The 144179-nt window shown below is 41.1% G+C and overlaps 1 protein-coding gene and 1 pseudogene across 6 annotated transcripts; one reads left to right on the top strand and one right to left on the bottom strand.

The window, feature by feature from the left end:
• Positions 1–48767: 48767 nt before the first annotated feature.
• Positions 48768–119202, top strand: RASSF2 (Ras association domain family member 2). Of its 6 annotated transcripts, none has more exons than XM_072635297.1 (12): positions 48768–48973; positions 76609–76645; positions 82928–83018; positions 94729–94804; positions 100542–100693; positions 102452–102540; positions 106644–106804; positions 107878–107979; positions 110654–110705; positions 111742–111863; positions 114987–115084; positions 118104–119202. In XM_072635297.1, exons 3-12 carry the CDS (start codon positions 82960–82962, stop codon positions 118171–118173), a joined length of 981 nt encoding a protein of 326 aa, XP_072491398.1. In that variant the 5' UTR covers positions 48768–48973; positions 76609–76645; positions 82928–82959; the 3' UTR covers positions 118174–119202. The 6 variants fall into 6 exon arrangements, with proteins under 6 accessions (XP_072491398.1, XP_072491399.1, XP_072491395.1 ...); XM_072635294.1 differs by having other exon boundaries at positions 48838–48973; positions 94729–94822; XM_072635298.1 differs by lacking the exon at positions 76609–76645 and having other exon boundaries at positions 48770–48973.
• Positions 90809–94692, bottom strand: LOC140529867 (RNA-binding protein with multiple splicing 2 pseudogene; annotated as a pseudogene).
• Positions 119203–144179: the final 24977 nt, after the last annotated feature.

The following is a 144179-nucleotide window of genomic DNA, read 5'->3' as shown; positions in this document are numbered from 1 at the left end:
TTCGTGCAAACTAGTCCCCCATCCCCACCAAATGTTCCTGGGGCCTCTGAGAAACTTCAACCTTCCCTGTCCCCACCCCTTGCTTTCTCAGCTCCTTTCTGTGTGTTGTCTTTCCCCATTAGATTATAAGCTACGTGAGGGCAGAGACTTTCTTTTTTAGTATTTGTATTCTCTGTGTTTAGGATGGTATCTATCACATAGTAGGTGCTTAATTCACGTTTATTAAATATTGATTATTGTTGCCATGTGATGTTAGGTGAGTGGAGCTATACAAAAAGTGCATGTTAATTGAATAGGAACCACAATTATTAAAGAGAATAAAAAAAAAAAAAGAAATTTTACCCAACTTATAGTCCAAACAACTTCTCTGGCTTTCTGTAATTAACCTTTTTAAAAAAAATTTAATAGGTTATTCCTGTTCTAAATAGGTCTTTTTCTTCTGTCCACCACTGTTTTTCTACCTCTTTTGCTGCATTACCTTCAAGCACATGGTGAAGATGTTAGTTGCTACTTTCCCACAAGAGGTTCTTGCTCTGGGATCAAGTGTACCAAAATTCATTCCAGTGGAACCTGATACTTAAGAGACAGGATCAGGTTTTTCAAACTGTACTCTTTCCTCTTCCCAAAGTAGAGGTTTGGATCATGTCTGTTTATCCTCCAAAGGGCTTAACAAGGTCCCTTCTAGGGAAAAAACCTCAATGTACAAAGAAGTAAATATCAGGTACTGGACAGCTATTTATTTTCTCCACCACAAAAGAAAAAAGAAAAGTAGAAAACACAAAACATTCATAAGCACACATTGACAAATACCTAAAACATGAAACAATAATCCATTACTCCTAATCTCTCAGGGTATATAAAAGACTGGGACATGAGGATGCAAAAGACTCATAGGAGCTTATAAACACACATTAAAACACACACCTTTATACCAGCACCTTTGATGTGATGGCTGCTGAGCCCTTTTCCAGGTTCTTTCCACTTTTGGTATCCACCTGTTCCACCCAACTCTCACCTGTGGCTCCAAGAAGTTGCAGCATGCGCAGCAACCACACCCTGGTAAATCATTTCAGCAGAAGGGCCAAACCAGGTTGAGGGTAACCAAGGGGTCTCAAACCCATTGGTGACTTAGGGGAATGTCTGTCTACCCCATGTGAAGACTTCCTCTGGTGGAATGGACAGATGAGAATAATTTGTTTCAATGGCCATGAAGGCAGCTGAAGCAGGCTATGTGAACCCTTAGAGCTTGGTTAGACACCGAAGATGCCAAGGTCATCCACTGCATCCTGAGCCATTGCTAGGCATCTTGACTCTGTCCTGCCACTGGACTATGATGACTCTGGAGGAGAGAGTAAGGCTGACAACTTCATGCAACTCTGCCTCACTTAAATCCAACTTACACACGAATCAAAAGACATCACTCATCACTGATACCATTGTACTATTATGCCTCAAAGTCCTGTGGAGACAGGCAAGTGATGAAGCAGCAGGTGTGGATACATTGGGAGCTGCAGTCACAACCCTGTACACAAGTGGTCCAGGACATAGGGTCATTTCTCACTGGAAGCAGCGGTGGGACTCAGCAGCCCCCTGGGCATCTGAGCAGCCTTTTTATTTTTAAAAAATTTATTTATTTATTTTGTTTTCAACATTCATTTCCACAAAATTTTGAGTTCCAAATTTTCTCCCCATCTCTCAGCTCCTCCCACCCCAAAACACCAAGCATTCTAATTACCCCTACCACCAATCTGCCCTCCCTTCTAACATCCCTCCCTTCCCTTACCCCCTTCTTCTCTTTTGTCCTGTAGGGCAAGATAAATTTCTATACCCCATTACTTATATTTCTGGTTTCCCAGTTGTATGCAAGAATGATACTCAACAGCTGTTCCTAAAACTTTGAGTTCCTACTTCTCCTCCTTCCTCCCTCCCCACTCATTCCCTTTGGGAAGGCAAGCAATTCAATATGGGCTATATATGTGGAGTTTTGCAAATGACTTCCATAATAGTCATGTTGTGTAAGACCAACTAAATTTCCCTCCATCTTATCCTGCCCTCCATTTCTTCTATTCTCTATTTTGACCTTATTCCTGCCCAAGAGTGTTGACTTCTAATTGCTCCCTCCTCCCATTGCCCCCTCTTCCATCATCCCCCCTACCCTGCTTATCCCCTTCTCCCCTACTTTCCTGTATTGTAAGATAGGTTTTCATACCAAATTGAGTGTGCATTTTATTCCCTCTTTGAGTCAAATGTGAAGAGAGTAAGCTTCACATTTTCCCTCTCACCTGCCCCCTTTTCCCTCCATTGAAAAGTCTTTTTCTTGCCTCTTTTATGAGAGATAATTTGCCCCATTCCATTTCTCCCTTTCTCCTCCCAATATATTCCTCTGTTATCTCTTAATTTTATTTTTTTAGATATGATCCCTTCCTATTCAACTCACCCTGTGTTCTGTCTGTCTGTCTGTCTCTCTTTCTGTGTGTGTGTGTGTATGTGTGTGTGTGTGTGTGTGTGTGTGTGTATACTCCTTCCAACTACCCAAATGCTGAGAAAAGTTTCAAGAGTTACAAATATTGTCTTTCCATGTAGGAATGTAAACAGTTCAACTTTAGTAAATTCCTTATGATTTCTCTTTCCTGTTTACCTTTTCATACTTCGCTTGATTCTTCTGTTTGAAAGTCAAATTTTCTTTTCAGCTCTGGTCTTTTCATCAAGAATACTTGAAAGTCCTCTATTTCATTGAAAGACCATTTTTCCCCTGAAGTATTATACTCAGTTTTGCTGGGTAGGTGATTCTTGCTTTTAAACCTAGTTCTTTTGACTTCTGGAATATCATATTCCATGCCCTTCAGTCTCTTAATTTAGAAAATGCTAGATCTTGTGTTATCCTGATTGTATTTTCACAATACTCAATTTGTTTCTTTCTAACTGCCTGAAATATTTTCTCCTTGACCTGGTAACTCGGGAATTCACCAAGAAAGTAACCTTCTATAGTCTTATTTTTTTTCCCTTTTTGGGGCATTTTGTCAACCAGGTATTGACTTTTGGGTTCTTTGTCAAGAGTGGGGCCCTGTAAGATCTCAGTTCCTCCAACGTGACACAATCAAGGCTGCACACTGGTCTGGGAGCAAGAAGAAAACTTTTGTGCCTAGAATCTTTGAGTAGTAGAATTTCCTCTCCACAACTACCTCACCTCCAGTTCTGCCACACCAGCACTCTGGGCTGAAGTTCAGATCAGCTGCTCATTTCCCCCAGGGGTTTTACAAGGAGACCTCCTACAATGGATGCCCCCTGCTGCCTGCCATGGGAGCTGCTGCTGCCTGAGCCCACAGCTATGGGAGGACCCTGCTCCCTTCTTGGCCAGCTGAAAAAGCCCTCTCACTGACCTTTGGCGGCTGTGGGTTGAGTGCTGTGGGGCACTGCTGCTGGGGATTGTGCCCCCAAGGCCTGCTCCCATCCTGCTCCTTCTGGCCCATGGCCAAGCCTGGACTGTGCTCTGCTCTGAGTCCCACGTGACAGACCTTTCCCATTGGCCTTCCAGATCACCCTGGGCTGGAAATCTCCTCCACTCCATCACTCTATGGTTTCTGCTGCTCTAGAATTTGTTGAGAGTCATTCTTTATAGGTATTTTATGAGCTGTGGGGAAAGAGCTAGAATATGTGTGTCTTTCTACTCTACCATCTTGGCTCTGTCCCCCCTGAGCAGCCTTTTAAGGGTCACACTGCTCACCTCCTGGTGTGAGGAAGAGGGCTAGAAAAGATGCCCTAAAAATTGTCTGCTTACCCAACCCTGGCCTGATTACCAGGGCAAGTGGAGAATCCCACTCTGTGGTCAAAACACAAAAAAATGTACAAAATGTACAAAAACATCTGCAAAGATGATTCCACTCACCATTGGCACATGGAATGTGTGCACACTAACAGACAACAAAAAATCCAGTAGACCTGAAAGACAAACTGCTCTTATTGCAAGAGAATTCAACAGGTATTGCATCCAAATAGGAACCCTGAGTGAAACAAGGTTGGTAAATGAAGGCCAGCTTACTGAAGTTGGAGCTGGATACACATTTTTCTGGAGTGGGCACAGTGAATGGAGTGCTGCGAAGCTGGCATAGGTTTTGCAATCAAAACTAATCTAGTTAGCAAGATGATATGCTTGCCAAAGGGAGTGAATGACAGGCTCATGACAATGCAACTGCCACTCGCAGGAAAATGTCATGCCACCATCATCAGTACCTATGCTCCCACCATGATGAACCCAGATGAGTTCAAAGAAAAATTTTATGGAGACCTAGAGACCCTTATCATCAATGTGCCAAAAGAGGACAAGTTTATAATTCTGCGTGACTTTAATGCTAGAGTAGGCTCAGACTACCAGACTTGGCAGGGAATCCTAGGGAGGAATGGAGTTGGAAATAGCAGCAACAATGGTCATTTATTGTTGAAGACTTGTGCATCGAATGACCTTCTCATAACCAACACTGTCTTTCATTTACCTAAATGCAATAAAACTTCATGGATGCACTCTCACAGCAAACACTGGCATCTAATAGATTATGTGATTGTAAGAAGAAGAGACAGACAAGATGTGAGAGTGACAAAGGCAATGTGTGGTACAGAGTGCTGGACTTATCATAGACTTATCCTTTCCAAGCTAAATATTCACATTCATCAAAAGTGCCACCTCCAAGGCAAAATGAGTACCAGAAGAATTAATGTCAACAAATTAGAACTCTTCTTTGAGTGTGAACAGTTTGTTGCTAACTTGGAGGGAAAGTTGAGCCAATACACAATTGGCAACAGTGGAGCAGAAAAGGAGTGGGAAGCTTTGAGAGATTTGGTGTACAGCACTGCATTTGCTCATTTGGGTCAGAGCACTCACAAACACCAAGACTGGTTTGATGAAAATAATGGGGAAATTCAGAAGCTGTAAATGAAAAACGAGAACTCCACAGGATTTACCAGCAGAATAGTGCATCCAGCTCTAAGAAGGCAACATTTAATTCCATCAAAAGTAAAGTACAAACAAAGCTTAAAGAGTTGCAGGATTCCTGGCTCAGTAAGAAGGTAGATGAAATTCAGTTTTATGCTAATAGTAACAATCTAAAGCACTTTTATGATTCCCTAAAAGCTATTTATGGACTAAAAATCTATGGTGCATCACAACTACTCAGTGCTGATGGAGTCACATTGATTAATGATAAGGAATGATCCTAGAGAGATGGACTGAACACTTCCATAGTGCTCTCAACAGATCATCCTCAATCAGTGCTGAGGCCATTGATCATTTACCTCAGGTTGAAGTCATTCCCTCCTTAACTGAACTTCCAACTGAAAAGGAGGTTTGGAGAGCCATTAGACTCCTTTCATGTGGCAAAGCACCTGGTGCTGATTCTATTTCAAATGAGATTTGTAAGGTAGAGGGACCATTGCTCATACAAAAGCTGACTGAAATTCCAGGTTTTATGGCAAGAGGAGGTTATCCCCCAGGAGTTCAAGGATGCCTCCATTGTCCATCTCTATAAGGGAAAAGGGAATAGATTGTCCTGCGACAATCACAGGGGAGTCTCTCTCTTACTCATTGCTAGCAAGATTCTTGCTAGAGTCCTCCTTAATGGGCTGATCCTTCAACTGGAAGATGGTCATATACGTGAGATCCAGTGTGGCTTCAGAAAGGGCTGAGGAACAGTCGATATGGTGTTTGCTGCCCAACAACGCCAGGAGAAATGCCAGGAGCAGAACAGAGGTCTGTACACAATGTTTGCAGATCTGACCAAGGCCTTTGACTCTGTTAGTCATGAGGGCTTATGGAAAATTATGTCAAAATTTGGTTGCCCAGAGAAGTTCATCAGCATTGTACGCCAGTTTCATGATGGCATGTTTTCCCAGGTTCTTTTGAACCTTACCAGTCACCAATGGAATGAAACAGGGCTGTATGCTTGCTCCCATGCTTTTTAGCATGATGTTTTCAGCCATGTTATCAAATGCTTTCAATGAAGATGAACATGGCATCAAGGTCAACTACCATACTGATGAAAAGACTACAAGTCAAGACCAAATTGGAGGGAGTGCTGGTGCATGATTTTCTGTTTGCAGATGATTGTGCACTCAATACAACCTCTGAAACTGAGATGCAACAAAGTATGGATCAATTCTCTGCTGCCTGTGTTAGTTTTGCCCTAATAATCAACACCAAGAAAACAAAGGTGCTCCATCAGCCACTACCACACCATCCATACATGGAACCATTGGTTACAACAAATGGAGAAGTTTTGAATGCTGTGGATAAGTTCACTTATGTTGGTAGTACACTTTCCAGGGATGTACACATTGACAATGAGGTTGACCACATGCATTGCCAGAGCTGGTTCAGTGTTTGGGAGGCTCTGAAGAAAAGTTTGGGAGAGAAGAGATATTAGACTGACTACCAAACTGAAGGTCTACAGAACCATTGTGCTGACCTCATTGTTGTATGCCTGTGAAACATGGACAGTCTACCAGCACCATGCCAGGAAACTGAATCGCTTCCATTTGAAATGTCTTAGGAAGATTCTGAGGATCACCTGGCAGGATAAGATGCCAGATGCTGAAGTCCTTGCTTGAGCTGAACTGCCAAGCATTCAGACTATGCTTCAGAGAGTGCAACTCCAATGGGCTCGCCACATTGTTCAAATGCAAAATGTATGTTTGCTAAAAAGACTATTTTATGGAGAACTCACGTGGGACAGGCAATCACATGGTGGTCAGAAGAAGCGATACAAGGACACTCTCAAGGTCTCTCTCAAGAACTTTGGATTTGATTGTGGGACATGGGAGACAGTCACACAGGACCTCTCAGCATGGCGTGCCCACATCAGAAAGGGTGCTATGCTCTATGAGCAAAGCAGAATTGAAACAGCACAAAGGAAACTTAGGATGTGCAAATTTAGAGTAACCACCCCAAATGTTCACACAGACTATCTCTATGCAATCCATGGCATAGCATTCCAAGCTCCTATTGGTCTGATCAGCCATAGTTGTACACATTGAAACTTCACTTTATCATGGTGACATCATTTTGGTCCTCTTCAAGAACAATGGACAACAACCAATATATCTCACGTATCGACTGCTGATGTCTATTGTATTGTCCCTGGAGGTAAAGACTCTCAGGAAGATTTGTGGGGCTTCTGAATAGGTTTCAGTTTCATTCATTGTACACTGTCCAAGCAGTAGCCAAGGTCCGAGACTTCTTGTCAGTCAAATCATTGCTTGGGTTTTCAGGTCCATGATGATACCATTGGTGGTCATTTCCTCCTCCAACAAGCACTGCCATTGCCAAGAAGAACCTGGATTCTGGAATTCCTTCAGTTTTCAAACATATGAGGTAGCCACCAAGGCTACAAACATTCATCTCAGGGTCAATTTGCCTGTGCTCTACGAAAGGAACACAACACACAGCAAATAGCCAGGGGCAGGAGGTTCAATCTCAGGCTTGTCTAGGCAAGCACAGGTACTTATTACTCTACATGTTGTCACCATGGATGCTGCCAGGGAGAGAGAAGGAAGAGAAATCCCTCTCTCCATTCAGGTCGTGATGTCCAAGGGAGAGCTGTTAGAGTACCAAGGGGCACATTCCAAAGATGAAGAGAAAATAGAAGTCTAAAAATGACTGGATGGCTCTTTTTGTTCAGTCATCAATCACTTTCAGTACAGTCTTTGGTGACAAGGTGACAAGGACTCTGGGGACCATGTAGCAGTCTCTGATCACACATGCTAAAGGGCCTGCCGAAACCTGAGGGTCAAGTCTGGGTGTAGAGGGGGGCTTCTCAAAAGACCATCAACCTCTTTTTCCTCCTGCTCTGGCCTGAGGCTCATCGCACCCAAGTCTCACTAGAGCCCCTCTGGTGACTGAGATGCTGTTGTGTCTTTGTCTCTTCCATGACTGAGACCTGTATCCTGTCCCTCTGGCAACTTTGGCCTGATCCTATCTTTCTCTCCATGGACTGACAATTGGAGATAGCCTTTGCCCTGAAACCTTTTCCCTTTTCTCAATATCCTTATGCCTCAAGTTTTCCTTTGTATAAGTTAAAATGTACCAATTATAAAGAGGTATTACTTCCAGAATCACTGGCTCAGGGGTTGTGCTGGAGCTAGGGCTAGCAGGTTCGAGAGCCAATTTAAAAATTTCAGTGTGAGCATTTATATCCCACAAACACAAATCAGCTCTTGATTTACTGTTTTGTTGAGTATCTAGGCTTTAAAAAGGGATGGAAAAATGTTGATAATGTAAGATCAAACTTAAAAGTATGACCTGCATTCTGGAGACCTGCTTGTTAAATATTTGCCAGCATACCCTTAAGTCTCCAAAGCAGCTGTAATGGATTGGGATACTAACTTCTCCAAAGTGTCTTTCTGGATTTCCCTTCAAAAATGGTTTTTCTTCCTCCAACTTTGCATAGGACATAATGTCTAGCTCTTTATACGTGTCTTAGGCCATTCTATTACATTTGATTCTGCACTATAGTTATTGCTGAGCCATTGTAAGCAACTGTATATATGCTTATGTGTATATAGGCATTATATAGGCATTACCTCATTAGATTTTAATCTCCATGAGGGCAGAGTTCATGTCTTTTATCCCTTCCATTGTGTTTCATACACTTTGGGTAATTAATAAATGATGGTTAATTTGGGTTAAACATTGCCTTAGCTTCCTCTTAAAATCTTAATATTTCTAGGAGGAAGAAGATATTGTCACTAACATCCATGAGGGTTAGTAGCAGTATAATGTAGCAGGAAGAGCCTTTCATTTGGAGTCAGAGGACCTTGAGTTTAAATCCTGGATGTGTGACCATCTGTAAACTGGCAGGGAGGATTAGATCCAATCCAAGTTCTATTGCAGCTAAACTCTATGAGACTATAAACACGTGTACATTTCAGATGGTGCTTTCATAGGTGTTATGCTATTTTGTCTATTAATCAATCAAAAAGCACTTATTTAATACTTACTGTGTGCCGTGCTGGGGCTATAAAGATGATAAATGAAACAAACTCTATTTTCAAGGAAACTACATTCTAAAGAGGTAAGACAAGTACATGTGTAAATACATGTATGTATGTATATATATATATATATATATATATATACACACATATAATAAATAAATAAAGAGGAAATATAAATACAGACAAAGTAGTTAAATACAAGGAGGTCAGTAGAAGGTGAAGCTTGAGATGCATCTTGAAGGAAATGAAATATTCTGTGAAGTGGAGATGAGGAGGGAGTACATTCTTGTATTCGAGGAATGCAGATGATGTCAATTTAGCTGGATGGCAGAGTGAAGAAGGAAGAGTTGAGACCAGGTTATGTAGCTGGTTAGTCATTTCAGTCATATCTGACTCTTTGTGACCCCATTTGGGGTTTTCTTGGAAGAGATACTAGAGTAACTTGCCATTTCCTGCTCCAGTTCATTTTGCAGATGAGGAACCTGAGGCAAACAGGTGACTTGCCCAGGGTTACACAGCTAGTAAGTGGCTGAGGCTGGATTTGAACTCAGGAAGTTCCTGGCTCCAGGCCTGGCACTCTGTCCATTGTGCTACCTATCTTCTTTGAGGCTAGGTTGTATAGGGCTTTAAAAGTCAAAGAATAAAGCCAGAGAAACTGATCTTTTATCCTGGAAGCAATAGTGAGCCACTGCATTTTACTGAATAGGAGAGTCACATGGTCAGATTTTCTTTTAAGGAAAATTACTTTGGTAGTGGTATGTAGGATGGACTAGAGTGGGTAGAGATTTGAGGCAAGGAGATCAATCAGGGGACTGTTGGAATAATGATAAGCTTCTGAAATAATATGGTTTAGTAGAAAGCCTCAGATGGGAGAGATTTTGTGAAGGTAGAAATAGCCAGATTTAGTAAATGATTGACTATGTGGTTTGAGGGAAAGTGAGAATGTGAGGGATAATGCCAAGACTACCAACACAGGATGGTTGGTTGTTGTCTTTTATTCTCAAGAAGGACCAGAATGACATCACTACATTGGGGATCAAAGTACAAGGTGTCTATTCTGGCAGGTCTGGTCAATACAAGCTCAGAAGGCTCTACCACAGGTTGGGCACAAAATATGATCATTTGGAGTCTCTAAATTTGCTCATCTTGCATTTCTTTTGAGCTACTGCAGAAGCTCTGCTCATAGAGCACAGTGCCTTCTTTGATGTGGGCACTCCATGCTGGGTGGTCCTGTGCCAGTGTCTCCCATGTCTCACAATCAATTTACTGGAAGGATGGTGATGCTTTGGATAGAAAAAGGAAAATTTGGAAGAGGGGAGGACTTTAGGGGAAAAAAATGAGTTCAGTTTCGAACTTGTTGAGTTAGAATAACCATGAGAAGCGAGCAGAATAAGTGGTGATGCTCCTATTTTAAAATTAAGATCATTGAGGCCTAGAGAGGTCAAGTAACTCTCCCAAGATTACAGAGATGGTAAGTTGTAGAGATGGTACTAGAACTTAAGTCTTTGAACTCCAAATAAAGTCTGTCCTCTTTCCATTTCATAAAGATGTTTTGGTATAAATTAGATTGATTTCTTCCCTGACAGCCCAAGGACGTGGGTGCCTGAAGTAGGTGTGGGGTGGGATAAGATAGAAGAAACAAAGAAGTGGAGGCTGAGGAAATCTAGGGCGGGGGGGGGGGGGGTGCTGCGGATTCCATTGGGCACAAATTTGCTCAATTTCAAAATCTGCCTGGGGCCCGCTCTGTCCCTAGATAAACAATATGAAAGATTTCAACAGCTCTTCCTTCCCATTCTGTCTCTCTGCACTCCTTCACCCCCAAACTAAAGCCCAGAGCTATACTGAGGAGTTTGCGTTGGACACAAACATTTGACTTTTGAAACAGTGAAGGCTGTTGCCATCTGGCCCACACACAACACATGACCACAAACATATGGTCCCAAGACCCAAGAATCCAAGATTTCCATAGCGTTTGGCATCTAATGACAGTAAGATTTGGGTTCTTAAAGTTGCAGTGACCTGCTGAGGTTGGAGGATGGCCAAGAACACATTTCTTTCCCTGGATTATTACTCCAGATTGTGCAGATCCTCAGTCTGCAACCTTTTGTATCAAACACATGCTTTCCTTCCTTCCTTCCTTCCTTCCTTCCTTCCTTCCTTCCTTCCTTCCTTCCTTCCTTCCTTCCTTCCTTCCTTCCTTCCTTCCTTCCTTCCTTCCTTCCTTCTATGAACTAGCACATGGCTGGGCACACAATTGGTGAGTAGTAAACATTTGATGATTCTTCTTCCTGCCTTGTGTTTTTTCTGAATCAGTGTGATAGAATGAAAAGAGCATTGGACTCTAGAATAAAAAGGCATCAATTTGGGTCTTAACTCTGATCCATGTTATTTGCATAACCTTTTACAAATCAGTTAAATTCTCTGAACCCCATATAAAAAATTACACTAAGTAACCATTATATTACATTATGTAATGCATAATATTATGTATGAGAAAAATTCTTTGTGATCTATCATTATCCTCCCACCTCCATTCCAGGACCTTGGTAACCTTTTGTCAGCCTCCAACCTAGCTCTGGGACCCTGGGCTTCTGATTGATAAGCTATAACCATAAGTAGCCTAATCCAGAGCCATTACAGTGATACAGCCATCTTCATGATATGACTCCATGCATATACCACCTGCTACTCCCTTGCCACTGGTCTGTTTCCTCCTCTGAGAAGAGTAATCAAACAAATATTATAATTTCTGGAAAGAACATGTCAATTAATTGCCCTATAACTGCATTCACTCTTTCTGTGACTTCCCTAACCAAAACACCATAAGAAATGATGAATATAAAACATTCAGAGAAGCATGGAAAGAAATTTATGAACTGATGCAGTGAAGTAAGAATAAAAACAAAAAAATTAACAATAACTACAATAATGGAAATAAAAAGAACAAAAGAGGATGCTACATAACTATAATAACTAAGAAGCTTGGTTTTGAAAATTAACTGAGGAAATTCACCTCCCTCATCTCTTTGCAGAGTTGAGACAATGGGTATGTAGCCTTGTTATATACCATCACATTGAGCTGATGTGTTGTTGACTGATATTGCTAAACTCCATTTTCTCTCTTTTTAAAAATTCTTATAAGGGATACTTATAGGGTAAGTGATGGGGGAAGTATATATTAAAAAATAAAAGTGATGTAAAAGCAAAGATCAATAATTTCAGAAAAAAAGATAGGCCTTTGTTTCTAGAAGAAATTTAAGATCATTAATGAAATTTTGCAGTTTTCCAAAGGTAATCTAGCCTCTTCTGTTCCTCCTATTTGTAGTGCTTATTCAAAGTATGTCTAGATGTATGCATATTATAAATAAATATTGTACATATTAATATGTACATACATGTGTACATAGTACATATATTTGTACGTGTATACATGTATGTACATATATTTGAATATAGATATATACAGATAGATAGATATGACAATATGTTCTTCTAACTTTAGGTCAAAGTCAGGACAATACATTCTTCATGTAGCTTTTCCTGTGTGGGTGGTTAGGCTAAACTCTTTTGCATGGTTATGTATCTCTGCAAGGACTCTGTAATGTTATTGCTAGTGCTTGATGCAATCTGCAAAATTTCATCCGCAAATGGAAGAATCTGGAGAACATTAATATTTATAGGGAATCCCTCTTCATCATGAACTCTGAACTGGACCACATCCATAACAGTGCAACCATGCACCTCCCTCTGGCATGCCTTGCCTGATCAGAGGGTTGTCAGACAAGATTATCTTTATTATTATATTTTTCAATAATTCTTACATAATCTTGATATATACATGGAAGACATCTTGTTGGAAGAGAGGCTTTAAGGTAATGTTTTGCTCTACTTGATCAAGAGGTTTTTTGTAGTCAACAAATACTAAGCCCAGAGGGATCTTGTGTTCTCTATGTCTTTTGGTCACTTGGGTAATGGTAAAGATATGGTCTCCTATAGAATACAGTATTTCAAAGCCTGCTGTTCCCCACTAATACTTTGATTAAGAAAGGCATATGGATTGGAAAGTAGTTATTGAAGTTCCATTGGTTGCCTTATTTTGGTATTAATAGCATCCAAGTTAAAAATACTTTTAGTAATTTTTCATATTTAGTATTTTTAGTATCAACAGTATTTTTGTATTTAATAGTATATTTTTAGCATCTTCTCAGCCTTCATTCACCTTGCGAACTAATCCCTCAATATTCTCACAGCTGTGTAGCCTCCAATACAGATCTGTGTTGTTTTTTCCTTCTTTGTTCTCCATGGTCCCCTTTCTGCATTTTCTATAAGCATATCTGGAATTACAATGTTGGAATCCAAATGCAGTAGTTCCACATTCTTGATAATGAAAAGTTTGTTGTAAAGAAGCTTTGTAGATCTTTTCCTTTTTTTTTGTTGTCATCCCCATCTGACTTTCACCCTTAAATATCATTGGAATAAGTTTGTATAGTTTGGTCTTTTGCGAAACATTTTTTTTATTCTCCAATTCTATCTCTAAGACAATGTTTCTTTTAATCTTCTGCCATCCTACTTCACAAGATTTCACAAATGAATTTTTCCAAACTGGTGTTGTCCTTGACTGTCACATCTTTTTTCTTTAGCAAGTTAAGGTAAGTATTTGTTAACCAAAGGACTTTTGGGGCTCTTTTGATGTACTCATTGTGGCTTCCAATCTGCCAACTCCTAAACTTCTGTGGGCAGCTAGGCAGTACACATTAGAGTCCAGGCCTGCCATTGGTAAAATGGTTTACTCCAGTTTCCTCATTTTAAAATGAGCTAGAGAAGGAAATGGCAAACCACTTCACTATCTTTGCCAAGAAAACCCTAAATGAGGTCATGAAGAGTTGGACACAACTAAAATGACTGAACAACAACAAAGTGAAGTTATGAAGCTAACTTCTGCATGAAATGATTGTAATTAGTGTCTTTGTCTTTCCATCCATATCTCATGTTTTGCTATTAATAACTTATCTCAATAGGTAATGTTGGAATTGTTTTAATTGCATGTCATACTTTTTCCTCATTTTTATTCTTTCTTCAAGTTTGGTATTAATTTTGATCTTTGCTGTAACAGGGCACTGGGCTAATTATAAATAGACAACTGATTGAGTAATGACTCCCACATCAATAATGAGGTATTTCTGATCTGTTAAAATATACTCCATTCCCTTTTCGTGTTGGCGATATTATTTAGAGCTTACCATAAGTAGCGCCTTCTAATGCTTTTTTTTTTTTTTGAAGAAAGCATTCATGAAACATAGGCATGAAGCATTTTGTAAATTACAAGTTTTTTACCTTCTGCATTCTTCATTCAGATTTTCCAGCATATTTTTATTGCATACAGTTATTCCCATCCTCACATTGAAATCATAAAATGTAAAAATTTAGTGTGGCTTTTTCGCTCTGGACTTTTAACATCATTGGTATAAGGAACGCTGGAGGCAGTTAGGGGGCTCTGGATCCCTGGAGGCCAGATTGGCTTGGACACTTACTAGCTCTGTGATTCTCCGCAGGTCTCTTGACCTCTCTGTGCGTTTATCCACTGAAGAAGGAAGTAGCAAACCACTCTAGTATCTTTGCTAAGAAAACCCTATGGATAGTATTGATGTGCTATGGTACCCAGGGTCACAGAGCTGGACATGACTGAACGACAACAGGAAACTCTACCACTAAGTTTCCTTCTAGCTTTAAAGGGCAGAATTGGAAATCTGATTTTGTGTTATTCTTTAGTCAGTATGTTTGCGGCAGCACTGGAACCCAGGTCTGCCAGAGGCCAGCTGTGACATTCTGACTTGCATATGTTATGTATATGTTATATAGATATCAAATGTCATGTATGTGTTAATTTTAGTTGGAAGATCTTATAGAGTTCTTCAAAAATTCTTTATCTCTTCACCCTTTGTAAGAGATGATGCAAAAACCACATTTTCCTGGCTGTTTTCATAACTCTTACAATAAACACTGCAATACAAGATGACTCTATATTCCAAAAATTGTATTCCTTGTTGCCTTTGGAGATACGATACAACCAACTCTACCAACTCTTTTGTTTGCCTCCCCAAGAAGAATTTATGAACCATTCTTCCATGGAGGGGCACTTTCCTTTTCTATTTTCTTTTTGTTTGTAGATAGAGTATCAAGATTGTTACAACTCAGTTCTTCTAGTTGCATAACCACTTGTCACTGGACAAGAATCGCTTATTCAGAGTATCAATGGCTAACACACATTTTTTAAGTGGTCTAACAAGTGCACACTTCTTAGCACCTTTGCCTCCTTTTCTTTCTCTCTGAAGAAGTCAAAGGGATCCAGGCAAGAAGGAGGCCATTTTAGATTTTTCTTTGATTCAAGAGTTGATCTTACTGAAGAATTCACAAAGTACCCCTGCTACTGAAGATGAGGTTCTCAGTAAAAGCCAGTTTGGTCCATGAAAAACAGACAATGCATGTTGCCAGGACTGCAGTCAAAGCCTTTCCAACTTGGTAGAACTTCCCAGAGTTTGCAGTCTCCTGACATAGCTTCAAAGACTCAGAGCCATCTCCATGCCATGACAACTTATAGGAAAAGGACTTTATGGAGGCCCTATCCTTTATAAGTTATTATGTATTTGTCCTTATTATCTCTTATAAAATCATAGACTTTCAGAGAGGTAAGAGACCTCAAAGGCCATCTAGTCTAACTTATACTTAAACAACTATCTCTTCTACTAAAAAGTAATCAGTCAATAAGCATTTATTAAGCACCTACCATGTTTCAGGCATGCTGCCAAATGCTGGGGATACAAAGAAAGGCAAAAAGAGAGTCTGCTCTCAAGAAACTCACAGTCTAATGAAATAATACGCCAACAGCTATGTACAAGAAAAATATATGTAGGATAAATTGTGGGAAGAGGCAGAGAGAAAGCACTAACATTAAGGGGGATTGGGAAAGACTTCTTGTGGAAAGTAGGATTTTAGCTAGAACTTGAAGGAAGTCAAGGAAGCCAGAAGGTGGAGATGAGGAGAGAGAACATTCCAGGCACAAGGCACCACTAGGGCAATACCTAGGCTCATGGCTAATGTAGGAGTCTGTTTTGCTTGACTATATATATTTGTAACAGGGCTTTATTTTTCTTGTTTCCTTGGGAGGTGGGGAGATAGAAGAGAGAGAGAACATAGATCTTCATGAACATAAAATAAAATTGAATTATAAAAAAAGAAAGTGTATGGAACCAGAAGATTGATTGTCATGTATGTGGAACAGCAAGGAGGTCAATGGAGTCAGATCAAAAAGTATGTTGGGCTGAATAAAGTGTAAGAAGACTACCTAGGAGGGGATGTGTGTGTGTGTGTGTGTGTATGTGTGTGTGTGTGTGTGTGTGTGTGTGTGTGTGTGTGGTTTATGAGTTTATGAAGGACTTTTAAAGAATTTTATATATGATTCTGGTAATAAGGAGCCGCTGGAATTTGTTGAATGGGGGAAGACATTGTTATGGTCATATCTACACTTTTGGAAGATCAGCTTGAACAGCTGAGTGGAGGATGCGTAGGAGTAGAAGGAACCTTGTAGGAGCAGGCTAACCAGGCCCCGTTGCAATAATTCAGGCCTGAGATGATGAGGGCCTGAATTGGCTGCTTGCAGTGCCAGAGGAGAAAAGGGGGCTTATAAGAGACATATTACAAATTTAACCTTTGTTGAGCCTCTTTATTAATTTTTTTAGTCATTGTTATTCCTGGGTCTGCTTTCTTGGAACAGGCAGAATAAATCCAATCTATTTTCTATGTGACAGAATTGAAAATAGTTGCAAATAGCTACCATGTTTCTCTAAATCATCTCTTCTCCAGGATAAATACTCGCATTGCTTTTAGTTTATCCACATGTGGGATGTTCTTGAGGGTCCTCCCCATCCTGCTGGCCCTTCTTGGGATACTTTCCTGCTTATTGATGTGCTTCCTAAAAGAGGAGCCTGCCAAGCCGAGCACAGTACTCAGAGCAGAGGGCGGCAGGACAGTCAGAAGGAGTACCATCTTGTATGCTCCTCAAGTGCAGGGATGTGTTAGAGCATATTTGTATCCCCAGAATCCAGCACAGGGGCTTGCCTTTAGTAAGTATTTAATCATTCTTTGTTGAATTGTGCTTCAGAAACTAGATCTCAAGACCTGAGAGAAGTACATTCCCATTCATTTCTAGATCATTGTTCTTTAATCATGGAACCGTTGACAGTGTAGTACAGTTTTAGAATTCCAGAAGATGAGGGTTTGATTTAATTTATTATTTTTGTTATATTTTAAGTTCCCAAATGTCTCTCTCCTTCCCTCCATACCCTGCACTAGAGAAGACCACCATTTAACATGAATGCACATGTATGTGTTTGTAGCTGTATATATGTCTGTGTGTATGCACACATTTACATACATGTGTATACACACACCTACGTATATTTGTGTGTATATGTATGTACATATGTATATACACGTGTGTATTTTGTGTGTGTATGTGCATGTTTGTGTACACATGTATATGTGTATGTGTGTGTGTGTGTGTGTAAAACCACATGATCATACTTCTATTTGTCTGTTCCTTCTCTGGAGGTGGATTGCATCTTTCTTCAAAGGTCCTTTGCAGTTGATTTGAGTATTTATATACTCAGAGTACTTAGTCATTCACAGTTGCTAGAGCAATATTGTTGTTACTGTAGCCAACATTCTCTTGGCTTTGTTCATTTCACTTTTCATAATGGCATGCAAGTCTTTCCACTTCTTTCTAAAATCAACCAGTTAATCATTTTGAGCAGCACAGTAGTATTCCCTCACAATCATACACCATAACTTGTTTAGCCATTCCCCAATTGAAGGGTATTCTCTCAGTTTCCAAAGGCCAGGGTTTAAATCCAAGCTCTGATACCTACTAGCTGTGTGACCTTGGGTAAATTACTCCCTCTCTTGATAGTCAGTTGCTTCATTTGTAAAACAGGGCAAATAATGTTTGCAGTCCTTACCTTAGAAGGTTGTTATGAGGAGTATTTCTACAAATATCAAAATTGTAAAGTATTATGAGATGGTGTTTTTTTAAAAATGATTTGCAGTGTTCACATCTTAGGGGTTTTTCTGATATCTTCTAAAATTGAATCCTAGGACAGAAGTGATAACATCACAACCTTCTGAGGAGTCTCCCTTGGCTGAGGAGCCAAATGTTCTTAAATGTATCTTTCTTCAAGCTGCTCCCTTGATTCAACATTTTCAGTGTCTCTCTATTGCCTATATTTGACAAAAGACAGGGACCACTTCTGAAACTTCTTTTATCCCCACTTTCAGGCACAGTGCCCAGCCCATGGTAGTTCCCAGGGGAACGAATATTTGTTTATCATTTGGACTTGTCCAATATTGAACTAATGGAGCCAGGTTTTTTTCCCTCTGAGTCACCACTTTGGAAGCAGTTAATTCTTCTAGGCCATCTGAGGATTATGTAGTGCCTGGAAGTTATAATTCACTAAATGGTCCCCTGCTATTCTTGATGAGTTTCAGTGAAGCTTTTAAAGAATCTACCCAGGGAGTCAGGTAGACTCACAGAGAGTCTGGTGTCCTGTCTAGTTCATTACCCTTAGAAGGCACTTCTGTTCTCCTTTAGCAAAACTGTACAAATGAGTGGAGCTAGGATAAATCCTAGTCTAAGATAAAAGTCGTTGGTTTTTATTTATGTTTCTTGTAAAGAAAATTTCCTACCATTAGGTCTCAAAGTGAATTGGGACACCTCCAATTCTCCACTGTAGGCCTTCAATCAGATGGATGACCACTTCTTAGGAATGTGGATATGTGTTGGAGTATATGATCAGTGAAAGTCTTTCCAATTCATATATCTTGTGGTTCTTTGATGCTTTTCCCATACCTCTTCACCTAGTTAAATCCTTCAAAGTCCAGTCCACATTCCATCTTTTTCAGGTTACCTTCTTCAGCCACTCCAATTCACATTGTCCTTTATCTCCTCTGATCATTTCCCCCATTTATTCTCCCTTCTTTTTAAAAAATTAATTAATTTTTAGTTTTCACCATTCACTTCTACAAGATTTTGAGTTCCAAATTTTCTCCCCATCTCTCTCCTCTGCCCACCCAAGACAGCATGCATTCTGATTACCACTTTCCCTAATCTGCCCTCTCTTCTATCACATCTCTCCCTTCTCTCATCCCCTTCCCCACTATTTTCTTATATAGCAAGAGAGATTTCTCTACCCCATTGCCCATATGTCTTATTTCCCAGTTGCATGTAAAAACAGATTTTAGCATTTGATTTTAAAACTTTGAGTTCCAACTACTCTCCCTTCCTCTCTCCCTACCCATCTCTGCTAAGAAGGCAAGCAATTCAGTATAAGTTATATATTTGTAGTTATGCAAAACACTTCCATAATAGTCATATTGTGAAAGACTAACCATATTTCCCTCCATCCTATTCCGCCCCCCCATTTATTCTATCTCTTTTCACCCTATCCCTCTTCAAAAGTGTTTACTTCTAATTACCCTCTCCTCCTATTTGCCCTCTTTTTTATCATCCCCTCCACCCCCCACTTAACCCTTTCCCCCTTACTTCCCTGTAGTGTAAGATAGATTTTCATACCAAATTGAGTGTGCATGTTATTCCCTCCTTAGGCCAAATGTGGTAAGAGTAAGTTTCATTTTTTCCCTCTCACCTACCCCCTCTTCCCTTCCACTGAAAAAGCTTTTTCTTGCCCCATTCTATTTCTCCCTTTCTCCTACCAATATATTCCTCTCTCATCCCTTAATTTTATTTTTTTTAGATATCATTCCTACCTATTCAACTCACCCTATACCTTCTGTCTATATGTATATAATCCCTCCAACTATCCTAATACTGAGAAAAGTCTCAAGAATTAGAAATATGATCTTTCCATGTAGGAATGTAAACAGTTCAACGTTAGTAAGTCTCTTATAATTTGTCTGTCCTGTTTACCTTTTTATGCTTCTCTTGATTCTTGTGTTTGAAAGTCAAATTTTCTCTTCAACCCTGGTCATTTCAACAAGAGTGCTTGAAAGTCCACTATTTCATTGAAATACCATTTTTCCCCTGAAGTATTATACTCAGTTTTACTGGGGAGGTGATTCTTGGTTTTAATCCTAGTTCCTTCAACCTCTGGAATATCATATTCCAAGCCCTGAAATCCCTTAATGTAGAAGCTGCTAGGTCTTGTGTTATCCTGATTGTATTTCCACAATACTTGAATTGTTTCTTTCTGTCTACTTGCAATATTTTCTCCTTGACCTGGGAGCTCTGGAATTTGGCTACAATGTTCCTAGGAGTTTTCCTTTTGGTATCTCTTTCTGGAGGTGGATTTAGGTGGATTCTTTCAATAGCTATTTTACCCTCTGGTTCTACAATATCAGGGCAGTTTTCCTTGATAATTTCTTGAAAGATGATATCTACACTCTTTTTTTGATCATGGCTTTCAGGTAGTCTGGTAATTTTTAAATTCTCTGTCCTGGATCTACTTTCCAGGTCAGTTGTTTTTCCAATGAGATATTTCACATTGTCCGCCATTTTTTCATTCTTTTGGCTTTGTTATACAATTTCTTGATTTTTTCAACATCATTAGCTTCCATTGGCTCCATTCTAATCTTTAGGAATTATTTTCTTCAGTGAGCTTTTGGACCTCCATTTCCATCTGGCCAATTCTGCTTTTTAGGGCATTCTTCTCCTCATTGGCTTTTTGGATCTCTTTTGCCATTTGGGTTAGTCTATTTTTTTTTAAGTATTATTTTCTTCAGCATTTTTTTGGGTCTCCTTTAGCAAGCAGTTGACTCATTTTTCACGATTTTCTTGCATCACTCTCATTTCTCTTCCATTTTTGCTCTACTTCTCTTACTTGATTTTCAAAATCCTTTTTCAGCTCTTCCATGGCCTGAGACCAATTCATATTTTCCTTGGAGGCTTTGGATGGAGAAGCTTTGATTTTGTTGTTTTCTGTTTGTATACTTTGGTTTTTCTTGTCACCAAAGTAAGATTCTATAGTCTGATGCTTTTTTCCAGTTTTTGTTTATTTTCCCAGTTATTTACTTGGCTTTTTAGTTTTTTGTCAATGTAGTGCTGCATCCTGCACAGCAGAGTTTTGAACAGGGGACATCTAGAAGGGTATAAGAGCATATGTGAGAAAGAAGAGAACACTCACTAAGTTGTTCAAAACATAGCCTGGACAGACTCTGGAGCAAGTGACTGCCCAGAGCAATTTCAGGAGTCAACTTTTATTTAGGAATAGATGTCATGGCTACATTCCAAGTAAGGAGAGGCAAACATACATTTCCTGAAAGAGCATGTATAGATGGTACAGATATACAATATTTAACTTTTAACACCCTTACATTATTTAACTTTATGACCCTTCGTCTTGTCTTCATGATATAGTATTCTATACAATTTACTTAGGGGACTTTCTGCCCAGCTGGATTCCCAAGGAGGCATGCTTGACCTCACAGACACATCCCTGCTGTTGCAGGGGACATGTACCTCACATACAACTTTTGGTGCTCATGAGGCTTATGAAATCAAGCTGCAGTAGGTTGGTATCCTGCAATGTAGTTCTCTGCTTCCAGTGTGGGTTGGGGGTGTACTGTAAGTTGCTCGATCCTCCCACAATCTGTGGGCCTAGAGATCCAGAAACAGTTGCTGCCTCTGCCAGCTACCATTGACCCTGCCCCTGCTGCTGCAGGCTCCTCCATCCCCTCTACCACTCTGGGGCTGGGGCTCAACCACTCTACTCTGTCACACAGGTCCCAGAGGTTTTTTCCACTGACTTTCCAATTTGTCCTTGATGTTTTGGGGTTATGAAGTCTAGAAACTGCCACAGGCTCCAGAGATTCAGTCTCCTCAAGGCCTGCTCAGGTCCTGTCTGTGCTAGCATGGCCCACACTGGACCATGCTCTGTTCCCAGTGTGGCAAGATAGACACTTCCAGGTGACCTTCCAGACTGTCTTCAGCTGGAGATTTGCTTCACTCCATCATTCTGCTTCTGCAGCTTCAGAATTTGTTCAGAGTTATTTTTTATAGTATTTGGCTGGGTTTGGGGTGAAAACAGCAAGTCCGCACTGTTACTCCACCATCTTGGCTCCATCCCCTATTTTCCCTTCTTGTTGGTGCAAGAAGTCCCCAAACCCTGACCCCCTTGAAAGACAACTCTCAAAGTTTTGCTACATTACTCAAAAACCTTCACTACCTCCCATGGCCTAAAGAATAAAGTTCAAATTCTTTATCTTGTCATCCAAAAACTTTCACCCCCAAATCTGGTTCCAATCTACTATTGCAGTTTTGTCTCCCACTGATCATCATAAGATAATAACATTAAAAGCCATCTTACAGATGAGGAAATTGAGGCCAAAAGAAATTAAATTACTTGCCCAGGTTGCACAGTTAATAAGCCCCAGATTCAGGAGTTCAATCTAGCTCTTCTTCATTCTAAGTTCAGTACTCTGTCTACTATACCACACTACCTCTAATTCTTTGTTCAAGTCTTATTGGTTTCCCAAATAGCAGGTGGTGGTCAGTCGTGCTAGCCCCAGGTTAGGTCACATGATTGGCACAATGGTTGGTCAAGGTCAGAGTAGATGACTGGCATAGAATTGAGTTAAAATGGGATATACATCAAGGTTAATATCAGGGATAGCTGAAGTTGGTAGAGCAAGGTCACAAGATAATAGAATTGAAAACAAGGGATCTTAGGTCTCATGTACTCTGACTTGCTTATTTGAAGAAGAGGAAATTGAGGCTCAGATAATCAAATTCATGTCCTTGAACCCCAAATCGTATTCTTTTCTATTAAAATGTTCCTCCTCTCTGATGAGAGAGAATGAGTAGATCAGACACAGAAATAGAAGACCCCTGGGTCACAGAGTACATAATTTGGGCAAAGGCAGACTAGGACCCTGGATAGCTCCCTGGATGAGTTCTCAGAGGGTACCTAGAGCTTTTTTAAATCTGCAAAGCACCTGATTCTACTCTTTCTTTGGAACTCTTTGGACATGAAAGCAGGAACCTCAGTCTTACAAAAAAATGTTTAATTACTTTACACATCACCCATGGAAGGAAGAAGTTCAGAAATTTGAACTGGAAAGAAATGTAGAGACCATTTATCTAAACCCTTCCTTTTATAGATGAAAAAGTTGAGACTAAGAGAAGACAAGTGTCTTGCCTAAGTTGGAACACCAAGATCCAAGCACACATTTTCTTACTTATTCCAATTACAACACTCTTTATCATTCTGGCAATGTACTACAGTGGGGTGATCACTAGCTCTGTAGTCAAAGGTCATGGGTTCAGATTCTGATTCTTACACTTCCCAGGATGACTTTGTTCCAGTCACTTAAACCTCTCTCCCATCTAATTTTCCTCCTTTATAAAATGAGGGGCTTGGACAAGCTAATGTCGAAGTTTCCTTCTAGATCTATGATTCTTTGTTCCCTTTCAGCATGTAATTGAATAGATCTTAGAAAACATTTGTTTCAAATCCAAATTCAAATTCAAAATTTTACAGATGAGTCAGTCCTGAGACCAAGAGATTAAATGATTTGCCTCCAATCCTAAAACCACTAACTTACAGGCTGGAGCTAATATCCTGGTATCCTGATCCTGGTCCAATGCTCTTTCTTCTTTAATATTTTATGGCAGGCTCAATTCCTAACACATCCAGGGAACCCTCCTCCAACCCCTCAGAAGAGAGTTTTTGGTTTCTGCATCCTATGTCTAGTGGTTTGATTGGGATTTCTACAGACATACCCATAAGCATAGACTTTATTAGAGAGAAGAATAACCTGGTTGGGGGAAGGGACTTCAACATTATCATTGTCTCATCTTCTTCAACTTCTCATCTTTTTCCTCATCTTCTCATCTCTTTCCTAGACCAAGAGCAGCATCCTGACCTGGAACTGGGACCTAACAATATTCCTCTCTTTGGCCTTTAACTAATATAACAATTTCTATGATTATGTGAATAGTGCACGTATCAATAATATTGAAAGCTTCTTGGGAACATGCCTTTGTCCCTTTCATCATGCCTAATTCATAGCTAAAAACACAAGAGGTCCTAAAAGATACTTACTGAATTGAATTGAGTGTGAAACCTAGTAACCTGTCCAGTAGGCCATGTGGTCTTCAGTTCAATCGGAGAAATGTTAATTAAGCATCAGACACTGTGCTTGGATTTGAAGATGCAACAAAAAGTCCCTGCCTGTAAGCAGTTTAGGTTCTATGTCTGCATACAATATACACACAAATTCATATAATCCAAGACAGTTTATAAGAGCAGTCCAGGAGAGATCAAAGTGCCCTAGGGAAAAACAGAACAGGGAGAGATCATTTTCAGCTGGGAAGATCACAGAAAACTTCATGGAGGAAGTGATATATGCACTGAGCCCTGAAGGAAAACAAAGATGAAATGAAGAAGGAATGTATTATTGGCACAGAGGAAAATTTGTTCAGATGAAGACCTGACATTGGAAAGACCAACAGACAAACTTTATTGGTTTCTGTTATGTGCTTTGCAGTGGCTAAGTTTAGCCTCTCTTTATGGCAGATAATTTTAAGTTGAGCCTAGTTCTCAGTAATAGAGATCTTCAGGAATGAGAAAGGCTGATAAACATCTGCAGAACTTAACCACTCTGTGATGACACAGCATGTGTTGGGTTCCTTGGCCCTTTTTCTTCCTTTCTCTCCCCTAGCTGGGGCTGGGGGTAAGAGAGACAGTTTCAGAGAGAATTTGCAACTGAGCTAGGTGGAATGACCCAAGTAGGGTAACCAAGCATTTATTAAGCACTTATGTGGTATAGTAGATAGGGTGCTGAGCCTGAAGTCAGGAAGACACATCTTCCTGAGCTCAAATATGGCTTCAGATACTTAGGAGCTGTAGACTCTGGGCAAGTCACTTAACCCTATTTGCCTCAGTTTCCTCATCTGTAAAATGAACTGGAGAAGGAAATGGCAAATCATTCCAATATCTTTGCCAAGAAAACCCCAAATGGGATCATGAAGAGTTGGAAATGACTGAAATGACTCAACAACAACAACAAATGTTCCAGGTATTAGGATAAGCCCTGGCCAACTCAATGGACTTTAGGGGAAGTAATTCTTTCCTCTGGCACTCTCTCTTCTCTTCTGCTGGGGAGTTCAGGACTCTTGGAGCCTCTTCCTGCAGAGGTAAGAGAGGGACTGGTGGCTGTCCACCCCAGTTCACACTTGGCAGCCAGCACATATGCCAGCCTAGATAAGCTTAAGACAATTTCAAAACCCTAGGTGCCTCTTTCGCTTTGTGTTTATTTCCTTAGAACAGGTGACTGAGTGATGATCCTGAAATGGATGTTTCCAGACCTGGAGATAACACTGGGAGTCTGAGACATTCTACTTGAGTAATCATTCAGTGACTGCAGTAATTGAGGAGGAACTCCTGGTAACTGTGACAGCACTTCTTGGAGAAAGGGACCACTGGAAGGGGGATGAGCACAACCTCTAACCTGGCTTGACAGAAGACATGGAACCAGAATAAACTGTATGGATAGTGCATCATGAGGTGAAGGTTAATGTTTATTCAGCAATCCACAAACTTAATAATCTAATGTTTTAAATCTCAGTCTACCAGGAGAGTGCAATAGTAGTTGTAGGTTTCTGCTGCTGCTTGCTTAAGTCTTTTGTCAGCGTGCTCTTGTGAGTCTTTTGTGTCAAGCTTTGCTGTATGTGCGTGTGTGTGCGCGTGTGTGTGAAATAAATAGCTGTCCTATACTAAATCTGCATTGTTCAATGAGAATTTTTCTACTTCCTCCCCACCCCTCGCAACAGACATGAACCAAACCTAAGCTTTAAGTGATTCTTTGTAGGGTTCCAAGGTCGGGACATAAGGAGACATAGAGTTCAAAAGGGCTGACTCCTGTATGCATGTGTCCAGCTGAGAGGGGCCCCTTGGCAAGATAGAGAAAGGGCAAATGCTCACCCATCCTGAATCCAACAGTGACTTTTTTTGTGTTGTTTCATAATATAAAACTTGTCTTCTAGAGGATTGATTAAGTGATACAAGATTAATTGATAAATGTAAACGCAAAAATAACTCCCTTCGGTGACTCTTTGCTTATCTATATAAAATGAGACACAGAAGGTACGCAACAATCATAGAAGATGTTCTTGGTGGGGTCCAGCAAAAAATTTAATTCAATAAGTTTTATTAATCACCTAGAGATACAAAGGAGAAAACAAAACAAAGCAAAAAACCAGAAAAAGCTGCCTTCAAAGTGTTTATATTCTTCTGAAGATTACAACCTTTTAAGATAAAAGTAAGCACAAAAAAAAAATTTGAGCAGAGCCAGAGTACTAACACCAAGGGGGATCAGAAAAGGCTTCTATAGAAGGTGGCAACCTTGAGGTAAAGCTAAAGATTCCAAGAAGTGATAGTGAGTTGTGAGTAAGACAGCTGCTAGAAAGGCATAGGACCAGGAGATTGAATGAGAAGTTCAGAGAACAGCAAATAGGTGAGTTTGATTAGCACATAGAAAGAGTGAACAAAAGGGAAAGAAATCTGTAAAGGTAACCAAGAAGGGGCAGGTAGATGGAGCATCAGCCCTAGAGTCAGGAGGATCTGAGTTCAAATCTAGTCTCTGACACTTAGTTGTGTGATCATGGGCAAGTCACTCAACCCTGGTTGCCTGAAAAAAAAGGTAGATTGGACTGAGGCTATAAACGACTTTAGATGCCAGGCTGAGGAGTTTTTATTTTATCTTAGAGATCATAGGTAGTTACTGAAGATTCCTGATCAAGGGAACAATATGGTCAGAGCAATGCTTTGGGAAGCTATTTTAGCAGCTAGGTGGAGTTGTAGATGGAAGAGAGATTAAAAAAATATATACATATATATATATAAATTCTGAAGTTAAAACATCAAAAAGGAAAGTATGAACATAGCAGCCCACAAAACAGGACTCTTTTTGAAACTGGATCTCTATTACATACTTTTTAAAAAAAAGTATGCAATAATATTCTGCATGCATCACTTTCAGAACCATCCTGCTTCTTCGCGATTCATCCTCAACTTATATTTGTTCTCTTTTGGGAGTTTAAAAAAATGTTTCAATGGCCCTGCTGTATTTGGCATCTTTGTTGCTAACCTCCCCTATCCTAAACTCCAATTAAAAGCTGAGATATTGGAAGAAAATTACATAAAGACCCTTGTAACAAATTTACATAGCTAAGCAAACCAAATCCACACAATGGCCATGTGTACCTTCTGTCCAGCACCTCTTTTGTCAGGAGATAGATAACACACTTCATCCCAGGTCCTCTGGTGACATGGCTGATCCTTGCATCTTTGAAAATTGTTTGTCCTGGGGGAGGAGCCAAGATGGTGGAGTAGAAAGATACACATATGCTGGTTCCAAACCCACAGCCCATAAATTACCTGTAGAGAGGAACTCCCAACAAATTCTGGAGCGGCAGAAGCTGTGGACCAATGGAGCGAAGGAGATTTCTGTTCCAGAGAGACCTGAGAGACTGACATGAAAGGTCCAAGGTCTGTCACACCAGACAGAGCAGAGCCCAGCCCTGCTTTGGCCGCTTGGCACTGAGAGGAGCAGATCCAAGCAGGCTTCAGGGACATAATCTCCAGTGGCCACGCAGGTCCCTCCACCCACAGGAGCCAGGGTCAGTGAGAGGGTCTTTTGGGCCAACCAAGAGGGAAGCAGGGTGTCCCCGTGGCTCGGGCCCCCTCGGGAGGCAGCAGTGGAGGCAGCAGAGGACAGGGGCTCCCAAAGCAGTCAGGAGCCCTGATTCATTGTTGAAGGTCTCTGCATAAACCCCCTGAGGGAACTGAGCCTTGTCTGGTGGCCTTGCCCCCACCTGAGCACCTGAACTTAATCTCACACTGAATAGCAGCCCTGCCCCCACCAAAAGCCCTGAGGCTGGGAAGCAGCATTTGAATCTCAGACCCCAAGCCCTGGCTGGGCAGATCTGGAGGTGTGGTGGGTGTGAAGAGGAAGCTCAGAAGTCAAGTCACTGGCTGGGAAAATGCCCAGAAAAGGGAAAAAAAATAAGACCATAGAAGGTTACTTTCTTGGTGAACAGATATCTTCTCCTTTCCTTTCAGATGAGGAAGAACAAGGCTTACCATCTGGGAAAGACATAAACGTCAAGACTTCTGTATCCCAAACATCCAAAATAAATATTCTATGGGCTCAGGCCTAGGATTTTGAAAATCAAGTTAGAGAGGTGGAGGAAAAACTGGGAAGAGAAATGAGAGAGATGCAAGAAAAGCATGAAAAGCAGGTCAACACCTTGCTAAAGGAGACCCAAAAAAATGCTGAAGAAAATAACACCTTGAAAATTAGGCTAACTCAATTGACAAAAGAGGTTCAAAAAGCCAATGAGGAGAAGAATGCTTTCAAAAGCAGAATAAGCCAAATGGAAAAGGAGGTTCAAAAGTACACTGAAGAAAATAGTTCTTTCAAAATTAGAATGGAACAGATGGAGGCTAATGACTTTATGAGAAACCAAGAAATCACGAAACAAAACCAAAAGAATGTAAAAATGGAAGATAATGTGAAATATCTCATTGGAAAAACAACTGACCTGGAAAATAGATCCAGGAGAGACAATTTAAAAATTATGGGACTACCTGAAAGCCATGATCAAAAGAAGAGCCTAGACATCATCTTTCATGAAATTATCAAGGAAAACTGCCCTGAGATTCTAGAACCAGAGGGCAAAATAAGTATTCAAGGAATCCACTAATCACTGCCTGAAAGAGATCCAAAAAGAGAAACTCCTAGGAACATTGTGGCCAAACTCCAGAGTTCCCTGGTCAAGGAGAAAATATTGCAAGCAGCTAGAAAGAAACAATTCAAGTATTGTGGAAATACAATCAGGATAGCACAAGATCTAGCAGCTTCTACATTAAGGGATAGAAGGGCATGGAATATGATATTCCAGAAGTCAAAGGAACTAGGACTAAAACCAAGAATCACCTACCCAGCAAAACTGAGTATAATACTTCAGGGGAAAAATTGGTCTTTCAATGAAATAGAGGACTTTCAAGCATTCTTGATGAAAAGACCAGAGCTGAAAAGAAAATTTGACTTTCAAACACAAGAATGAAGAGAAGCATGAAAAGGTAAACAGTAAAGAGAAGTCATAAGGGACTTACTAAAGTTGAACTGTTTATATTCCTACATGGAAAGACAATATTTGTAACTCTTGAAACTTTTCAGTATCTGGGTAGTGGGTGGGATTACACACACACACACACACACACACACACACAGAACACAGAGTGAAATGAATAGGATGGGATCATATCTTTAAAAAATGAAATTAAGGGGTGAGAGAGAAATATATTGGGAGGAGAAAGGGAGAAATGGAATGGGGCAAATTATCTCTCATTAAAGAGGGAAGCATAAGACTTTTTAGTGGAGGGAAAAAGAGGGGAGGTGAGAGAAAAACATGAAGTTTATTCTCATCACATTCAACTAAAGGAAGGAATAAAATGCACACTCATTTTGGTAAGAAAACCTATCTTACAATACAGGAAAGTGGGGGAGAAGGGGATAAGCAGGGTGGGGGGAATGATGGAAGGGAGGGCAATGGGAGGAGGGAGCAATTTGAAGTCAACACTCTTGGGGAGGGACAGGATCAAAAGACAGAATAGAAGCAATGGGGGGCAGGATAGGATGGAGGGAAATATAGTTAGTCTTACACAACACGGCTATCATGGAAGTCATTTGCAAAATTACACAGATATGGCCTATATTGAATTGCTTGCCTTCCAAAGGGAATGGGTGGGAAGGGAGGGATGAAGAGAAGTTGGAACTCAAAGTTTTAGGAACAATTGTTGAGTATTGTTCTTGCTACTAGGAAATAAGAAATACAGGTAATGGGGTATAGAAAGTTATCTTGCCCTGCAGGACAAAAGAGAAGATGAGGACAAGGGAAGGGAGGGATGATAGAAGAGAGGGCAGATTGATGATAGGGGCAATTAGAATGCTCGGTGTTTTGGGGTTGGGGGGAGGGCACAAATGGGGAGAAAATTTGGAACCCAAAATTTTGTGAAAATGAATGTTAAAAGTTAAATAAATTAATTAATTTTAAAAAAAGAAAATTGTTTGTCTTTTACTGTGTTGCTCTCTTTGTCTAAATTGTCTCCTGCTTCTTCTCACTTTGCTCTGCATCCGTTCCCACTACTCAGGATTCTCTGAGATCTTATCTTTAGTCATGTCTTATGTCATAATAATATTCTAGAGCATTCTTATGCCATAATTTGTTCAGCTATTCTCCGATTGTATAATAGGCAATCAAAGGCATCCCATTTCATTCTAGTTCTTTTCCTTTTAATTTTTACTTCTCCCTTCAGGATCAAGAAGTTTATTTTGCTTGTAAATGTTCTCTCCCAATATTCTCCTGCTACCTTCCCATTCCTTTTCTTGTTTGATGTATTTTACATAAAACTCTGTGTGTATGTGTGTGTGTGTGTGTGTGTGTGTGTGTGTGTGTGTGAATGTTCAGCCTTCCTTGGTCCATTTCAGATAAGAAGAAAATTTACCAGATGTCCACTTTCCCTTTCCCTTTCTCCATGTTTCCATAGTCTTCTTCTCATGTGCTCCAATACTGAAAAATAGCAAGATCTAATTCTACTGGAAGAGAGATTCTTTAAAGATGATGGGGGTATTCCAGATGCTTCGTTTGTGGATGATCTTGTGTTGATTGTATAAAGCTCCAGAATATTACAGGGCTTTTTCAAAGAGATCCTTATGTACTCATATATTACCATTGAATTTGCACATGTATCTGGTACTATATTTTTAAGAGCAGATAGGTGTTGTAGTGGATAGAGAACTGTACTTGGAGTCAGGAAGACTCATCTTCCTGAGTTCAAATTTGGCCTTAGACACTTACTAGCTGTGTGACCCTCAGCAAGTCATTTAATCCCTGTTTGCCCCAGTTTCCTTCTTTGTTAAGTGAGCTGGAGAAGGAAATGGCAAACCACTTTAGTACCTTTGCCAAGAAAACTCCAAATGGGACCATGAAGAGTTGGATATGTCTAAACAACAATTATATCTTATACCTCAAATTTCTCCCAGGAAGGCTGTGGGCTGCTCATAGTTATGTCACTTAATAAATGTTTGTGAATTTGAATTGTCTCAGATCTTTCCTTTGCTCTGTGTGCCCTGTAAACTTCTCTACATGATTTGTACTAAATTAATGAGCCACTGGGTTTTTATATTGCTTCGAAAGGGCTCTTATTCAGAGAATCATAGAATATAACAGCTGAAAGAAACCTCAGAGATCATTTAGCCAAGGTGTTCTTAAGTTGTGGTCCATGGAGACCCTAGAAGTCCATGGATAGACTTCAAGGTGTGTGTGTGTGTGTGTGTGTGTGTGTGTGTGTGTGTGTGTATGTGTGTGTGTGTAAACTTGGGTGGGAAAAAATTATAGCTTTATTTTCACCAATCTCTAACTGAAATTTAGCATTTCCTTTTAATTACTTAAAGACATTATTCTTAGAACAAGCCCATAGAGTTCACCAGACTGCCAAAGGGGTCTGTCACACACACACACACACACACACACACACACAGACACAGACACAGACACAGACACAGACACAGACACACACACACACACATTAAGAACCCCTTCCTCTGTACAACTTCCTCATTTTACGAAGGAAACAAGCTACAATGACTGGCTGAAGACTGAGCAGTTCCTAAGTGGCAGATTCGGTGCTTTTCGCCATCACACTAGATTTCGTACACTTGAATGTGGTAGTGACAACACATAAGTCTAATGGAGATACTAACCTGTTAGACCTCAAGACTCCTCTTTGTTTTAAGCAGGAAGTGGTTAAGGGAACTGGAAGACACAGGCTGCTGAGGGCTGTTCTTAATCAAGGACCCAGCAGGAAGGCGTGGGGGCTGTTTGGCTGGCCTGTAGGAGGGGCTACTTGGCAGAACATCTAGGTAGGTTGTGGAAATGAAGATACTGAAATTTTGTTTCAGCTAACTCAGGGGAGTTGGGAGGGGTGGGGTCAAGGGGGAAAGTGGTAAAGTCTTTAAAGTGGCAAGACTTCTGGTGGGCATGGGGCAGCCTTGGGCATAGATTTACAATCCATAAGTGAGTGGTCAGAGAGTTGTAGAATCCCTGACCTAACACAATTTCCTCATTTTACAAAGAAGGTAACTGAGTTTTAAAGAAGTGATTTGCTCAAGATTGAGCTGTTAGTAAGTAGCAGATTCAGCACTTTTCGCATCACACCACATCGTGTATGGAGGTCATCCCAACTGAATGTGGTAGATTGTAGTGTCCCTGACTTAAGTCCCTTTGGCTGGGCTGCCTCTGATTCTCTCGCCTTTTCCTGAAAAACCTACTTGGCCTTTAGAGAATATTGTCTTCTAGAAGGCAGTTCTGAATGGGATTCTTTCCCCCTAGCACCTAGTCCCTTACTGGGCTTCTGTTTTACTGTAAAGAAGTTGCTTTCTCTGCCTTCAGAAAGGAGAGATTAGCTTGTTCTCTAAATCCTACTGTTTGGACAAAGGCCATACATGGGGAGAAGGAATGCTATGATCCCAGAGCACTTAGGGGTGGGGGAAAATAAAGCATAGCTTAGAGAGTATCTGAGCTCCTGGTCCTGAAACAAAAACAGGGGTAGCATCCAGGAGCATGAGTACATTCTGGGTCTGTCTCTGTGCCAGCATCTTCAGGGTGATTTTCTCTAACTTGTTGAAAAACCAAAGGCAGTCTCCCTCTCCTAGCTTGGAGACAGAGAAAGACTAATTCCAAAATCTTGGATGAACCATCAAGAGACAGGCCCCCCCAAACCAAGGTCTTGGCTGATTAAAGCTTGTGCCAAGCTTAGCCAAGTTGCCATATGAGGCTTCCATCTGAATGATCCAGATGTCATAGACCTGGTGCCCAATCTCCCTTCTCCAGTTTTGCTCAGCAAAGTCTACAACTTTGATCTACATCAATCAAGAGAAGCGGATATGAGGGGAATCTTATGCCACAATGCATTTTTTAAAAAAACTATGTCAATGTGCTATTCAAACTCTAGTGTTTCATTAATGCCTCTAAGATTAAATAAAAACTTCTCTGTTTGGTGTTTCAGGCCCTTTGAAACTTGATTCCAAATTACTTTTCTAGACTTAATACTTATTAATCAATCCCCTTCGTGAGCTTTACTGGCCTTCCTGTGGTTCTTCTTCATTTCCCACCTCCATGCTTTTGCTCAGGCTGTTCCTCTCCTTCCACCTCTTTAACCATACGTGGAGTGTACTCCTTTCTCATCTTATAATATATAGTTTTCTTACAGGTTCAACTCAGTTTCCACCTTCTGGACGAAGCCTTTCCTCATTTACCGCAGTAGCTAGCACTCCCCGCCCCAATCTTGTACTTGTGTATTTATTCTGTACGTGCTTAGATATGCACGTGACGTCTCCCCTGGTAGAACATAAACTCCTAGTGGGAGAGTCTGGTTCTTGTTTACTTTTGTATCTCCTGTGTCTGGCACATATTAAGTGCTTAAGAGATGATTGATAGTGAAAATAGCTCTGGATTTTGAGACAGAGGTCCTGAGGGTTGTTCTCCATCTCTGCTATTTACTAGCTGTATGACTTCTAGCAAGCCATTTCTCTATTCCTCAGCTTTTTCTGAAAATGAAAATGGATTTTTTAACTAATGTCCTTTATAGCTCTAAGAGCTGTAAGTGGGTGATACAGGCTCTTGAATGATCCAATAAGTGTGGGATGTGGTAGTAGCCTTGGGTGCAATTGGGGGGGCATTGAATAAAAACAAGGGGGTGGTCAAAACATAAGGAAAAAAGAAAGGATAATAAATTTTTGAAAAACTGTTCATACATGTTTCATCTATTGTATAACAGTTAAAGTTGTAGGATTACATCATTTTCCAAATAAACACACAAAATGCAAATTATAGCCCATCACTGGTCAAGTCTCCTGACAGATCTTAACAAGCAAGTGTTGGAAAGCAAGTGTGTCTTGCATTGCTGGGAAGTCCAGCATGCATTGGCAAGAATATATGCATGTAATGACTTATTTATAGTATGACACTATATGACTAACATGATGCAATATTGCATCATCAAAATTTCAGTGCAGGAAAAGCCCCACAAATTTACAAGAAATTATTAAATTTAGGATGCATTATTTAAAAAATATTTTTTGAAATGATGCAAATTTCAAAAAAAGAACACTGAAGTGTTAAAGATAGTAGATTTCCTGGGGGGGGGGGGCCTGAGTAATTTTTTTAAAGGGTTGTATACCAAATAAGTTTGGGAACCTCTGCTCTAAATCCTAAAATCCTGTGATCAGGTAGTGATGCAGAAGGAATTCTTGTAAAAGTTGGACTAGTCTTTTGTCCCTTTTTAGTTCTAGGAGGGTCCAGGGGGAGTCTAACCTCTTTGAAATTTGCCCTCATCAATATCACATCTGTAATCTGTGAATAGTTCTGGGCACCACATTTTAGGAATAGCATCCGTTAATAACCTGAAGGGTGACCATAATGTATGAGAAGACTTGAGATGATTCCACATGAGGAATGGTTAAATGAAGTGAGGACAGTGGATAGAGCACAGGGCCTGGAGTCAGGAAGATAAGTCTTCCTGAGTTCATATCTGGTTTCAGACACTTCCTAGCTATGACCCTGGGCAAGTCACTTCACCCTGTCTGCCTCAGTTTTCTCATCTGTAAAATGAGCTGGAGAAGGAAATGGCAAACCACTCCAGTATCTTTGCCAAGAAAACTCCCAATGGGGTCATGAAGTATTGGACGTGACTGAAAACAACTAAAGAAAGTGAAGATGTTAGTCTGGAGAAAAGAAGATTGGTGGACAAGTGAGATTACCTTCCATCAACTCTATATATCCTATCTACACCTAGTTATTTACATATTGTCCTCCCCCATTAGAACACAAGCCGCTCAGAGGCAGGTGCTGTTTTACCTTTCTTTGTATCCCCAGCGTTTAGCACATTTAGGCACTTACTAAATGTTTGCTGGTGGATGTCATACATTGCTTTAAGTATCATAAGGGATGTCATGTAGAAGAAAAATTAGATTTAAGATTATGGAATTATGCTACAGGATTTTTAAAAATCTAGTCCCACTCAAACCCAGAGCAAGCCAAGTTTCAAGTTTAAGACCTTGAATGCCAAATCCACGGCTTTTTCTATTGAATTGTAGTGATATGGTTTGTTGTATGGTTTTGTTTGCAAAAGCCTGCCTGTGCCTTGTATTTTCATCAAGAGTCACCCTGAAAAGTATGTAATTTATTCCTATGGGCCTGGAACATAATAAGCACTAAGTCCTTCCTTCCTTCCTCCCTCCCTCCCTCCTTCCCTTCCTCCTTCCTTCCTTCCTTCCTTCCTCCCTCCGTCCCTCCCTCCTTCCCTCCTTCCTTCCTTCTTTCCTTCCTTCCTTCCTTCCTTCCTTTCTTTCTCTCTTTCCCTTTCTCTCTTCCTTCCTTCCTTCCTTCCTTCCTTCCTTCCTTCCTTCCTTCCTTCCTTCCTTCCTCCCTCCCTCCCTCCTTCCCTCCTTTCCTTCCTCCCTCCCTCCTTCCCTCCTTCCCTTCCTCCCTCCTTCCTCCCTCCTTCCTTCCTTCCTTCCTTCCTTCCTTCCTTCCTTCCTTCCTTCCTTCCTTCCTTCCTTCCTTCCTTCCTTCCTTCCTTCCTTCTTTCCTTCCTTTATTTCTTCTTGAGTCAAAGGTTATCAATGCCATTTAGAGTGCTTTTATTTCAGTAATAAAACTGTTAATGATTTTTTCCCTAATCATTCAGTATCTTCTCTTCCAGTTATCTTGAGGTTTCATCTCCCAACACCCTTGAAATTCTGCCACACCCAGCATAGATTTCCTTTGAGTATTTTCAGTCAAAATCAGCTGCTCTTTTCTTCTTCCTCTTTATTAGTACCATTTCCACTTCCTCATACATATACCACATTAGGGACAAAGATGCTGGAATTCAAATATGGTTCGACTGTTATTGGAGAAAAGAGTTTGTTACAGAGATGCTGGTAGATGTTATACTTTTTGCCCAATGTCTACCTCACAGTTTCATCTTAAGAGATTATTTGACTTAGTTGTAGTTCATACCAAACATTCGGCAAACTCATTCTTTACTCTCTCTCTTCTTACCTCTTCAGGAGGCAAGACAACTCATAATCTTCCATTGTCCTGTCCCATAAGATTTTACAAATAAGTTTATATTTTAAACTAGTGTTGCTTGTAACTTCTATATCTCTCACTTGGCAGAGAGAGTAAGTATTTTTTTCACTAAGGTGTTCAGTTGTTTTAGTCATGTCTGATTCTTTATGACCTCATTTTTGGGTTTTTTTGGCAGATATACTGGAGTGGTTTGCCATTCCTTCTCCAGCTCATTTTACAGATGGGGAAACTGAGGCAAACAGGATTAAGTGACTTGTCAAGGGTTGTATAGCTGTTGAGTGTCTGAGGACATATTTGAACTCAAAAAGATGAGCCTTTCTGACTTCAGGCTCGGCACCCTATCCATTGAACCACCTAGCTGCCCTTTTGGCTGAGGGAACTTCTGGAATATTCTGGCCTCCTAATTATGGTAATTAACTTCATATCAGTTAAATATCTGTAGGAAATGATAATAATTCATATTGATATCTTTTCCTTTATTCATTTCCCACTTTTCTTCACCTGTTCAAATGAAGAAATGTTCCATCAACCATCCTGGTTCTTGTAGCTCAGAGAGGTAAAATTGCCTTTTTTTCACCTTCCTTCACGTTTTCACCATCCTTGCCCCATATTATCTATTCAGGGAAAGCCTGTAGGACTATAGGTTTAGTGTTGTAAGGGACCTTATTATTATATTGTTTAGTTGATTTCAGTCGTGTCCAGCTTTTGTAGCCTCTTTTTGGGGGTTTTCTTAGCAAAGATACTAGAACAGTTTTCCACTTCCTTCTCTAAGTCATTTTTGCAGATGAGGAAACAGGCACACAGGGTTAAGTGACTTGCCCATGGTCATGAAGATAGTAAGTGTCTGAGTCCGGATTTGGACTCTGCTCCTCCTGACTTCAGGCCCAGCACTCTTATCCACTGTACAGCCTATCTGCCCTAGAAGGGACCTGAGGAGTCCTCAGATACAATCTCATTTTATAGATGAAGGTTTTGAGTTGATGGAGGTGAAATTGTGCAGGAAAAGATTTTTTAAAATTAAGAGTCCCAGGAAGGAGTCAAGCCCAAGTCATCCTGAGTTCAAAGTCCAGTGCCCTGTCCATTACAACACCCTGACTCTTTTGAAATTGATGGGATTTGGTATGTAAAATGGCCATTTATCAGCTGATGGGTTTGGACAATTCATCAAGTGCTTGCAAACATTCAAGCATTGGTCAGTGGGAATTTGGTAGGAGCTTCTGATCTCTAAAACTGAGGCATAGCTTACTGTATCTCTTAATCACATCAAGACATAAAGAATGATCGTGGTGAAAAACTGCAAAATGAGAGAAAAACTCATGGATGTTTAAAAATAAACACTAGTAAAATTGATGTCAGCAGATTTCTTTTTAGAAGTTCAGCCTTCTTGAATAACCTATTATAGTCCCAGGTTTTTAAATTGGTCTGTGCAGCAGAGGACGCATAGAGTTCATGTAAGTTCTATGGAGCTCATAGACTGAAGAACAAGTCCCCACTCACCTAGCACAGAGTGAATGCAATTACTAAATAGTAATTGCTTCTCTTTTACCCAGGAACCCTGAGGGTCTTCCCCTCCCAGTTTGATTTTTTTTTTTTTATTAAAGGGGCCATCCCTTGAATAACTTAAAGAAGCCTATTCATTGAATGAGTGTATCTCACCCAAAGTGACAATGTGATAAGACCTTATTCTGAAAGGGCCATCTCCAGCCATCCTGATGAATATCAGGCCACTGGATGCAGATGGCTCAGGAGAAGAAAGTGAGATTGGTGACTCACACAGCCCTCTCTCACTCATATCAAAGTCAACTGCAAGTCATGTCATCATCTTGATGTCTTGGTCCTCTTGGAGAAGGAAGGACAAATGCAACAATTTAATATCAGTTAAATATCCGTAGGAAATGATGATAGTCCATATTGATACCTTTTCCTTTATCCATTTCCCACTTTTCCACATCAAAATCTGATGCTCCACCACAAAAACAGGTCAGCTTTGACCTGTTGCAATTGCATGCCAATACATTCTTATCTTTATCTTTTCTACAAGTTTGGTGTTGGTTTGTATCCTTCCTCCAACAAGTCAATAGTGTGACTTACACATAGATTTGAAAATTATTCACATATCAACAACTGGCAATTTCCAATCTTTTAAGAAACTGTCCATTTTATTTTTGTGTTGTTCATTGTCTAGCATGTCCACCTTTCTCTCTGTCTTCATGAAGAAATTTTTCAATATATTCTGAAGTTTCAGCATAGATTACACAGAGCAATGACTAGCATAGGGTGAATGAGAATTTGTACCGTGGACTGGACTGGAGAGCAAAGTGCTTCTTCCATAGTGCAAGCTTCCATGCTGCTTCCCTGAAATGAACTTACAACTTGGACTCTGTGTACAATGAGCCAATCCTCTCAGAAGGACTTCTTCTAGCTTTCAGTTTGTCCTTTGTTGTCAAAGAGGACCAGTGGCATCATGAAGGTGATGTCTTCACTTTTGAGTGAATTGGATTTAAGTGAAGCAGAGTTGCACAAAGTTGTCAGCCTCACTCTCCCCTCCAGAATCATCAAAGTTCAGTGGCAAGACAAACGTCAAAAAGACAGGCAATGGCCTGGGATGCAGTGGATGACCTTGGCCTTTCTGAATTAAAATCTCTCCCAGGCCTTAGTTTGTCTGAGGCAACACCCATTCTATGACTATGTAAGAATTGAGACAAAAGATGGTCTAATTTACCATCACAAAAATATCAGTCTGGAAAGGGAAGACCATCAAAGTTTCTGGCCAGAACAGAAAACAATTGCTATTTACACTCATTCTAAGGCATCAAAATCTAGACAATGAGGCAAAAAGTCTTGAGCTGGGGTATTGTTGGCCATTTCATGAAAGTTGGAGTGATTTTGGTTTAAAGGCTCAAGTAGCTCCTTTTGAAATACAATGGGATGGTCCAGAGAATCATTGGACATCTTTAAAACCTTTTTTTTAAAAAAAAACAACCTGTTTTTTTTTTCAGAGTTATATTTCAAAAAAATCATAAATAAAAACTGCACAGGACAAAAAGTAAATTGTCCCAGCTTTTACAAAAAAAATATAGCCCCCAAACCCCAAAATAGCTTACAAAATATAAGAAACCAAAAATTATATTTCCATGGACAGAGTACCAACATACAGGGGCAGCTAGGTGGTGCAGTGGATAGAGCACCAGTGCAGGAGTCAGGAGGACCTGAGTTCAAATCTCACCTTAGATACTTGACACTCACTAGCTGTGTGACCTTGGTCAAGTCACTTAACCCCAACTGCCTCATCCTGGGCCATGTCCAGTCATCCTGATGAATATCTGGTCACTGAATTCAGATGGCTCTGGAGGAGAAGTGAGGCTGGTGACCTGCACAGCCCTCCCTCACTCAAAACAAAGTCAAGTGCAAGTCATGTCATTATTTCTCTGATGGCATGGTCTTCTTTGGCAACGAAGGACAAACACAAACACATAGCAGCATACAAGGATATAGAGCCCCAAGTAAAGACAAAAGACCACATGTGGCAAGGGGCTGTAGCTGTGTGTGGCTACAAGGAAGCAGAACAGACATCTCCTGCCTTATCTTCTCTCACCCTTCTCTAAGAAAGACTTTCATTCCTGCCAGGGGCTTTTATTTTTCAGAGCTAGTCTGGGGGTCTGCAAGTTCTTGGTTTTTCTAAGGTGGCATAATGCAAGGAGAGATGTGGTTACCACTCTTCTGGCCTGTTGTTGGATCTGTGATCAACCACAAGCAGTCTTTTCTGCCCTGAAACTATGACCACGATTCCTGTACCCTTCCTATACGATGAAGGTAATAGTAGCAATAGCCTCCCAGGGTCATTTGAACTAGCTGTGGATGTCGGAACTCTGCTTGAAGACATCCGAGGCAGGGGAACCCACCACCACTCCATGACAGTGACAAATCAACTCAAATCAATAAGCATTTATTTATTAAGCACATACTAGTAGGTCCTAGTGAACTCTCTGGATACAAAGAAAATCGAAAACAGTCTCCTATCTCAAGGAGCACACAATCTAAGAGGGGAGACAACATGAAAACAATTATATACAAACAGTACATAAAAAAGTCTTAGTGCCCTTTTGATCTTTAAAGCTTGGTTAAGGCTTAAAAATGCATTAGGACTTTCGGGACACCCTGTACAGAGTCAGTCAATGAGTACCTACTACGTGCAGGAATTGAGTGCTGGCAATGCAAAGCAAGGCAAAAGACAGTTCCTAGTCTCAAAGAGCTGATAGTCTATACCTGTTGTGGGTCTTGTTCTGTCCCCCACTCCCACCACACTTTCCCCAGGACCACCCTTCCCTCTCACTTGAAGTTGCCACAGGCACAGTTTTGGTTACTTAACTGCTCAGAGTCTATAAAGCTCTGTCATCTCCTGGATTATATTTTAAAAAACATACATATATATACACACATTTATATCTATATGCACATGTACGTATGTGTGTATATGCATGCACATTTATGAAAGTGTTTACAAATATTTGAGTATATTTAGCATATTTAGTATTAATATATATAATTATTATACTTTATATAATATATAATATATAATATTAGCATATTTATATACATTGCTTATTAGCATTTTCCCTATATCTCTCTTTGCAAAGAAGTCACCAAGGATCATAGAGTATATGGACTTGCTTTGGAAGGGGAGAACACTTCTCAGCCTTCTCATTCTCTGCGATAGATGTTGATGTTTGGGTTGTAGATATTAGGGTGGTCTTTTTGCCCCCGTACACTCTGAGCGCTGGCAAGTCAAGGTAACCAATGGCCCCATGACATGATGTCTTGTTGCCTTTAGGCAAATGATGGAACCAGTTCTTCCAGTTTCTTTATCTGCCTCTCCAAGGAGAACCTGTGAGTCATGCTTCCATTCAATTGCAACTTCTCAAATATCTTTGGTGTCAGTAAAAGTGAGAATATTAATATGATTCAGATTCTCTAGAGTACAGCAGCTTGGTTTTAGGATGAGAATCACAGCTAACTTAATATTTATAGACTTAAAGAAAAAACCCACAACTAGGTGATTCTTACCATTTCTGTTGCCTTTTCCACCATTCTACACTAACACAAGAAGAGGGCCATTCAGGACTGAGGGTCACTCAAAATGATTTCTTTTTTTCATGAATTGTCTTGGTCAATAAATTCATCACTCATGTGTCACTTACTAATTCGATAATCTTGGGCAAGTCACTTAACTTTACTAGTACTGTTTCCTTATCTTTAAAATGGGAGGGATTGGAGTAGATGACCTCTGAGCTCTAGAGCTTGTAGCTTGGTGATCGGCTTACTGGTAATGAGCTTTTCTGAACTTTCCAAGTTGATGCTTGTATAATAGACCCAGTCTGTTGATGGCACCACATGGAAGACATTTCTAGCATGGTAGAAACTACTAGTTTGTCCTGTGCTGACATGGCTTCCTGTTCACGAATGTAGCTCTATGCATTACTAAAATTAACTTGGCATTTAGAAGGAAGGAAATGAGCATTTATTAAGTATCTATTATATGCCAGGCATTATACTAAGCATAACTCTTATCTCCATTTGGTCCTCTCACGAGCCCTCTGAAGCAGATGCTATTATTATGCCCATATTACTATTGAGGAAACTAACATAGACAGAGGTTAAGTGACCTGTCCAGGGTCACACAACTAGTAAGTGTCTGAGACTGGTTTCAAACGTGAGTCTTCTTGACCCCAGGATTCAGGTTCTATCCATTGTAAGGGAAGATGTGATCACATTTAGTTGGTTATATGTTGCAGGTAGATCAGATAAGGCATCATTACAGGAGTTAAACCTGGGAGCAGGGATATACTTGAACCAGCTTCAATTGACTTAGAAGAAACAATTGTTAAGTTTTCAGTATGAGTACAGCTCAGAAATGTGCAGATACTACAAATCAGGGCTTCATTTATCGTATTGTTGATTGTTGAGACTTGAGAAAGTGATGGGAAAAATGTTAATAATGCAGATTAAACTTAAGAGTGTACAGGTACTCCATCCACACACAAAAAAAGCTGGTGTTAAACATTTACAAAGCACACCCTTACCTGGGAAGGACCTTAGGGATCATCTAGATCAGGAATCCATTAAATTATTTTTAAAAGAAATATTTTAATAACTTTATTTCAATATAATTGATTTATTTTATAATCCTATGTATTTTATTTTGTTTTCTGATCACCAGAATACCAAAATGGTTCGTCTCATAAAAAGGTTAAAAACCCCTGATCTAGTCCAACCCCTTCATTTTTTTTCTTTTTTAAATGTTCTATTATATTTTTATCTTTTCCCTCCATAGTACTTTAATTTTTGTCCCCAATGACATGTAAAGACAGTTTTCAATATTCATTTTTATAAAATTTTGAGTCCCAAATTTTTCTCCCTCCTTCCCTTCCCAGGACAACAAGCAATCTGATAGAGGTTATAGATGCACAATCATGTTAAACATATTTCCACATCAGTCATGTTGAGAAAAAAGAATCAGAACAAAAAGGAAAAATTTTGAGAAAGAAAAAAACCCAAAAAAGTGAAAATAGTCTTCTTCAATCTACATTCACACTCCATAGTTCCTTCTCTGGATGTCGATGGCACTTTCCATCATGAGTCTTTTGGAATTGTCTTAGATCTTGCCTTGCTAAGAAGAGCTAAGTCTGTCACAACTGATTATCATCTTATGTAGCTGCTACTGTGTACAATGTTCTCCTGGTTCTGCTCACTTCACTCAGCATCAGTTCATGTAAGTCTTTCAAGGTTTTTCTGAAATCTGCCTGCTCATCATTTCTTTATAGCACAATAGTATTCCATTACAAACTTGTTCAGCCATTCCCCAATTGATGGGCATCCCCTCGATTTCCAGTTCTTGGCCACCACAAAAAAAGTTGCTATAAATATTTTTGTACATGTAGGTCCTTTTCCCATTTTTATGATTTCTTTGGGATATAGATTTTGTACTGGATCTGAATCAAAGGGTATGTACATTTTTATAGCCCTTTGGGCATAGTTCCAAATTACTTTTCAAAAAGCCAACCTCTTCATTTTGCAGATGAGAAATCTGTGACCCAAAAAGGCTTAATAAGCATGAGAATGACAATAATAGCTAGCATTTTAAGGGATTTTTTTAAAGATTTGCAAAGCACTATATGATCTCATTTGATTCTTACAACATTTTATTCTCTTTTGATTCTCACCTAACACCTTACAGCACTTGTGAGACAGGTGCTATTATCCCCATTGTTGCAGATTTGGAAACTCTTGCCCAGGGTCACATAGGTAGAGAGGGCCTGTGATGTGAACCTTGGTCCTCTCCTTGGCTCTTCCTACTATACCAGGGTGGAGGCTAATTTTTATTAATTTCTTAGCAGTTGGGAATTGAGGCCATACACCAATAGGATAACTGAGGGAGGCATTAGATCAAAGGCCAGTGGTGGCTCTGCTGGCATTCATTAGGAAAATGGCCTGTCATCACTCACCTTCTTTTTCAGGCTTTTGAGGAGCCTATCCAAGATACCTCTAACAGAGCCATCATTTTATTGTTTAGTTTTTCATGTGTTTCATGTCTCACCTCCCTAATCAAATTGTAAATTCCTTGAGGACAGTGATGGTGTCTTAAGCTTTTATGTTAGGTGTGCATTGAGAGATCCCTTGCCAAAAAAATAGCTCTTCTATTTGCTAATGCATGAAATTCCTTTAACATGGATTAAAGACTTATTTTCTACAATTACAAAGTAGGCTTAATATGAGATTGCCAGATGGGTGACCAGGGCCACTAAAAGGTAACCTCCACCTACAGCTACCATGTTAATCTTCTTAAAACACAATATATATCCTGTTCTCCTAATCTAAAAGGTTCTCTGCTGCCTACAGCATTATACAAAATTGTTCTGTCTCCATGTTTCAGAGTAGATTCCACTGTTACTCTGGAAGTTAGGATAGTGAAAATGGGAGATCTCTAAGTGAATGCAATCAGGAGAATCTATAGATTTAGAGGCTAAAAATGTACATGTAACCATAAATCAATGAATGCCTAGAGTCTTGCAGTGGCCAGCAGGAACCAGTCCTATGCCCAGATATAGGTACATACCAAGTACCCCAGCATGACGTTTCTATTAGAATCCTCAATCTTATGTCCCGTCATGCCCAGAAAACATGGTTTGTATTTAATGCAATAACTAATAAGGATTGTGGTGACATTTTAGGTGTTTACTCTATCCATATGCTGACTAAATTTATCACCCAATCCAGATCCTGGTAACCATGTTTTTGTTGACCTCCCAGAATATCTGTCTTCCTTCCTCAATGAGTTCAGACCCTGGCTCACATCTTTCTCTCCATCCCAAAACTTGCATTAACATTAGGGGACTTAAACATATGTAATGATGCTCCTTCAAATGCCCTATATTCCCAATTCCTCAAATTTACTCTTATACTATGACCTACTTCTCTGGTCTATCGTAGCCCACAGAGATGGTCATGCTTTTAAATTTGCCGTCCCTCACGAGAATTACAATTCCATCTCGATTTCAGAAATTCCTTTATCTGTTTGTATTCTTTTATCATTCTGTTATTTCATGTGCCTTACAAACCCAAAGTCTGTTCTTTTCCCTTACTATTACTTTCATTCCCTAAATCCCTCAGGTTTTTCCTCGAGCCATTGACCCTTACAAGTTACATGTTCCTATCTTCCCTATGTCAACCTCATGAAGAGCTAGATTACTCCAACAGCATACTAGAGGCTCCTTGCCTCCAGGTTATGTGTCTCTAATTCATCCTGCTGGCCACTGCAGGACTCCTCTTCCTCATATGCTGCTTATTTCTCAGTTGTCAGATCAAGAACTGACAAAGCCTAACCACCTCAGCATAGATTCCACAGTTCTTACCAAAGTTGGAGAGAATAGCAAAGTAAAAATTCTCTAGCTACATAGAATTCAGGATAAGATGAAATGTGATACAAACTCACCCATCAAAAGCCAGGGTAAAATGAATGTGCCCATAGACTGACAAGTTGGAATTTGTCTAGCACATCACCTGGTAGCCAACCTTTAATTCTTGAAATTTCAACTCTATCTTCTATCAATCTTCCTTGGTTTTGATTATACTTCTGGTTTTGATCCACCCTCCTTTTTTGGACTCTGCTATGGATCTGGCCTCATTCCACAATGTGACCTAGACTTCTTCAGACATCACTATGGCCTCTGTTCTAAGAGCTGTATGAGTAACCTCTGACTATTCCTTGCTCATTAAAAGATTCTGACCCCCATCCTTGTCCTATGGACTGCCCTGAAATGTCCTAGCTGAAACTTATTCCCTACCTTGAAAAGGCCTGGTCAAGACCACAGATGCTATGTAGCTGTGGTCTCTTGCCAGAAATCCCTAGGGGGAAACAGTACATGGTCTGGATTTCAGGTATTGAAAATAACATTGGATTAAGTGTCAGAGGCTATCAGCTATGTGACCCTGGACAAGTCCTTCAAATCTTACTTCATATGTCAGCCCTCCCTCACTCAAAACAAAGTCAAGTGCAAGTCATGACATCATTTCTCTGATGGCATGGTCTTCTTTGGCAAGGAAGGACGAACACACATATTCATATGTAAAATGGAGATTATAACTGCACCCACCTCACAGGATCATTATAAAATTTAAATGAGAAAATGCAGGTAAAGTGCTACAAAAGTAGTTATTATTATTATTATCATGAAAATCCTAGTCATGATGTAGGTGTTGAGTGCTAGGTCTGCCTCTTAGTGAATCTGAGATCCTGAGGAAGTCAGTTAACCTCTATGGTCCACAGTTTCCTCAACTATAAAATGAGGGTTAGACTAGGTAGATTTTAAGTTCCCTCCCAGCCCTGTCTATAATGATTTGAGCTCCTCTGTTCTCTGTTCTCCTCTGTAGACTAGCTCTACAAACTCTGGTGTCACGTACAAGAGATCTCCCAGGGGGCTCGTAGTTATACCTTAAAAGCAAACTCTCCCCCCTTTCCCTCAATTCCTGGTTGGTTCACAGTGATTTGTTACCACTTGCATCCTCTTTCCCCTGGTGCCTGGGCGATCCTGATAACAGCAACACATCCTATCTGTTAAATCCCATGGATTGGGGGGGGGGGGGGGGAGAGGGAAGAATGAGAGGATGTAGTCTTTTTCTCTTTTTCTTTCTCTGGTGACTTTTCTTTCTCTGATGAACAGCTGAGCAAAATTATTCAAGTTCCCTGGGGCTACTTCCTTTAACATCTAGAAAAGGGAGGAGGGAAGAACCTCAGCACCAGCTGCATGCTGGGAAGAAAAAGATCTGTCATCCTTATACAGAAATTATTCCCTACCTGTTTGATATAAGCTTCCCTGTTTTGCTTCCCTAACTAATTTTTTTCACTTTCATGAGAGTAGAGAATGTTTTATGATTGGCAGAATGATGCCACAGAAAACTCACGGAGTAAGAATGAGAAGATTGTGCTTTTTAGCCCTAGTACTGCCATTGACCTACTTCTATGTGACTTTGGCTAAGATTTGGGAGCAGAGTGGTGCCATTTGTAAATTCCAGGAATTGGTTTAGGTGGCATCTGGGATCTTTTCTAACTCCAGATCTATGTTCCTACAATAGGTGAGAGAGGACTAGGAAACAATCTATGTGAAAAGTACCTGGAGAGAGAGGCAAAGAAGTGATATAGTGAGTAGACAGTCTTAGAGTAAGGAAAACTTCAGTAACCTTAGACAAGTCATTTAACTTCTCTGGACCTCCTTCTCTTATCTTTAACATGGGGATAATAGCAATAATACCTATTTCCCACCATGGTTGTGAGGATAGAATGAGATAATTGCAATTTACTTTGCAAACCTTAATTGTTTAATCATATCTGACTGTACATGACCCCACATGGAATTTTCTTTGCAAAGATTGCTGCTGTGGTTTGCCATTTCCTTCCCCAGCTCATTTTACAGATGAGAAAACTGAGGCAAACAGGGTGAAGTGACTTGCCTAGGGTGTCACACAGCTAGTAAGGATCTGAGGCCAGAGTTGAACTCAGGTCTAGCCTTAAAGCTCTAAACAAACGCTAATATTGAAGGCATTGTGATATGGTGGGGAAAGCTCTATATTTGGAGTCAGGAAGACCTGAGTTTGAAGCCATCAGCTAGCTCTGTGACCACAGGCACTTACCCTCCGTTTTCTCATCGCTAGAATGAGGGGGTTGGGCATGATGATGGTTTAAATCCTTGATCCTATGACCCTCTCCTCTAAGATATTTCATCTGTATGTATCTGATATGTATATATTTATCTACATCTCATCTCTCCTTCATTTAAATGTAAGTTCCTTGAGAACAAGGGCCAATTTTGCTTTTTGAAAAAATCTCCAATGCTTAGCACAGAGCTTGATAGCTATCAACCATTAAATTAATGCCTGGTGATTGATGATTAGGGCAAAGGAGAGGTTCAAAGGCCTGAACTAAGGCCATGGTGGTAGGAAAGGGGAGAAGGGGGAAGGATTCTAATAGATATTATGCAGTTAAAAAAATTTTGCAACTGACAGAATGTTGGGTGACAGAGAGAATGACTTTGGTGAGGGTTAGACTTGGTGACCTGTAATGTCCCTTACTTGCAGCTCTAAATCCTATGACTCTGGTTATGGTGGGGGAGGTGGGAGGGGAGGGGGAAGAAGGTGTAACTTTAGGAGCCTGTGAATTTAACACAGCAGACAGAGCATTCATGGACTCAGGACTCAGAAGACCTGGGCTCCTGCCTCGTCTCTGACGTAAGCTTTGTGACTTTTGGGCAAGCAAGTCACTTCCCTGGGCCCCAGCTTCCTCATCTTGAGGTGGCAGAACTAGATGGCTTCTGAGGTCTCTTCCAGCTCAAAATCTGTGATCCTATGATCTTGTATACATACATAAATACACACATACATATATGTGAATGTGTATGTGTGTATTTATAAGTGGTGCGATAGGGGGTCCCCCCACCCCATGAATCGTGCTCCTGGAGGGAAGGGACTATTCATTTTGTCCTTGTATCCCCAGTACCTGACACCCAGCAGGGGCTAAATAAATGCTTTTTGCTTAATTAAGATTAAGGCTCCTTTCAACGTAAACATTCTGGGAAGTCTCTCTCCCTCTCCAGATCCTCAGTTCTCCCGCCACCCTCCCCCTCAGTTCAGCCCCTGACAAGAAGAGGCTTCTAGGGTAGCCCGGCACTAGACAGCTGCACTCCAAGAGGGACGTTGAGCCCCAGCTCAGCTCAGCTCATCTTCCCAAACCACTAGCCTTCTCCCGCGCCCCAGGAAAAAAGGAAAGCAAAGAAAAGATGCCTCGGATGACAATCCAAGGGGTGGGTGCTGGAGAGCGCCCGCCCGCCAGAGCCGGGGCTCGGGCAGCTCAGCATTGTCTGTGAGGGAGGGGAGAAGCCCCGCCCCCGTTCCTCCCTGGGGAGGGGGAGAGTGGAAAGAAAAGGGGGCGGGGAGGCGAAGGGCCGCCTAGCCAATGGGGCTGCAGAAGCCCGCGGCCAGCCGGGGCTGGATTGGAGCTGGGGGCTCCATCAATCAGGGGGGTGGAGGCGGGGGGAGGGCGGCGGCCTGTTGGCTGGTGCGGTCCTCCCTCCTCTGTCGCCCGAAGCTGCCCCGCGAGCCCTCCCGGGGACTGATGGGCTGGACCTGCCGGGGAGGCTACGGCTGCGGCGTGGACCGGACTGAAGTCCGCGGGCGCTGTCCCTCAGGGGTAGCTCCGCGCCCCCAAGGTTTCCCCTGCTAGCTCGGGGGCGCACGGTAAAGCGGTCTTTGATCCCTCTGCCCTGGCAGCCCGGCTCGCTCTTCCCCTTCCTCTAGTCGTGGTGCTGTGTGTGTCTGTGTCGGGCTGTCTCAGTGTGTGTCTGTCCGTGTTCCCGTGCGCGCGTGGATCTGGGCTCGCGTCCTTCCCGGAGGATGCCCTGCTCTCAGCCCCAGGGGGTCCTCCCACGCAGCCCGCACGGAGCTCTTTCTCTGGCTTTCAAAGTTTAGCATCCCAGCTCCATCTTTGTAGGCACATCTTCTCCATCTCTCCTATTCTTTCTGTCCCCCATCCCCAAATGCAAGGGAGGGGAGGATTGTGTTCTTAACTCGTAGCGCCGCTACTAGGGTGACCCTAGGCACTTCACTTGGCTTTTGGGGCCTCAGTTTCCTCATATGTACTAGGATGGAGTATTTGACTTCTCTTTTAATCTCATGAAGATCGGGTCTGAGTTGCCCCCTTTGGAGCTCCTCCTCTGCAGTCCCTAAAACCACTCTTCCTGGTGACAGTCTGGGTTCTTTCCCCTCACAATCTTCCCATCGGGTGGGAGTGGCAGGTGCTGTGAGCTAGGCTTCGGGGGACAGGGCGCTTAGTTTTGAAGTCAGAGGCCCTGGTTTTGAATTCTGTTTCTGTACTCTTCATATTAAGTGTATGGCCTTATTAATCACTTCCCCTTTCTGAATGTGTAAAATGACGGAGGTGATTTCTAAACCGATATTTTCCCCTGATCTTAATTTTTTATGATTCCAGGCACAAAGTGGAATAAAAGATCTTGGGGGCAGCAAACTGAGCCTTTGTAGTTTTTCCTTAGAATTAGAATAGATTACGCTGCTTTAATCTTTTCTTTTCAACTGCCCTCGGAGGGAGGGAGTAACCCTAGCTCCCATCCTAAGTTTGTTGTGAAGTCTTTTTGGCCAAGCAGCTAGCATATCTGGATGGGGGAGTTAAACATCCCAGGCTGGTGAGAAGGAACAGTTAAGTGGCTTCTTTCCCAAGGAAGGACAGGGAAGAGTTGCCTTGTTTCTTTCTTCTCTTGGCAGCCTTTGTGCCAGTGTGCCTGACTTAAGCAAAATCTAATTAAATGAAGATTCTTTGTTTTATTTGGTTGTCTTTTGCTGAGGTGAAGGAAAAGTCATTTTGTTCTCTGAAGCTTTTCACTCCTTTTGGTTTCCATAGCAGGCCCTCGAGGCTTTAATAGGCTCTAGCCAGCTACTCTCTGAGGGGTAGAGGGAGCATAGGAAGCACTGTGGAATGAAATAAGAATTCTATTGGAACCTGGGTTCAAATTTTGACTATCACTGACAAGTTGCTTGCATCTCTCTAGACCTCAGGTTTCTCACCTGCAAAGTAAAGGGGTTGGATTGAATGACCTTGGAAGGTCTTTTTTCAGCTCCAAGTATGTGATCACAAAGTTCATATGTACAGATATTTGTTAGATACTGGTGGATAAGAGCTTTGGCTTGTTAAGTCATTAGGGCTCCCTTAGTGGAGAAAATGAGTAGAGTGATTGAAAGTCGGAAGATGAAGGTTCTAGTATCTAGTTTTCCCAATGCCTACTAGAGTTGTTCAGTCATATCCAACTCTTCTTGACCTTCTAGACCATGCTATGCTGTCCATGGGGTTTTCTTGGCAAAGATTCAAGAGTGGTTTACCTTTTCCTTTTCTAGTGGATTACGACAAACAGAAGTTAAGTGACTTGCCCAAGGTCACACAACTAGAAAGTATCTGAGGCTAGATTTGAACTCAGGTCTTCCTGACTTCAGGCTCAGTGCCCTAATCACTGCATCACCTAGCTACTACCACAAATATGCTTAATGAATATTGGCCAAACTGAATTGATTGTGACTCTGGCCAAGGTAGAAGGCAATGCAGTATAGTAAGGAGAACACTATGTTTGGATCTGAGTGCTGGCTCTGCCAGTAACTAGTTGTGTACCTTGGGTAAAGTCTGTCACTTCACTGAAACCATTTCTTCATCTATAAAATAGGGGGTTGGATAAGATGACCTTTCAGAATTTTTTTATGAGGTGACTGGTGCATTGACTTTACAAGGCACTTGGATGACATATTTATTTTGAGAGGAGACAGGGTGGTTATGAAAATGAGTGACTTAGGAATTTGTGAACAGATAGGATTAAAAAACACTCTTGTTTTAAATTCAATCAATAGGATAACACCATGGACTTTTTTTGAGGAGAGAGAACTGTTTTGGGGGAACAACAGAACTTTAGAGATAGAAAGGATCTTGAAGATCATTTAATCCAATTTCTTCATTTTACAGATGGGGAAACTGAGGCCCAGAGAGGCTCTCATATGCTCACCTCACATTGTGGCAGAGCCAGGGCTGGAATCCAGACCTCATAATTCCCATTCTGATGCTTTTTTCCACCATGTGATGCTTTTCCTCCAAAGCGTCATGACATGACTGGTATACATCTGAATCTCCAGACAGAGCAATGGATCTAGTCTAGAGGCCAGGGTTTGAATTCAGTCATGCTACTGTTACTGTGATTTTTGGCTTAGTGATACTTTGTCTCTGTCTCCAAATCCTCTTTTCTTGTGTTCTTAATAGTCTACTATGGATGAAGAGAAAAACTGTTAAAGTCCAGAAGAAGTCTTTCCTCCTTTTTAATTATAGTATTAGAAAATATGAATGTCCTATGGCATTTTGAGAATACTTTTGAAAAAGATATATATATATAAGTATATTAAGTGTATCCCAACCTACCTTATAAGCTATACCTGAGTATGTAGGTGTACATATTTATACACACACATATACATACATATACACATGTATGTATAAGCTCACTACATATATAGTGAGTATTAAGGGCAATGAGACATTCAGGATTTTTCTCTTCTACATCAAGTTCTATTGCTTTGAGACCAGGAAGACCAATTCTGGAGTGACATTTTCTCCACTAGAAAGCTCCAAGCCAGAAGGGTATTTGGAGTAACTATCTTCACCCCTGTGTGTGATAGGGATAAAACAACTTTTTATTTTTTTATTTGCTCTGGAGGTGGGAGGGGCAATGTTTATATTATCATTTAGGCAGCTTATTACTGAATGATTATTATTTACATGCCTCCTCTAAAGTCCTTCTGATGCCTTGTCCTGAGGGTGGAGATGACCCTGGATTCTCAAAAGCTGTGCCAGTTGAACTCAAGCCTTGAGTAGTCCTACCAACATGGAAAGACTTTGTGAGACTTTGAAGTTGCAGTAGAAGGACTCGCCTATCTCTCTCTCCTCTGCTTCCCTTTCCTCTTCCTAGGTTCAGATCCCTCCGAGGAAGTCCATGAACTCTCTCTGGTGCCAGGCTAACCTTGACTTTGCCAAAGTTCTCCTAGTCATTTGGCCTTCTAAGCAAACCATAAACTACAGCATTAGCCAAAAGTAATTAACAACTTTGCTAGGCAACATGTACTACAAAACAGGGCAGTCAGAGCAACAAAGGGGGAAAGGGAAGAGCACTTAATACCATCTTATGGCACCAAAAGACAAAGATTTGGAGCTCAGTAGGGCTAAATTGAGGGAATGCTTTTGGGTTAGAAATAGAATGGGATTCAATCAATCAATAAACATTTCTTAAGCACCTTTTGGATGCTGGAAGTACAAAAACAAAAATGGAACTCCTTGCCATTCTTTATATATGTTGGTATACATACTAAAAATGACCATATATCTATATATGGAAGAGTTTTACATATATATGTGTGTGTGTATAGATAGGGAGAGAGACACATAGAGAGACAGAGACAGAGAGACTGAGAGAATTGGGAGGGGAAGAGTAGGAACCAGAGAAATCAGAAAAAGCTTTGGGCAGAGGTGCAACCTGAGCGGATCTTTGAAGGAAACTAGTGATTCTGAGAGGTGGCGATGAGGCAGGAGGGCATTTCTTGAAGGGAGAGGAAGTCTTATGATTGATTGCATTCACGAGAGGAAATCCACTATGCAAAAGTCTTCATTTACAAACTACAGTGTTTAAACTCTTAGTATCACTTACTGCTACTGTCAGTGGGCTTAAAGAGAAACCTCCATAAAACTATTTAGTAAACCACAAAGATCTGATGACTATTCGTTATTTGTTGAAACTGTTGATATGGACTACTTTATTCTAGTAGTATCCAGTAGTAGTAAAGTATTTATCAAAGATCTGCTACCAGGCAGCTAGATGGTCCAGGGCATAGAGTGCCTGGCTTGGAGCTAGGAAGACTCCTCTTCCTGAATTCAAATCTGGCCTCAGACACTTACTAGCTATGTGCCTCTGGGCAAGTCACTTCACCCTGTTGGCTATGGTTTTTGCATCTATAAACTGAGCTGGAGAAGGAAATGGCAAACCAGTATCTCTGCCAAGAAAACTCCAGATGGGCTGATAAGAAGAGTTGGATATGACTGAACTGAACTAGCACTAGGTTAACTAGGGTACTAGTAACTAGTTTACAAAGAAAAGCAAAAGCAGTCTCTACCATCAAGAAGCACAGAACCTGGTGGGGGAAACATGAAAACAATCATGTACGAACAAGAAATCTACAAGGTATCCCAAAAGTCCTAGGGCAGATTTAATCTTTAAAGCTTTACTCAAGTTTCAAATTGCATTATGACTTTTGTCATAGTGTCAATTAGTGCCTACTATGTGCCACGGATTGTGCTTAGAGCTGGGGAATACAAAGCAAACAAAAGATAGTTCCTGCTCTCATGGAACTGATCAAGGAGCTCATAGTCTAATAGAGGGAGGCAGACAAGAGACCATCTATACAACTGTGTGAAAACAAGATATGATGTTGTGCGGTAGTATTATGTTTGATTCTTCATGACCCCATTTGGGGTTTTCTTGGCAAAGATGCTGGGGTCGTTTGCCATGTCCTCCAACTCATTTTACAGATGAGGAAACTGAGGCAAACAGGGTGAAGTGACTTGTCCAGGGTCATATAGCTAGAAAGTGTCTGAGGCCAGCACCAACGTTTTTATTTTTTTTATTTGCTCTGAAAGTGGGAGGGGCAATGTTTATATTATCATTTAGGCAGCTTATTACTGAATGATTATTATTTACATGAAGATGGGTGCTCCTAACTCCAAGTTTAGTGCTGTGCCAGGAAACAAGACATAGACAAGATCAATGGGAGATGATCTCAGAGGGAAGGCCTTCACTTACATGCTCTCATCACACTTCCGATCATTTGTCACCCAAGGGTGACACCATGTCAGGATTAGGAGGCGCCTTTGGTATGGTTCAACCCATATCCAAATAACAGTCTTCTCTACAACACTCCCAACAAGAGGTCATGTAGTCTGTGCTTGAAGATCATCCCTTTTCTCCACACTTCCTGAGAAGGAACCCAAAACTTCTTTGCTTTTGTGGACAGTTCTGATGGCTGGGAAAATTTTCTTCCCATGAAATTGAAATCCTGTAGCTCCTATGCATTCATGGCTTCTAGTTCTGTTCTCTGGGGCTAAACAGAACAAGTCTAATTCCTTTTTGTGACAGCCTCTCAAATACTTATCTCTTCCCACCCTCCTCCCAAGTATTCTTTTCTGCAGGCTCAACTTCTCCAGGTCCTTTAATTTTATATTAGGTGGCCTGAGTGCAAGGTCCTTCACCATGCTGATTTCCCTCCTCTGACACTCTCTTATCAGACCAGGACTTATCAGGGTTCTCCTGAAATAAGGCCAGAATAGAACATAATGGCCCATGTAGCCTGACCAAGGTAGGGTACAAAGCTTCTGTCAATTCTATAACCTTTTGCGGTCCTTATTTATTCTGGAATATGTTTGAATTTGATAAAAAACTTGCATTTGGCAGCAGGAACCCAGATTCAGTCAATATTCTTACATAATCATACTTGTATTATTGGAGGATATCACAACTGGCAGAGTTCTTACTGATTATCATATCATAGGACAAAATAAAGTCCTCTTTTATCTTAATACGGCAGCTAGGCATTGCCATGGATAGAGTGGAGGATTTGGAGTCAGGAAGGTGTAAGTTCAAATCCTGCCTCAGACCCTCAGACTTAACTTCCCTCAGCCTCAATTTCCTTATCTGTAGAATGGGGAAATAAGAGCACCTGTATTCCAAAACTGTTGTGAAGTTCAAATGAGGCACATGTAAAGTGCTTTCTGAAAACACTGCATAAACGTTAGTCGTTATTATATTATGAAGAGAATAACCTTCATTAAAGAGGTAAAGTTTGGACTCTAACCAATGGATTTGCTAATTGTTCTTTCCTTTCATGGCCTCCAGTCATGAACTAAATATTTAAACAAACACTTTTCAGAGCAGGAGAGCAAAGGTGGTGGAGGTGTAGTTCTTCAGGGCTTGGCTATGGGATTTCTTTTGGTCACTCTCACTGGAGCTTTAGGCCTGGCCCAGTGTAATAGTCAGGACCCCGACATACACAGGAGGGCCTGCTGTACAGGTTCTTAGATCTGCTTTTCTAAACAGAAAGTAACTTTTGAGAGGTCAGCAATCTACTTTAATCAAGCACATATATCATCCACTTGAACTTCAGAGAAAATACAGAGAAATAAAAACCAACAGACAGCGCTTCCAACTGTCTGACCATAAGCAATACATACACCACAGAGGCAACTGTCTGACTGTTACATATATACATAGTTACCAGAGAGAGAAGCACCACTTTCTGGGTTTTAAAAGCTGGGGGGCTCCTTGGCTGCTACCCAGAGTCTTGTCTGGCCAAACAAACACTTTCAAAGAGTAAGCCCCAAAGTAAAACTTTTCAGAACCTCAGTGCCTCAATAGAAGTTAGCAAAAGATATTGAGGCCTATAAATGAGCAGGGACGATCTTTAACTCTTCTCCCTATACACCATTAACCTGACATTAACATTACCCCAAGGCCTCACTAAAGGACCTCAGCTAGCATAACTTGTGGAGAATTCTTTTGCACATTTAGGCCTTCAGTCAGATTTTGGGTTTCAGTGGGCTTTGCTGCCTTCCTCTTAGGGAACTCTACCAGAGGCCTCCAAAAGAAAGCTCTCAAATGGACAGAGAACTATGAAGTGCTTATCTCAAGTTTGTGTCTTTACAGCCTCCAGTTTAAGGCTATGATCAGAGCTTTGATGCTCTGATGGGTAGAGTTTCTGGCTATAAGAGGCTCTCTGGGATGGTATCTGGAGAGTAAGCACAGCCTCTCCCAGTATAGAGACAAGGCCATATGTGCTTCCTAGGTAAGATGGTAGTCATTCCCTCCTTCCTTCCCTCCTTCCTTCATTTGTTGTTTTTCAGTCACATTTGACTCTGTGTCCCCATTTGGGGTTTTCTTGGCCAAGATACTGGAGGGGTTTGATTTCCTTCTACAGCTCATTTTACAGATGAGGAAACTGAGTCAAACAGGGTTACGTCTCTTCCCCAGGGTCACACAACTAGTATGTGTCTGCAGCCAGATTTGGATTTAGAAGATGAGTCTTCCAGACTCCAGGTCTGGCTCTCCATCCACTGTGCCACCTGGCTGCCCTTCATTTATTTACTCATACATCAAAGCTCTGATCAGAGACTCAAACTAGAGGCTGTAAAGACACAAACTTTGGATAAGATATCGTTCCCGTTCTCATGGATCTTATAATCTGTTATCCTTTTTCACCTTTCCTGGTGCCCAGACTGATGAGAGGGTGATGACAATACCTACAGTAATGTAAGAGAAGCTAATATTTATACAGCACTTTTTTTTACTGTGCTAAGTGCTTTAACGATGATCTCATTTGGTTCTTACAACATCTGTGCGAAGTAGATGCTTTTATTATCCCCATTATACAGATGAGGAAATGGAGGCAGACAGAGGTCAAGTGACTTGCCAGGGTCATATGGCTAACAAATATTTGAAACCAGATTTGAACTCAGGTCTTCCTGACTCCAGAGGCCCAGTGCTCTACCCGCTGAATAAGGACATGATAGAGAATGTTTACATTTTATCTTTCAGTTCCTCTTTTATGGATCTTAGAAGAAAGTGTCTGAATAGAGAGTGGTTTCTTGTCCCATGCTTTGAGAGGAAAACGATTGGAAGCAATGCCATCTCCCTATAGACATGACGACTGGGGCTTGGTACACATCAGACTTCTGGCTCCTGGGGCTTTTGGATCTGATCTAAGTTCTGGAGATCATGGGAGGGAGAAGGCGACACAGGTCTGGTTCTAAAGACTGCAAGGCTCTTGGGGGTGCCCCAGGGTGTCTCCTCTTATCCAGCTGAATTCAGATTAAGTTGAACATTGAAGGCAGCCTGGATGAGGAGGCCATATTCACAGGGCAGGCAGCATGATGAAGTGGGAAGAACCCTGGGTTACAATCCCAGCTTTGTTCCTTACCAGCTGTGTGACCTTGGGCAAATATTTCTGTGATCTTGGAACTTTCTGTGCCTTAGAAAAGGGGGAAGTTGGCCAGGGGGGCCCTTCCCGCTCTTCATTTGTCCTGTTTGTTGTCTACCTTCCCAAATGCTTGGGTGAAGGCACTAAGGAGTGCTGGTACTGATTTTGGGCCCTCCCAGTTGGGAGAGTCTGGGCCTTTCATAGTTTCTCTGCAGAGAGCCAGGCAAGGAGAGGTTATGAGTGTGGGAATTAGTATGTGGGGACTTTGTTAGCCCAAGAGCACAGCAGCCCTGTTTTGTTTGCTGTTCTAATTCCTTGCATGGACAACATTTTCCCAAAGCTCTCTGGGACATTTCCAAAAGGGGCTTCATCATGGTTGGTTCTGGGTGGGAGAACCATAGGTATACTGGAGTCAGAAAGGCATCTTCATGGCACAGTCAGAGGAACCCTGAGTGATTATGGGGTCTGAGGACTTTGTCTTGAATTCTACCTCCGATACTCCCTGTGTGACTTTGGACAAGTCACTCAACCTCCCTAGGCCTCAGTTTACTCATCTGTAAAATGAAGGGGTTAGACTAGATGGCTTCTAATTCTAGAAGGAATTGTAGCTTTGAATTGGTGAAGCCATGAAGATGGCTCCTGAGGTACCTTACATTTCTAAAATCATAAGGAGACCTGGGCTGTAATCCCGACTACATATTTACTGCTGTGAAACCCTGGCACAGACCCCTCTGAGCCTCTGTTTCCTCTTTTGCACAATGGCACTAATCAGAGTTGCACTATCTACCTCATAGGGTTTCTGTGAGGGTAGTACTTTGTAAATCGTAGAGCACTTTAGCAAAGGGGGCCTATAGGTTTGGGTCTTCTAGGACACTAGCTAGTGTAGAGCTGGGAGCTAGAATCCAAATTCTGAATCTCAAGTGCAAAACATGGTCCTCAACTCTTATACCTCTTTCTTCCCTGCAAGACATGTCATCATCTCTCTGATGTCATGGTCCTCTTTGAAAACGAGGGACAAACACAATAACCACCTGTGTATGGTCTCATCAAACTGGCTTTTCTCTTATTCTTCATAGGCAACATTTCATCTTCCATCTCTCATCTCTGTGCCTTGGCACCAACTTTCCTCCATGCCTACGCTATATTTCTTTCTTGTCGCTGTCTCTCAAAATCTGTGGTTTCCTTCATAGTGCAGCTCAAACTTTGTTTCCTGCTGATACCTTTCTCGATCCTTCCCTCTCCCAGCTCTTAGTACTTCCCTCCACCCTAAAACTACCTTGCATGCATTTTGAATATATTGATAGATATCAGAGTTGGTTCTCCTGAAAGAAGGTAAACCCCTGTGAGGGTGGGAAATAATGTTTTTATTTTTGTCTTTGTATCTCCAGCGCCTTGCACATACCAGGTACTTGGTAGATGCTGGTTGATTAATTTGATGTTACGGTGAGCTTGTCTAATGAAGAGAAAGGGATGGATGAAGTCTAAAGTCTCTTCCAACTCTAACATTCTGTGATTTTCTTGATTCTATGCCCACAGGGCTTAACCTCCTGCTTTTCTGAAAAGGGGCATTTTTTAGCACTCTCACCAGCCTTGGATGCTGGGCTGGTAGTCTTTAAAACAATTGCAGGGCTGATCTCCATCTGATTTCCCGTCCCCAGTCACTGGTATACGCAGCCCACACAGTTACTCTACCAAGAGGAAGCCAGTAAGACACTGCCACTTTAAACAAATCAACAGTAAGCAGCATTCACAAAACATGTTTCCCTCTTTTATGGTTTTAGACTAGGTTCTTTGGAAGTGGGTCACTGCCACAAGCTGGGTAGTCATTGGTTTTGTTTACACTGACTCTTCCTTGTATGTTCCTGTGAAGGACACAGAGGATGTGTCTAGGAGGGAAGAGGGGCACCCCAGGGATGGCAGGCCACTAGAAACATGGGCATCATCTGACTCCATAACTCCTCTATCGTCTGGGGATTCTGGGCTGTAATCATCAGGGATGAAAGGGTGGCGAGGCTGTTTGGGTTAGGAGCCATGACCCAGAGGCAAGAGTCTCATGTGGAACCCTTGCCCACGGTGACTCCACTCACTTGGCCCTGAGACCAAGACCTTAAAGAGAGATGCCAAACCCATGCTTGTTAGTTGAAAAAAAAATTTAAATAAATAAAACTAAATAATAATACAATAAAACAAAAATACGTCACATCGTAGGATTTGCAACTGGAAGAGACATGATCGATACCAATTCCAGCCTTTTCATTTTACAGGCAGGGAAACTAAGGCGCAGGAGAAAACCATGGCTTTTGGTCTTATCCTCGTTGACTTAGTTTCAGAAATGATACGCTACATTTAGTGATCACAGAAAGATCTTCATCGGAGAATGTGGCACTGTGGTAGATGTCTTCCCATTGCTGAAGTCCCCTAATTTGAAGAAAATCCTCTTTCTAGAGCTAGGCAGTGAAATATGGAAAAAAAAAGTCTTGTCCTAGGAGTCAGGAAATCTGGATACTAGTGCTGGCATGACTGACTTACTGCGTGACTTTGGGCATGTCATTTCCCTTCCCTGGGCCTCCGTTTCCTTTTCCATAAAATGAAAGAGGGGACAACACTGGAATAGTGGTATCAAACTCAAATAGAAACAGGGGTCACTAAAACATCCATAAGGGCTGCATGACTTAGAAAAGCCTCATGTTAGCATTATCTACTTTCTATTGTATTTCATTTATTTTGTTAAATATTTCTCAATGACATTTTCGTCAGGTTTGAGCAGTCCCCAGGAATGTTCTGGGCCGTGTATTGGATACGTCTGAACTAGATGGTCTTGAAGCGCCCTTCTATCTGTAATATTGTATAACTCTCTGTAAGCTTGAAGGAAGCCAAAAGGGAAGTGTTTTTGCTTCCTTTTTCTGACCTCTTTCATCTACTCTGGAAAAAAAAAGCAAACCATTTCAATGCACCAGATAGGCCTTTTTTCACACATCTGTGGACCATTTTGGATTGGAAACCTTATATAACATAATGTTCAGTTATAGTGTGTGTCCCAGTATAAGTTCCAAGGCTCTGCTTTTGAACCCTAAGGGACTGAAATGGGATTTTTCAGTACCAGAAGGACTTCTTTCTACCATGATTTTATGAGCTTCTCTCACTTGTTTCTAAGGGCAGCTAGGTGGAACAGTGGATAGAGCACTAGGCCTCGAGTTGGAAAGACCTAAGTTAAAATCTGGCCTAGCTATGTGAGCCTGGACAAGTCGCTTAACCCAGTTTGCCTCGGTTTCTTCATCTATAAAAATGAGCTGTAGAAGGAAATGGCAGGCAAACCATTCTAGTGTCTTTGCCAAGAAAACCCCAAATGAGGTCCTGAAGATTTGGATGTGATTGAACATTAGCGACTATGCCTATTTCTACAGAGAAGATAGCTCAGATCTTTGCAGCTTGCAATCTCATAGGATCCTAGATAGAGTCAGAAATTTGATCCTTAAGCCCATCCACTCATTGGATGCTCCGAATGAAGAATGAACTTGTTCAAGGTCACACTCCTAGGCTGTGCATAGCTGGGATTCCAACCTGAGACTTGGGACGCTAAATCCAGCCCTCTTTCCACTGCACCATGCTGCTAAAGCTCCTTCTCAGCTTGGAGATATATTTAGGCCATAATGAGAAAGGAGCTCTTTCAAATGACAGGGTTGAATGTTGCTTGCTTGGTTTCACTTCTAATGCCCCTTTGGAACCGGTGCCAGCTTCTGCCATGATGTGCTGTCAGTGGGTTCTTTGCTATTCCTCTGAGGTTGTGTTGACTCCTGGAGTCCTTATCATTGGTTGCTGCCCCTGTTGTTTGTTTATTTCAGATGTGATCCCATTCTTCTACCCTGTCTGAAGGCCCTCCTCCTTGGAATTCGAGCCATCTCCCAGGGATACTCCCGGGGATGTGGGTTTTCTTCTCCTGGCTCTGATTCCCAGGACTATGCCTCGGCTACATCATACGTGCAAGCAAACATAAGTTCCCTTAGCCCCCGAGGTCTTTTCACTCTGGAACATCTTCTTCCATGGGTGAGTCCCTCCCAGAATCACCATTTTGAGGAAGGATATAGGACAGCCACATTCCTTTCCTAGCTCTTTTTTGAACTCCCTTAAACAGAATCAAGTGAAGGTATTGCTGAAGCAATCTCCAGGGTGGTGAATTTCCTGATGATTTATCTGGTGATAAGTTTATTCTGGGTGGGGCATGATGAAGATGGTAATGGAATTACTGATCTGCTTATAGATTGTTGTAAATAAGGTAGTAGGTGAAGTGGTTGACTTTTGCCCTAGACATCTCTTGGTCACATTTCAGTACCATTATCCTTGGACCGTGACTCAGACCTCCTATCCTATCGCAGTTCTTTGTGGGGATTTCCTGCCAAGAGAAAGGGGACAGTGTTTGCAATGAAGATTTCTTGGAAGGGGAAGGATTTGTGGTCTATTGCATCTCCTGCAGAAAATGAAATCCAGCTAAGGCTGAAATGGCACTGTTGGGGCCATCCCACAGCATGTGGTTGAGAAGAGAAGGAGTCAGCAAATATAGTTCTCACAAAAAGTCACAGAACCATAAGATTTAAAGATGAAAGGGACCTTAGAGATTATCTCCAACCATTTTATTTCATTGGGCTTTAATAGGGATAAATGTCAAGTTTTAGACTTGGGTTAAAAAAAAATTAGCCTCACAAACAGAATATGGGAAGGCATGGTAAGACAGTAGTTTGCCAGAAAAAGATCCTGGGGGTTTAGTGGACTACAAGCCCAGTGATGGAACAGCTAGGTGGCACAGTGGATAGAGTACCTGGCCTGGAGTTAGGAAAACTCTTCTTCTTGAGTTCCAATCTAGCCTCAGACATTTGCTAGCTGTCTGGGCAAATCACTTTACCCTGTTTGCCTCAGTTTCCTCATCTGTAAAATGAGCTGAATAAGGAAATGGCAAACTACTTCAGTATCTTTACCAAATGGGGTCACAAAGACTTGGACATAACCAATACAGTGATAACGACAAGCCCAGTCCATCAACAAAGTGACATGAAAGCCAAAAAATACTGAAGTGGTCTTGGGCTACATTAAGAGAGACATTATTTTTAGGAATAAGGAAATAATCATCCCATGCCTGGAGTTCTATGTTTTGGGTAGGGTACTGATAGCCTTGAGTGAGGGCAACCAGGAGGATGAAGGATCCACATGAAGATCAATGGAAAGAACTGGGGATATTCTTTGTACAAGAGAACCTTCAGAGGGGTCATAATCTCTGTCTTTAAGAACAGGCTGTCATGTAGAAGAATTTCTTCTGGAGGAGAAAGTAAAAAACTTAGGTAGAGGAATCCAATTTAAGTTTACTTATGGAAGAACTTCTCAGTAGAATTATTCAGAGTTGGAATGAGCACCCACGGGTGAGAGGGAATTCCTTTTCATTGAAAGCCATCCAACAAAGCCTGGATGGAAGACCACTTGAAGGGTGTGTTGTTGTGGAAAAGGGGACTCTTTCTTGAATATGGGTTGGATTAGATGTGACATTCCATGATTTTAAAACTTAGGTCCTTAAAAATGAAGTGATTTACCCATGGTCACACAATGAGGAAGTGGCAGAAACTTGATTCCAATTTGACTCTTGAGTCCAATGCCTCTTCTATTATGCCATTCTAGGTCTTGGCACCTCAGATAGACTGACACTTGAACTCTCTGCACCTCAGTTTCTTCATTTGTAAAATGATCCATGTCCTATTCATGGTAGAAAGAGTCAGAAGATTTGGATTCAAATTCTACCTCCTGCCTCGTATTATCTGTGTAATTTTGCTGTTTCTTACACGTGACACTCCACTTCTTTATCTTTCTACAGTCTCTCCACCATCCCAGGAATACACTCTTTCCTTAACTCCGCCTCCAATATTTCCCTCAAGAATCAGCTGTAATGCCAGTTTCTACATTTATTTAGCCTTTTGTGACTCCCCTCTCCTTCATTCCTCCCTTGCCCCACCCTATTTATTGTTATTGTTCCATCCTTTTTTAGCCAAGTCTGACTCTTCATTGTGATGTCATTTGGGGTTTTTTGGCAAAGATACTAGAGTGGTTTGCTGTTTCCTTCCCCAGCACATTTTACAGATGAGGAAACTGAGACAAACAGTGACTTGCCCAGGGTCACATAATAAATGTTTGAGGAAGGATTTGAACTCAGGTCTTCCTGACTCCAGGCTTGACACTCTAATCACTGTGCCACCTACCTGCCCTCCTCCCCCCTATTATCTTCTATATATATTTGTGTATTTGTATACTCATATGAGTATGTGTTGTTTCCCTGAATAGAACATAAATTCCTTAAGGTTAGCAATTGTGTCATTTTTTTGCCTGTGTATTCACAGTACCTGGCACATAGTAGGTGCTTGTGGATTCACTGACCTCAAGTAAGTCCCTTTAGTTCCCTGGGCCTCCATTTTCTTATCTGTAAAATGAGAGTCCTGGACCTGAATTTTGCTTCCTTCCTTGTGACCTTATGACCTGATGAACTTATGTCCTACCCACATGTTTTGAACTTTTTCTTAAGTTAACACCCTGAAAGCCTTGTGGAATGGGACCAGATGGGAAGACAGATCTGGGTTTTGAGTTCTGATGCATGAGTAATCTTGGGGAGAAGGTAGCTATCATTCCTATGCCTCAACTTTACCACTAATAAAAAGTGAGTTTAGGCTACTTGAAGAGTCTAATCAGAGCAATGCAAGGTCCAGCTCTTTGAACTCCTTTGAAGAAAACATTCTTTAAATTCTAAGGTGGTTCTTTTTGGTGATTAGTCATCACTCTGGAGAACTGGTACAAGTAAAGTAGTCTTTGAAGCTCAGGGTGGTGTTTCAGTTGTGCTGTTATAATAAGACAATGTCCAACATCCTGTGCACTTCCCCCCTCTCTCTTTACATTTAGAAGACTGGTAGAGAGGTAAGATTCTCTGCCTCTTGGAGTACCACTTGATAATAGTATTTCCAGGGTGGGAGTGGCAGCTCTGGGATTAAATTACCCTTTTCTTTGACCTTCAGATTAATTTGAGGATTTAGGGTTGACCTGCCCTGAGTCCCATAGCCAGTGAGTAGAACTGGGAGGGGAAACGGGGGCCTGGACCCCAAATCCTGTCTTGTTCTTTTTTCTACTGTGGTGTCTGTTATCCAAAGGGAATGAGATTTGTGATGGGAGAATGATTACTCAGTAGAGTCCTGAGGCTCATTTCTCTGTGTGTAGTAGAAAACCTGTTAGATTTGAAATTAGGAATACGGGGGTATCACAGTACCTAGTGGGCCAGATCTGGAGTCAGGAAGACCAAGTTTAAATCTTACCTCCGACACTCACTAAGCTGCATGCCTGGGTAAGTCACTTCGCCTCTCCCTCGCCCTGTTTCCACAACTGTGAAGTGGAGATAATAATAGCTGTACCTCACAGGGTAGTTTCGACAACAGTCAAATGAGGAAATACATGTAAAGCCCCATGGCAGCCTTAAAGCTTTATAGAAATACTAGCTGTTATTTTTATTATTAATGATATTAATATAGCATTATTAATATTTATTATTAACTATGTGATTATGGGCAAATCACTTTACCTTTCAGAACCTCTGTTTTCTCCTCTGTAAAATGGGAATATTAATGCCTTTTGTGAGTGAGAGGCAGCCCCAGTCAGAAAGACTTTGGTTTAAGTCCTGCATTTTATACCCAATAAGGTCCTATTTCCTCTCTTCTCCCCCCAAAATCACTTGTAGTACCTATCTTACAGGACTATTTCAATGAGATAAGGTACATAAACTTTATGTATTCTGCAAATTTTAAAGTGCTTTGTAAATGTCAACAGTTTTTATTACCCAGGGTGCTCACACCTCTTGCTTCTCCATAGACCCTGATAACTTATTCACAGTCTGGCTCCAGTCTATTTTTCCAGACTGGTCTCACATTACTCTTCTTCAGACATCCTACTTTCCAGCCAGGTTAGCTTCCTTGCCTTTCCCAGTATAAGACATTCCCACCTCTGTGCTTTTGCAAAAGCTGTATCCCTCGTACCTGGAATGCCTTCCCTCCTCTCTTAATGGCCTTCAAAAGGCAGCTCCAATGTCGCCTCTGCCACCAGGCCTTTTTTTCTGATTCTTTCTAATTGTGATTGCCTTCCCCAACCGCCAAGAATAGTTTGTAGACACTTTGTATGTATTTTGTATCGGCTCCTCTATGTAAATGTTATTTCTCCTTAGTCAGAGTTCTTTTAGGGAAGCAGTATGCCCAGTTCTTTAGCCCAGTGCTTGGCACATTAATTTGGCACTTAATGAATTTTTATTGAATGAATGACCTCCTAACAGGCACTGATGATGTACTCAGAGTCTCTTTTATGTTAGCATCTCCCCCCACTTCTCCCCTGCTCCCCACTTGACCCATCATTTGGGTTTAGGGCAGGAGAGGGGAAACTGTGGCCTCGAGACCACATGTGGCCCTCTAGGATCACATGTGGGCCTTGAGGTCACAGGTTCCCCACCCCTGGTTTAGGGGCTGCCCCTGGGGCCGAGGGAGGAGCGCTTGGGTTGCACCTGAGCCACACAGCACCAAAAAAGGAAGGCTGATTAAGGTTCTCGTTAGGAAGAGGATGTGATATCAGAGATGACTTGGGGAGCAGCTTGGTAACAAGTCAATAAACAGGAAGTAGGGGCCATCAAAGAGCTTATGTTCAAGGAAGCGAGAAAGAAAATGACAGAGGAACAGAAACTCCCTGATGTTATGGAGGTTAGAACAGTGTCAAAACTACCACCTGCTCTAAGAAGCCAGCTCCAACACAATATGAGTAAGGACTTTGAGTAGGATTCAGAATGAGGGAATCACTTTTCTCTGGGGTGGGGAGGCCTGTTTTAAGAGTGCCTTGTGAACAGTCATAGGAGTAGAGGGAATTTGTCTCATCAGATCTCTAGAATCCTGATAGCATAACTTTTAAATGACTAGAAAAACATCCCTTTGCCTTTTCTCCCCCATTCTTTCAATGCTAGAATCATAGATTTGGAGCAGGAAGGGCTCTTCATTCCTTTCAATTCAACCCACACTTGTTGAACCCTTTCTATGTGTCAGACACATAGTAAGCACTCAATACATGCTCACTGTTGACTGAGAGAGACTCGAGCCAGGGAGATCAATCAGCGGTTATTGCAGAAGTCTAGACGTGAGGAGTACCAGTGTGATGAAAGTGTCAGGAGAGAGAAGGGAGCAACAGGAGAGATACTGTGACAGCAGAAACAACAGAACTTAGCAGGGGGTAGGATACAGGGGGTGGGAGAGTGAGCAGTAGTGCATGACACCTGGGCTGGAGCCTAGGGGTTTGGAAAGATAGGGGTACCCTTGACAGCAGTAGGGAATTTGGGAAGATGAAAAAGCTGAGGGGAAGAGGGGGACAAAAATGTGTTTAGTTTTGGCCATGTTGAGTTTTAAGTGTCTAAGGCCATCCAATTTGAGATGGAAGAGTCATCTTAAGATCTAAGACAGGAACTTGGGAAAGAGGTTAGGGCTGGAAAAATCTTAGAATCATCTGCATAGAGATGATAATTGAATCCATGCATTGGATGAGATTACCAAATGAACTAATATCGATCCATTCTTTCAGTCACATCTGACTCTTCATGACCCCACTTGGAGTTTTCATGGCAAAGGTAGTGGAGTAGTTTGTCATTTCCTTCTCCAGCTCATTTTGCTGATGAGAAAATGGAGCCAAACAGGGCTAAATGACTTGTCCAGGGTCACGTAGCTAGTAAATGTCTGAATCTGAATTTGAACTGAGGTCCAGTACTCTATCCACTGTGCCACCTAATAACAACTTAGCAATACTATTTAAACTTGTCCGACCAGTCCAGATGGCAACAGTGTGCTCTGATTCTGGAATCCTTAGATTCAAATCCCACTTCTGACATTGTCTAACCTTGGACAAATCACTGGGCCTCAGTTTCCTCTTTTGAAAAATGAAGTTATTGGAAAAGGTGGCCTCTTGAAGTCCCTCTCTGGTCTGGATCTATACTCCTATGGCTCTTAGAATACCTGGGTTTGTTAATCGTCAGTAACATTGATGTAGCACGTTGGCTGTGCCTGTCAGTGTTTTATAAGACATGGGAGTGCTGTGGCTGGTGAGATGAAGTCTCTGGTATTTATTTCTTGGGTGGTCAGGCCATCTTTTTGGCATTTTCAGGCTACAGTTATTTTATCACACACATGTTCATTTCTAATCTGAGGCTAAATTCTCTTATACACACCCAGAAGCTTCTGCCAACTTTGCCTTCGCCCAGTACATAATCAGTCCCAGAAGTTTGGACTTCTTTAAGAACACCCACCTAGTGCTCCCAGACAAGGGAAAGGGTAGCTCCAGCGAGTTTCTCAAACACCCCTCTGTTTAAGGTGCCTGAAGCCTATGGAGGACTGTGGGACTTCTTGGCAAGCTTCTTTAAGGTTGAAGAGTTAGCATCCTGGTTTGTGGGGCACAGTAAGTCCTGTTAAACCTTTCGGTTAGCCCACTAGGGTTGAACATGGGGTAGATGACCATCTCTCAGACTCAGGGGCCCAGAAATATTTCCTGGGATTTCTTTATCTCTGCTGCAAAATCAGGTCCTTGAGAAGGGATGACCCAGAGGGGAAGGTCTAAGGTCCCCCACTAGTCTTGATTCCATATCTTCCAGGGGCCAGCTGCTGTCCCTATTCAGGGAAGAGTTACTGGTCGTTCTCACAATGATGCCTTTTGCCTTGGAGGGCCAACTTCATATGACTTGGTTTGAGAATTTGAATCTAAGTAACACGTGCCCTTTTCCCTTTTTCCTTGTCAAAGAGCCCTAGCTAGAAATCATAGCTTTGGTAATTTGTAAACGGCCCAGGATGGGGAAGAGGACCTCTTTTTCTTCATCCTTGGACTTTTGTTAAAGTTTTCTTTCAGTTCGTATTTCTCTACTAATTCTATTTTACAACTGAATGTACAATTTTACTATAGCCGGACTAGGAACTCGAGAAATAAGGACAAAAATGAAAATAGATCCTTCTCTCACGGATCTTGCATTCTACTGGGGAAAAACAACATATCTGTTCATATATATATATATATACACATTGTATTATACATCGTAAATAATATTTAAGTACTTAACTTGCTATATAAGAATAATTCCATTTCTATAGCTCTATAAGTTTGTGAAACACGGTGTTCGATTATCTGAACCTTCTAAATATATATGTATATATGGCTGTGCATATACATATATGTGTATATGTATGTGTGCATATATGTGTATACATACACACATTAATCATGCATATACACATGTGTCCGTCAACAAACACGTTGTGTCAGGAATTGTGCTAATCTCTAGGCATACAAAAAGAGGCAAAAGATAATCTCTCCCCTCACATTCTAATGGCAGAGACAATAAGCAAACATATATTTACAAAGCAAATTATATGCAGAATAAATAGGAAATAATTAACAGAGGGCAGGCATTAGAGTTAAGAGGCATTGGGAAAGATCTTCAGTAAAAAATGAGATTTTAGTTGGGGGGCCACTTGGCAGAGATGAGGAGGAAGATCATTCCAGGCATGGGAGACAGAGCATCTTACTTAAGAGACAGCCAGGAGGCCAGTGTCACTGGATTGAAGAAAGAGTAATAGACAGTGAGGTAAGTTATGAAAGGCTTTGCGTGCAAAACAGAGCATTTTGTATTTGATCCTGGAGTCAATAGGGAGCCACTGGAATTTATTGAGTAGGGGAGGGTGACATGGTCAGATCTGTGTGTCAGGAAAATCACTTTGGTGGCTGAATAGAGAGGATAGACTGGAGTGGGATCAGACTTGAGCAGGTCGACCCACCTGCAGGCGAACATGGGACTCTAGGCTTGAGTTGATGTGGGCCTGCGCTGGAGTGGTGGCAGTGTCAGAGGAGAGAAGGAGGCATGTTAAAGAGATGTAGCAAAGGTAAAATCAGGAAGTCTTGGAAAGAGATTGGGTATGGAGGGTGAGTGATACCTGGGTTATGAGCCTGGGGGACTGGGAGGATGTTGGTGTTCCCACAATAATGGGGAAGTTTGGAGGTAGGTAGGGATTATGGGGGAAAATAAATTCAGTTTTCCATGTGCTGAGTTTCAGACTTCTGCTGGACTCCAGTTCGAGGTGGGGATGGGAAATGCATATAGGTAAACATGTTCCTAAGTCCTACAGAGAAGGCTAGTTACTCCCAATCTCTTGAGTTTGAGGGGTTGCGTCCAAGGCCAGACACATTCATCTCAGAATTGCTTTTTGGCTTGTGTTCAGGAAAGAAAATACAAAACAGAAAAGGCAGCCAGGAGTCCAAAGCTCTGGCGCAGCCCACTTAGGTGAGCCCTGGTTTAGCTGTCATCCTTTTCTGGGTGGAGAAAGGGCATGCCTTCATTTACCTATCCCTTAAAGGAAGAGGCTGGAAGAGTTCCGAGATGACAGACAGACTGGGTTGGGGAGAGGAGAGAGAAAGGGAGGAGAAAAAGAGAGAGAGCAGAGGGGACAGGAAAGGAGGAAAGGAGAGAGAAAAAGAGAGAGGGAGAGGAGGGAGAGATAGTGGGGGAAGAGAGAGAAAGGAGAAGGGAGGGATAGAGAGAGAAGGGGGATGTATAAAGGGAAAAGAGAAAGAAAGGGGAAAGAGAGAGAGGAAAAGAGAAAGGGAGAGGAGAGGAAAGACAGAGTGCGGGAGGAAACAGAAAGGAGAGGAGAGGGTGAGAGAGAGAAAAAAAGGGAAGAGGGGGAGAAAGACCTTTCATGAACATTCTCTTTAAGATCCATTGAATGAACTACTCCTCTCTTAGTGGCCAACCCCCTTTGGCATAGCCTTTCTTCCCCCCCAGCCACTTACCTGCACTGTGCCCCCATGCCCTTAGCGTTTTGGGGTGGAGGAACCTAAAGACTACCTAGGGTTTTTCTGGTCATCGCAGAGTAACAAGCCTTTCAGTGTTGAGCCATATATTTCCCTAGAAAAGTGCCCTGTCTTCAGGTTGTGCATTCTTTAGCACGAGATGTAGCCAGAGCAGACCAGGGACTCTGCTATTTTCCTCTTCTATAAGTAAAATATAATATTAAGTCGTATATAATATATTATACTTTATATAAGTAATATATTTATATTATAATAATATGCATGCACCAATATGTATTATATAGGAACTATTATATATAAAACTATGATTATATAATACATAGAATATTTACTGCATACACATGCATATTCTCATATATTCATGTTCTATATTGTATGACATGGTACCATATGTCTGTTTATAACTTTATCCAGATAGATCAAATCTATGATTTCATTTGTCCAGGGAGTTCTAGGTGTGAAACTTCTGCTCCCATGGTAGATCAGCACCTTTTCTGCATCTTACAGTCTGAGATATTACCTGGGCACTGAGAAGTTAAGTCACTTGTCCAGGGTCACATAGCCAATAGCCAATACTTGTCAGAGGTGAGACTTGAACCCAGGTCTCCCTGACTCAGACTGTTTCTACAAAATGAACAAGAAACAATTTGGGAGGGAAGGGAAGGGGAGTTGCTAACCCTTGGGGAAATCAGGAGAGGCCTTCATGTAGGACCTGGCACAAGCATCCTTGAACAGAGCTGAGGTGGGGAGGAAGCACACTGCTAGTATGAGGGACAGCCTGGGCAAAGAGATAACAGACAATGCACAGAAGGGCACCTGTGGAGAAAAGCAAGTTGGATAGTTTAGCTGGAAAATAGAGTGAGATAGGAGAAATGGTGGGAAATAAGTCTGGTTCTTAGATTCTGTAAAATTGTTACCCAAATCACAGAGAAATATCTTGGTTGTCTCTAGTTTTCTCAGGTGTCTGTGTGTGAATTCCCCACCATTGTTCCATTTTCCTCCTGAGAAGTCACTTGTTAAAACCTCTTGGAGATTCATTGGGAGTGCTCATAGTCACCCTAGATATCACAGAATTAAAAATGACCTTAGAGGTCAGCTAGTCTAACCTGAGCCCTCTTCCATTACGATACCACTAAGTGATTACCAGCCTTTGCTTTAAGACCTAGTGTGGAGGGATCTAGCACCCTCCAAGGAATCATCCCTTTCCATTTTCAGACAGCTCTAGATGTTATGAAGTTTTTTCTTTAAATGAATCTAAATCAGCCTCTCTGAAACTTTTACCTCCTCCTGTTCCTAGTTCTGCTTTCTGGAATTAAATAGGACAAATCTGGACTCTCTTCCACAGACCTTGTACTTGAAGGCTGCTGACATATCCACCCTAAATATTCTTTTCTTCATGCTAAACATTCTCACTTCCTTTAACCAATGAATGGGTTTGAGGCCCTTCAGCATCCCAGCTGATGTCCTCTAGACTTGATCAAGCTGCTCAATATCCTTCTGAAAATATGTCACTCCTTGATGTGATCTGGGGCATTGTAGAAAACAGGAAACATGCTTCCCATGTTTTTGAGACTTTTATCCTATTTTTTTTCCATTCTTTCTCTCTCTCTCTTTCTGTCTCTCTCTTTCTCTCTCTGTCCGTCTGTCTCTCTCTCTCTGTCTCTGTCTCTGTCTCTCTCTCTCTCTCCCCCCCTCCCATTTTCTCTCTTTCATTCTCCCTCCCTCCCTCCTTCCACCCCTCCTCTCTATATCACTTGCCTTTCTTTAATATAACCTAAGCTCTCTCCACAACAGATGTTGTGGAAAATACAGGTGTGTTCCCCCTCTAATCCTAGGTTTAGAAATATCATGCTGAGTGCTGGCTTTTTGTTTTCTTGCCTTTTGATCCCTTGGAGGCTTTGGGAATCGTTTTTGAATGGGCTTCACTCCATACCAACCTTCCACCTTTCCCCTTCATCCCTCAGTTCCTTCTCAGTTATTCAGCTTCTCCTATACCGGCCTCATGGATTGAGGCAGCTACAAAATTATAAAAATGTCTGTTTCCTCATCTGTAAAATGGGGGTTGCTTTGAGGACCAAATAAAATAATGCCTGCAGAGCACTTTGAAGACTAAAGCAGCGTATAAATGTTGGCTGTTCTTCTGGACAAAGACCCAAACAATGGAAACTTCATTAGCTTTTCTCTCCAGAGCCACTTTAGTGCCAAACCATACACAGTTTCCCTTCCAGTTTTCCTTCTAGGGAGCTTGACCTGTTGCAAACTAGCATCTCCCTCATTCTCTAGTCTGTATTTATTCTATCTTTGGTAGTAAGAAATAATTCCCAGGTCCAGCTCTTGCCACATAACCTGGAAAAATGAGACTTTGAGGTGGTGTTGGGAAAAGAAAAATATGCTTTGTTAGTGGCCTTCATCCAGAAACAACTTCTATAGTTAAGGAGACCTTGGTATTTCTGGGGATCTCTGATTTCATCTGTGTAGATGTTCCCACCCCTGACACAGATCCCAAGCCCTTCATAACATCTCTGGTGAGATTCTTATCCATGTTCTTACTTAAATCCTCAGCTGACCATCTGCCTAATATTCAAATCCTGCCTCAGATATTTACTAGCTCTGTGATCCTTGGCAAGTCACATAATCTCTCTGAGCCTCGGTTTCTTGATCTGTAAAACAGAGAAATAATCTCACCTACCTCACAACCACATGAAGACCAGATGAGATAATGTATGCAAAGAGCTTTATACATTTTAAATTGCTATATAAAAGTTAGCTGGAACCCTTCCTGTTACATTAATATCTAGTGGGTAGCCAATGTGCAATCTTTAACTAAAGATGCCCTCTGCTATTTTTGTGTGAAAGAGGTTCTGTGGTATCGATAAATGGTTGTGCCATTGGAGCATGATGACTGCTAATAAATTCTTGTTGATCAATTAGAGAGATTTAGAATTTGAAGGAGATCCTAGAGGAGAATAAGTCCAACCTCCTCATTATACAGACAAGAAGACTGAGGCTGGGAGGCTGGGTCAAGTGTCCTGTATAAGACCACACAGTTAGTAATACCTTAAGGCAGCATTTGATCCCACATCTTTCTAATTCCAGGTACAGCACTCTATCCATCACTGTGTTCCGCTATTAGAGGAGAGACTTCTCACCCTTTTGGTCCTTTGAGAATGTATTTTTCAGCCATAGAAATTCATGGAAAAGTTTGGTAAGGTCCTGAATTGTCTGCTTTGATAGAGGAAGAACTGACCTCAGCCTAACAATGGATCGTTGAAGTGTGGTAGTATAAGTACCACCCCATCATTTGTCCCATTGCTCTCTTGTATTGTCCAATTCTCACCAGATGACTGCCTGTCTCCTCTTCTAGTCTTAGGCTTTCATCAAGATGTCTTTTACCCCACTACTGGAGCATTTGTCATCTTTGGTTCCCTGCCTCAGACTCCTTAGACCTACCCTAGGTGTCTTTGCTTTTTGGATTATTGTTCCAAATTATTTCTGCCAAACTGAAGGAATCCATTAGGGTATGAAGGGATTTTTTTTTGGCTTGTTTTATTTGTTCTTACCCAAGAATGCCCAACTCTGGTTTTGTGATTTACTTTTCCCTATTCTCTGTAGCCCTCAGTAGTTGGGAGAATCTTTTCTATGACATTTAAGATTTGAGTTGGTTGGTTAGAAAGGGAACTATATGACATTTAGTAAAGTGAAACTGAGGTTAAAATGGGAGCTTTCTGTGTTTCCCCATGCTCTGATGGAGCCACGTGTACACAGGTACTTCATGGTAGATACCATGGTGGAAGTCTGCAGCTTCCCTTCTCTTTGCTCCTCCAATTCTAGGGCCTTAGGGCTGCCTTGAGTATTAGGGAAAACCAAGGGTTAACAGCTGAGTTGAGGGTTCTGCTTTTTCCTTAGGAAGAGAATTGGTTTTGGATGGGGTTTTTCCAGCCCAACTTGGAGGATTTCCATTAGACTCTCTGTCTCCATCTCATCTCAGGATTGGCGAAAGCAGAACATTAGGACTGGAGGGGAATTGGCCTGCTTTGCTTTCTTGGGGTGTGCCTCTATGAAAGGCTTCAGAGGTCACACCTGGGTGTCTGGACCACTGGTGAGCATCTGCACAGTGGGGAAGTATGTTCTCCTTGGGAAGTTCTGTGTAGAGGAGCCATGCCAGAAGGAGGGAGCTTGTGAGAAACAAGGAAAGGGTTTTGTCAGAGACATTAGGGTTGGGGCTTCTTTATTTGTTATTTGCTCCCATTGTCCCCTGCCTCGACTCCCCTCTGATGGTCCCAGCTGTGAAATTGTTCTCTTGTAGTTCAAGGCTGTGGGATACAGAATTGATAGTTCCATGAGCTGTCATTGACCAGCCAGTGAGCTTTTCCTTTGACTTTGGTGCTGACCTACTATTGCTTACTCTCTACCACCCTCACTTGAGCTGTACCTTATCTGGGGAGTAAGGATAAAGTCACACTCAGAGCCTAGAGGTATTCAGGATGGCACAAGAGAAGTCTGTAAAGTCCCTCATCTGTAAAATGAGGAGCATGGACTAGGTCAAATTAGCTTAATCTTTTTTGTATCTCATGGACCCCTTTGGCAGTCTGGACCCCTTCTCAGCATAATGTTTTTAAATGGATACAATAAAATGTATAGGATTACAAAGGAAAACCAATTATATTGAAAGATAGTTACCAAAATATCTGTTTAAAACCAAGTTCATAGACCTCAGGTTAAGAACCCTGGCACTATGAAGGTTTCTTCTGGCTCCAGATCTCTGACCCTATGAATATATGATTCCCAAGGTCCTTCAACCTGAGTCTTGTCCTTCAGACAGAACACACTCAGGGATAACAAAGAGAATAGTAGAGATAAAATCAATTCTTTTCCAAGCTATTTGATGATGTTCTCACTCCCAAAATGACTCTTGAGCAGGCAGGTAGGACATATTCAAGTAAACACACAGGATGCTCTAGATTCAATTGACCAAAGTAGATGTGAATAAAACCACTGTGATCAAATGGCATCCTCCCAACAACTCTGAGGGAACTGTGAAAAACAGAAACTTTTGGCCAAAATGTGTAACCCGTTACAAATAGCTACTGTGCCCACATGTTGGCAGTTTGTCAACGTGATTTCCATTCATAAGCACTGCTTGGGGGGACCCTGGGAACTGTAGACCAGTGAGTCTCATTTCCATTCTTGGCAAGTTGGCAGAAATTATAATTAAGGGAAGAATCACCCAGGGCTAAAGTAAATGTAATTTATCTAGTGAAAGACAGTATAATTTTTGTAAGGGGAAATCAAGCCTGGGATTCTTGGAAGGGGGTAAATCATCAGGGGAGCCAGTGGATGTAATTTATTTAGACTTTCAAAAGGCTTTTGACAAGGTTTATTCGCTGCCAAAGGTTTATGGAAAAAACAAATTTGAGTTACGTCTTTTCTTTACTCCTTGGTCTTGTTCCTTCTCTCTTCTCCTTCTATCCATTTGATTAAGTTGATCAATGCTTTCATAAATTTCCATTTTAGTCATGGGTTAGACATAGTGCCTTTTGTATATTAGGCCCTTAATACTTACAGGCAATGAGTTTCATCTCTGTTTCCCGGATGCTGAATGTCCATGTACAAGGCATTCCTCTGGTTTCCCCCTCTGTGCCCCCTTTGGCAAAGTAATAGTTACTGCCACTTTTTCTTGTCTCAAATAATGACAATAAGCAATTCTTCCAAGACATTTTGGAAAATAAGAGGTCTTTATCAATGCTAACTAATCATAGGGCAGGCTGACTAATTGCAACCTGGGTATTATGCCTCATCCTCTCCCTGCTCAACAAGGCTTGAAATCTCAGACTGAGCAGGGCCTCAGCAGACCTTGAAACCAAAGTAACCCTCAGGACAAAATGTCCAGCTCAATTTACATTCCATCCTCATAAACCTTCTTCCTCCTCCTCCTCCTCCTTTTCCCTCTGTGTATATGTTTGAGATTTCAAAAATAAGACTCTGAGGAAGGAAAACTGCCATAACTCGGGCTGGGGGAAGTGTGGGAGGAATTTTCCATAAAAAAGAGGGCTTGGGTTTGAGTGAATTCTAGCTCTCTAGCCATTGTTAGCTTTCTGACCATGGGCTAGTCACTTAGTTCTCTAAGTGTCTATTTCCTCATCTATAAAATGGGCATAATATTTGTATAACTTATCTCCAAGGTAGTTGTCAAGAAAGGAAAGCAACTCTAAGGCTCTATAGAAATGGGAGATATTATTACTATTATTATACCACAGAATTTCCTGGTTTTGTTGTTGTTAGCTTTTCTACCTGCTTTAATCCAAGGGTGCTATTAAAATTTGTTTTTCTTTTCATCATGGCCTGGAAGAAAGGGAGGAAACAAGCATTTATTAAATGTCTACTATGTGCCCTGCACTGTGATAAACACTTTTTTCTTTCAACAGATATTTTCTCATTTGATCTTCACAATCACCCTGGGAGGTAAGTGTTATATATCATCTCCGTCTCACAGTTGAGGAAACTAAGGCAGACAGAAGTTAAGTGACTTGCTCATTGTCACACAGATAGTAAATGTCTGAGACTGGATTTGAATTTAGGTCTCCCTGACTTCAGGCCCAGCACTCTGTGCACCGTGGTGCCTCGGCTGCCTTTAAAGAGAGGTGATTATGGTAGGTTAAAGATTTGTAAAGAGAATTTCTGTTTTTTTCAGGAGTAATGTATAATCAAAAGATTATCAGAGTTGGAAGTAGTCTTAGAAGTCATCTAGTCTGCTCTCCTACCCAGTTCTACACATCTTTTCATTAACATACCTGATAGATGGTTGTGTGGTCACTATAGGAACATATCCAGCGAAGGAGAGCTCACCAACTCACCACAATTTTTTTTTTAACAGTTTCATTTGTTTTAATTTATTGAGATTAAATCTGCCTCTCAAGGGTCCTACTTTGACCCACTGAAGCTATACAGAATAAACTTAATCTCTGTTTGATGTAGCCCTTCAGATATCTGAAGACAGATATGAAGTCCCCTTTAAATTTTCTCTTCTCTAGGCTGTGAATATCTCCAGTTCCTTCAGTTAGCTCTTGGATAACCATTTTGGTCAATCTTTTCTGGTTGCAGCCCAATGTGTCAATGTCTCCCCTTAAAACATGGAAGCCAAAATTGAATACAATGTGTCCTCAATGTGACATAGAACATGATAGAACTCTAATTACCCTTGTAGCCCACAATAGTGTCAGTTTCATTTCAGCCACTGTATAGTGTCAATGGTGCCTGTAAACACAATTCAATTCCATAAGCATTTATTAAGTGCCTACTATATGCAAGGCTCTCTGTGATCTGCTTTTAAGCCATATATGTTCCCTGTCCTTGAACAGGTGAGTTGTTTTGTTTTTTTTTTTGAGGTGCATGACTTTACTTTTAATCCTGTGTAAATGTTGGGCTACTATTCTAGCCTGCTGAGAAGCAGAGTTCAGCACACATTTATTGAGCACTTCCTGTATGTGTGCATTCATTTGTGGTGTCATTTTGGTTCTCTTCAAGAACTAAGGACAGCAACCAACAAGTGAGCAGTACTGAATAGCTACTATATGTAAGGTGTTATCTGCTACCTTGATAAACAGGGCTCCTGGGTCTTTATCTTCTCTGTTAATGGGATTGAACAGGACAGAGTCAGCTGCCAGTACAGGCTCCTCCATGTTTGTCATCTTTGTTTAGGTAAAAACCTACCAAACTGTTCTATCATCCAGTCCATCTCTCTCTCTCTCTCTCTCTCTCTCTCTCTCTCTCTCTCTCTCTCTCTCTCTCTCTCTCTCTCTCTCTCTCTCTCTCTCTCTCTCTCTCTCTCTCTCTCTCTCTTTCTCTCTCTCTCTCCTTCTCTCTCTCTCCCTCTCTCGTGTATTTTGTGAGTAACTGTCAAATAGCTTGCTAGAATCAAGAAATACCATGTTTATCCCATTCTTCTGATCTACTAGTCTGTGGGGTTTTTTGGGGGGTGGGGAAGATAGGATGAGTGGGGAGGGTTCCATACTTGGGATTTTGTCTGGGAACTTCTAGGGTGGAGGACTGTACCCTCTGCAGTTAGGGACATGAGGGAAGTTCCCTCCACAGAAACAAATTGGCAACTCAACTCTAAGTTAAAGTCTTGTAGTTATTGGTTTTGTTTTCTTTTGGGGAGGAGGGCAGGGAAGAGGAACTAAGAAGTTAAATAAGTTACTCATGATCATAGAGATCCCCAGATTTAGAAGTAGGATTTGAACACTGGCCTTCCTGCCTTCAAGTTCAGGCCTCTCTCCCTCCTCTTGTTGTTTACTCATTTAGTCATGTCTGACTCTTGGTGACCTCATAGACCATGCTGTCCTTGGAGTTTTCTTATTAAAGATACTGGAATGGTTTTCCATTCTCCTCTCCAGTAGATTAAGACAAACAGGGGTAAGTGACTTGCCCTGGGACACACACAGGTGGTAAGTGTCTAAGGCTAGATTTGAACTCAGGTCTTTCTGACTGCAGGTTCAGCACTCTATCTACTGAGCCACTCTGCTTTTCACTAGCCTAGAACCTTACCCATGAATGAAATGAGGTTAGTTTGGCATAATTTATTTTTAGTGAATTCATGTTGGCTGCTATCAACTACCACTTTTTTTCCTCCTCCTGGATACTTACAAACTACCTATTTAATAATCCATATTAGCAATTATGATATCAACATTTATGCTGTGGTTTCTTGGTTTATTTTTGGAGAGGATGAAGCTGGGACTTGATCTCCCATTTTCTAATTTTAAGTGCACTGTTATTTCTATTCTATCTCACTGCTTCCCTCTAACTTCCGATAACATCGTAAGGTGAGGAAGGGACCAGTACCCTATGCCAGGCTAAGCACTGTACAGATATCTCATTGGATCCTAACTCATTCCAACTGCTTTCTTTTGTTATTGTTCAGTCATTTCAGTCACGTCTGACTGTGCATGACCCCATTTGGGGTTTTCTTGGCAGAGATATTGGAATGGTTTTTCATTTTCTTCTCCAGCTTATTTTACAGATGAGAAAATGGAGGCAAACAGAGTTAAGTGACCATGATCACACAAGCTAGTAAGTGCCTAAGGCCAAATTTGAACTCACCAAGGTGAGTCTTCCACACGCCAGGCCAGGTACTTTCTCCACTGTGCCACCTAGATGTTCAGCTACTCTCTAGTGTGAGAGAAAAAGCCAGCTCTTCTTGCATTTTTGCCAGCTCTACCAGACACATTATTTATTAAGTGTACAAGCATCTGCTTGGAGAAAAGCTCACGTTGGCTTTGTTCATCCACCTGCTAGATCAGAACAGGCTTCTCCCCTTAAGTGGTTCAGCTCATCTTGTAGAGTAATTGTTAAAACAAAAGAGAAGTTACACAACAGTGGTAAAATAAAACCACGGTTTCATTTAGGGCTTTTAGAATTTCTACACCAAGAAATGATGATGTAAGTGAATACCCATTTAGAAACATGGCTTCCTGAAACTATCCACTCCCTCCTTCAAGTCTGTATGAAGGTAAATTAAAGGACTGATTCTTTTCATTTGGTCAACAAAAAGCTATTTGTAGTTTGGCTACCATAAACCTCTTCTAATCATCTCTCTCTCTCTCTCTCCTTTTGGTTCTGCCTTCTAAAGGGAATTAAAGACACTCCCTATTTTTATTGTATTCTTTTTATACAATGTCTATAGGTCTTCATTCAAAAAAGACTGAAGACTTCAGATCAAGATACTGTTATAATATGAAGTCTTATTTTTCTTTGCATGACTGAGGAATCAGTGTGGTATGCTTGGCAGCAGGGTATACTGAAAAGTATCTCCCTGATTTTGGGAAAAAGGTGAATATTTAACCATCTCCATCCTAATAGCTTTTCTTGCACCTGCAATAATTTTCCTTAGTTGCTTTCATAAGTCCTTTTGGCATCCTTTTGATGTAATTCATATAAATTGTAAGTTATTTAGGCTCGGTGGGTGCTTATGTATTATTGTCTTGTCGCCTGTCATGGGGATAGTTGTACTAGCTTCTACCCCTTTTTGAAGACCATTTGCCTTGATTCCGAATCCAGTTCTTCTCTCACTGTAGTATCTACCCTCTCTCTGTTGTCTATTGACATTGCACCATCAGTGCCCAAGCAGCGAGCCTGTCCTCTCTCCAGTCTTCGTTCTCTAAATCAGTGGCTCTTAATTTTTTTCTGTGTTATAGACCCCTTTGGCAGCATGGGGAAACCTATGGATCCCTTCTTGGAATTGTATTTTTAAAATCCTAAAATAAAATCAATAACACCGAAATACCATTATCAAAAGTTCACAGATCTAAGTCAAGAACCCCCACTCTCAGCAAACTTTAAAAAATCGTACATTAATACTATTGCTTGTTAATGTACAGTTGTTATAACTACAGAAAGAAGAAGTTATTTGTCTAACAACCAAGCCAGTCTACTTGTATTAGAGACTTGCATTGTGACCAGCTCATTGCACATGTACTGGGCTGGCTACTGGCAGCTACAGGGTTTTCACTTTGTGCCTCAAGTTTCCCCAACTAAATCATGCTGCTTTTGTATATGTTCTTCCTCCCTTGGCTTTAGTTCTCATTCAGTGAAAAGAGAGGGGTAAATTTTAAGTCAGAGAAGCTGGGCTTGAACCTTGACTGCCACTTGCAACTTGTGCAAATCACTTAATTTTCTGGGCCTCAATTTCTCCATCTGTAAAATGAAGAAAGGTGACTAAAAGAACCAGGTAACTTCTAAAATACAGCCCCAAGTCTAGGATCCTAAGAAAAGCAGGAGGTGAGAAAAGAAGCTTCTACTCAGCTCACATATACCCATGTCTATGAACTAGTTTTTCTTTGAGGCAGTATTGGACCTAGAATTAGGAAGATTTTTAAATCACTTAACTGGCTAAAGGACCCTGAACAAATCACTAAACCTCTATTTGCCTTAGCTTTCTCTACTATAAAATGGGAATAATATTGGCATCTACTCTGCAGGGTTGCAGAGTATAGTGAGATAATATTTGTAAAGTGTTCAGTGCAGTGTCTGGCACCTAGCAAGTGCTGTATAAATGCTTACTCCCTCCTGTTATTCCTAATGGATACTTGTACTCCTGTATTGTCTCAGTATCTGTCCTGACACACTCGTTTGTGTGTATCTCTTTGTATATATATGTATATATACATATGTATACATGTATATATGGGGTTGTTGATGTTGATTATCCTATTATGATGAAGCAGAACTCACTGAGCCCTGGTGATTTCTTACTGCCTCTGTGACATTGTGCCAGCTACTTGGCCTCTCTAATCCTTTACAGTTTTTTCATCTGTAAAGAAAAACGAAGACGGACACGATAATTTCTAAATTCCTTCCTCACTTAAAATATATGAAACTATTATAAGAGGGAACATGAGTTGAATTTAGACCATCAAGAAGTATGCTAAGCAGCTTAATGTAGTACGAAGGATAAGATCTTGGCAGCCAAGAAAGCTGAATTCCAAGGGTCAAGAGCTTAGATCCACTCCTATCGTTTTATAGCTTGGGAAACTGCCAATTAAAGAGACTGAGGACTTTACTCCAGGTTACACAGTTTGTGGTGTGGAAGATGAGTGTGTGTAGATATGCCACTAATGTGACCTTGTGACCTTGAACTAGTAAGTCACTTCCTCTTTTTAGAGCCTTCAACTTCCCATCTTTACAATGAGGAGATTGGACCAACTGTTCTTCCAGCTCTTTAGTGACTCTGTGACTGATACCTTGTGGGCCAACAGTAGTGATGGGTGGGGATGGTCTCTAAAGTTCCTTCAGTTCCAAATTCCTATGCTTCAGTGACTCTCTGATTGATGATGCCTTTGGAGGACTAGTAGCAATGAAGGTCGTAGATTCAAGCCTAGTTTGAAATCAGATGCCTACTGAGTTACTGACATCAAGAGACTCTTCTTTGGGAAATCTTTTTTTAAGCCTTATCACTCCAGTTTCTTATTGCTAGTTTCAACACCGTTTCTTTCTGTGAATTTATAACAAAATTTTTAATTATCTCTGTTCAAAGAGAATATTTTAACTTGTTCTGGGCAGCTGGGTGGCACAGTGGATTGAGGGCTGGGCCTGAAGATAGGAAGACCTAAGGTCAAATCTAGCCTCAGACACTTATTAGCTATGTGACCCTCGACAGGTCACTAAACCCCTGTTTGCTTCAGTTTCCTCATCTATAAAATGGGGATAATAAACATTCCCTACCTCCAAGTATTATTGTAAAGATCAAATGAGATAATAATTGTGAAATTCTTAGCACAGTGCCTGACACATATATAGATACTATATCAGTGCTAGCTGTTATTATTCTTCAAAAATTCCCACGAAGAATGGGAATAGCCAACATGGGTGAATCTTTAGGCAATTCCTTCTTCTGTCTTCTGAACACCTTCTTCTAGGAAGTTTTTTATGAACAGCATCCAAAAGGTCTCAGGGCCTCTGGAAGGTCATTGCATTGGAGCTATAAGTATATTGTATCAATGGCCAATGTCTGACATTTTTCTAGCCTTATTGAGTGACGGGGCCTATGGAAGAGCCATGGTTGGCCTCTTACCCATACTGATGGACTCTGGGAATGGTTCTTACAAGGGAAAATGGTTTATACAGTAGTGGAATTGTCAGTCCTCCTGGGCTATTTTTTTTGACTTTGTAGAACACAAATGAAGACATGTACTTACATGTTCCCAGGACCTAATGAGGCTAACCTTTCTCCTCTTCTTCCAACTGTAGATCTCCCCTCCTAATGAAAGAAGGCACTGAGAATGGATTACTGCAGCCAGACCGCTCTAGTCCCATGTGGACAAGATAAATACATTTCCAAGTAAGATTTTCTTTTATAACTTATAGATGGAAAAGTACATTAATGTTATTATGGACACTCATGAGGTATCAAGTTGTAAGGTTTGGATGTAAATGTTCTCAGGGTCTAGACCAGTGATTCCCAAGAATCTTTGAATTTCTATAACTTATCATTGTTTAATTTAGGGGATATTCCCCTTCCTTCATCTTATCTCCAGATGTTGAATGATACCTATTTTAGAGTATAACCATTATACTGTTATTAGGTCCCAAGGCAAGGATATCATAAATGAAACTACCAGTGTTTTACCTTCTCTCTGTTCTCTGGTAACCAGATCCCTGTATGGATATTTCCTTCCTTCCTCCCTCCTTCCCCTTCTCCTTCCTTCCCTCCCTCCCTCCCTTCCTTCCTTCCTTCCTCCCTCCTTCCTTTCCTTCCTTTCCTTCCTTCCTTCCTTCCTTCCTTCCTTCCTTCCTTCCTTCCTTCCTCCCTTCCTCCCTTCCTTCTTTCCTTCCTTCCTTCCTTCCTTCCTTCCTTCCTTCCTTCCTTCCTTCCTTCCTTCCTTCCTTCCTTCTCTCTCCTTTCTTTCTTCCTCTTCCTCCATTCCTTCCTTCCTTCATTTTCTATGTGAATTTCTAGATGAATGAATTTGTTTTGTACTGAATCACCCTCTAGAAGAAGTGGGGTTGAAAGTAAAGCTTGTTTCTTTTTTTTAAACAAAGAAGAATAAAAATTAATGTTATGTATAAATTTAATAAATAGATGTGTGGTATAGTTCCAAAATAGAAAGAGCATTTGAATTGGAGCTAGAAGACTTGAATTCAAATCCCAACACTATCCTTTGCTATCTCTGTGACCTTACGCAAATACCTCACCTATCCAGTCTTCAGTTTCCTCATTTGTAAAAAGAGACAGTTGGATTATACGATCTCTAAGATCTTTCCCAGCCCTGGTACCTGCGATCCCATATTTGTTGAATGAATCAGTGAAACCTCCTGAGTTAATGAGAAGCACTATAGTTGAGCTCTTGTAATTGAATAGGCTAGTATGTACTAAATCTGTACCCCTCTATGCGGGCTCTGTTAAGATTTCTACACCAATCTCCTGCTTCTCCTAACAGTATGATCTTAAGGATGCTTCTCAACACTAAAACTGGGAACCTTTGACTTGGATGTGGCAAAATACTATTGGCCATAGATGACCTATACTAAAGCCATATAAATGAGAAAATTTGTGCAGATGACCTCTCAGTTTCCTTCTGTCATCTTAGGTTTTGTTTTTTGGATGGTTAAACACTGTTGCATTGTGAGACAAGTCTGCCAAGGTGCTATAGCAATTCCCTTGAGATTTTGTTACCACTTTGTGTATAGGATGAGGAAAGGGAGTTAAGAATAGGAAGAGGACAATTAATCAGGTAGGAGGACAGGATAGAAAGGAGAGATAGTGTTGCACATTCAGAAGAGTCCTGGATTGGAAGCTGAAGACCTAGAGATGTGCTTGTAAATGTTTAACAACTGGGTCTTTGGTAACATTCTTCATAACTGGTCCTCTGGAGTCATGGGTGATCATTGATAAGAATCTTTAAGTCTTTCAAAATTGTTGGTTTTACAATATTGTTATAGCATAAATTATTCTCTTGGTTCTTCTCATAACACTGTATCAGTTCATGTAAGTCCTCCCAGATTTCTCCAAAGTCTTCTCTTTCATAATTTCTTACAGCACAAAAATGTTTCATTACATTCATGTACCATAATTTGTTGTTATTCCCTAATTGATGGGTATCCTTTTGATATTACAAAAAAGCTGTGTTCTCTCTCCCTCCCTCCCTCCCTCCCACACTCTCTCTTTCTCTCTCTCTCTCCACACACACACACACACACACACACACACACACACATACATGGGACATTGCCCTTTTTTTCTGACCTCTTTGGGGTAAAAAACCTAATACTGGTATTACTCAGTCAAAGAATATGCCTGCTTTAATAACTTTTGAGGGCATAATTCCAAATTGCTTTCTGTAATGCCTGCACCAAGTCTCTCTTTTCCCACAGCCATTCCAACATTTGCCATTTTCTTTCTTTTTGTTAACTGTAATTTCGTTTTAGTACCAGCCTGAGGTAGATATAATTAGGGAGAAAAATCTTCTATTAAAATTTTTTTATTGCTTTCTAGATACCAGTATGAACATATATTTATGAACTTGGCTTCAGATAAGCACACAACACACACACAGCTTTTGGATTGTCTGTGCCACCTCTTCCCTTAATTAAGAAAAATCATTAAGAGTTGACTGTGAAAATTGAAAACAATTGCAGACTGTTAAAAGATAGAACATAAAATGTTAGAATTCTGGAATGATGCTTAAAAAGCACAGAATATCAGAGCTACAAAAGGTCCTGATAACAAAGAAAGTTAGAATGAAGAGATCTCAGAGCACAGAATGTCAGAACTTAAAAGGAACTTTGAGATCATCTGATATAAATCCCACGTTTAACAGAGGAGGAAACAGGTCCAGAGTGAGGGGGAGTAATTTTCCAAGGTAACACAGCAAATGCATGCTAGAAATGGGACTAGGATCTAGGTTTCCCAGTTTCTAATCTAGTGTTCTCTCCTTGGCACCATGGAGGATACTAAGTTAGTGTCATTGTAGCTTGACTAATGGACTTTTGTCCATTTTATCTAATTTCAAAATTATGATTTTAAGGGTATTAGTGGAGAAGAGGGATGCAGAATAATAAGCCTCCTTTTATAGTACTGTAGCATTTACATAGCATTTGTACATGACTTTTTGAGGTAGCTTATGCGTGTATTATTATATCCACTTCATAGAGTAGGAAACTGAGATTTAAGGACTTACCCAGGACCATGCAGTTGAAAATTACCCTTTGTCTAAGTCTGTGACTTCTCCATAGTCTCCTAGAACTGCGTGGTCCTTTGGAAAAAAGGAAACCATGAGAAGGTTAACCTCTCCATTGGTTTAATTTTCTGGGGTATTCTTTAATTTCTCCTACCAAGTAGGGGAATGCCTGATTCAGGCAGATATTGATGGATGGGCCCGGGGTTGCTGTTTGATCATATGCTAAAGCCTTGTTAATTCAGAATATATGGCCAGAGGACTTGATTCGCTAAGCAAACTTTAATGGAAACAAGATGAGATAAGAAATTCTACTTGAGAGAGCAAAGGAATTAATTACAAGTTCTTTAGAAGCACTCAATTGTAAATTGTGACAGACAATTGTGAAAAGCAGTCATGGTATCCTGAGTGAAAGGGCAGTCTCACTTTAGGTACTCAACAGCTGGATGAGCCTAGGAAAACTCTTCATCTTCTTTCAACCATTGTTTCTTCCTACTGCCCTGCTCACCTGTCTGCTCTCCTTGCCATGGTTGTTATGAGAAGACTGCTCTCCTATATCATGCAATGTCATTTACTACTTATATAGACCAGAAAACATAGAAGTGGAAATTAATTTGACCATGATGAGCTAGTTGCACAAAATCCTCATTGTTGAAATTCATTCATTCATATGTCTGACTCTTCATGACCCCATGAGTTTTGTTTTTTTTTTGTTTTTTTTGGCAAAGATGCTAGAGTAGTTTTCCATTTCTCTGTCCTGTGGATTAAGGCAAACAGGGTCAGGCAGTTAGTGAGTGTTTGAGGTTGGATTTGAACTCAGGTCTTCCTGATTCCAGGTCCAGCTGAGCCACCTAGCTGCCTCTAGACAACTCATATCTCTACGTTAAAGTCCTTCAGGACAACTTTATGTAACTTATTGTATGTGCTCAAAAGTACTAAATTGAATTTGTTTAAAAATATTCCACATTCAGACTTCATCAGTTTATACTGGTGTCCTCTTCCCCTACCTAACTAGTCTAACATAGTGAGGATTGATTTAAGAATCATGAGATTTTTAGAGTTGGAAGGAACCTTAAAGATGAGCGAATGTATGAATGAGAAAGCATTTATTAAGTGCTTACTGTGTGCAAAGCAAAGAGTCAAGCAAGACAATCCTTGCTCTCAAGGAGCTCCAGTTCTAATGGAGAGATAGCCCATGTTAGTGTCAACTCTGAGTCAGATGGAAAGCTTCCATAATCCTTAGGAGAATGTGGCAAAGCAGGTGATAATGCATCTTCTTTAAAATCATTTCTACTGAAAAAATCATCTCCTCCAATGTCAAACCATTTGATGGTGCCACTTTTTGAGGTGAAAACTTTATCTTCTGCTTCCCGATCATGAGATCATCTTGAACCTGGTGGTCAGAAACACAGGAGCTATATTCCATCTTTTCTCTTTTTCACTTGTAGGGAAGCACAGTGCCCTTAGAATTGTCTTATCTTACAAATGGAGAAACTGAGGCACGGGGGTGGGGAAAAGGGACTCTAGCAAAGTCACACAGGTAAGTTAGTATCAGAGTTAGAATTCAAACTCAAGCTTTCTGACTCCAATTAAGTGGTTTTTTTTTTCCATTCTGACCATATTAGGCTCTCCAGAATCTGACAGACCACATTCCTAGGGACAGATATATGTTTAGAAATTTAGGGAGTGGCTAATTTTGGAGTTGCTGGGTCACCACCCTATGCTTAATGCCAGAGCCTCTAAAAACAAGAATTTACCAAATTAGCAGGCTTAGGCTTACTTTAGTTTAACTTATAACTTCATTGACTTTTTCCACAAGCTTGAAGATGCCCTCTCCCCAACGAAAGCTAGGAGAACTAGCATACTTGCTAGACCCTCCCCCTATTTGAAAAGGCAGTGTGGTGTAATGGTCAGGAAGCCTGGGTTTGAATCCCACCTGTCACTGTGTGAATCTGGGAAAGTCACTTTAATGCCTTGGAGAATCAGTTCCTCCCTCTGTGAAGTGGTAACGATAGTATCTGGGGGACCTACCTTAAAAGGTTACTGTGAGGGGAAATAAAACCATTTTGCAAACATCAGAGTACTCTAAGAATCAAATCAGTCAATATACAAGTGTTCATTAGATGCCTACTATGTGTTGAGCATACAGAAGTTATAGTCTTGTCCTCAAAGGAGCTTATACCCTACTAAGAGGAGGTAGCTTATTCACACATATATACACACACATATACATAAACACATGTATATCCATAGAAACAACATGGCAGTGAGGAAGAGACACCAAGGACTGGGGGAAATCAGGATGTGGGAGTTATTGCCTATGCTTCTTCCTCTCCATTTCTACCACCTATAGCCCCAAGCCTCTAGTCCTGAAATGAAAGAGTTGGCAGCTAACTGAGCTTGAATTTTATGCTTGAAAAAACTTGGAGATGATCATATCATAAGAACAAATATAGATTATTAAATGCTTGTTGGGCTGGATTGAGTATTAAGGCCAAGACCATACAGAGTAAAATTCAAAGACCTAGACTTAACCTTAGTATTTTAAAAGAATCCAAATCCTTCTGAGCTCTGTGAATTCACTGTGACTTTTCAGTACCTTGTGACTAACATTTGTAAGGGATCAGAGAATCTTAGGATTCTCTGAACAAGAACAAGAAGAAGAGAGCTCAGAGATCATGTAGGGCAGCCTCCTTTGTTTTATAGATGAGGAAAATGGAGCCCTGAGAGTTTGTGACCTATCCAAGTTAGTAAGTAGCTGATCTGGGTTGGAGTCCAAGGAGAAAGAGAAGAAACCTTATCTTGGGAGTGTGGGTACATAACGCTGCTTGGCTGACTGTCCATTTGGCTTGGTTCTTTTGTGAGGGTAATCCCCCTTCCTCAGCAGAGACAAGGCCAACCTGTTTCCCTTGAGTCACCCTTGTGGATAAGATTTGGCCCAGATGGCTCTAGCCCGGGAGTCTAGACACCCTGGGAGATGTTGGTGGTCTTTGAAATCCATTATATTTGTTGATGGCTGATAAAAAAAGAACAAGCGTGAAGGCGTTTGATGATAAGGTCTTAATTTTGATTTGCTTGAGATAGCCAGACTGATTATTTAACGGAATCCAAACCCTGGGGGAAACTGTTCAGCTAGCAAGTGGTGACTGTTTTAAGGTGGAAGGAAAGCAAATTCCCATCCTGGTCTCCTTCCCTTTGTTTCCCTGCACTTTTATCTTCACTCTCACTTTTGTATGTATCTTTGAAGTTTGAGAAGGGAGAGGGAGGAGGGAGAGAAGGAGGAGCGGGGAAGGGACCTGGAGAAGTATTCCACAGCAGCTCTCAGAACTGGGAGGACAGAATTACATGAGAAAATGGAAGAGCTTTTTCTCCTGCCTCCACCCTTTAAACCTTTAACTTCAAAAAGCATGATGAGACATGGTCCCTGCGGTCAATATTCACGGTTAAGTAGGGGGATAACTCTGAGCCCTTGGGCAAATTATGTAATCTCTCTAGGTCTCTGTTCTTCATATGCAATTGGATTAGACATCATGGTGTAGTGGGTGAGCTCCGAATTTGGAGTCAAGAAGACCTGGGTTCAGATTCTACCTCTGACACTCACTAGCTGTGGGACCCTGGGCAAATTACTTAAACCTCCATGGATCTCAGTTTTCTTACCTATCAACTGAGGGAGTTTGACTCAAGGTGGTCCAAGGTCCCTTCCAGCTCTTAATCTATGGTCCTATGACTTCTTAAGTTGTTTCTGTTGCGTCTGACTCTTCATGGCCTCATCTGAGGTTTTTTTGGCAGATACTGGAATGGTTTGCCATTGCCTTCTACAACTCATTTTACAGTTGAGGAAACTGGGGCAAACAGGGTTAAGTGACTTGCCCAGGGTCACACAGTTAGTAAGTGTCTGAGGCTAGATTTGAACTCAGGGAGATGAATCTTCCTGACTCCAAGCCTGGAACTCTGTCCACTGTGCTACTTAGCTGCACATGGAGTAATGAGAGAAGACTTTATAGAAGTGGCTTTTTTCTGGACCTTAAAGAACAGATAGGACTTCCTTTGGGAGAAAGCAGGGGGTAGAAGACACAGCAGGTGCAGGGCACAACCTCATCAAAAAGGACAGATGGCAGCACCTTAGGAGGGCCATAAGAGGTAATAGAAATGCCAAGCACCAATGCTAGTGCCCACCAAAACAATATGCAAATTGACTCTATGACTTTTTCCCCAGCTGGATGCTCCAGGGGGAACTCACACGGGGGTTTTCAAGCTGTAGTGGTCAGACCTGAGAAGGGAAATAGTTGATAGTGAGTGGATTACTAAAAACAAAAAAAGTGGGGGCTACACCATGGCATCATCATAAGAGTATGTCTGGGTTTTGTGACAAGAAACTGGTGAAGCCCAAGTAGCAACAATAACAATGACTGGGATGTATATAACACTTCAAAGTTTGCAATAAAAAAACCCTTTACAAATATTAACTCATTTTATCCTCAACAACTTCGGGAGGCTGATGATTATTACTTATCCCCATTAGAAAACTGAGGCCAATGGAAGTGAAATGACTTGCCCAGAGTCACATAGCTTAATAAATATCTGTGGTGGGATGTGAAACCTTCTTGACTCCCCATCCAGCTCTCTATTCTCCTGAGCCACTCAACTGCCCAATACTGACTGGCAGCTCTAGTGGAGAGGCTCTGGCCTAGGCCAGCCACTAGAGCTGGAAGGTCAAAGACTCCTTTCCCTTGCTAGAAGGAATGGAGAATTCCAGCCTATAGATCCTGAACACAAGGGAAAGGGAAGGCAGAAGAGGCTGCCACACCAGAGGTAAAAAGCATCACTTATTAAACACCCAATGAGATAAATATAGGTCAAGGGCACAAAAGGTTCAAACAGGGCTTGGGATTGGGGGAGAAGATGGGGCTAGAGAGAAGGAGGAAGCAAGAAGGTACTGGCACTTACTGAGGGACTAACAGAACTGTGATTTCCATGGTGGTTTCAGGACTTCAGAGGGAGGGTACCAGCATATCTGAGCATGCAGGGCAGTGGTAGTGGTGGCAGCAGCTGGGTAGGTGAATGTAGCACATGGGATAGCAGGAGTCAGCTCCATAGTGTACAGTAGGTAAGGGGCCCAGGCCTTAGCAGCTCCTGTCAAGTCATAGGGATGGTGTGTGATAAAGCATGTGCCCAGGGAGGGGTGAATCCTGTTGGGATTTGGGGTTGCCATCAATTTGCTCTCTGCCAGTTTCATGTTGGCCTTGGCAAATTCCAACCTTAAAGTATGTGTATGCTTGAGGTCAAAAAGAATAGCGTTCAATGCATTTTTGGCTGCTTCTGTCCCAACGTGGCCGTCAAAAGTCACAAAACCTAGAGGCTGTTTAGATGTGAGTTTGATCAGTGACCTTTCATACCCCTTAAATGATCAGAAGAGAAGACAGAGTTCGCTTGATTTGATGTCTACAAAGAGGTCATTGACAGTCTCTGGACCTCCTCTTCCAAGCTGCCACCGATGCCAGTGCAGGGCACAACCTTATCAAAAAGATGAAGGTTGGAGAGCACAGGAGTTCAAGGTGTGTACAGAAAACAAGGAAATTGTCTGGTTAGACGTGGGTAGCATGTGAAGGGAGCATTAGATAATTTGACTTGAGATTGGAAGGATAATCATTCAGTGGACATTTATATTAAGGGCTTCCTCTGTAGCAGGAATGGTGGATACAAAGGATGACAAAGAAGGATTCCTAAGGACCCCAAGGATCTCACTTTTCCTATACTGGAAGTATGGTGGGAGACTGGGAATGACCTCCTGGCTGAGGTGGGATTTGAGCTGAGTCTTTAAGGAAGTCAGGGGCAGAGGTGAGAAGGGAGCAGGTATGGGGAGCAGACTGCCAGTACTGAGACCCAGCTATAGCATGGAAGGGAATAAAGTATAAGAAAATAGGAAAAGTAGGAAACAGTCAACTTGGGAAGGGCTTTGGTTGCTAAAGAGAAGTCTTTATTTTGGATTTTGATGGTCTGTGCCAGATTGTGGAGGGCCTTGAATGCTAGGCTAGGTAGGTCAAGGAATTTGAGTTTGGTCACAAAGGCACCAGGGAGCCATTGCAGAATTTCCTTTGGGATTGATGTGACTATTTCCATGCACAAGGAAGACAAGTTAGCTTGTATTACAAAAGAATGGCTGAGGAAAAGGGAGAAAGTTGTCAGGATAATCTGTTAGGAGCCTTTGCTAATAAGTGGTAATGAAGGCCTTTGCTAGGAAGTTGGCAATGGGAAAAGATAAAGGGGAGAACAGATAGGTATGAGATCTTGTGACATGATTTGGTGATTGATTGGATTTGGGGAGTGACAGGAAGGGTTAGAAATAAGGGTATGAACATCAGAAACTGTCTAGGTGGTGCAGTGGGTAGAATGTTAGACCCAGAGGCAGGAAGACCTGAGTTCAAATCAGGTCTTAGACACTTACCTGGGTTGTCCTGGGCAAGTGGCTTAACCTCTGTCTGCTTCAGTTTCCCTGTCTATAAAACAGGGAAAATAATCCTGCCCATCTCTCAGGGTTGTTGTGAAGATAAAATGAGTTAATATTTGTAAAGTGCTTTGCAAACTTTGAAGCCTTATGTAAATGCGAATTATGAGGATGATGCTGATTGACTTAGAAGGAACACACTGAAAGGAAAACTCTTGCATACAGAATTAAGGTCATAACTTTTAAGATCATGCTTTAAATTTTTAAAGGTGTTTTATTGAGATGGATCCAACCACAATTCCAGAGGACTCGTGATGAAACATGCTATCCACCTCCACATAAAGAGGGGGTGTTTTGTTGAGTTTTTTTTTTTTTTGAACTTGGCTAATGTGGGAATTTGTTTTACTTGACTGTTTTGACTTGACTATACATATTGGTAATATGTTTCATTTATTTATTTGCTTTCTCAATGGGTAGGAGAGGTGGATGTGGGAAGGAAATTGAAACTGAAAAAAATGAAATTCATTTAGAAAAAAATGTTTTGGTGCTTTTGTTTTCTCTTTTCTAATGTCTCTGTCATTTTCCCAGTGATGTTTTTTTGCCCAATAGAACCTTCCCTTGTACAAACAAGTATAGCAGAGTAAAGTAAAATAAGCAGCTGACTCTCTGGCCAGGTGTGCGTAGTATAGTGCCTGGCAAAGAGTAGGCGTTTAATGAATGTTTATGGGTCAGTGAGTTTCTATTGATTGATGATGCTTAAAGGTAGAGTTGTCCTGATCTCTTTTCGGCTCCATTGACTTTGAAAGACATAAAGAAGCAAAGATTCGTTTTGAAAGATGATTGAAATACCAGCAGAGTGATTAAAAAAAGTGCTTGGGAACGCCAAAATAGAAGCTACATTAGCTTTAGCTGACAACAGCAATGAAAGGAGATGATGTAGGAAAAGTGCTTTGCAAACCTTAAAAAAACACTAAAAATTAAAGTCAGTCATTATTCTTATCTAGCTGGGTGGTGGAGTGGATAGAGCACTAGTGCAGGAGTCAGGAGGACCTGAGTTCAAATCTCACCTCAGACACTTGACACTCACCAGCAGTGTGACCTTGGACAAGTCACTTAATTCCAGTCTCACCCTGGGTCATCTCCAGTCATCCTGAGGAATATCAGGTCACTAGATTCAGATGACTCTGGAGGAGAAGTGAGGCTGGTGACCTGCACAGCCCTCCCTCACTCAAAACAAAGTCAAGTGCAAGTCATGTCATTATTTCTTTGATGGCATGGTCTTCTTCAGCAACAAAGGACAAACACACACACAAATAATGGATCCAGCTATAAGGTCAAGGACAGAACCTTCCAGACAGTGAAATGATAATAGATTACAGGATGGGGAGGGGAATAATACAAAAAGAGAAGGAATGGAATTCTGGAACCCATAATCTTGAGTCCTCTACTGCTTTATGGTTAGACTATTAAGGGTGTAGGATGGTGTAATGGAAAGAAGGCTACTGTCAGTCAGGAGACACCTGGGTTTGAATCATTTACGAGCAAATCTTGAGCAAATCATTTAGCATTCTGGGCCTCAGTTTCCTTCTTGGTAAAATGAGGGGGCTGAATTTCTCTAAGGTCCTTTCTGGTTCTAGATGCTGTGAACCATATGAAACTGCATTTTAAGTAACTATAAAATTGTTGCTAATGGTGGTGAGCTGATCAGTATTAGTATAATATGAGAAAACTGGTTAGCAGAGTGGATAGAGTGCTGGACTTGGAGTTAGAAAGACCTGAGTTTGAATCCTGCTTCTGACACTATGTGACCTTGGGAAAGGGACACCACCTCCTCTCAGTGTCAGTTTCCCCATCTGTGAAATGGGGTTAATAATTGCATCTACCTCACAGGGTTGTTGAGGAGATCAAATGAGTTAGTATATTTAAAGTGCTTTGCAAACCTTAAAGTGCTGTGTAAATGTTAGCTTCTTCTCCATCTTCTTCTTCTCCTCCTCCTCCTCTTTCTTCTCCTTCTCCTTCTTCTTCTTCCTCTTCCTCCTCCTCCTCCAAAGGGAATCAATGAAAAGATTTAAGAATAAGCTTAACACTTTTCAGTTAACTTTCCAAATTAACATTTTCCAAAGGTGGACTAGATTGCCAGTAGTGGTTTGCACTTTGCTGTAGATCTTCAAACAAAAGCTGGAAAGGTGACCCCTTGGCTACGCCATTGTAGAGGGTACTCTTGTCCAGGTTTGGGTTGTAATAGATAACCCTGGATTCCCTTTCTAACTCTAACATTCTTTGATTCTTCCAAAACTAACCCTGTTTCTCAAAAGACTGAGCCAAAGCTAGGTTGAAGGAGAGAGCAGAGCTTTTCAGCAACTGAGTGTTTTCATTACACTTAACAACCTCATGCCTTCTCATTCATGTCTTTTCTCCCTGCTTTAAAGAAATGAACTTCTGGTACATCTGAAGACCTACAATTTATATTACGAGGGTCAGAACTTGCAGCTACGGCACCGAGAGGTAAGAAATCCTAAGAGGGTAAGTGACACATGACCTTCCTTACTTTGGTAGGAATCACAGTCCCTGGCAAACAATACCTTACAAACAGTAGGTTCCTAATGAATGATAATTGGGATGAATTGAACTTTTTTTTATATTAATTTTATTTATTTATTTATTTCTACAATTTCTAATTTATTTCTACAATCACTACCATATTACTTATATTTTTTCCCCTACCTTCCCTCTCCCTCCCTGAGACAGCATACAGTTTTATATAGGATCTACACATACATTCCATTAAATACATTAAATAGTCATGCTGTGTAAAAGAATTAAAATGAATGGGAGAAATTATGTAACAAACCAAAGCATAATACACACACACAAAAAATGATCTGCTGTGTTCTGCGATTGACTTCCGTAGATCTTTCTCTGGATGTGGAAGGCATTTTGCCTTAGAAGACCACTGGGAATTTTTTTTAAGTCCTTGCATTGCTACGAAGTTCCAAGTCTACCAGAAAAAACTCTCGCACACTGTGGTCATTGCTGTGCACAGAGTTCTCCTGGTTCTGCTCCTTTTGCTCAGCATCAGATCATATAAGGCTTTCCAGGCCTCTCTGAAGTCTTCTTGTTCATCATTTCTTATGGCACAATAATATTCCATTACATTCATATACCATAGTTTATTCAGCCATTCCCCAATTGATGGGCATTCCCTTGATTTCCAGTTTTTGGCCACCACAAAGAGTGCTGCTATAAATATTTTTGTACATGTGGGACCCTTTTCCATTTTTATGATCTCTTAGGGATACAAGTGGGATAGAAGTGATACTGCTGGGTCAAAGGGTATGCACATTTTTGTAGCCCTTTGGGCATAGTTCCAAATTGCTCTCCAGAATGGTCGGATCAGCTCACAGGTCCACCAACGGTGTATTAGTGTTCCAACTCTCCGATCAAAAGTGATTTAGAGCATTTTTTCATATGATTATAGATAGCTTTAATTTCTTCCTCTGAAAATTGCCTATTCATATCCTTTGACCATTTATCAATTGGGGAATGACTTGTATTTTTGTACATTTGACTCAGTTCTCTATATATTCTAGAAATGAGGCCTTTATCTCCAGCATTAGCTGTAAAAATTCGTTCCCAATTTTCTACATCCCTCTGAAATTTGGTTGTTTTGGATTTGGTTGTGCAAAAATTTTTCAGTTTAATGTAATCAAAATTATCCATCTTGTACTTCATAATGCTTTTTATCTCTTTTTTAGTAAAAAATTCTTCCCTTCTCCATAAATCTGATAAATACACTATTCCTTGCTCCACCAATTTGTCCATCGTATCAATCTTTATACCTAGATCATGTACCCATTTAGATTTTATTCTTGTGTATGGTGGGCATGGGTGAATTGAACTTTTTTTGAAGGACCAGGTGTTGCCTGGCTCCAGCCTGAGATGGCAGCGCTTAGATCCAAAGGGATTAAATGATAGACAATGGAATGTAATGTCGAGAGTGCTACATTTAGAGTCCAAGGCCTTATGTTCAACTACTAGCTCTTCTACTGAGTGAGTACCTATGTGACTGTGGGCAAATCTCTCTTTGAGACTCAGTTTCTTCATGAGTAAAATGTAGTGGTGGGATTAGATGATGTAATGTTCCTTCCAGCTTTATGTCTTATGACTCTCCCCAAATAGATGATAAGAGTAACTACATCAATTTAATTACCCTTTCATTGAATGAATGAATGAATGAAGATTTTATTAAGCACTTTCTCTGTGTAAGGCATTGGGGATACAGTCAGACAATCCCCACTTTCAAGGACTGACATTCCAATGGAGGAGACAATAGATATGGAAGGTGTTAGTTACAAGTCAGATGGGAAGATCCCCTGGTCCTTAGGGGTACATAGGCTCAACAGATAGTAATGCCTCTTTTTTCATGTCATTTCCACTGATAAAATCATATCAGAGTATCTGATGTTGGATCATTTGATAGTACCAAGGAATTTTGTGGCAAGAACTGCCTTTTCTGGGCCTCTGATAGCGGTGACTGTATTTATCCTGGCATGTTAACAGTGAATCCCAGTGGTCTATTTGAAGGAAACCATGGGCTTATTTTGTTATGAAAAAGTTGAGGGTTCAAGTCTTGAGCTAAGAGATTGGAGATGAGAGAGAAGAGCATTCTAGGTTTGGGGACAGTAGAGAATGGAGTGTTATGTGTGAGGAACATGAAGGCTGCTATAGCTGGACTGTAGAGTATATGGGGAGTGGGAATAAGGTATAAAGAGACTGAAAAGATAGGAAGGAGTCAAGTTATGAAGAGCTTTCAGTGTCAAACATAGGACTTTATAATGGATCCTGGAGGTAATAAGGAGCCATTGGATTTCACTGAGCAATGGAGTGATGTGCACTTTAGAAAAATCACTTTGGCGGCCAAGTGGAGGATGGATTGGGATTCCACTCAGAAGACTGTCGAAGTAATCCAGACATGAGGTGATAAAAGCCTGTATCAGGGTGAAAGCTGTGTGAGTAGACAGAAGAAGGAGAAGTATATGACAAGTATTGGGAAGGTAGAGATGTCAGAATCTGACCACAGCTTGAGGAGTTGAGCATGGCACTGAGGTGGCAGGCTGAGGATTGTGGTGCCCTTGACACTAACAGGGATGTTTGGAAGGGGAGAAGGTTTTGATGAGTTCAGTTTTGAACATGTTGAGTTTGAGATGACTATGTGATAATCGATTTGAAGTGTCTAAAAAGCAGTCAGTGATATGTGACTGTAGCTCAGGAGTGAGGTTAGGGCTGGATATATAGAGATCTGGAAATCATTTATATAGAGATGATTAAACCCATGGAAACTGTTAAGATCATCATGAACAAACAGTTCCTTTCCCCAAGATGTTTATATTCTGCTAGGAATATCTGTTCTTTCATTATTTACCATTTGCTGTGCCACCTTGGACAAGTCACTCTTTTTGGGCCCTAGCTTCCTATTCTTTAAAATGAAAATTAGAAGACTTAGATCACCTACTTCTCAGAGTAGTGAGGAAAGCCTTTTTGTAAACTTTAAATTGCTAGAGAAATGTGAGCTATCATGGTCCTTATAACATACAAATGGCATGTCATTTCTCTGCTGTGTAAGTGATATTCAGGTGAGTCTGAAGCCTGTTTCTCTGTTATCAGTCTGAAAAGACATGATGAAAAATACTTGCTAGGCTTGGTTTCTATTCAGTTTTATGTATTACATTTGTGTTTTGTAATAGGCTGTTCTCCCATATTCAAGCCAGGAGTGCTGTCTAGGGTTCTAGAGTCTTAAGTATGGGAATGAGTTCTCACTCATGTCACTGATGAGTCATGATGTTTAGAAAATCCCTTAGCCTCTTCTGGTAATGGCTCTCCAGACTTCTTCTCCCCTGAAAAAACCCCTTGCTTAGGACAGATCTTATCAGGCCTCAACCTGGTAAACTCTGACTCCCAATCAAAACTTACCCATCCAGTATCCTCCCCTCTAAGGGCCCTATGTACTGTGAGCTGTCAAGCTTAAAAAGCAGTCTGATTAATTAATTCATAAGTAGGTATTAATGATTGATGGGAGCAAGGAATATTACCTTTTTCAAGATCTCTGAATTAGCATGAGCTAATCCTTTAATGTAAAGAAATGAATTTCTAATGAAAAAATTTCAGACACCATGACAGCCTTTGAAAGATAATTTTGGGAATGGGGGGGCACCTTCCCTGTGTCCCTGTATGAACCCATTCTGTTGACCACAGATTCCTAGGCCAATCCTGGACACTCTATAAATATAATTTTGACTTCTGCTCCTGCATTGGCTTATCTTCCATTAAAATCCTACTTCAGCGCCTCATAATGGTGTGGAGGTGACCCTGGGTTCTTGGAGGCCATGCCAGGTGAATGTCAGTTTTTGGCAGCTGCTACCAAGCTGGAAAGGCTTTGAGGACAGGTCTGGGAATAGACCGCCTGCCTGTCATCTGAGGACCGGGCAGGATAAATGCACCAGTTTAGCTGCTGGGTGATGAATCATTTGGCCACAGAAGCTCTTTTTAAACTCATCTGTTAAATCATTGAAGACTTATGAGCTGTATTAGGGAAAGGAAGACTTAGTGTAATGAGGTCCCAGATCTTTGAAGCATTGAGGCTTGTAAGATCTGTAGCTGGAAGGGACTTCAGAGCCTGTCTAATTCAATCCCTTCAGGGGATAGTGAGAGAAGCAGCTCAGTGGGTACAGTATGGGACTTGGAATTAGAAAGACTTGAGTTCAAATCTAGTCTCAGACACTTGCTAGCTGTGCAACCCTGGGCAAATCGTTTAACCTCTGTCTGCCTCAGTTTCCCTATCTATAAAATGGGGATAATAATAGTGCCTGCTTTCCAGGGTGCTTGTGAGGATCAAATAAGAAAATATTTGTAAAGTACTTTGCAGACCTTGAAAGCACTATTATTATTATACCAACAACAATAATAAAACAACTGACATTTATGTAGCACTATAGAGAACATTGTACATAGATTTAGGCACTTGGACCTTACGACAATCCTGTGAAATCACAGGTTTGGGTGAAGCAAAAACAACCCCATGGGGTGGGTATGGTAGTGTAAGTGTTATCTTCACGTTACAGACAAGGAAATTGAGATTCAGAGACATTAAGCGACTGCTTATGTCACATGGCTCGTAAATTTCAAAAGTGGGATCTGAACCCAGGTAGACACTACAGGTACTAACCACTCCATTTTACAGATGAGGAAATAGGTCTAGAGAGGGGAAGTAATTTAGTTAAGGTCACACTAATAGGAAATAGCAGCTGTAATATTTGAACCCACGTCCTGTAATAAATCCACAGCTTTTTCCACTGTGTATAGACCAATAGGCAAGAGGACATTTGCAGAAATACTGTACCTGTAACACAAGGTAGGCTGTGATAGGAGCCATCGCACTGATACCCATGAAGTAGATTGGGAGTTCATTTAAGGAAGAGATTACTTCTGGCTCAGGAAAGGGCAGGAAAAGGTAACCTAGACGAGGCAGGATTTGAGCTGTGACAGTTGGGATCCCTGTTTAATATTTAGCTGTAGCCAGTGAGGAGATATACACACACACACATGTATGTGTGTATATATACATACATAAACATATGTGTACATATACACATATGCATATAAATGATATAGATATAATGTACATGCGTATATGTATGTACACACACATATATACACATACACACATATACTACACATACAGTAGTTGATTGAATATTTAGGGTCTTTTTTTTTTCAAAAGAGAAGATTTCCCACTTGTGTGTTTTTACTTAAGAGGTTCTGCCTTTCTTAAAGACATTCATACACAGAAGTTAATGATGTTTCTGAATTTCCCAAAGCATTATTGACTTTCATAGTGGGGACCTTGGCTGCCACCTTTAATCAATCAAACCTAGGGTTTTACTTAAATTAACAAAGTGCCATCATTCAAATATGTAACCAGAGGCTAGATTCATGAACTGGCTAATTGTTCTTCCCTCCCATGGCTGTAATAGACTCATCTCCTATATGCTTCCAGTTCTGCTGTGGCCCTTCTACTCTGGCCCTGGGGCTCACAAGACACATCCCTGCTCTCTTCAGTGAGGATGGAGTCTGGCTTCCATAGAGGTCGGATGAGGCTTTAGGGCACAGACCATTTGGTTAAGAGAGTGAGGACACAGGGTCACCTCATCTAGACTTTGATGAGCTCATTGTTTTTCTGGGACAGGAAGAAGATGAATTCATTGTGGAGGGATTATTGAATATCTTCTGGGGCCTGCGCCGGCCTATCCGTTTGCAGATGCAAGATGACAATGAACGGATCAGGCCTCCTCCCTCCTCTTCCTCTTGGCACTCTGGCTGCAACCTGGGAGCTCATGGGTCAGTATTGTAGTAGCCCCTCTCAGGGGAGGAGTCCTATATGTGTATTCCTCTGTGTGTGTTTGTGTGTGTGCGTGTGTGTGCACACGAGCACATGCCAAAGGCTTGAGTAGGGGAAGAAAGGGTATCAAATGGCTCTCCTTAACCCCAAACTCATGCATTTTTCTCTCTTCTCCCTGCCTATTCCTGGCATGGGGTAATGCATAGAAAGTTAGACTTGGGGTCATGAAGTCCAGTGACCCTCCCTGTCCCTTATCTGTTCTCTCTTTTGTAGTGGATAGAAAGTTAGACTTGGAGTCAGGAAGTCCTGGATTCAAATCCCACCTCATATATTTATTCATTGGGTGACCTTGAACAAGTCCTAAACTCTGTGGCCTCGGTTTCCTTTTATGTAAAATAAGGTTAAACTTGAGGACTTCTGTGTTCCCTTTCAAATATAAATCTGCGATCCTTTCTCTTTTGGGCTTTGTTGGGAGAAAGTAAGAAAGGAGAGAAGAAAGAGAAGTCATCGTGGGAGTTGGAACACATAACTACCACTCCTAAGAATCACAGGCACTAACCTTGGTATGTCCCAGTCTGTTCTGTGGCCTGTCTACATGGCTCACATGTGGAAGGACTTACGTCCTTCCTTACCAGAGAAGGCTCTGATAGTGGCCCAGCCTAGGCCTGTGTAGGCTGTGCTTCTGTCCTTGATAATACATCTCCACAGAGCAACATCCTTCAGCCCCTCAGCCACTATAGTGTCTGCTCTTTGCCCTCTATCTCTTCTGAGATGGAAATGAGGTCAGGAAATTTCCCATATGGGAGATGGGCTTCAGAAGACTTTTATGGAATGCTCAGGAATTCATAGTTTCAGTCTTAATTTCCCCTTTTAAAAATTTCATCTCCTAGACTATGTGAAATATGTGATTTTTGATCACGCTTCAAATATTCCCAAAAGATATTTTTTTTCCTGCCTGACTTATTTTTTTTTAGCTTCCTTGATGATTTTGAGTGGGTTGCTCTGTGTTCTCTCCCATTTCTGCCCTCCCCTTGGCTTTGGACAGAGATGATGCAGTACTTTACCAAGTCATAGTCCACCAAGAGACTATCTGGTACCCAGCTTTCTTTTCTTCCAGCCCTGTGGGTGGACTTTGTCTCAGAGAAGACAGAGAAACATGAGGCATGACTGTACCTACCAGGTACTCATCCATACTGTTTTTCCACAAGGTCTGCTTTTTGCCAGGTGGGCTTTTTTTTTTTTTTTTTTTAAGATTCTAAAAAGCAGTTCCCAAGTTCTTCATCGTGCAGGATGTCACCCTGGTCAACAAAGGAGCTCTGTTAGCATTTTCCCAAATAAACAACACAACCCAAATGTGCTCAGAGTCTCCACCACAGGCAACAAATTGGCTTTGTTCTCAGGCCCGGAGTTTGATGAAACAGGCAATTGTATCTCTGCAGATGTGGCGTGTGGGACCCCTTTTCTTTTCTGTAGGTGGCCTTCATTCTCAGGTGTTGGGAGCTGGGCCAGCGCAATAGGAAGGTTCCCTCCTCTCCCTGCCACATGCTAGTACCATTCTGAGAGCCTGCTTTGTCACCACCGAAAGAACCAAGGAAACCAAACCTCAGCTGCCTTGCTGCGGGCTGAACCAGCCTCTCTGTTCCATTCAGCAAGCATTTATTAAGCACTGACTGTATGCCAGACCCCTGGGGAAATAAAGACAAAAATCAAATAACTCCATCAAGGAGCTCACCTTCTCTCTGTTTTCTCTCTCTTAGGTCTGTTATGAAGCCTGTTGCCATCCCAGATATTCAAATAACAGACACAGACTCAGCCCCTGGAAGTGACAGAAGGCTTAGCCCAACAGGTGAAATGTTGATTGAGGAAAGGAGGAGGGAGGGTCATGGGGACAGGCCCATTAAGAGATGGAATACTAGTTCTCAAGGCCAGTGTGTTTTCCTGATTTTTTTTCTCAGAGTTTGACTTAGTTTGAGAAATGAGTAATTTCAGGCTTGGGGAAGACTGGAGGGGCCAGCCTATATAATCTTACCCATAAAGGGGCAGGATTATATGGGGAGCCAGAATGTCTAGGAAGGTTCTAATTCCCATCCTTGCTCTCTTTCGTAACTCCAAGAAATGAAGCAGTGGCCCTTTTTTTTTTTTTTTAAGGGAGAAAGAATAGACTTACTTTATTCAGGAGGTCAGCTTGAATCCTTGAGTGATGTTAATAATAGCTGACATATGTAATAACAGCCAACATTTATATAGTGCATACTATGTGGCAGGCATTGGACTGAGTACTTTATAATTATCATCTCATTTGATCCTAACGATGACCCTGGGAGGGAGGTGCTGTTACTATATAAATGTGGGAAAATGAGGTAAACAAAGCTTGAGTGGCTTCCTGGAGGTTGCATCGCTCTTAAGTATCTGAGGTCAGACTTGAACGCAGGTCTTCCTGGCTCCAGGCCCGGATACATTATCTCATTTAATCATAGAATAGTGGTTTTATTGCTAGAGAGGACTTGAGAAGTCATCCAGTCTGGTTTTTATTTTATTGTTGGATTTTCCAGTCATATAGTAAGTAAAAGTTGAATTGAGATTCAAATCCAAGGCTCCCAACTCCAAATCCATTGTTCTTTTGTCTACACCAAAGCTGTCTCTCCAATCCCCATAACAATCTAATGAGGGGGGTTGTTTTAGTTGTGTCCAACTCTTTGTGACCCCATTGGGGATTTTCTTGGCAAAGATCCAGGAGTCATTTGCCATTTCCTTCTCCAGCTCATTTTATAGTTGAGGAAACTGAGGTAAACAGGGTTAAGTGACTTACCTGTCAGGGTCACATAGCTAAAAGTGTCTGAGGACAAATTTGAACTCAGGTCTCTGACTCCAGGCTCCTTGCTCTATCAACGTGGAAAACTGTGACTTGTAGAGGTTTGATAACTTCTCTATAGTTACACAACTAATAAGTAGCATAACTGGGATTTAAATTCAGGTCTCTCCTGCCTGGGGGTGTTGGGGTAAGCAGTAGTTATAAGAGACAACTTCACTTCCAAGGAGGACACAGGATCTGCTACATACCAACTCCTAAAGACAGTGCTTTCCTGGCAAGGAAGGGGCCCTGGATTTACTGTCCAAGGACCTGGGTTTGGATCCTGACTGTCACCTATTACCCTGATCTCCTCCTGTCCACTGTACCTGTCTTGGCTTTGGTTCCCTCATCTATAGAATGAGGGGATGTAGATTTGGATTTTCTCTTAGACCCCTTGTAGTTCTAAATCTGTGATCTTAAGATGAGCCTGTAAACCATGGCCTTTGAACTGTATGTGAGAAATGAGGTCTGCTGAGCCACACATATGAGCTTGTAGCAAGCATATCTTCTGCTTTTGGTCCAGGCTCCCAAAGGCTAATACAGTGTATGGGGAGTGTTCCCTGATGAGTGCAGATCAGATCAGTTTAGAGAAATTCACTAGGCTAGAAGAGGACCAGGGTTTCTAGTTCCCCTGAAGCCATGAGGGATGCTGATTAATCCTAGAGAATGAGTGAATGAGTGGGGCTTCCTTCTACTCCCTTCTGTGCTCTGCTCCCTCCTCACCTTCTCTTCCCCCTCCCCAAACCTCTTCCTCCATGCCAGACTATTAGGGATATCTTTGTTCCTAAATCTCCCTTGTCTGTAGTTAAAGAAATTGGTGAGTCATTTTGGCTATACTGAAGTGGTGGGGGCTTGGGATCACAGTTAATATGTTCTTTATCTTGGCATTTCTTTGACAATAAATTAAAAAATGATCTCTAGAGAAAGGTGTTACTTAAGTCAAAGGAATGACTCATTGCTTGTCTGCTTAATGAAGTCAGTTACTTGTAGCTGGAGTCCACCTAGGGTAAAGTTAAAATGTCACTGGTGAGTTGCTAAGAGTCTGAGCTAGGGAGTCAGCCCTGGCATCTGTCTCCTTCAGGTGATATCGAGGAAAACTGTCCTTTACATCATGCCACACATGGTCAACTTTGCCTCTTTGCAAGACTGGTCCCACATGGAACTCTTCCTGTGTACCCTGAAGCAGGATGAAGTGGTTCAGATCCCAACTGAGCCCCAATGCTTTGAGGCCAGTATCTTTACTCTCTTTTTCTGGGGGATCTTCTTGACTAGTCCATGGAAGCAGAGTCTTGGAAGCATAACTTCACAATTTTCTTCTACCTGCTTATTCTCCTGGATAATTAATAAATGTGATAACTAAGGAAAATATTACTTCCAGAGCCATTGGGAGCTGTAAACTCAGAAAAGTGACAAGAAATTTTCTTGAGGCAATTAGATAGCATTGTAGATAGAGTGCTGGACTTGGAGGCAGGGAGATCTGAGTTCCAATTCAGCCTCAGACACTTACCTTGGGCAAGTCGCTTAACCTTGCCTGCCTCAATTTCCTCTTCTGTAAAAATGAAGATAGTAATAATAACACCCACATCACAGATGTTAGGATCAAATGAGATAACAAATACAAACTCTAAACTCTCTAAACACTAGCTATTATTAATAGCAAGGAGAAGAAAAATAAGAAATAATCTTGGTTGATTGGGGGAAAAGAGAATATTAAAAGTTGAGTCCTATTGACTCCAAGTTACAGCTAAGTCAAATACATGAACTCCAGTGAAGTGACAGACTGGAAGAAATCCAAGCAGTCATCTAATCCTGACTTACTTATGGTCACCGAGATAGTAAGTGTTAGAGACAAGATTTGAATGCAGGTATTGTTAGTCTAGTGGTCTTTCAAATACTTGATGCTGTCTCTAATACTGAAGGAAGTACATCTAAATTCAGAGATCTCTTCTTATTAGGTTGGTTGTAAGACATTTCACTTTAAAAGAGAGACTTTTGACATTTTTGGGATTCAGTTGTTTCTTTTGGTTTAGACCAGTGATTTCATCTATCAAGTTCTATAGTACTCAAAGAGAAAACACCTCTTGTAAAGCACCTTGACAATTATTTTTAAATTTATAATCTTAGACAGTTGGTTGGGGGTACTTTGAGATTACGTAATATAATTAAGGTCACAGCCATTTTCTGTCAAGCGGTAAGACTTGAACCCAGTCCTTCCTGGTTTAGGGACAACTTTTTATCTATTGTGTCATGCTACCTCTTAAGATAAATTTAAGGATAGAGACATTAAAGGAGAGAACTTTGTGGATGGGGAAGTCATTTTTACCTGGGCTGGTCATGAGGGCTTTGTGGAGGAGGTGGGCATTGAATTAGGCCTTGAAAGAAGGGTGCTTTAGCAGGTGGTGATGGGAGGGCATACACACAGAAGGGATGGGATGAATGAGTAAGGAAAAAGGATGTAAAAGGCATGTTGCAAATGAGATGGAGAGTTGCCTAATTTGACTGTGGAAGGAAATAGTGTGAGATGAGCCTGGAAAAGGAGATTAGAGCCAGACTATGGATGCCAGAAGCAGTTTATGCTCCTGAACTTCAGAGGACACTCATGTTTCAAGGTCAAGAGGGAGAGGTCCCAACCCAGGGGACAGAAGAAATGAACAGAGGTAGGAGGAGAGCTGTAGCAATGCAGAGTCACGGAGCTAGAAAATAATGCTTGTAGCTAGTATAGTGCTTTACCTGGATCCTTTCAACAACCCCATGAGGCAATTGCTATTATTATCCTCATTTTATAGATGAAGAAATTGAGGCAAACAGAAGTTGAGGTCACCAGATCTGAACTCAAGTTTTTCTGGCTCCAAGTTCGGTACTCTATCCACTGAACCACTAACTAGCTGCCTACATAAGAGCTGATGAGAAGGCAGGAGTGATCCCTTTCATAATTTCTTGAGATTTTTTTGACAGAAAGAGTGTAGTTTTTATTAGGATATATTTTTGTAGGCATGGCATTTTGAAAATGCAGCTAGTGGCCAGCCAAGGGCTGTGACTGGGTGAAGATGATGGCTAGACCCTTAAGTGGGGCTCATAATATATCGCTTCCCTCCCAGGAACCAGAGACCTGAAAACCCTACAAGAAGACACTCCTCAGCTGATGAGGACCCACAGTGATGTTGGGGTTCGGCGCCGTGGCAATGTGCGCACCTCTAGTGACCAGCGGCGCATCAAGCGGCACCGTTTCTCCATCAATGGCCACTACTACAACCATAAGGTAGGGTAGGAGGGTGGGCAGGGAGAAGGAAATCATGTCTTCTCTTAAGAAGGGTGGTAGTTATAGTCAGGGCTGTGGATGAATGGTCCACTTTAAAGGGAAAGGGGCATGGGGTCCACGGATAGCCCACCTCAGGGAGGTAACATATTAACTTCTTGAATTTTGAACTGGCAGATTGAATAGCAGCAGATGTAGCTACTGCTCAGATGCTTTCTACAAGGGCTTAGGAATGAAACTGGTCCAAGTATACCATTTAGACAGCCATGCTTGCAGAAGTCCCCATGGGCATATTTAGTAAGGTGTCCTCAAAAACCACCAATGCCTTGTAAAACACAGCTTTTACATACATTATCTCCTTGTACAAATCTCTCTACAAGATTGGCAGTTTTATGGAGAGCACATATGGCACTGGTTTGTGTGAAATAAAATGAAAAAGGCAAGGGAGGGCAAATGAGTCGGAATAAGAGTCACCCCCTGACAACCTGCCACTTCTGTTCTCTCTATTTGAATAAACATTGCTCAAGAAGCCACCAATATGATAAAGAGCCACAGAACGACGTGTTTTATAGCCAGAGGAGAAGGAGTGGTCACCAAATACCTAGTCACCAACAGAAAGGAGTATTACAGTTGGGGCGTCTTGGGCTCTCCAGAGCTCCTATAAAAAGCAAGCAAGCCTATAAAAAGCATAGGGAATCTGGATTCCTAGAACGAATAAGGCTTCTATAGTTACTCTGTTAACCAGCCCGTAGATTTCTCCCCCTATGATGCTACAACAGGAAGAAGCAGAAGTCTGCACAGCCATTTGCCTGTATCACAAACATTTAAATTTCCAAGTTGTTTTGTCTTTAACTCTGATGGTGTTTCTTAGGCTTGGCTTAGTTCCCTTGGTCCTGTGGGAGACCTGAGGAACTACCCAGAAAGCCCTGGTCAATAGAGCATAGCTCTCAGGCTTCTAGCCCTTCTGGTCATATTCCAGCTGTGGAATATGACCTTCCTTCTTTCCCTTCTTTCTCCTCCTTCCCCCATTACTGAACTCTAATGAGAACTGCAGTAGTGTGCTCTTCTGTTGGTAGACATCTGTGTTCACCCCAGCCTATGGCTCCATCACCAATGTCAGAATTAACAGCACCATGACAACGCCTCAGGTCCTCAAGCTCCTACTCAACAAATTTAAGGTGAGTGGTCTTCAAGATCTGTTCTGACCAATAGAAGGGCTCGATGGCTAATGGTAAGTGTGCAGAAGGAGGCTCATGGGATGATTTTTAGTGAATACCATGGCACTGGTTGGTCTTTCCAAGAGATTCTCATGGGTAGAGTTAGGGCCATAGTCAAGTAGTCTCCTCTAAAGGCAGGGAGAGTAGGATCCTTAGTTATGAGAGATTTGAGGGTCAAGATATTGAGGTTCTACACTCCAGTCTAGGAAGTAAGGAAGCAAGCATTTATTTGATCATAACCCTGTGAGGGAGGTGCTATTATAAGCCCTACTTTGCAGTTGAGGAAACTAGGCAAACAGAGGAAAAGTGACTTGCCAGGGTCACAAAACTAATAAGTATCTGAGGCCAGATTTCAGTTGAAGTCTTCCTGACTCCACACTCAGCTCTCTATCCATTATGCCAGTGTAGTGGGAACATAGGTGGCATAATGGATAGAGTGCCAGACCTAGAGTCAAGAAGACTCATCTTCATGAGTTCAAATCTGCCCTCAGACATTTACTATCTGTGTGAGCCTGGGCAGGTCATTTAACCCTGTTTGCCTCCATTTCCTCATATGTAAAATGAGCTGGAGAAGGAAATGCAAAATGACTTACAGTCTAGTGAGGGACACAAGTACATGTATAAGTGTAGCATCTTCTCTAGACTCACTCCCGACTCACTTTGTCAGATTAGATCTTCTGAAGATAGCTGGGTTTCAGGGTTTCAGGAGTAACCCTAAGAGGTTATAGGAAGGAAGGAAAGAAAAAAGTCAGGAACAGAACAGAGAGGAGACTGAAGCTTCTAACACTGTAGTTCCTGAACCCCCACCAGGGTGCTTCTAGTTATCAGTCAGCCAGATGACCTCTTAATAACTTTTAGAAAAGGAATTTATGAGAAAGCATAATAAGAACAGTAGTTGCAAAACAATCCCCCAAGATCAGGCATGCACTCTTCCCAGAGATAGATAGATAGATAGATAGATAGATAGATAGATAGATAGATAGATAGATAGATAGATAAAGACATATCTCTATCTATCTATCTATCTATCTATCTATCTATCTATCTATCTATCTATCTATCTATATATAAGATCTTTAGGGAGAGAGGGCTCAAACTTAAAGTACCATGGTAGTGAAGCACATATATAGGGAGCATGTGTTTTCAAAGGGCTACCTTGCAAGTCTAATACTGTGGGGAAAAAGAAGGGGAAGGGAATAAGCACTTACTAAATACCTACTGTGTACCATGTACTGTGCTAAGGGATTTTTACAAATATTGTCTCATTTGATCCTCATAAAAACCTTGGGAGGTAGGTGCTACTATTATTATCCCCCTTTTACAGTAAAAGAAACTAAGGCAAATAGAGGTTAAATGACTTTCCCATGATCACATAGTTAGTAATTGTCCGAGACCAGATTTGAACTCAGGTTGTCCTGATTCCAGGCCTAATGCTGTATCTACTGTGCCACTAGTTGCTTCCTGAAAAGATAACGATTTTATTTTAAGTCAAGTTGAATTTGAAATGTGTATGGGACATCCATTTTGAAATGTTCAGTAGGCAATTAGTGATGCAGGTATGAATCTCAGGGGAAAGACTGGGTGTCTGTGTTTGTGTGTATATGTGTACATAATATATGTATGTATGTATATATATATATATATATATGTATGTATGTATATATATATATATATATATATGTATGTATGTATATATATATATATATATACAGACACACACATATATATATACATATATCTTATATATTTGTGTCTTTATCTGCGAATCATCTGCATAGAAATGATAGTTAAACCCATGGGAGCTGATGAGATGAGAGAGAGAAGGAGGGAGAGAGGGAGATGGAGGGAGAAGGAGGGGGAGAGAGAGAAAGAGGGAGCAAGCAGAGGAGGGAGAAAATAGAGAAAGAAGAGAAAAAGAACTGGATGGAATCTTGGGAGACGTTTAGCTAGCATCATATGTATAATTAGCTATCAAAGGAGAGAGAAGAACAATTGGCCATCTAGAAGGAGAAACTTGCAAACCCAGAGAAGAAATAGTTATCAGTGTCAAATTCAGTAGATAGGTTGAGAGGGATGGGAACTGAGAAAAGACCATCACAGGTGATGGCTACAAGATCATTGATAACTAAGTTTCTGTTGAATGATGAAATTGGAAGCCAGACTGCAGAGTTGAGGAGTGAGAGGAAAGAAGTATAATATTGAGTACAGAGAACTTTTTCAAGGAGACTATCTAAGAATGGGAGGAGAGATATAGCACAATAGCTTGAGAGGATGGTAGAATCTAATAAAGGTTTTTAAAGATGGGTGTATTTGAAGGCAGTAGGGAAGGTACCAGTTGATAGGGAAAAGTTGATGATTGAGGTTGTATTATGTTGGAGAAGATGAGAGGGGATAAGATCAAGTACACACATAATGGGATTGGCCTTGGTAAGGAGATGGGATAACTCTTTGTTCAAGACTGGGGGAAAGGGGAGAGTGGGGAATGATGTCAAGGGTTTTTGATATGAAGATAATGGGAGAAGGAATTCAAAACAAATGGCCTCATTTAAAAAAACTAACAATATATGATAGGGCCTTAATAAATACATGTTGATTGATTAGCATCCTTTCTTGATATTGTTTGCTTTGTTTTCAGATTGAGAATTCTGCTGAGGAATTTGCTTTATATATCGTTCATACCAGTGGAGGTAAGCTTGAAAATGTTTGTAAGTCAACTTTTTAAAGTACCATTTCTTACTTTCCTAGTTATTACTTATAGATGACTTCATAGGTAAAATTACATCCAAGCCCTTAGTTAGGACTTGACCTTTTGAGCTTCTTAATGGTGGCAAGTCTTTGATCTAGCCACAGACTCCTTAGCTTAAAGAATTTGAGCTAGATAAGCAACCCTAGTGAAAGGTGGCTAGGAAGACAATATTCCTTTGGCTATTTAAATAGTGTAGTGAGGTCCAGGGGAGGAAACTCTGTTTTTAGTATCAGAGAACATGAGTTTGAATCCCAACTCTGTACATGGCTTTTTGGCTTCTATCTTCTCATCTGTACAGTCTGTACAATGGATGGTGATAATCTTATATTTCTAAGAATCTTTGGTCATACATAATTGCTTAAAAAATCAAGTCAGTAAGCATTTATGAAGGGCTTACTGTGTGCCAGTCACTGTGCCAAGTACTAGGGATACAAAGAGAGGTAAAAATGGTCCTTTGCCTTCAAGGAGTTCATAATCTAATGGGGAAGGCAACATCATGTTTATATAAAACATATACCAAGTAGCTAGAAGAAAACTCAGAAATTAAAGTTTCATTACTTCATACTCAGACCAATTAAATTAGCTAATGATGATAATGAGAATAGATAATCTTTATACATCACTTACAAACATTTTATACACATGATCTCATTTGATCCTCATGACAACACCGTGAAGTTGGTGTTATTATCATCCCTATTTTGTTGCTGTTGAGTTGTTTTCCTTCACGACCCCGCTTGGGGTTTTCTTGGCAGAGATACCAGAATGGTTTGCCATCTCCTTCTCCAGCTCATTTTACAGATGAGGAAACAGAGGCAAACAGTATTAAGTGACTTGCCCAGGGTCCAGCTCAGATTGTCCTAAGAAGGCAGAAATGCCACGGAGTCTATGTAAGCCATGGGAGTGTGAGAAGGTGGGACTGAACTGAGAAACTTTGTGCTCTGAGGGATGACCGGTCCTACAATTATCTATTACAGAGAAACAGAAGCTAAAGGTCACAGATTACCCTCTGATTGCCAGAATCCTCCAAGGCCCATGTGAACAGGTGTCTAAAGTCTTCCTTATGGAGAAGGACCAAGTGGAAGAGGTGACCTATGATGTGAGTTACCTTTGGACACTGACCTGTGGAATGTTATTGGCTTGTGTTTCATCCCCAAGTTTTTGCATCTATGTGTTTGGAGGAATGACTTCTTTCCCAACTATCCTCCTCCCTCCCATTCTTGAAGCAATTGCAAGTTGGGTAGCTCACAAGACTGAAGACCGGAGAGAAAAGAGGAGCCAGGTGGATGAGTATGTAGGATGGAGGAGTTGTCTAAGGAAGAGAAACACAGAATCATAGAATTCAGAACTGGAATGGATCTTTGAGGTTAACAAGTCTAATTACTTGTAACTGGGGTCAAAAGAGGTTGTTATTTGCCCAATGTCACCTAGATAATAAATAGCAGAGCCAGGATTTGAATACAGGGTCTTTGACTTCTAAACTAATTTTCTCTCTAGCACATTATGCCACCTTATGAAGGAAACGAGTAATTCTTCCCCATCTACCACTGTGGTTGATGAAAAAAGAGGGGAGAAGAAAAGCAGAGGGTGCCAGGGCATTCTAAGGCCATCTTTTGCTTAAAGGTGGGCAAATAGATTCAAAGTAAGCAACAGAATGGTCAGGGAGCTTTTTCTTACTCTTGAGAAAAATAATACTCTGTGTGTGTGTGTGTGTGTGTGTGTGTGTGTGTGTGTAAAATAATTGTATTTTTAAAAGTCCTCTCACCTACTTCATTTGAGCTTGAAAACAACCCTTCCTCAGGAAGCTGATATTAGCCCCCATCACCAAGTGTCTAGCTGGCTGTCAGTAGCATAGAATCAATGGAGCACAGGTTGTGCTCTGGGGTTGGGGTTGGTGACTACACAGGAGAACAGCCCTTAGGCTATAGGCCACACCATCCGCCCGGTCAGGATGACTCTGTACCTGTTTCCCATGTGATTTCACATAATTGGCTTTTCTTTGACTGACCCTTCGGCACCGGTTGTCCTTTAAGGCTTTCCAGGTCTTCCTTATTGCAAAATCTTATGTTTACTATGGGATGTGGACTCCAGCAAGATCCCGTCCTAAGGAATTATTAATTCTCCTTGGGACAAAACCATGACCTGTGCCAGTGGACAAATGAACCCAGAGCTTGATGTGGATTGGACATTCAGTTTGTATAAAATCCTCAAGCTCTCTGTGAATGACTAGCAGGGCAGAAATCTGTGTGTTGTTTATCTCACTGAGATGACTTGGCTTGTTGAACTGTTGGTGGCAGGATCGGACCCTTGGGGTCCATCTTCATAGCAATGACCCACCGTCAGCTGAGGAATAATGTTCATTATCTAGCTGGTGAAAGAATCTAAAGTGACATTAGCCTTGATTACAGGGTTGCTTTATGGGGAAGCTTTTGGAAAATAGGTGGCTTTTGCCCCCTGGTGTCCATCCTGAGACATGGAAGCAGAAAGTTTCCTAATGCTGACATTTGCGCTTTCCTTTCTATGTCCACTGAGATCCATTTCTGAATCCTCATGGTAGCATGGAAGTGGACTTGGGCTCTTGAAGGCTATCAGAGCATGAGCTCTATATCAGAGCATGAGCTCTGATAGATCCCTCCACACTGGACAGACTTCAGTTATGGGTCCAGGATGGAATGTGTATCTGTTGTGGAAAGACTAGCCTAGCTTCATTTTTAAAGGCTCATCACCAAGCAGGTCACAGGATATTGAATGTTTAGGTCACATCAGCTGATGATATTCTCTACTAAGATTGGAGTGGGGAGTAGGAGCAAAGAGAGAGAAGGATCACAGTTTTTTAGTGGAGGGAGTATCCATGAAGACGAGTGACTGTTGCAGTAGAAAGAATGCTGGATTTAGGATTTCAGGCTCCACTGTGCTAACTCACAAGGTGGGACTTTAAGCCAGTTTCTCCCCCTCCCTAGGTTTCATTTCGCTCCTCTATAAAATGCTGGAGTTGATTTTGCGTGGTCTCTAAAGTCTTTCCTAGCTCTAAATCATATGAGCCTGTGAAATCCCAGATCTTTTAAAGTGTTAGAATTCTGCCTGGGAACTTGGACATGGTTGAGTTGTGTCACATGCTTCCTGCCATGCTTTGTCCTCATAGAATGGGAGGTGACTGAGGTATACTGTGTGCTTCCTCAAAGGGGACAGCCATCTCTTAGTTCTTATTTCACAAAGATTAAATGATCCCTGACCTCAAGGGTCCTACATTCTATTATAACCCCACTAGAGCTAAGCAGATGGTATTCAAGAGCTGCCATGGCTAAACCAAAAACAAAACAAAACAAAAAAACCATTGTCCTGTGACCAAGGTGATGAGCCTGTCAACCCTTCACTAGTCTGGTCTTTGGACAAACACACCCCGTTTGTGTCATGGGGCACAAGATGAACCAGAAATAAACTAGGATGTTCCAGACACTCTGGTCTCAAAGGGGTGACAGTCCTGAGAGGAATCAGCATTGTTTGCTGCTAATAAGTATGTGCCAGGAGTCCTGGGTTCCTATTATCTTTACTGCCCTCATCCCACCTTTGTGGAGGATCACTTGCTCTACCCTTAAGAGAGATGACAGAGGAATTCCTGATTGAAGGAGGCTCTGCTTTGTGCTTTTTCCTGTCTCACCATCAGCAAGTTGAGGGAAGATGCTTTGGTTTCGTTTCAGAGTCAATGAGTCAGAAGAGAAATAAGGTACAAGATAAGGCTGCAACAGCATAATGGAGGGGCAGTAGCTTGAATCTGCTGTTTAAGAGGTGCTAAGAGGATTAGGAAGGCTAAAGCAATTTGCTTAAGCACTGGGAGGAAGTTGGCTCAGGGGAGCCTAGAGCTAATGTGTCAACTGAGAAGTTTTCCTGGTCAGACTTATCTCCTCCTCCCCTTCCTTACCTCTCACCTTTCCTACCCTTGTGGTTTGGTTGCAAGTCATGTCTGGCTATCCGTACTGCTCATGGGATTTTTTTGGCAAAGATACTGGAGTGGTTTGCCATTTCTTTCTCCATCAGAGTAAGGGGAAACAGAGGTTAAGTGACTTGCCTAGGGTCACACAGCTAGCTATTGTCTGAGGCTAGATTTGAACTCAGGAAGATGAGTCTTCCTGATTCCAGGCCCAGTGCTCCATCCCCGGAACCTCCTAGCTACTTCCTCTTTCTACCCTTACATTCTCCCTTTGTCTCTGACCTCTCCACACAGGTAGCCCAGTACATCAAATTCGAAATGCCAGTCCTGAAGAGCTTCATTCAAAAACTCAAAGAGGAAGAAGACCGGGAAGTAAAGAAACTAATGCGCAAGTGAGTGCCTGAGGCCTGGGATGAGGCTGCTTTGATTCAGTGTTTCATGGCCATGTGCACATTCCAGGGCAGGTGGTAGGGGTGGCAAGGGCCATGAAGCATCTGAGGACAGTCCTTAAAAGGAAAAATATACCCATGGAGATTTGTTATTATTATATTATAAAACTGCCATAATTAACCATAATTAGATAATAATTTACATGATTATATTCAAGTTCTCCAAGCACTGTTCCCACAAGACTCTTGGAAGGTGGCTCATTTGTTATACTCTTTATTTTATGGATGGAAAAACTGAGGCAGAGAGAGATTATGTGGGAGCCAAGGGTCACAGAGCTAGTAAACACAAGCTTTTTTTTTTTCTCACTTTTTGAATGGATCAGTGCCATCTTTGAGGCAGACATTCCTTCCCAAGCCCAACCCATGCCTACTTAACCTGTGCCAGTCAGGGCCTTGCTTCTGTCCCAGAGGAACTTCCCAACATGCTGAAGGCCTGTATCCTGGGATCCTAAATAATCAATTTAGGGTTAGGAGGGACTTTGGAGGTCATCTAATTCCACCCTCTCAGCAATTTTACTATTCCTGGGCCATCCAGTACCATTAAGGATCTGAGCCCAGATTTGAACTTGACCCTTGACTCTAAGACAAGTACCCCTTTCACTGTCATGATCTAGTTTCCAGTCAATGCCCTAGGCCTATTTGGCACAGGGTCTTTCAGGTCTTAACTGTCTTTGTGAACTCTAGATGGGCTCTCCAGACAGGGAGGAGAGACAGAAATGCAAAAACTCCTATTCCCCACATCAATTATTTTAATTTCTTAGGGCTCCCTTTTATCTCCCTTCCCCTCCTGCCTCCCAGCATTGAATCCCTCCTGGGATTCAATGGGCCTTCTTCATCTTTTGGACTACAGATCAATGATGCAGGCTTTAGCATACATCTGTGTCAAGAATGAGTGACTGTTCTTTATATTCAGCTTCTAGGCTTGCCTCCCATGTGCCTCTCTAAAGTATTCTTGTCCATTCCTGTCCGTCACTGCATTAATTAAGGAAGTGAGCCCTAGCAATGTCTCTTTCTTGGGGATGATTAATAAGCAAGAGTTGGGGGTGGGGGGAGGAGTAACAAAGAGAAAGCTCTTAGGGGAAAGGAGGGCAATCACCTGAGTCAGGAATTCCACATGCCTGGAGTTAAGCTGTCTTAATAAGCAGTTAGATTAGGAGTCAGAGTAGCAAACAGTGCTGATTCCTCTCAGGACTGAGTCACCTCTTCGAGGTGCCTGGATTGTCTGGGACATCCTAGTTCATTTCTGGTTCATCTTGTGCCCCATGACACAGACAGTATGTTTGTTCAAAGATCAGACTGGCGAAGAGGTGAGGGGCTTATCACCTTGGTTATAGGGCAATGATTTTTTGTTTTGGGTTTTTTTTTAGCCATGGTGGTTCTTGAATAACAACTGCTTAACTCTAGTGGGGTTATAATAGAATGTCGGTTCCTTGATTGTGTAATCTTTTGTTGCAGTGTTCTTACTAGTGCCTAGCATAGAGTGTAGCACATAGAAGGTTTTAATAAGGCCCTGTTGATTGACCGATTTATTATAATGGCATCAGTAGAGGGACTACATATCTACACGGATGAAATCTGGCATGTCTTTGACATTTTAAAATGTTGTCTTTGTCAAAGGAATCCTCTAGACCAGTAGTTCTCAAACTTATGAGCCAGGAACCCTTGGGGTCCTTGAGACCCTAATAGGGGGTCATAACTATTTTCATTATAACACTAAGACATTTTCATTTCCAATATGGTTGATATCAGTAGATAGAACTCACATAAACATAAGCTCAGGGAGAAGTATAAAGGAGTCCAGAGACCCAAAAGTTTAAGAACTACTGGACTCCAGGGACGAGGAACCTGTGACCTTCTAAGTCCTCGGGTGTGGCCTTTTGACTGAGTCCACGTTTTACAGAACAAATCCTTTTTTTTTTTAAAGGGAATTTCTTCAGTGAAGTTTAGTCAGTCAAAGGGCTGCACTTGAGGACTTAGAAGGTTACATGTGGCCTTGAGGCAGCAGGTTTCCCTGGATTATACCTTTCTATAGTGAACTGTTGATTACAATATATTTCAGGAATGTTAATACTGGATGGGAATCTTAAAAGTTATCCGGTTCAAGGGTTCTTTACCTGGGGTCTGTGAACTTGTTTTTAAAATATTTTGATAACCATACTTCAGTACAAGTGGTTTCTTTGGTAATCCTATATATTTTACTTGATGCATTTAAAAGTATGATTCTGAGAAGGAGTCTATGGGCTAAATTGGCCATAGAGGACCATGATACAAAAAAGATTAAAAATACCTGATCTACTTCAACACCTTGGATAGATCTGTCCTAGAGTTAGGAGGACCTGAATTCAAATGTGGCCTAAGAGGCTTACTAGTATAGCGATCCTAGACAAGTCACTTAACCTCTGTGTATCTCAGTCTCCTCACCTGTAAAGAGGCAACAGTAATCCTCCTCGTGCTGTGAGGATAAAGTGAGATAATATTTGTAAAGTGTTTCACAAACTATAAAATGATATATAAGTGCTGGTTATTATAATAATTATATTACAGATTAGAAAACTGAGGCCCACAGGGTTTAGGTGAGCCTTTCTTTATAATACTTTGAAGTTTATAAAACACTTTCTTCCTCACAAGCACCTATGAAATAGATAGTACAAATACAATTACCCTCATTTTACAGATGGAGAAACTGAGGCTCAGGAAAGGTCAAGTGATTTGCCTGTAGCCTCACAGTATCATTTTCAAAAGTGGTATTCAAACCCAGGTCTCTTCAGAACTCAAATTTGGTTCTTTCTTCCACATAAGGAAATTAGACTTTGTCTCTAAGGTCTCTCCCCAGGTCTAATGCTTGAAAAGGAGCCTGGACAATTCCATAAATCATGTTACCAGCTCTCAGAAACTCAAGCCTTAGTTGAAGGTAGCATTTTGCAGGTAGCTGACTACTGATGCTTTATTTTCCTTTTCACAGATATACGGTGCTCAGACTAATGATCCAACAGAGGTTAGAAGAGATAGCGGAAAGTCCAGCAACAATCTAAACCAAGAATGAGACCCCATGTGGCCTCGAGTTCAAAGGTTCCTCCACCCCTGAATTCTAACTAGCCAGGTCACGGTCCTTCTGGAAACAGATGAGACTTCAGCCTTTGTTTACATGAAGAAATACTTAGATGGAGAAGGATGAAGGCCTGCTGAAGGACCTTGTAAAACCCTTCCCCCAACCTGGAACTTTTTGAATGCAGAACCCTTGTCAAATCGCCCTCCTTTTCTTGGACCTGGAAGCAGATGCACCAGCAGACAACTCTTGGATACTCTCAATCAACTCTTTTCCCTCTCTGGGAGAGAATCTTGATTTGTAGTGTCTAGAGGACTTGACCTATATGTATGTTTGGGTGTATGTGTGTGTATGTGCAGTTGTGTGAGAGGGCACTTACATGTATGTTTGGTTTAGGTGGAGGAGGAGGGAAGGGGAGAGATGTATGTATATGCTTTGGGGGTGAGTGGGAGTGGGGAATTATCTTTTTGAATATTAAGAGTATTTTCACATGCAGTTTAAAAATTCCAAACAACCAGCAACTGGGCCATGAATCTGGTTGCTTCAGACCTGGATCGTGTGTTTTTTATAGATTGAGGCTGAAGTAAGGGCCAGGGCCCCAGGATCAGTTAAGGCGATTGATTAGAAGAGGAGCTAGTTGTTCAGAGACCCTGGTTCCTGCTGTCTTATTCTAAAGGATGCCACCATTTGGGGAATGACATTTTAGCATTTAAAGATGATTTGGTCTCTTTATTTTACTGACAGTGAAATTGAGGCACACAGAACAGAAGGAAGAGTTGAAAACCACACAGATAGCAGTGTGTCAGGATTCAAATCCAGCTCTAATACCTCAAAACCCATAGCTCTTTCCATGATGTCACATCTGCCTCTCTAATGCAGGAGTAGTCAAGATCAGCCTCTCCAGTTAGTCCTAACAGATGTGTAAAAATTGGCTGATAGATAAATCCTTGCAGGATTTCTTAAAAAAAAAGTTTTTAAATATAAATTTTTTCAATTAAAAATATATTTCCTATCCATTCTACTCTCACCTCATTAAAAAAAAAAGATAAAGAAAATCCTTATAACAAATATGTATAGTCAAGAAAAATCAATTAGCCTACTGACTAGTTCTGAAAAATATATCTCATTTTGTACCCTGAGAATCCTTTACAGAATTCCTTTTGCAAAGAAATGAGTCAGTGTCCAAGCTCCTAGTGTGTCTGACAGAACCAACAGAGCTGGACAATGCAGTTGCGCATTTGACCATCAGTGTGACCCTTCACTTCTGGTTTGTTGCCTGGAAATTTTGACCTTCCTAAAAACAAAAACGTATCTAATACACTATGGTGATGTCTCCAAATATCCTACAATTAATCCAAAGTATTTACTGGGTCTTTGTATAAATCAAGGAATGAACTAGCATATTCCTGCCTTCTCAGTAAGAAGGACTTACTCAGAGCTTTTAGATGCCAACCAGAATGTCTTAGAAGGCCTTTGAAACTCAAAGCAAGACAAATGGGAAAGACTGCTTGGGAGCGCATTTGAACACGTAGAGACTGGAGCAGGATGCGTGCTGCTAAGGATGATTCTGGTGTGAAATTTCTAGCATTGTGGCCTTTCTTGAGATCTCTGGCATCATTAGCAATGCCTACATCACCAAGGTAGGACTCAAAGTCACTGAGCCTGGAGAAACTGCCCTTCTGTTTACAGAATCCTAGATTTGAAGTGAGAGGTCCATTTGAGCCTTCAAGTCCAGTTCCTTTATTTCCTAGACAAAGAAACTGAAGTCCAAAGATATCAGGACTTGCTTAAAGTCACATGGGTAGTTAAGTGGAAGAGCTAGGATTTGAACCCAGATCTTTTGACTCCAAATTCAGTACACTTTCCACTTACCATACTTGGAGGTAGGAGGTGAGAGGTGGATCTTCTAGAAACTTAGAATAAAGAAAGAGGGTCCAGCTGAGGACTTTCCCTGCCAATCCTCTGTTTTATTATCAAGTTAGAGAAAAGACTGCTTCAGTGGCAAGAGTGAATATCCTTGCAAACCAGAGGCCTGTTTCCTCTTAGGCCTCTGCTTGCTCTGTGCTAAATGGACAGTGTGTTTCTATGAGAAGGGTCCTTCAGGGCCCTCCCCTTTGATCCCCAAGTGGAAGGTGCCATATTTGCTTTGTGCAGTAAAGGAAGGAAGCAGGAGAAGGCTTTGTTTCCTGTCACTCAGGGATCTCATTGGGTTTTTGAGCTGAGGCCAGAGGTTTCAGGGTTTAAGCTTCATTCCTTTAAAATCATTAATTAGGATTGACAGCACTTACTGCCTCCATCCTCGTGATTAAAAAAAATAAAATCCTTCCCTTGTCTGTCCAGAAGGATAAGATCATTTATGTTAGCCTGAGACAACATTTTAAAAATGATACTCCCTGGGGACTTAGGATAGAATCTAGCCATGGAGCACATCGAGCCCAACCCCCTCATTTTATACAGGAGGAAACTGAGGCCCAGAGAGGGTTAATTCACTTGCCTAAGGACATACAGGTAGTAAGTAATAGGGCTGGGATTGCAATTCCATCTTTTGGGAGCATCAAAATCTACCATTCTTTCCACTGTGCCATGGCTTTCTCAAAGAATCATAGACCTAAAAGGTAGAAGGGACCTTGGAGGTCATTTAGTGACCCCTCCACAGTGTCAGCTTCCACCAGAATTATTGAAATGCTAAGAAATCCCTAGAATACACAAACTGGTGCAGCTTTGTTGCTTGTTTCTTAAAGAGAAAACTATCAGATTTTAAACTTTTAACTATAATCCCAATTGAAGCAAAGTAGGGAGTATACAGGAAAGTTTAGAAATGGGTTGCGTTTCAAAAGTTCATTTGTATGTTGACTGTAGGAGACAGGGCTGTTATAATAACCAGTATTTATGTAATGTTTTAAAGGTTTACAAAAAGCTTTACGTACATTCTCTCATTTGATCCTCACAACAGCAGTACTGGGAGGCAGGTACTGCTTTTAATCTTGTTTTACAGATAGGGAAACTGACAGAAAGAAGTGAGGTGACTGAGGCAGATTTTGTACTCAAGCTTCCCTAACTCTGAGTCTATCCACTGTACCACCTAGATCCCACCCAGATGACTAGAGTGCAGAATGATTGTTTAGATTGAGAATTTCTAGCTCTGATGAGACACTTCCTTTCTTCCTTTTCCCTTTAAAAAATTCAGCCTTGTTATTGAGTTTCAGAACTGGTTTAAGGACCATCTGGCATCTTTGTCTTTTAACGTGAGAAGCAACCAGCATCGTTAGGGAGAATAATTAGTGTAGTGGAAAGAGCTCTGGCTTTGAACTTCGAATCCTGACCTTGTCTTTTGATAACCTGTGTGATCTTGGACCAATCAGTCAATCACTCTAGGCTTTGGTTTCCTCCTCAGTAGAACAAAGGGCCGCATAGGATTATCCGTCATCCGAGACTGTAGTAAGTCAACTTCCTCCATGGACATCATCCCATGTGACACCTCTAGAGGAAGTTTCCTAACTTAAGGTTCAGGTAGGAACAAGCAGTCTTTCTACAGTCCAACTCCATGACTTGGCAAACAATTTGTCTTTCTGGAGAGGTAGGCCAAAATGAAAGATATTCCCTATTCTAATAAATGTAACAACAGGTTTCTGGACAGTAAAGGAAGTGCCCTGAATTTTCTGCTTTTGTCCTTTCAAAAATTTAACTTGCTAAATTCCTTATCCGTAGGTACATTTATATTTTCCCAGCTATACTCTGACTTCTTGTGGCCCCTATAAATTTTCTGGTAGGAGTTGGGAGAGTATCTAGATTTATCTATCACTAACCGTTATCTTTTTTTTTTTTTTTTGGACACCACATCTGGGATGCCAAAGCTGTTTCTGATTTAGGCTTAGGATTCCACTAGTATTAATTAGTGTTAAATATCATGAACGTTTGGTTGGTCAAGTTACTCCAAACCTCTCCTTATCCTGCCACTTCCCCAAAGTTCTAAAATGTGCTTTCTTGGAAATGGAAAGGAGGAGGAGAGGAATAAATACAGCATAGCAAACTCCTACTTCCTCTGCTCTCATTCTGATTTACAAACTGCCCATGTCTCAGCCATGTTGTTCTTGCCATAGGAAATTGGGCTGTGAGCGTTGGCAGATGGCAAGGGGGGATGTCTTGAATGCTACAAAGTGAGTTAAGTGAGTTAAGCTTTTCCCACCAGTATCATGTGAATTTTGATTCTTTGAAATGCTAAACTGATTTGTAAGGCTCTGCAGCTGTTTGCTGTGAGCCCTGAAATGTGGTTAAGATGAAAACAAATTGTTTTTTTTCTTTTTCCTTTCCTCTTGTTTTTAAAAATTCCTTCCTTTTCTCCCTCATCTCTCTCTCTCTCTCTCTCTCTCTCTCTCTCTCTCTCTCTCTCTCTCTCTCTCTCTCTCTCTCTCTCTCTCTCTCCCTCTCCCCTCTTCCTCTTCCTCTCTCTCTCTTTCCCCCTCTTCCTCTCTCTCTCTCCCCCTCTCCCCCTCTTCCTCTCTCTCTCTCCCCCTCTCCCCCTCTCTCCCTCTCTCCCTCTCCCTCTCTCCCTCTCCCTTTCTCAAAAAAGGGATCCAGCTTGTTTATTGGCTGATCAAATGAAAAGAATAAAGTCTTAAGCTCAGTGACAGAGAAGGAGTTGGAGCTGGTTCCATAGGTGTTGATGGAAGAAGCACATGATGTTGTTAATCTGTGCTCACGTCACAGGGGAGGGCCTGTGGTTTGACTTGAATGACCAAGTTTTTAATAGGTTAGTATTAAGGGGATCAGGTGACACAAAACAGAATTCGTCGTCCATGGGGACTCTGTGTAGGGAGATTTTGTGCACAATAATAACACTGGAAAACTAAGTTTTAACAAGTACTAGAGGATGGGGTTGGAGGCTTGGTGGTTTGGCTAGGGGGTTGGGATTGCTCTCTACTTTGTTAAGTTATTTTAAGACCATCACTCTGAGAGTATAATTGTTTCTTCAAGACCTGTTGATGTCAAAGAGAAAGCTCTTTGACCCCCTCAACCAGAAGGCAACAAGAACAACAAAAATCTTGCCTTAGTAACTCAAATGGTGTCCTATACATATGAACAATACTCTTGGCATAAACATGTTAATCTGTTTTCCACATTAATTTTCTTCAGGATTAAGAATTTACTTAGTTTTCTGATTGTGACTTGACAGTTCCAGTGGACTGGATAGAGTAGGTGGGGAAGACTGGTTGGAGAGTTGCAGGTGTTGATGAAGAGAAGTTCCCTTCTGGAAAGAGCCTGGGACTGTGAGACACCAGTCATCTATGAAGGATGGCAGAACATGGCAGGGCTTCTTGGTGACCAAATACTGATTATGGGAAGTGGGAAGTGGTTAGTGGAAGGGAGAGATGGTCACTTTTTTGAAGTTTATGAGAAAGGAAAAGAGCTTTGGATTCTTAATTGAAAGTGAATATTTTAAATAAGGTTTTCCATGCAGCATTGCTAGGTCACATGGGGTGGAGATATCATGGAGGAAGAGACACTAAGAGTTATTTCCTTTCTCTGAGATGGCAAAGTGAGATGAGTGAGCACAAATTGGAAATATTTCCAGCAGTACAGTCAGCCAATCTGTAGGCATTTCTGTTTCTAAAGTTGACTTAGAAGTGGTTTCTCCCATGTAATTGAGAATCTTTTCCTGGGCTTCCTCCCTTCCTTTCCTCCTTTTAGCTTTGTAAAATATCCTTTATTTACCTGGAACTTATGCCTCAAAGATGGTACATGAGCTTATAAAGGGACACTGCTTTTATTTTTTTGTATTTTAAGCACAAGATTTGACACTGCCTCAGTTGGAAACGAATGGTGAATGTTGATGTAATTCATGGAAACAGTCTGAAGCACATGATTTAGTCTTGTTTAAATAAAGCACTTTGTGGAGCATGGTTCACTCATGCCTCAGCTGTTTGACATTATCCTGGCCCTTTAGGGGTGGGTGGGGAGGCAGGAGAAAATGGGAAGGGTGACTTTTTATTCTGTTCCCAGAGCCGTGAGATATTAAACTGGTTGAAACTTGGTTATAAGATCCAAACCATGGCTAATGAATCAAGGTGAGCAAGTTAATTGAGCCTGTGATATGTTGTGGTTCTGGATCTCCCAGTATGGAAACCCCTTCACTGATTCACATCTGCAAATAGGTAACTCACCTGCTACATGTAGGCTGAGATTCTTGCCTTGGAGGCAATGACTGGTTAAAGTGATTTGCCCGTGGTCTGTCAATAAGTATTTATTAAGCCCCTACTATGTGCCAGACATGGTGCTAATCACTGAAGATGCAAAGAAAGAAGAAAAACTAGGAGAAAGGACCCTGCCCCTGAGGACTTCACAATCAAACAACTAGGATATATCTTTCAAGCAGGATTTAAAGGATTACAGGCAGGTCTTCCTGACTCTGGGTCTGGTCCTCTGTCCTCTACATTTCTTATGTTTGAGCAGTTGCATGGCACAGTGCATACAATGCTAAACTTGGAGTCAGGAAGTCCTGAGTTCAAATCCTACCTCAGACACTTTAGTTTGTGACCCTGGACAAGTCACTTAACTAATCTGTCTGCATTTCAGTTTTCTCATGACTGTAAAATGTTAACAATAATAGTGCCTACCTCCCAAGGATCAAATGAAATAATATATAAATTGCTTTGTAAACCTTAAAATGCCATAGAAATTCCAGCTACTAGATCTATCATAATTCCTCTTTTAAAAGTAATTCTGAGTTTTCACCTGGATCTCTGATTTCATTGATATTTCAATTGTGTCTGACTCTTTATGACCCAATTTGGCATTTTCTTGGCAAGGATACTGAAGTAGTTTGCATTTCCTTCTCCAGCCCATTTGACAGATGAGGAAATGAGGCAAACAGGATTAATTAACTTGCCCAGGTCACACAGCTAGTGCCTGTCTGAGGCTAGATTTGAAGAATAGTCTTCCTAACTTCAGGAATAGTATTCTATCCATAGTACCACCTAGCTGCCCTTTTATGGTATAGGGAACTTCTAGTGAGGATATAGCTTCAGTCAACAAAGGTCAGCATGTTTTTCAACCTAGCAGTTGCAGAGAGTTGCTTTAGAAGTTAAGTGACTTGTTTCCTGTTACACAGCCAGTATGTGAAAGAAGTGGGACTTTAACCCAGGTCCTCCTGTTTCTAGGGCTGGTGCTCTATCTACTGAACTGCTTAACTGTTCCTCCACCAATGCCTGTTAACAGGACTAAAGTCCTCTGCTGCCTTACCATGTTGTGGAGGCAATCCTGGGTTCTCAAAATCTTTGTTAGTGGAGTATAGCCTCAACAGAACTTGTATAAGATGAATGAACTCCAAGAATGGGTCTGGGGAGAAACCATGTATCTTTCTTCCAAGGGCTTGTTTGGTTAGGTGTGGAGAGGTCTATTGCCAGGTGTTTGGTGATTTTTTTTTTTCAGACTCAAGGACTCAACCACAGACAACTAGGAAACAGGGGTGAGGATCTGTGTCGGTGGAGGGACTAGCCAGCCAACCTGGCCAAAAACATGGATTCCTGAAAGGACTGTATCTGGTGCTTTATATAGCCATTTCTTCATAACATCCTGTAAAGTGGGAAGTGAGTCTTAAAAGGAAAAAGCTTAACTCATATGATCTCATAAAATAAGAGAATGCCACAGCCTGAAGAAACTCAGACACCATCTTATCCAACCATTTCACTGCTTAGCTGAGGAAACTGAGACCCAGAGAGGGCAATGACTTGGTCAGGGGCGTAGAGTTCATTAGTGGGAGAGACTGGGATTAGAACTTGAACCCAGGACTTGGACTTCACAATCATGTTTTTTGTCCTTTGTACCCAACTTCTTCATTTGCAAAATGGTGGTGTTGAACTTGGTGAGACGTCTGGGGGCCAAAGCCTACTTCTGATGCTTACTACCTGTTTGACTTCAGACAGGTACCTTAACTTCCCTGGATTTCCTCATCTGTAAAATGGTTTTAGATCTAAGATCTCTCAGTTTCCCTTAACCTTTAATATTCTGTGTTCTATTAAAATAATAATTACTAACATAAAGAGTTTCTGGGCAGCAGTGTGACATGGTGGATAGAGTGCTGGACCTGAAATCAGGAAGGATCCTCTTTCTGAGTTCATATCTGGCCTCAGACACTTACTAGCTATGTGACCCTGGGCTAGTCACTTAACCATGTTTGCCTCAGTTTCCTTATCTGTAAAATGAACTACAGAAGGAAATGGTAAACTGCTCTAGCATCCTTGCCAAGAAAACCCCAAATGGGGTCATGGAGTGGGACACTACTAAAGTGACTGAACAACAACATATAACATTTACTATGTGCCAGGTATTGTGCTAAGCTCTTTACAATTCTTGTCTTATGATCTTCACAACCACCCTGAGAGATAGGTGCTATTATTATCCCCATTTTACAAATTAGGCAGCTGAGGCAAAGAGGCTAAGTGACTTATCAAAGGTCACACGAGTAGGCATCTGAGGCTGGATTTAAACTCAGGTCTTACTGACTCCAGACCCGATGCTCTGTCCACTGTGCCACCTGACTGTCCCTAGTGAAGAGATAAAAATAGCAGGAAGAGCCCTGAATTGAGTGTGGGGAAACCAGGTTATTGCCTAGCTGTGTGATACTGACAGATCACTCTACACCTCAGTTCTTTCACTGCAAAATGTGCTTCCTACTACCTCCTCCACCTACTTCAGAGGGTTAATAGGAGGTTCAAATGAGGTTATGGAGGTGGAAACATCTAATGAGAGTAGAGTGTGAGAGTAAAGCCTTCTTATCGTTGCTGTCAGCCATACTGTGAAACCAGTTCTGGTAGAGATCTCACCCAGTCTTTGTATAGTGATTATTAGGGGAGGGCAGGAGTGGACTGTGATTAATCCCAGTTACAATGATGGGTTGGGAGCATGGGTGGAGCACATAGACATGTCTACAGAGCACGACAGAGGAGAGGATGGCATTCTGCACCATGGGCCACAACATGCACCCACCACTAATGGCATTTCTTGTTTGAAAGAAGACATAGGGTAAGACATCCTCAGCCTCCCAAGCCCAGTGTTGTGTTGCCCTTGATGCAAGGAGTGCCTGATTATCCCCGTTTTGGTACTTTTATGAGATGAAGTTGGACTTCTAATGGGAGAGTGTTTAACATGGGATGAGATGGCATTATTGGGTTAGATCAGTTTATCAACAAACCATTGACCTTTAAAATACAGTTATTTTACATTTTGGGGGCCACTGGAGTGAGGAAGATTCATCTTCCTGAGGTCAAATCTGGCCTCAGACACTTCCTAGCTGTGTGACCCTGGGGAAGTCACTTAACCCTGTTTGCCTCCGTTTCCAGATCTGTAAAATGAGCTGGAGAAGCAAATGGCAAGCTGCTCCAGTATCTTTGCCAAGAAAACCCCAAATGGGGTCATGAAGGGTTGGACACAATTGAACAACATTTTACATTTTATTACATTTTTTGAATCTTTATTGATGTCTTTTACATCGTAGTCATTTCTGAATAAGCTCTGTTCTTGTACTTCTTTCCAAAGAACCAATCCTTGTAACAAGGACGTTCAACAAAACCACTTGATGTGTCAACCACATCCCACAGAATATATAGAGTTCTTCTCCAATGAAAGGAATAAGGTATATTTCCTCCTCTCTTCTCCAGAATAATTATAATTAATATGGGAGAAGTACCTCCATAGTGGAGAAGGGAAAATATCCCTGTTTTCAGAAAAGGAAAGAAAACAGAGTCTGCAAACTACAGACCAATGAGCTTGACTTTGAAACCTTGGGAAATTTTAGAACCCAATGAGGTGGCTGTGAACCTCCAGGTAAACAGGTAGATAAAACATCTAGTAAGTGCTTAATATTTACCAGATACCACAAGTGCTAGGGATACCAATATAAACAAACTCAACCACTCTTCCCTTCAGGGAGTTTATAATCTAATAAAGGGAGACAAAACACAAAGGCTGATGAAAAAGAAGGTGTTCATAGAGAGCATAATAATAATAATAATAATAATTCTGGAAAGACAAAAGAAAAGCACACTCACCAATCAGAGTTTAGACTACTATATTCCATAACAAATTCAAAACATAAGTAAGCTAAATATTAAAGCTCACACCATAAAGTAAATGAGAAGAGAAGCAAATCATAACTTTCACAGCCATAGGTGGAGATAAATTCTTAAACAAAAAATAGAGGAAATTACAAAACACAAGGGAGGTAAATTTGAGTATATGACATTGAGAAGCTCTTGCATAAAAATAATGCATCTCAAATAATAAAGAAAATAGTCAACTGAGGAAAAAAATATTTGTATCATGTATCTCTGATAAAGATTTAGTGTCCAAGACACACAGAGAACTAACAAATATATAAGACCAAGTCGTTCCCTAATAGAAAAGTGACCAGAGGACAGGGATAAATAATTTTCAAAAGAATTGCAAATTATCAATAATATTATGAAAGAAGCCATTCCCCAACTGATAAATGGTTAAAGGACATGAACAGGTACTTTTCAGATGAAAAAAAAATCAAAACTCTCTATAGGCATATGAAGAAGTACTCTAAATCACTTTTGATTAGAAAAATACAAATTAAAACAACTCTTGAGAGACCACCTCACACCTATCAGATTGACCAATATGACAAAAATGGAAAACGATAAATGTTGGAGAGGATGTGGGAAATTGGGACACTAAAGCATGATTAGTGGAGTTGTGACCTGATTCAACCATTCTGGAGAGCAATTTGGAACTATGCCCAGAGGGCAACCAAACTGCATACCCTTTGATCCAGCAATACCACTACTAGATCTGAATCCCAAAGAGATCATAAAAAAGGGGAAAGAACCTACATGTGCAAAAATATTTATAGCAGCCCTTTCCATGGTGGCAAAATATTGGAAAGTGAGGGGCTGCCCATTAACTGGGGAATGGATGAACAATCTATGGTATATGAATGTAATGGAAAACTATTTTGCAGTAAGAAATGATGAACAGGTAGATTTCAGAAAAAACCTGGAAAGATTTTTACTAACTGATACAAAGTGAAATGAGCAGAACCAGGAAAACATTGTACACATTACCAGCAATATTGTGTGATGATCAACTGTGAATGACTCAGCTCTTCTCAGCAACACAGTGATCCAAGATTAGTACAAAGGACTGGAATGGTCCTTTGTACTATCCATATCCATATGCTATCCATATCCAGATAAAAAACTGATGAACTCTAAATGCAGAATGAAGCATATTTTTTCACTTACTTTTTTCTTTCTCATGTTTTTTCCCTTTGGATCTGTGTCTTCTTTCCCAACTGTGACTAATATAGAAATATTTTTACATGATAGCCGATGTATTAACTATATCAAACTGCCTGCCATTTTCAGAAGAGGGAAGGGGAGGGAGGGAGAGAAGGAGGAAAATTTGGAACTCAAAAATCTTGTAAAAATGAATGCCAAAAATTTTCTTGACATATAACTGGGGGGCAAAATAAAATACTATGTAAAAAATATTTTGAAAGAACATTCCAAACCACTAATAATATGACAAACAAATCACAACAACCCAGAGGTTTCCTCCTACCACCTAGCAAGTTGGCATAGATGTCAAAAGACAGGAACAATGAATGTTGGAGGGGTTATGGAAAGACAGGCACACTAATGCATTGTTTGTGGAGCTGTGAATTGGTACAATTATTCTGGAAAGCAATTTAGAGTTATGTGAGTAAAGTGACAAAAATGTCCATATCCTTTTACCCAAAGAGTCTATTATGAGGCATACCCGAAGGAAGTCATTAACAAAAAGGCTTCTTAATGTACCAAAGTACTTGAATGTTATTTTGTGCAATAAAAACATTATTTTAGAAAAGATTCATGGTACCAAAAAGGTTACAAATCTTTGATCTAGTCCAACTGCCTCATTTTGAGAATGAGAAAACCAAAACTCAAAGAAGCTAAAATACTTACTCATGGCCACAAAATTAGTATCAGTATCAAGATTTGAACCCAGATCCACTGACTCCAAATTTAAAACCAACATTCTTTCTGTTCTGTATTGACATGACCCATCTCAAAGGTTTTTAAATCAGATGAATGAACATTTAGTAAGTACTTTGAAAGTAAGACCCACTATCCCTTCACAGTCCAGTACAGAATCAGACTTTCCAGGCTTCATCTGTGATCAGCCCAACCCAAGTATTTCTGCATCTGCCTCATTCATTCATTCCTTTGGGCAGCTAGGTGATGCAGTGGATAGAGCACCAGTGCAGGAGTCAAGAGGACTAGTTCAAATCTCATCTCAGACACTTGACACTCACTAGCTGTGTGACCTTGGGCAAGTCACTTAACCCCAACTGCTTCATCCTGGGCCATCTTCAGTCATCCTGATGAATATCTGGTCCCTGGATTCAGATGGCTCTGGAGGAGAAGTGAGGCTGGTGACCTGCACAGCCCTCCCTCACTCAAAACAGAGTCAAGTGCAAGTCATGTCATCATTTCTCTGATGGCATGGTCTTCTTCGGCAATGAAGCACAAACACACATTCATTTTCCACTTACCAATCTTTAAAACCATTGAGGCAGAAGCTTCTTTTGTATTTTCCTTCTCAAGAATATGTCTTTTTTTTAAAAGAACTTTTCTAGCAGGATAGCCAAAGAAGAAATAGAAATACTTTAGTATAAAATTTTCGATTTATAAATCAATAGAATTTTATCCTGATATCACAAGTTATAAGTATTTGGGACAGCTCTCTATTATTCCACTTCAGAGTACCAGGCCTGGAGGCAAGAAGTCTCATCTTCCTGAGATCAAATCTGGCCTCAGACACTTACTAGCTGCGTGACCCTGGGCAAGTCACTTAACCCCTTTTGCTTCAGTTTCCTCATTGATAAAGGAACTGGAGAAGGAAATGGCAAACCGTTCCAAAATCCTTGCCAAAAAACCCCCAAATAGAATCAAGAAGAATTGGACACAACTGAAATGACTGAACAACACAACAGTAATGGGCCTGGTGCTGTTCCTTGCATATATTATTTTATCTCCCTTCTCCATGTCTTTGCACGGTTGGTTTCCCATGTTTGAAATGCACCCCCACCCTCTCCTCTATCTTCAAGAATTCCTAGCTTTCTTTAAAGCATGACTCGAGTGCCACTGATTATATTACACCCTTCTGGATAGCTCCAGGTATCAGAACTCTGTCTCCTTTAGATGCTATTTAGTCTAGCTCATTCTTTTAACAAATGAGGAAACTGAGGCCCCGAGAAGTGGAAACTTGTCCAAGGTCACACAAGTAGTAAGTAGTAGAGTATGGATTTGAACTTTGCTCTGACTCCAGATCTGGTACTTTTTGCTTCTGCCTATGATACCAATAAAATTGGGGGTGAGAGGAAAGGGGATGAATGGTGGATTTTTAAAACATGTGGTATGATGTATAATCATATTTTAATACTGTAAATGGTTGTTCTTAAGTGATGCTGGCAAACAGTTTGTATAGATCTGAAAAACCCATCAAAGATTTCTGTGTGGACTCATTAAATTTTCTTTTAAATACAGGTTTAATTAAATATAACAATGATAAACAAAAGAACTTCTTAAAAGAATGAGTGCCCTAAAAAGATTCTAAAAGGAAATCAATCTCATTTAACAGCATAAGTGAACTAGATAGGTAACCCCATTTGGATTCTGAAAGTTTCGTTAATCTTAGAGAGAAATTTCTGGCCATTGCTTTCTTTGCCCCATCAGTCTGTTTTTCTTTTCAGGTGGTTGGGAGTCATCTGTGAAAAGAGTTCTTTGGGTTGACCCAGGTAGGCATTCTCACTGCCAGGGACCCAAAGTACTGATCCCTTGTCAAGTCTGACTCAAAATCCAGCATTTGTGTTTTCTGGAATAGTTTTAGAGGATAACCTCATCAGCTCCATTTATACACTTTTCTGGGACTGAGTTCACATCAAATTTCTTTTAATTAAACTGGAACTTTATTTTTATCATTATAGGGGACATCCTCTGGGGAATCAGTACCTTATCTGTAACTTTTAGTCTTAGGAGAATTGCTTAGGGGAACAGAAAGATTGAGTGCTTTTCTCAGGATTACACAACCAGTATGTATAAGAGTTGGGTCAAATCCATTTCCCCCAGACTCTGAAGCTGGCTTGCTATCTACTGTACTGTTTTGCACCTTGGTCCACATCAAGTTTCAAAGTAATGAAAAAATATAACAAAAATCCAGGACTTGCCTCTATAAAAATTCTTAAATCTTTCATTAAATCACACAGCAAGAATATTTTATTGGCAGATTTTTGAGCATCAGGGCTGAGGAGGATGGGGCAGCTAGGTGGTGTTAGAGTACCAAACCCTGGAGTCTGAGGACCTGAGTTCAAATTTGGCCTCAGACATTTACTGGCTGTGTGACCCTGGGCAAGTCACTTACCCCTGATTGCCTCCAAAAAAAAAAAAAAAAAGAAATACTTGGGGATTTAAGTATTGAAGAAAGGCGCTGGCCTGTGATTTCACTGGTGGAAGAAGTTCCCAGGCCACCTACCAGTGTTATTCAATAATTTCTCTTCTAAGTCTTCATCCTAGAGAGATGCTTAGAGCCTTGAGAAGTAACGTGACTTGTCAAGGTTCACACAGCCTGTATCAGAGTATTTGAGGCATGACTTAAAATTAGCCATGTCTTTCTGACTCCAAAACCAACTTCCTGTCCACTAAGTCTAACTGCTTCTCCCAAGTGGTAAGAAAGACCAAAATAATGAGATTTTAGCATTAAGCTTAGCATTAAACTTTCACTTGGTGAAAATTTCCCAGTCTATGACTGTGTTTTACTTCTAGCTTTTTTATTTAGATAATTCAAGTGCTAATGATGACTACTCTAATTCTTTAGTTATTAAGGTTGTAGCACCAACATGATATTCACAGCATCTAAGGTGACTATAAATATGCCAGCACAGTTTTGAATCACAAAATATAACAGACTCTCCTCAAGGAAGACAGAACCAAAATATTTGTTCAGATACCTGAAAGCCAGATCTCAACACCAGAAAACCAAATCCATCATAGTAACAAAGAATTTCATCATAGTAACCAAGGCCTTCCTACAAACACTCACCAGCCTATCTGCCTGCTTCCTGTCTTCTTCCCAGCTCTAATTGTTCTAATTTCCTCTCAGCTCAGCCCTATCTCTGCCTCTTTCTATTCCACCCTTCCTGCTCTGCCCCATCCCGTTCCATGTGATTTGACTCAGGTGTCTCAGGCTTCCACATGACTTAAGCAGGTCACATGGGGCTATTAATGGATGGGAAAGATCTTCTCATTAAGAAGCAAAATTACATTAACAGTAAGCAAAAATATATTATCAGTACAAAGGTGTGCAAAGAGCTTTCTTCCTTACCAAGGGAAGAATAAATGAATTTTACAGGGAAGGAAACCAAGGTAATGATTAGGGTGGGAGAAATTGGTGCTTTGTCCTAGGATATCAGAATTTGAAGCATATACTGCTATGCTAGCACCTTCAGCTCTCTAGCAACTTTGAAATAATTCTGCTTAGCCTCTAGGTAGCAAGAAAAATTAGTTAAAATATAAATATTCCTTATTACCAGATGGTTTTTGTTTTGTACCCTGCTCATCCTATTCCTCTGCATTTCACTTCAAGGGAGTAGTGACTTCTGTAGCATTGGCCTTGTAGCATCTCCATGTCTCTACAGTGTCCTAACATCCCCAACCAAATCAAGGGTGTGTTTTGTATGTCTTTGAGGTGTTCTTTGTCTTCAAAATAAAAATTACTACTTATGATAGCAAGTTATAGGAGTGAAGATTCAGTCTGGAAGAGATCTCAGAGTTCATCAAGTGAAACCCCTTTACAAGTTGAAGATCTGAGGTTCAGAGAGTTTAACTTTCCCAGGGTTACCTAGGAAGGAAGAAGTAGAGCTGGGATATGAAGCCAGGTCCTCTAACCTCAAATTTAGAACACTTTCTACTGCATCTGAAATGACTTACTCATGGTCATACAGCTCATAGGCACTGGAATTTGAAGCCAAGGCACCCAACTGTAGGTTCACCACTCTTTTATACCAAATGGCCATTTCTTGTGTTATAACCAACAGAGAAATGAAAAGAAATGAAAAGAAAAAATTGAAAATGTAAACAAAAGCCTCCTTCACTTATCCATAGACAGTTGCTTAATTCTTTAATGTTTTTGGTTGCTTTCCCAAACCATAAAATAAACTAAAACTCTGTATTTCCTTCTACTGTTCAAACATGACTTCGGGACAAATCCACAACTTACCACCTGGCATTTTTCCCAAACATTCTGTACCGGTGTTGAGCTCCCTTTGACAGTTGAATGACCTCACACGAATGGCTCAATCCTTTTTCATGAATGGAATTGACAACTTTAATGAGTTTCCATTCTATGATTCATCTGCAGGCTTTTGGCACACCTGCCTCTGGATATTATATAGTGGAGAATTAATAACGATTCCACTGAACCAGTTGTTCTAACTTGTTTTGTTTTTTTGTTTTTTTTTTAAATATAAAGCTTTCTATGATTTCTTGCCAACCACCATGGTGACATGGCCAGTCATTGGTCTAGGCACCATTTTGTCCTGAGGCTGACAGTATTTGTTGGTGAGTGATGCCCTCATGGAGAAAATGTACTGGATGCCTATTTTTCCTTTCATGGGGAAGAGTAAGTGCCAAGCACTCTTTGACAGTTTTAAATTCCTAGGGAAAACCTCTAATAAAATCAGCAAGTTGAACATCTCTGTAACATAGGTGCTCTCATCAGCAATACAATGTAATGGAAAAAACAATCTTCTGAGTGTCAGATCTGGGCTCCAGGCTCTGCGATTCATTAGAGGCACGAACTAGAGCAAAGCACTTCCTGTTTCTGGGCTTCCGTTTCTTCCTCTTTAAAAAGAAGTGCTTTTTAACCTTATCTTTCCTATCTGGTAATCCATTGCTCAAATCTGTGAAAATGGTGCCAGAATTTGCTTTTCTTCAAGTTAACAATATTTTGTAAATCCTCTGTTGACAGTTTTACTCACTCTGGCATTCGGTTTCTGGTTTGGTGTTCAGGGCAAAAAGAATTCAGATGCCTCTGGTAAACATTCTTTAAGAAGTCACTAAAAAAAAAAAGAAGTCACTAGAACTTTCTAAACTATGGTTAGGGGGTAGCCTTCTTAAGTGAATAAGGGACAGAAGTGATTAGAAGAGATAAAACAGAAACTTTCAATTATATGAAATTGAAAAGCTTTTGTACAAACAAAATCAATGCAAATAAAGCAAGAAGGAAGCTGTAGATTAGGGAAAAACAGCATCAAGTATCTGTGATAAGAATCTGGTATTCAGGATGATTAAGGAACTAAAACAAATTGATCAAGAGCCTTCCTCGAAGGCATTTGTTAATGCTTAATACTTATGTACCAGGTATTATACTAAGTACTTTGCAGGTATTATCTCATTTGACCCCCACAATAACCTTGTGACCTAGAATGCTATTATGATTCCTATTTTACAGTTGAGGAAACTGAGGCAGAAGCTAAGTGCTCAGAGTCACACAGTTACTAAGTATCTGAGGCCAGATTTGAAGTCCAATTTCCCTGACCCAAGCCCTGGTACTCTTGGCCACCTCGTTGCCTAGTTGGAGCATTCACTGGGATGGTACCCTTGTGGTAAATTCTATTCTCATCCTCTATCACCATTCACTATTAAAATATTCTTTCATTGTTTCCCTTCTGATCTAAAAGATCATTCATCTAAGAGATGACAGCCTCTTAGGGCAGAAATGACATCACTCTGGACCTTCTGAGATAGTCTATAGGCATATTAATACAATACAGCATATCAATATAATACAGACATCATTAATGTAATACCCTCTTCAGAGCAGTGTTGAAAGTCCGAAAACTTTGCCTACTGTACCAGGAGGTTGCTTAAATACTTGTGCCCCTGAGTTCCTTCCCCTTTATGGGAGTCTTTTCTAAGGTAGTTACCTAAAAAATTACTACCAAATTACTAGTTACTGGCAATGTAAATTGCCATCAATACAGTCAAATTGTAGCACTGTAGAAATATATCATTTGGGTTATATTGGTGGTAACTTAGAGAAATTGAAGTCATTTGGGCTATATTGGTCCCCAAAGAAGAGACAGAAGTTCACTAGAAAAAGTGAGGGGGAGGGGAAGATATGGGGACAAAACCTTCCTGCGGATTTCAGTGAAAATCTTTTCTGTATTCACTGTAAACAAAACCTCTTCTCTGTTGGATACTTTGCCAGACTGAGTGCTTGTTGTTAAGGGTGATCTTTGGTGTTAAGGGTGATCTTTGGTATTGGAGTCACAGAGAGCTTAAGAAAAGAGAAAAACACTTGGTTCAGGCTTCTTTAGAACTGGTGGAAAGTTGGTGGCAAATTAATCCTTTTTGCTGGAGGAGCATTAATGTTGGTTGTCCTAGCACTTCTGCCATCACCTTCCCATCTATCCATCAGTCATCATTCCCCTGATACCTACTTTCCTGGGATGGGGGTGCAGAGATGTGTTGCTTTTAGCATGAGCCTTCTAAATCCATCACTATATAAATATAGTGGCAACTCAGTTAAAGTCTCAGTATTCTCACTCTGATTCTGCCCCCTTCATACATTGTAGGCAAAGGAGGCCATGTGCTATTCATCAATCTCAATCTCATATTCATCTATTGTTTTCCAAGCCATCAATCAACAAGAATTCACGAAGCACCTACTACGTGCCAGGCATTGAAGATAAAAATACAAAAGTGAAACTTTTGTTCTCTCAGGGGAGACATGTACATATAGTGATTTGGGAGAAAGGAAGAGGGAAAGAGCTGGGGGATCAGAAAAGACCTCATGTAAAAGGTGAGGTGACTGGGTATTCCAATAAGTAGAAGTGGGGGTGGGGTAGTACAAAGGCAAGGAGATCCACCACATATGAGGAATAGGAAAGAAGGTCACTTTGACCAGCCTGTGGGGATTGTGAAGTGGAGTAATGCATAATATAACTAGAAAGATAGTTTGGGTCCAGGTTGCAAAGGATTTTAAAAAGTCTAAAAGATGAGTTAATGTTTGATTTTAGAGGTAATGAGGTAATAGGGAGCCAGTGGAGTTTATTGGGTAAGGGAGAGACATAGTCAGATCATACTTAGGAAAACCACCTTGGCAGCTCTGTGGAGGATAGATTGGAAAGGGGAGAAACTTGAGGTAGGGAGGTTAAATTAAGAGGCTCTTGCTACTATCTAAGAAAGAGGTGATGAGGGTTAAAGAGGAGAGAGACTGTGAAGATAGAAATGATGAGATTTTGTAATGGAATCAATATGTGGGATGAGTGAGAATGAGGAACCGAGGATGGTACTAAAATCGAAAATCTGGATGACTGGAAGGATGGTGGTGCCAATAGTAATAAAGAATTTTGGAAGAGAGACAGAAAAATGATGAATTCTCTCTTGGATGGTTGAGTTAGCAATGTGCTAGCCAGTTCAAAATATCCAATGGGCAGATAGTGATGTGACTCAGGATAGAGACAAGGGCTGGATACACAGATCTGGAAATCTCTCTCCCTTCCCTGGCATGCACCCCTTCCTTCCCTCTGTACAGGGCCCACCTCCACATCACTTCCTTGATCCTTGTGGGCCACGTATTGACTCAGAAAACCACATATTAGCTTTACCTTTGCTCTATTGTATTTTTGTTTATTTTGTTAAAGATTTTCCAGTTACTTTTTAATTTTGTTGAGTCCACATGAGAGTGTTGCTAGCCCAGTATTTAACACCTGTGTTAGAACACTGGGCCTAGATTTCTCTTTTATCCCTAGAACATTTGACTTTGTATCATGGCTTTATTTGGTGAATGTGTTGCAACCCCCTAACAGATGTGTAAGCTTCTAGAGGGGCACGGATTGAGTCATGTTTTGGCTTTTTATCTCCCACAAAAAACAGAGCCTAGCATATGAGAGATCCATAAAAAGTACTTATCGTTGAATTCATAGGTTTCTTAGGATTTAAGTCTGGAAGGGATCCAGGACACTGTCTAATCCAGTTCTTTTATTTTACAAAGGAGGAAACTGAATGTTTGTCAAGATTTGAACCCACCGAATGGCTGAACAAGTTGTAGTATATGAATGTAATGGAATACTCTTATGTTATAAGAAATGATGGACAGGCAGACTTCAGAAAATCCTGGAAAGACTATATGAACTGATGCTGAGTGAAGTGAGCAGAACCAGGAGAACATTGTACACAGTAACAGCCACAGTGTGCAATAACTGATTTCCACAGACTTAGCCCTTCTCAGCAATGCAAAGACCTAAAACAATTCCAAAGGACTCCTGATGAAAATTGCCATCCATATCCAGAGAAAGAACTATGGAGACTGAATGCAGAGAGAAGCAGACAATTTTCTTTTTTGTTTTCTTTTGTTTCTCATGGTTTCTCCCATAATAATTCTTCTTTATAATTCTTCTATGCAACAAGACTGATGTGAAAATATATTTAATAAGAATGTATATGTAGAGCTTATATCAGATTGTATGCCATCTTGGGGAGGGGGAGAAAATTTAAAACTTATGGAAGTGAATGTTGAAAACTAAAAACAAATAAACTAATTAAAATAAAAAAAGATCTGAACCCACCTCTTCTCTAAATCCTATGCTCTTTCCAGCATAGCATAACAAACTAAAAGTGAATCTAAATAAAGTGATTCAAGCTTTTAAAAAGCCTCATACTTGGGAAGCTGCTGTGACACAATAAATAATTGCTATCACTTATACAGTACTTTAAGGTTTGCAAAGCTCTTTTCAAATGCATATCATTTGATCTTCATAACAGCCCTGAGAGGGAGGTGCTATTATTATCCCATTTTCATAGATGAGTTAACTGAGGCAAGCAAAGGTTAAGGGACTTGCCTAGGGTCACCCAGCTGGTTAGACCTGAACCAAACCCAGGTCATCCTGACTCTAGGTCAGGTACTCTATGCACTGGACCACTTAGCTGCATAGCAGATGGAAAGAGTAAACTAGATGGCCCTGGGCAAGTGGCTTAACCTTTCGCTGTCCCAGACCACTCTCTTTGAGCAGGAAGAACAGAGTAGGGGTTGAGCTGCATGTCCTCAGGGGTTCCCTGTGCCAAGGAAATCACAGATCCAGCCAAAAGTCAACCAAGCAAACACACAAATACTTTAGACTCTGATGAGTGATTCTATTCTCTTGGAAGGGAGTTGTCCATGTTTCCCTTTCGTTGGTCTCTTCACCATTGTTGGTGCTGGAGCTTTTTAGGATCCAGAGGTTCTTGGCCAAGAAAGAGGATCAACATTGTCCCATCTCTCACTGAATTCACATGAAATAAATAGCAATTCTAAGTGGACAATTCCAAGGGGAGATACTGTAGAAGGACCAAGCTAGGCTTGTGAGGAACTACCAACATATAGACAAATCACAGATGCAGAGTGGCAAGGTGCCTTAGAATTTCTCTGCTCTAACACTCATTTTAGTCATGAGAGAAAACTGAGGTCCAGAGAGGGAACTATATGTACGAGGTTCAAGTGAGATTATGTCGGTAAAGTGAGAATATCTGTAACACTAATGCAATACCCATAGCAACCACTATAAATGTGTGTGTATATTTCCAGGGTAAATTTGCAAAATATAATGAACTCTATTATTCAAAGACAAACCAAAATATTTATTTGGGACATCATTACAATACCAGGAGGTAAGATTTGACAGGATGCTTATCACTATTCCAGGGAGCACCAACATCTTAAACCTTCTTTCTGTCAGGCCTTCCCACAAAAACAAGTTCCCCTAGACAGATTCTTCCCTCTGCCCAGCTTGCTTCTCTCTGCTCTGCCTGCGCTCAGTCTCTGCTTGTGCTCTTTTGCTCTCTCTCTCTCTCTGTCTCTCTGTCTCTGTCTCTGTCTCTGTCTCTGTCTCTCTCCCCCCTCCTCCTTGGGCAAGCTTCTCCCAGTTTGAGCTCCATGTGCCCAGGCTCCATGTGATCACAGGCTTCATGTGTTAGACCTATTAATGGGCCGGGAAGATCTTCCTGTTCTATTAACATTACAGGCACTTAGCACAGTGTCTGGCACATAGCAGATGTTATGTAAATACTAGTTATTATTGTTGTTTGTTATTACTATTACTTTTCCAAGGCCACACAGGCCAATCAGTAGCAAAGCTGGAATTTGTATTCAGGGATTGTGACTTCAAATTCAGCATTCTTTCAGCTGCATCCTATGACCCATATGAAGCCCAAACACCTTATCATCTGATACCAATAAGAAGTCAATGTTACTATCCTCCCTTTTTGGAAACTGAAGAAGAGCAGATATAAGAAACTTGCCATTTCAGAGACCAATTCTGCCATTTTTGGGGGGGTATTGTGCTGATAGTTTCAGTAAGAAATTTGTGTTATTTTAGCTAAGGAAAAAAACCTACGGTAGGGAGATGTCACTTAACCAGAAAATTTCTAGCAGCTTTCTATTCCAGCAGAACTTGAGAAGATTCTAACTAATACATCTGTCCCATACAGAATCCTAGAGCTACGTGGGACTTCTAGGTATGCAAAGTGATTATAAAACATTTTAATCCTCTTATTCTAATGGAGAGAGGACCTCATTTCCCAAGAACTTTTCAGCTTTGGGTAATTCCTCATCCAGACTATGTATGTGTGTATATGTGTCTGTGCTGGAGAGAACCGTGTCTGCTGTCCAGAGTGTCCCAAGTACAGTGAGTAAGATGAGTTTGCTCATACTTGGCCAGGGAGGGCCCAGGGTCCGCTTTGGCTTGTGGGACAGGGGAGGGGCTTTGGAGCAGAGGCCACACCAAACTATGCTCTTCCCCTTCTCCCCCTCCATGGGGAAGAAGCAATCTCTGTTCTAGTCTTGAGAATGTAGTTTCTCAAAGAGAAAACATTTGGCCTGGATGGGATGTCACAGGCATGTAGATAATCTGCAGTGTCCTTACACTTCTGGGAAGGAAAGGTATTATTTGGGCTGATAGACCTGTAAGGAGCATTGTGGTTATTCACTCATTTCAGTTGTGTCTGACTTTTCCTGGACCCATTTGGGGTTTTCTTGGCAAATATATTGAAGTGGCTTACCTTTTCCTTCCCCAATACATTTTACAGATGAGGAAACTGAGGCAAACAGGATAAAGTGACTTATCCAGGGTCACACAGCTGGTGAGTCTCTGAAACCACATTTGAACTTGGAAGATGAGATGCTCTGACTCCAAGTCCAGCACTCTATCCATACTGTGCCTCCTATCTGAGGCATCAGAGATCATTTAATTCAACAGTTACATTTATAAAGAAGGAAATGGAGGCATAGAAGGGGACTATTCAGGTTTCCTCATGGAGCAATGGAATTTAGTATGGCTTTGGAGTCAGAAGACTAGGGGTTCAAATCTCAGCTCTGCTATTTATTACCTGTGTGACCATGGGAAGGTCACTTAATATCTCTGGGTCTCAGTTTCCTCATCTGTAAAATGTCCTGTGAGGCCCCTAAATCTGTCATTTGTGACTCTTAATGTCTCTGTGACTCAGTTTTAGAAATTTTTTTGAGAACAGATTTTGAGGAGAAAACTCAAGGACTGAATATCCCAAGTGGGAGAAGTTGCCACTGAAGGAGGAAATGGAGAACTCTGGGACCATTTCCTCCTTCCTACCCACTCTCCCATTTGTCCCCAGGTTAGGTGCTGTCCCTGACCCATATACTTGCAAGCTGTGGTTTCCCCTTTTAAGACCTTTGCATGTTATCCCAGCAAGGGTGATAGGGGGACCTTTGATATTCCAGAGTGCATGGTATATCTTTCATGGGCTAGAGCTGGACATGTGCCCTGACCCTTTGCTGAGAGTCATACATACACCTTGCTAGGATCACACTAACTCCTGATGGGTTCTGAGTGAGTAGAGTTTTGCCAGTGGGGGACTGCGATTCAGAAGGATGAACCTTTCTTAAAGGAGTCACCCATCTCTTTCCCCAGTCTCTAAGAGCTGTAACTTTGTAGTAACTTTGCCCCTCTCTTTTGGACCTTTCACCCTTTATTTGGAACTTTCTCTCTCTTGGACTGGTGTAAATGAGAAAGATCTGATTAATGATCTTGTCTTTCCTCCCTGGCAGAAGTATAATAAATACAATGTTTTATACTTTGTACTATGATTTATACTGTATTCTAAGAAATAAAGAGACAGTTTCAGAGAAAATTGGGAAGACTTGTATAAGCTGATATGGAGTATAATGATCAGAACCAGAACCCGCTGTTATTATTATTAAAGTTACTTTAATTTTTTCAACTAGCAAAAATCTGTTTTACTTTCATGTATCCTTCTCCCATTAAAGAAAAATGAAGTCCTAAGCAAAACAAATTCATTGGAAGTATAAAAAAAATGTGTCTGCACCATGAGTCTATGGATTGGCTAGGTGGTATAGTGGATAAAATGCCAGACCTGAAGTCAGGAGAACTTATATTCATGAGTTCAAATCTGGCCTCAGACTCTCACTAGCTATGTGACCTTGGGAAAGTCACTTACCTCTGTTTGCTTCAGTCTCCTTATCTGAAAAATGAGCTGGAGAAGGACATGGCAAACCGCTGCAGTATCTTTGCCAAGAAAATCCCAGACGGGTCATATACACAGAAAAACCTGATGGAGACTGAATGCAGATTGAAAGATACTATTGTCACTTTATTTTTTCCATGTTTCATGTTTTTTCATGTGTTTCTTCTTTCACAACATGACTAATGTGAAACTATGGTTGCACATGTATAACCTATTTCAAATTGTTCACTATTTTAGGGAAGGGGAAGTGAAGGAGGGAGGGAGAAAATTTGGAACTCAAAATTTACAAAAAACAAATGTTAAAATTTGTCTTTACATATAATTGGGAAAAAGTGAAATACTATTGACTTTGTTGTTTTCTTTTGGTGTGCTTTGATCTTTGTCACCGAAGTAAGATTCTATAGTCTGAGTTTTTTCTACACTGTTTGCTCATGTTTCCAGCCAAATACTTGACTTTCTATCTCTTTGCCAATGTGGGATTCTGCTTCCAGTAGGGGTGGATGTGGGGGCGGGTGTACTGTCCCAGACTTTAGGGGTTTTGTATCAGTTGCTAGATTCCCCCACCATCTGTGGACCCCAAGCTCCAGAACAGCTGCCACTGGTGGCATTGCCTCCTCTTCCACCCCATGGCTGGGACTAGACCCCAGCTGGACCAGGACCCACAGAGTTTTCCCATTGACCTTGTAATGCTGTCTTTGGTGTTTGTGGGTTGAGAAGTATGGAAAGGGACACAGCTGCCAGAGATTCAATCCCCTACAGCTGCCAGAGATTCAATCCCCTGAGGCCTATCCCAGCCCAATCTGTTCCACCACAGCCCTGTTGCACTGCCCTCTGCTCTGCCCTCAGGCTGTTGTGATAGAAGCTTCCTGTTGACCTTCCAGGCTGTCTTGGCCTGGAGATTTGTTTCACTTTGTCATTTTGTGGGTTCTACAGTTCTAGAATTTGTTTAGAGTCATTTTTACAGATATTTGGAGGGGTTTGGGGAGAGAGCTCTAGCAAGTCTACTTTTACTCTGCTATCTTGGCTTTACCCCCAAAAGTGAAATACTATTAAGAAAAAACAAACAAACCTCAATGGGGGCCAGAAGAGTTGGACATGACTGACATGTCTCAATAGCAAATGACTCCATTCCCTTTCTGTCAAGAGTTGGATAGCTTCCTTTGTCAGTTTTCTGTAATCTTAGCTGGTTACTATGTCAATTAGTAAATGTGAGTGGTTTTGTTTTTCTTTTAAAGAACAGACATTCAACTCAACAAACATCCGTTTACCATCTTACTGTGTGCTAAGTAAGCATTGTGTTGGGGGACAGTAAGATGAGTATATGACCAAGGAGTATACAAGCTAAGGTATAATCAGGTATAGGACAGCGAATTACTTTCATCACTACATGAACTATATAAGATGCAAGGTTCATAGGGACATATTAACAAATACA

Source organism: Notamacropus eugenii, chromosome 1, assembly GCF_028372415.1.
Source record: "Notamacropus eugenii isolate mMacEug1 chromosome 1, mMacEug1.pri_v2, whole genome shotgun sequence".
NCBI lineage: Eukaryota > Metazoa > Chordata > Mammalia > Diprotodontia > Macropodidae > Notamacropus > Notamacropus eugenii.
The sequence above is the reverse complement of the archived record's forward strand: the minus strand, read 5'-3'. Positions and strand labels throughout refer to the sequence as shown.

Bases quoted from the DNA above. Each gene is read 5' to 3' on its own strand.
- RASSF2 (XM_072635294.1), top strand. From the start codon at position 82,960: ATGGATTACTGCAGCCAGACCGCTCTAGTCCCATGTGGACAAGATAAA. The intron at 107,980-110,653 runs GTGAGTGGTCTT...CTTTGTTTTCAG, and splicing joins TCCTACTCAACAAATTTAAG to ATTGAGAATTCTGCTGAGGA. The intron at 111,864-114,986 runs GTGAGTTACCTT...CTCTCCACACAG, and splicing joins TGGAAGAGGTGACCTATGAT to GTAGCCCAGTACATCAAATT.